Genomic DNA, 133,459 nt, shown 5'->3' on the forward strand with positions numbered 1-133,459 from the left:
TGTCCTTCCTCTTTATCTTTAATTAATGCTTTTTGTAATCATGTGATAAGGGGTGGACAAAACTGCTTCATTGGTGGTGCTGATGATGCCCCTCCCACTCCTCCTCCCACCTCTGCCCAGGAAGTTGAAATTGAGAGGGAGGGTCAGGAGATGGGGAATGCCCTAAGGGTGCCTGATATTCTGTAGGTAGAAATGAAACTGAACTGTGAAAGTGAGAAGTACTATACTCTTTAAACTGTACTTAATTCCTTTCTTGTCCAACTCTTCAAGTCTTTCAGCTGCTTTGTCAATCATTCCCCTCCTGCTCTTTCTCCTCATACTTCCTTGTCTGGCTGTTCTCATTAAAATTTTTCTTTTTTTTTAGAATTTGTGGACTCCTTTAAAGCCAATTGTAATATGTTTTATATGAGGAATGTTTCCTTAGGAATTGAACCTGGACCCTTAGCTTCATAATATTTAATTAGTTGCTCTCCTACTAGTTTCCACATATCTGGCTCTAATTTTTCTTCCTTAGAGAGCCAAGGAGACATGCACTCTAATATATTTAAGAGTCCAATGATCTGCTTCCAAGTTACCAATAAACTTTGCTTCTTTATTAACCTAATTATACATGCTACATACTCCCTCAGGGTGGGGATGGTTCTTTTCTTAGTATTTGCCCCATTTCAGCTGAAAAACGAAAGTGACTAGTTTAGCCCTTACCAAAGTTTCCTGCTTGTTTATTTTTATATTCACTCTATTTCCAGGTCACAGGAGTTTCCAATAGTGTCAGTCGAATTGCTAAGTGTAGGTCGTTTCTTCCAGAGTCTCACATCTAGGACCCCACATTTTGGACGTCAAAATGTAATATTTGGGCTAGCTTTCTGGAAGATTTCTGGATGGGCCTTGGTCTTTAGCAGGAGAGTCACTATGAGGATAGTCAGGGATAGAATCTGGAGTATGGAGTCTGAGCATGAGGAAGAGCACACTGGAGTCTGCTTATTTCAAGTCCTCTCAGCCCTTAAATACCTTAATACAATTATATCACTACAGCACACTGATTATGTGCTAACTGTAGAATCATTACATCACCATATATACTACATATATATACATATATACTACATATATGTGAATTAGAGAACCATTACCTCATCAATCATACTGAGTAAACACCCTACTGTAAGTATCTTTGCTTCAAGTATACTTTTCTCAGAGTTCCCCAATATCTGCAGTCTTCTACACAAACAATAGGCTTGAGAATCATCTAACATAGTATATGTTATATACTATGTGTATATAACACATAATAATGTGTATATAATATATGTGTGTGTGTGTGTGTGTGTGTGTGTGTGTGTGTGTGTGTGTATGTATATATGTTAGGGTTTGCTCCAATATGACAGAGTTTGGACTGATAGTCTCTGCATATCAAAAGGCAAGAAATGTGATTAGGTAGGTACAAGAGGTAATTACTCTGTATAATTTATTTTCCTTTACTCATACATACTCAAATAAAAAGAGAAGAGAATGATTTTAAAGACTAAATAACCTCTAACCACAATTCTAGACCAGTTGTCATTACCCTGGTTTAAAAAGTACTATAGCAAGAATTCAGGCTATTCTTCAATTGATAAATGGTTACAGGGTATGAACAGATAATTTTATTTTTTTTCTTTTTTCAATTTTGTGATTTTATTTTAATATTTTTATTAAAGCTTTTTATTTACAAAACATATGCATGGGTAATTTTTCCAGCATTGACCCTTGCAAAACCTTTTGTTCCAAATTTTTCCCTCCTTCCCCCCACCTCCTCCCCTAGATGGCAGGTAGTCCAATACATGTTAAATATGTTGAAATACATGTTAGATCCAATATATGTATACATATTTATACAGTTATCTTGTTGCATAAGAAAAAGGTCTCACCAAGCCTCTCTGAAATCATCTTGCTGGTTGCTTCTTACTGAACAATAATATTCCATAACATTCATATACCATAATTTATTCATCCATTCTCCAATTGATGGGTATCCACTCAGTTTCCAGTTTCTTGCCACTACAAAGAGGGCTGCCACAAACATTTTTTGTAAATGTGGGTCCATTTCCCTCCTTTGGGATCTCTTTGGGATATAATCCCAGTAGAAACACTGCTCGATCAAATAGTATGTACAGTTTGATAACTTTTTAAGCATAGTGAACAGAGTTTTCAGATGAAGAAATTAAAACCATTTATAGTCACATGAAAAAATGCTATAATTTATTATTGATCAGAGAAATACAAATTAAGAAAACTCTGAGTTACTACTACACACCTCTCAGATTGGTCAAGATAACAGGAAAAGATAATGACAAATGTTGGAGGGGATGTGGGAAAACTGGGACATTAATACATTGTTGGTGGAACTGTGAATTGATCCAACCATTCTGGAGAGCAATTTGGAAGTATGCCCAAAGAGTTATCAAACTATGTATATATACCCTTTGATGCAGCAGTTCCACTACTAGGCCTGTATTCCAAAGAGATCATAAAAAGGGAAAAGGACACACGTACAAAAATGTTTGTAACAACACTTTTGTGGTGGCAAGGAAGCTGAGTGGTTGCCCATCAGTTGGAGAATGGCTGAATAAGTATATGAATGTTATGGAATAATATTGTTCTATGAGAAATGGTGAACAGAATGATTTCTGAGAGACTTATGGAGCTGATGCTAAGTAAAGTGAGTTCAACCAGGAGATGTTATACCTGTCAACAAGAAGAGTATATGATAATCATTTCTAATGGATATGGCTCTTTTCAACTATGAGATGATTCAGCATTATTCCAACAGTCTTGTGCCAAAGAAAGCCATCTGCACAGAGAGGACTGTGGGGACTGAGTGTGGATCACAACATAGTTTTTTCACCTTTTTTTTTTTTTATTATTTGCATTTTGTTTTCTTTCTCATTTTTTCCTTTTTGATTGATTTTTCTTGTGCAGCATGACACATGATTGCTTGGCTTAGTCCAGAAATGGACTAAAACATTCAATTGAGATAACACACTCTATAAGGAGCAAGACCAGCTGAATTGTCTACTCAATGCTGAGCCTTTCAAGAAGCCAGCTCAGCTGATCATGAGAGTGACACATCTGTAACTGATGTCATATCCTATAAACCTCCAGAGGAACCTTCAGAGAAAGAATGGACTTCACTGTTTTCTACATGAATTACCCTGATCAATGGAAAGAGATTCAGAAGGAAACAGCTTTGGATCTCATGCAATGGAAATTCATAATTTCATATATAATTCTCTTTTTCTTTTCTTCTTCACATAAGGAAAAGTTCATGTTTGTTGACATTTGCCAAGTTCAAAATAGTAAATAAATGAAAAAAAAATGTGTTCAAACAAACATATTAGCTCATGGAAACTTAAAAGCTACACAAATCCCCACATATAGAGAAACTGATACTTAGAACTAGTAACTTGCTTATGATGACACATCTAAAAAATGTCAGAGATAGAATTTGAATCGTATCTACTAAGATAAGCTCTCTTGTCAGTATACTACACTGACTCAACAGTATATCAATATAAACCAATCAATAACAATTGAGGGTTTTTTACTGCTATTTGGCAGAGACTGCGCCATGGTACTAGAGACACAAGTATAAAGAATGAAACAATCCTCACAATGAGCTTATGTTCTAATGTACATGATGTTTTGCTTTGTTATAAGAGAATTTTAGTAAAGCTGCTGAATTGATTAAATTATGAAATGGGATAGACTTGATTCTTTAGGTACTCACCAAGAAAGATCACAAGTGGGAAATGGGTTGACAATCACACTTTCAGACACTAATCAGACACAGAGGATGTGAGGGCAAATAGCAGAGCAGAGACAAGTAGAAAAAGGAGTAGAGGCAGACAGCATGGAGACAGAGGGTGGGATAGTGAACGGGCAGTGTTAGAGTTTAAGAAGGGAGAAAGGCAGAGTATTCCCCCACCAGCACAGATTAAAATTGAGAACATTAGCCAGCATGGACCTGATTAGAAATGGAAGAATGTTGTGCACAAGATAGGAATTTGAATTTTTATTTTGAATTTTATTCATTTTTATAGAATTTTTTGGAGAATGGACCAGCTTCTACCTGTTACCTTGGGATGCATTCACTAACATATCCAAATCATTTCAACATTATCAGTAAAACTTTAAGGTTAACATGTCTACCCTATCTGAAAATTGTCAGCACCTTTTGGAGTTCTTTTGATCTTAACTGTCTATGTCTAGAACTTATTTTAGATTTACATATCATAGGACCAAAAATCTCCCTGATTCCATATATATTAACAGGCTAAGATTTTTTTGGGTTAATTTATGATACAGTTTACAAATTATGCTCCTTTGATCTTTGAAACAATTTATATGTGAAGTCTAGGCTCCCCTTTAGAATCTTAATTCTAAAGGGGCCCCTCTATGTAGGCTATTTATAAACTTAGTATACACAATAGAAAATAGAGGGAAGAGGGTGATCAAAGTACACAATACAGTTCTAACACAACCACCGTTTTACCTAAGGTAGTAGGTCAAGTACTTCGTGGGAGCTTTTTGGAGTTTAGCTGAGAAGGTTAAGGACCAAAAAAAAAAAAAAAAAAAAAAATCTGGCTCAATGTTATTTATTCATGATAGAAATTTCCTGGCTAATTGCAAACTCCAGAACTGAAATATGCATTAGTGTTTACTGATTGATTTACAAATTGGCCTGATATAAATTTTCTTTTTCTGCTACCTTTGATATGTACATATATAAATAGATACAGCATAAAAAATATTGATAAATACTTCCACATATGTGTACATATATATATACATATACATATATATATATACACACACACATGTACACAACACAATAAAGAAAAATAAGTAGTTTGGAAGGAAGATCATTAACAAATGGGAATACAGAGCTTCACATTTAAAAGGAAGAAAGAGACTCTATGAGTACGAGAGATAAGAGACTCTTGGGAGGATCACTGCAAAGGCATAGGGATGGGAGATAGAATAGCCTATGGAAAGCCAGTTTGGCTGGATCAAACTGCTCAGGAGGAGTAGGAAACTGGAGATATAGTTTAGGGACAGACTGTCTAAAGCTTTAAAAACAAAACAGAAGAGCTTATATTTTATTCTAGTACTCACTGGATTTCATTAAGTAGCAGAATTACATGGGTACGTACATCTGCCCATTATTTTGGTAACAATGTATAGGATGAATTGGAATGGGGCAGCTAGGTAGCTCAAAGTGAGCTGAGTGACCCTGGGTAAGTCACTTAAATCTGATTGCCTTAAAAAAAATGAATTGAGGGGCAGCTAGGTGGCGCAGTGGATGAGCACCAGTCTTGAATTCAGGAGGACCCGAGTTCAAATCTGATCTCAGACAAATAACACTTCCTAGCTGTGTGACCCTGGGCAAGTCACTTAACCCCAGCCTGGGGGGAGGGGGGAATGAACTGGAGGGTAAAGAACTTTGGTCAGGGAGAACCAATTAGGATACTTTTGCAATGATTTAAAGGAAAGATCATGAGTTTCAGTGGATAGAGAAAAAAGGGTCAGATGTGAGAAATATTCCAACAGAAAGATTTGACAACTGATTGAATATGGGACATGAAGAAGAGAGGAGTTCAGGATAATGTCAAGATAATGAGTCTGGAAGACTAGAAAGATGAGGGTATCTTCAACAGAAATAGGGACATTTGGAAGAAGGGAAGGTTTAAGGAGAAAGATAATGAGTCCAATTTTAGACATATTGAATTTGAGATATCTTCAGAATATCCAGTTTGAAATGGGATTTAAGAGGAGAGACTAGGATTGGATATGTAGATCTTGGAGTCATCTTCTTAGAGATGACTGGTAAAATCATAAAATCTGGTGAAATTACCAAGAAAGAGATCATAGAAAGATAGAGAAGACTTAGGGTACATCATGGAAAACACTCATACGAACGACCAACAAAGGAGACTGAGGAACAGTCAAAGAAAAGAGAATATCCAGGATGAATACTGGTCAATATTGCCAAATGTAAGTTAGATAAAGAAAGATTATTACTGAGAAAACACATATCATTTGGCAATTAAAAGCTCACCACATAACTTCTGGAAAGGACAGTTTTAATTAAATGATGAGCTCAGAAGTCAGAATGCAAAGGGTTAAGGAGTAAGTGGGAAGAAATGAAATGGAGCAGTGAGTATAAATAACTTTTTCAAGGAGTTTGGCTGAGAAAGGAAAGAAAGATATTAGATGATAACTGGAGGGGGTACTAGGATCTAGGACCATCATAGAACTCAGAGATATAGAAAATCCTAAGCTACAAAACTAGTTTCCTTCTATTCTACTCCACAATACAGGAATCCATCATCCCATTCTTTACTATCACCCCTCATGACCTAGAAGTCTAGGGGTATTGGGAAATAAATGAGGATATAAGAAGAGTACAGGGTAGGGTGTTATCTCCTTGCTTCAGGTCCCTGTATACTTTTCCTTATTACAACAGAGGCCACAAGGAGACCACCAATACTTCCCATCTCTGGGTAGAGGAGAAGATGTATGGAGGATCAAGATGAAGGAAAGTTTATACAATCTTGGTGAGCTTAGAACACTTCTAACACAGGTATATAACTAGTTCAGCAAGGTTAGTGGACTAATAGAAGAGAACGTAGGGCAGAAGATGTCTCTCATTTTCAGATAACATGGTTCAGTGAAAAGTTCAAGATCAAATTTAAAATATAAGATATTTGATATAGGGACAGCTGGATGGCACAATGGACAGAGCACTAGCTTTGAAATCAGGATTGCCTGAGTTCAAATCCAGCCTCAGACACTTAACACCTATTAGTTGTGTGATCCTGGGCAAGTCATTTAACTGAAACTGCCTCATCAAAAACAAACAAACAAACAAAAAAACAAAAAAACAAACCAAAAAAACCCTGGCCTGGAAAACAAGTTAAGAAGATATAATAACACTAATGATGCTGAAAATAAAGAACTTGTGAAAATTGTTAAGAAATGCACAGAAGAGAACAAAAAGAAATTCAGAGGGAAGCTCAGACAAATAGGACAGTATTGAAAGGGATTGATAACATTGATTGTATGCTTTTTGTTGCTCATAATTTTTCTGGTTATTGTATTTCTCTAGGAGGTTAGCTCCTTATTAGGCAAAGTATCAGTATCATCAGGGCTACTTCTCTGAATTCTTCTATTCTCACATTCTCTGTCTCACAGTTTCAAGGCAATTTGATCTGCTAGGTTATATTGGCTAAATCTTTACCTATAAGGACAGACTTTTAGTTCTTTAATCATAATCTTCATCATCATATCCAGCCAACAAAATGCAGAAAGAGTGTTCCCAGGATAAGATTGGATCTTTCCTTTTCTATCTCTATATCTGGACTGGAGAACAAAGCCTTGTGTTACAAATGATTGCCTAGTTTAAGGAGCAGGCAATCTGAAATGCCCCTAAAATTCTTTCTAGTTTAACTGTAAATGAATTCAAGCCAGAACCAAAGATAAAATTAAGTAGGCAAGGTTAGTATTGTTCACCCACCTACCAAATTCCTGTAGGCATTTCTACTTTTATCTCTGTCAGTAACAAAGCCTGAATGAGTTGGTACTATATTTTGACTAATGAAAACCTTAGTCTTCTTACTTTAAAATTTCTCACCCAGGAATGAACATAATTTTACAGATATAGACTGGCCAGCCAGAATACAGCAGGATTATTCCCTTCGTTATAACTGAACACTTTGTCTCACTTAATCAAGCTTAACATCTTATCTTTGGAGAGTCAGACATATACTTAGAGCTTTAAGTATCACTTCAGATCTTTTTTTTTTTTTCAAATAAATTACAATATAATCAAATTTCTCCCATCTTAAACTTCTGAAGTTGACTTTTTTTAGGTGTTAACAGGCTAATTATACACTATTTTAAAATTCGAATCTTTTTGTACAGCAAAACAACTATTTGGACATGTACACATATATTGTATTTAATTCATACTTTAACATATTTAACATGTTATTGATCAACCTGCCATCTTGGGGGGTGGGGGATGGAGGGGAAAAATTAGAACAAAAGTTTTGGCAATTGTAAATATTGTAAAATTACCCATGCATATATCTGGTAAATAAAAACTATTAAAATAAAAATAGAATAAAATTTAGATGTTAAGATTTTGCCTTTTATCTCATCCTATTTGAGCCAATATTTTATCAAAATTTGAGCCAAATGTTAAGATCTTTGGGTATACTGATTCTGCTAACTTTCACTCTTACCTTTGGATCCCCTGCAAATTCAATAAGCATGCTTTATCTGAGTCCCAGTTAAAAAAATGATCACTTCGCAGGGTCTAGTATAGATATCTGGAGTATTCCACTAGACTCAACTGTAAATTCTTTGAGCTCAGGGATAGTTTTTTAATCTTTATCTTTGGTTATGTTTCCCACTACTTTGCACATTGCATACTCCAGAGGTCCTTAATAAATACTTACTGAATGCCATAAACTGAACCATGAGAGGTTCATTGCTTTTGGTCATGGATGATTGCATAAAGTTTTTACTGCAATACAAATACTTCAGGTTAACTCCTTGGCTGGGAACTAGGACTACTAACTTCCCCAAGTCCACAGCAATAAAGACATAAGAATGCCAAGATGGATAGCCTGCTATTCCTTTAGAAGTAGGTGCTTAATAAGAGCTTAATGATTGACTCATAAAAGAATATCTCAAGTTGTAGACTTCATGCATGAGGTAAACAGCAATTCAGCAAAGTTTTATGCCACTCACTTATTGTGTTTCCTGACCTATAATGTTCTGATTTCCCCCAGTTTTAGAGCACTTCCTTCTAGGATTCCTAGTGAGTTTTTTTTTTTTTTTACTTCTGCAAAGCATTTAGTTTCTCTTTTGAGGTACTGGCTGAAACAAGGCTCTTACTCTCCCTTCTTCCCCACAGGTATGACCTCTATCTCTGGGTTTATTAGTCATACATAATGACAGGTGCAACCACAGACTCTACAAAGTTATGGGTGAAGTCTGAATTTCTGATTAAAATGAAAAAAAAAAAAAGATCATAAACAAGATTACCTGTCTCTCACATATATTCCAGTAAAAATTTTAAAAGGGGACCAGATAGAGCAATGTTCAAGAAAACTGAAGATATATAAAGCACATCCTTCAAACTAGTCCAGGACTGAACAAGAAGATGCCCAAAAGCCTAACGGAGAAAGGCCAGGAAAATCAGCTCAAGAGCAGCTACAATTAAACCTGAACCTATGAGTAGTCTGAACAGAGACACTGGAGAAGGGGGCAGGGGAGATGGAGAGAGAATAGTGGAAGAAAGCTGCTGAGACTGTCAGAAGTCATTACAAATGTTTATATTTTTATATGCTTTCTTAAAAGGGAAATTTATTGTTTTTTAAATACTAACAGCTTTTTATTTTTCAAAATACATGCAAAAATAGTTTTCAACATTGCAAAACTTTGTATTCCAAATTTTTTTCCCTTTCTCCTCATTTCCTCCCTCCCCTAAACAGCAAGTAATCCATATAGGTTAAATATGTGCAATTCTCTTTTTTTTTTAATATTTATTTTGCTTGATAAATGTTTGGTTTTTTTATTATAGCTTTTTTATTTACAAGACATATGCATGGGTAGTTTTTCAACATTGACTCTTGCAAAACTTTTTGTTCCAACTTTTCCCCTCCTTTCTCCCACTCCCTCCCCTAGATGGCAGGTAGTCCAATACATGTTAAATATGTTAAAGTATATGTTAAATAAAATATATGTATGCAAAATATGGGCAATTCTTACAAACATATTTCCACATTTAACATGATGCACAAGAAAAATCAGATTATAAGGGAATAAATGAAAAAAGAAAAAAAATAAGCAAAGCTTTTGTATTCTTATAAGTATATATTTCTAATAGCAGTTAACCAACATGATTTTAGTCCATGCTGTCAGAACTGAAGTAGGAAATAGATTCATTATTTGCACAGAGCAATAGGATCTGGTTATTTAGGAAACACTGGGAACCACAGCAAAGGAGAGGGCCAATCTGATGCATGATATGCATGCACACATGCATGAACTTCTTAAGAAGGAGATTCCAGGGGTCCAATAATGAGTCATGCTATCCATTTCCTAATGGAGAGGTAATGAATTTGCTGCAAAATGACACATACAGTTTTGGTCATGGTAAATGTGGGTAAATTTGTTTTGCTTGGCTACACATATGTTTATTGGGGCTTTCTTTTTTAATAAGGGTAGAAATGGGAAAGGGAAACTACAAATGCTTGTTAATTGAAATAAATTAACAAGCAGAGGCAAAAAAGAAAGAATCAAAGAAAAAATGAAGGAAGAAAAAGAATCACTAAAAGAAATGAAATGAGATATAAAATATGAAATTGAAATAACAATTCTGGAGGAAAAATTGTAGTTTTTTTCCTTTTAATTTAGAAGCTTTATATTTTCGCTCTAATAGTCTTGGGGTTTTCAGTGGAATTTATTTTAAGTAACAATTAGGGTATTCTTTCTATTTTCATTTTGCCCTTAAATTCTAATAGTTTTGAGCAATTTTCTTTTTCAATATCTAGTCCAGGTATTTTTATTGTATTGTTTTCAAGGAGGCTCATTATTTTTCTTCTTCTTCTTTTTTTTTTTAGATTAAGACTTGTTCTGATATTTCTTGTCTCATGGAATTATTGAATTCTGTTTGCTCCATTACGTTTTTTTTTTTTTGTTTGTTTTTTTGTTTTTTGCTGAGGCAGTTGGGGTTAAGTGACTTGCCCAGGGTCACACAGCTAGGATTTGAACTCAGGTCCTCCTGACTTCAAGGCTGGTGCTCTATCCACTGCGCCACCTAGCTGTCCCTCCATTACATTTTACAAGTAGCCATTTAAAGGTAAGGTTTTCTATCTTCTGTTCTAAAAAAAATTAAGATCTTGACACTTGTCCCATCACTTCCTAGAAAATAGAGTAAAAAGAAATGGAACATTGCCAGATTTTAAATTCTTGGGCTCAAAGATTATTGCACGTGGCAGCTGCAGCCAAAAAATTAAAAGATGCTTGTTTCTTAGAAGAAAAGATATTAATTATTAGGAAAAGAAAAGAAAAGCTATAGCATATCTGGATAGCATACTAAAATACAGAGACATCATCTTGCCAACAAAAGTCAATGTCACTGTTTTTTCAATAGCAATGTATGGGTATGCAAGTTGAATTATAGGCTAAGCACCTCGGAATTGACTTTTGGTTTGTGGTGCTAGAGAAGACTTTCAAACTTTCAAAAGTTCCTTGGACAGAGATCTGATAAAGGCTTCATTTCTAAAATACATAATTGACTCAAATTTATAAGATTTATAAGAATACAAGCTATTCTCCAAATGATAAATGGTCAAAAAATACGAATACACAATTTTCAGATGAAGAAATTAAAACCATTTCTAGTCATCTGAAAAAATGTTCTAAATCACAATTGATCAGAGAAATGCAATTAAGACAACTCTGAGGTACCACCACCCTCCTTTCAAATTGGCCAATATGACAGAAAAAGATAAAGATAAATATTGGAGGAGATGTGGGAAAACTGGGACACTAATAAATTATTAATGGAATTGTGACCTGATCCAACCATTCTAGAGAGCAATTTGGAACTATGCCCAAAGAGCTATCAAACTGTGTATACCCTTTGATGCAACAGTGTCGTTACTGAGTCTGTATCTTAAAGAGATAATAAAAAAGGGAAAAAAAGATCTATATGTGCAAAAATGTTTGTAGTAGTCGTTCTTGTAGTGGCAAGGAACTGGAAATTGAGTGGATGCTCATCAATTGAGGAATGGCTAAATAAGTTATGGTAAATTATGAGAGTGGAATATTTACACTATGAGAGTAGGAACAAGGAATTAGAGCATCATCTTTTTTGACCTTAGGCCAGATTGTCCCTATCCAACAATCAATTATTTTGGCTCCCTGAACATGTCAGCAAATCACTGAAAAAGCACCAGGAGCATCAACTTGGGGGGAGGGGGTAAAAGTAAATGTTAGCAAGCAGGAGAATTTGCAAATATTGAATCTGTGAAAAATAAGAATTGATTGTTTATGTATGTATGTTTGTAGAAGAGCCTTTGTTTCTTCTAAGATCTAACCAAGTATTTCAAACAGAGAGAATATTTTAAACTAGATGTTCTATAGGTATTTGAAATTCAGATGTCCAAATGTAAATTAATTATTCACCTCAGATCTTTTTAGTCATTCAAGTTAGCAAATTTGGGGCACATCTGACTCCACATTCTTCTTTACTTCCATCATCCATATCTTTTGGAGAATTATAATATAGTCCTCTTATTGGTCTCCCTGTCACAAGATTTTTCCCTTCAATATACCTTACACATAGCTATCAAAGTGATTTTCTCTGAAATATGAGCCTGATCATGTGACTCCTTTTCTTAAAAACTTTAGTGTTTCCCTATTGCCTCTAAGCTCAAATATAAATACCTTTAATTTTTTAAAACTCTTCTCAACTTGATCCCAACATACTTTCTTAACCTTCTATTTCATTTCCCTTCTTGCACTCTATAATCCAAATTGGTCCTCTTGTTATTTCTCACACATAATATTGCATCTCCTGAGCATACCTTCACATTGATTTAACCCCTTGTTTAGAATCTATTTCTAATATTATGCCACAGTTCTCTTTTATTGTCCTGACTCAGTTTCCCTAATTATCCTGACTCAGTCTTGCCTTGGTTTCCCTGCTTCTCAGTTCTGCAAAACCTCCCTTCCCTCTTTATCAGAATACTTGATAAGAATAAAAGATCTTATGTTTTAGAATTTAGAATATCAGAATGCCTCTCCCCTTTTCAAGTTATTGGAATGTCAGACACTGTCTTATCAAGATGCCTCTCCCCATGTCCTGGGTGTCATCCCATCTCTGGTGGCTCACCCGACCCTGTCAGAGTCCAGTTCCCACTTCAGTACCACGACTCTGCCCCTGCCTCAGTCTACTCTCTGCGTCTGAGCCACGTGTATATATGTCATTGAGAACTCTGTTTGCTGGATTCTTGGAGACGATAGTCTCGTTCAGCACTGGGACCAAACATGGATCCATTGGTCCCAGTATATCTCTCCATTTAATAAATTATTAAATACTCTGTAATCTCTATCTTGCTCAGTTTCTCCCCCATTACAATTCTTCCTCTTTGGCCCTCAGTATCCGTTATTTCCTTTAAAATTTTGCTCAAGTCCCTTCTTCATCAACGCTTTTTTGATCACCATAGTTGCCAATATTCTCCCATCCCAAAAATTCTTTAATAACAAGATATTATCACAGGTACCAGGATTAGAGGACAACCTTTATAGGTCACTCCTCAGCTTGATACTTGATTTGTTCTTATATTTAATTTTATTAATTTAATTATAACTTAACCTTTAATCAAGCATTACAAAAATCTAGAGGTATGTTTAGATATTTTCTTTTTAATTAATATTTCAACCTCCTCACTAATTAATTTGCTTGATTCCATACCTCAGTTCATTAAATATTTTTTATTAAGTAAATTAGAAAGCTTCCTTTCCCAATAGTAATTATTTTCATTTTTCTACATATTAAAATCCCTTAATATTTTACATAAATATTAAAATTGTTAAATATATAATTTATTAACAAGTGAAATAAATAATAAATGTTTGTAATATTATGGTCATGAGAATGATCCATCTAGATTTCTCTTCACTCTACAAACAAAATTTTACCATTCAGTTCACCTCAGATAACTCATTGAAGTTTCTCAAAAAATTTTTTTCATACTTTTCCTTAAGAGTTTCTCAGAAAATGTTATGTTAGTCTTTTTTTCTCTTCTCTTCAGTCCTTATAAGAAATACTCTTTCCAGAATATATTGTGTCTGCCAATTTCTCACAATTTCCACAGAATTACCTTCATAATTTTTCTTCATAACGTAGCAGTTAAGGAAATTGTCACAAGAAAGAAGTGTAAAACTCAATATTCTGTACTTCTCCAGTTCTAGCTCTAGACTTAGAATCAGGAAGTCTCAACTTCAGAATTTAGCAGAGATACTAACTTCTGAGATGGGGGATGGGGGGACAGAATTGATCTTTATCTGATTCAGATTCCTCATCTGTAAAACAAGAGGGTTTGAATCAGTTAAAAACAAAACAAAACAAAAAAATCCTCTCCCTAAGCTCACAGGGAGAAATTTCTCATAATAAGATATTGTTAACTGTAACTCCAAATTGCTTTTCTCACAATATTTGGCTTTTAAAGATATAAGAACACTATATCGTCTTTGAAAGAGCTTCTTGTAATAGTTGACACATGCAGGCTTATTTGAATAGATGCTGTGTCCTGCCAATAAAATATAAGCTCTGTGAGGATAGGAATATTATTTATTTATTTTTCTTTGGTAGTGGATTTTCTCTTTCTTTTTTAAAAAACTCATTTATTTGTTTATTCACAAAGCATATGCATGGGTAATTTTTCCAACATTGACCCTTGCATAACCTTTTATTCCAAAATTTTCCTACCTTTCCCCCACTCCCTCCCCTAACTGGCAGGTAGTCAATACATATTAAATATGTTGAAATACATATTAAATCTAATACATGTATACATATTTATACAGTTACCTTGTTGCACAAGAAAAATGAGATCAAGAAAGAAGGAAAAGAAAAATTGAGAAAGAAAACAAAATGTAAGCAAATAACAAAGAGAGTGAGAATGCTATGTGGTATTCCACACTCTGTTCCCATGATTCTCTCTCTAGGTGTAGATGGGTCTCTTCGTCACTGAAGAAGTAGAACTGGCTTGAATCCTCTTATTGTTGAAGAGAGCCAAAGGACAGGGATATTATGAAGAAGTTGTAGTATATGAATGTTATGGAATATTATTGTTCTATAAGAAACAATTAGCAGGATGATTTCAGAAAGACCTGGAGAGACTTACAAGAACTGATGCTAAGTGAAATGAATAGAACTAAGAGAATATTGTACATAGCAACAAGAAGATTATGTAATGAACAATTCTAATGGATGTAATTCTTTTCAACAATAAGGTGATTCAGATCAGTTCTAATAGATTTGTGATGGAGGGAGCCATCTGAATCCAGAGAGAGGACTGTGGGGACTGAATGTGAATCACAACATAGTATTTTCACCTTTTTTGTTGTTGTTTGTTTGCTTTTTGTTTTTTTTTTTTCTCATTTTTTCCCCTTTTTGATCTGATTTTTCTTTTGCAGCTTGATAATTGTGGAAATGGATATAGAAGAACTGCACATGTTTAGATTACTTGTTGTTTAAGGGAGGGGTGGGAGGAGGGAAGAAAGAATTTGGAACACCAGGTTTTGAAAGGATGAATGTTGAAAACTATCTTATGCATATATTTTGAAAATAAAAAGCAAAATAAATAAATAAATAAAAGTCCCTTGGACATCAAGGATATCAAATATCAAATGAATCAATGATTAAAAAAATAAATTCATACAATTTCTTGAAAGGTCATAAATTGGAACCAAAGCTTAAATACTTTGAAGACAGAACTCATTGCAGAAGATTTTGATGTTGGGAAAGATTGAAGACAAAAGTAAAAATGAATGTAGAGAATAAAATGGATGGGGAAGATCATAGAAGCAACAAACATGAACTTGAACAGACTTTGGAAAATAGTGAAAGGTAGAAGAGCCTGGTGTTCATGGGGTCACAAAAAGTTGGACATTACTGAATGATTGAACAACAACCATAAAAAATGACAGAAAAAGGAAAATGATAAATTTTGGAGGTGATGTGGGAAATGGGTACACTAATGCATTGTTGGTGGAGCTATAAAATCATCCAAATATTCTGAAGAACAATATGGAACTATGCCCCAAAACCTCCAAAACTGTGCTTAACCTTTGACCCAGCAATACCAGTACTAGGTCTGTATTCCAAAGAATCAAAGAAAAAGGAGAAAATATTTATAGCAGCTTTTTTTGTTGTGGCAAAGAACTGGAAACCTTATTAAGAGATGCCCATCAGTTGGAGAATGACTAAACAAGTTATGGTATATTAGTGAGATTGAATACCATTATTCTCTAAGAAATAATGAAGAGATGGTTTTAGAGAAACCTGGGCATTTAATAGCATATATATATATATATATATGTGTATATATATATGCATATATATATATACATACATATATATAGATATATGTATGTATATATATATAATATTGAATATATAATTCAATATATATAGTGAAAAGGAAGTAAACAGAATAGGAAAACAAGCTACCTAATATAATAACAGCATTACAGTGAAGATAATCAACTTGAAAAGGTTTAACACTTCTAGTTAATACAATAACAGTTCCAAAAGATTTGTGATAAAACATGCTATCTCTAGAAAGAGAAGTAATAGGCTCAGAGTGCAAATTAAGGCATGTTTTCCCTTTCTTTTTTTTTTTTTTTAACATGGATAATGAAGAAATGTAATTTATATGACTACACACATTTGTGATAGAGTTTTTATTGTCTTCTCAGATTAAGGAGGGGATGGAGAGGGAGAAAATTTGGAACTTAAAAAAAAGAATTAAAAAGTCCTTGTTCTTTAATAAATAAAAATTTAAAAATAAAATATATGGCACCCTATTTCCCATAAGATCAACTATAAAGTCTGTCTAAAAGTCAAAACTCTTCATAACTCGTCCCTTCCCTTACACTTAACTCACTTTCATGTCTCTGATCCCTTGATACTGACTAACTTCCTTGCTGACACAAAATACTATCTCCTAACTCCAAGCATTCGTTCTAGCTGTCTCTTACTCCTGGAATTCTTTCCCTTCATTTACTGCCTCTTGGTTTCCCTGACTTCCTTTAAATCCCCTACTAAATCCCCTCTTAACAGGAAGCCTTTCCTGATTCCCATTAATTCTAGAAACTTTTTTCAGTTTATCATCTCCAATACACCCTCTGTATCTTATTCCTATGTAGTTCTTTACATGTTGTCTCTCCCATTCAATTGTGAGCTCCTTGAGAGTAAAGACCATCTTTTGTTACTTCTTGTATATTCAGACTTTAGCACAGTGCTTAATAAATGTATATTGACTGACTGACTGACTAAAGGGGATACATATGTAGGACAGTGTTCTAATTATTGTTAAATTTAATATGTTCTTTTAAAAAAAGGTGCTTGATATAGAAACTCATAGTTTCATATGCTATATTTTTTCTGTTTTTTATATATAGAAATGTTTATATTGACATTTGTCAAATTGATAATGAAATCCTTCTATGAAAATGAGAGATTCAAGCAAACCCCCATCTCAAAGTTTACCAGCTGGTGACATTTGAATTTGGATTTCTGAGGTTTTTGTAAGTCTTCAGGGAGGGAAGCTTGAAGATGGAATAACTAGCTACTCATGGGGAGAAAAGCATCATTAGGATACTCAATCTAGCTAGGATACTAGCTCCTCTTCCCTTTCCTCAATGGGAATCAGAAGTCTTCTCTATTGCCCATTCCCAAGAATTGATTAGCAATGTCCAGAGGAAAGTATGCATTTTTGTTTACTTGCCTGTTAAATAAGTATTATTTTCCAAATGATTTGTGATGGAAAGTACCATTCACATTGGAGAAAGAACTGAACTGAACTGAAAGAACTTTGATCCACTGAAAGTGGGTCAAAGCATAGTATTTTCACCTTTTTGTTGTTTGGTTTTCTTTTCTTTCTCATGTTTTTTTTCCCCTTTTGATCTGCTTTTTTTTTTTTTTTTTTTTTTTTTTTTTTTTTGCACAGCATGAAAAATATGGAAATATGTTTGGAAGAATTGGACATGTTTAACCTATGTTGTATTGCTTGCTGTCTTGGGGAGGGGAGAAGAAGGAGGAGAGGAAGAAAAATTTGGAACACAAGGTTTTACAAAGGTGAATATTGAAAACTGTCTTTGCATATGTGTGGGAAAATAAAATACTATTAAATGCCAAAAAATTTAAAAATAAAGAAGTATTGTCTCAAAGCTCATCCATCTCTTAAACTGGTAATTTCTTTTTTCAGGCAGAGTAAAGATAGTAGAGCAAGAAGCATTTTGGTCCAGCTCACCTAGTACAACTCCTGCTGAATGACTTAGAAAATACACCAAATCAAATTCTGATAAGAAAAGACAAGAAAATGTCACAATGAATCATTCTTCCAGCTTAGGGTAGCTTAGAGAGATCAAGAAATCTACAGATACTGGGGTTGGGATCTGGACAGGAGCCCACAGCAGTGGGGAGTATTCCAGTTCCCGGGAAGAAAAAAAAAAGAGGGCTAACCCTTTCTACCAACAAGGCAGGAAGCACAGAATCTGTTGTCTACCAAGCAGTTCTGGGTCACAAATCCAAGATGAAGAGGAGTGGTCAAGAGAATGGGTCTTACCTGTGTACTGAGCAAAGAACAAGTTCCAGAAATGTAGCTGTGTGACTACATTTCCCAGGGGCAAAACAGAAACTCTACCCTAGTCTATGGCCCAGTATGTAAGTCTGCTGTGGAATAAAACAGCAGGAGTTCCAAGTCAAAAGGGAGTCTGAAGTTCAATCACTCGTAATCTGCAGACCCTCTCTTCTGTCTGACAGTGACTGAATCCAGCAGCAGTTTACCAAAATTTAATTGTACACAAGAAAATGTACTCAAACCTGGGCCAGGAATTGCCCAGGAGTTCAGACCAAGAGGGAAGTGAACATATTTCTCCTTTCTCCCTTGAGCCCTGAAAACTTGTGACCCCAACCCAAACTGAGCTTTGAGAGCCGGGAATGATTTCATTCCAAAGTCATAAACCCAATGGTAGTACCTTGAAATAGTATTCCTTTTTAGCAGTGCTGCTGGATGGTGCAGAGAATAGAGTCCTGGGATAGTACTGGGATTAGAATCAGGAACATGAGTTCAAATCTTACCTCACATATTTACCAACTGTGATCCTGGACAAATTATTCAATTTTTTTCATCTATAAAATGAGAAGGAAATGACAAATCCCTTGCCAAGAAAACCCTAAAATGGGATCGAGAAGAGTCAGACATGCCTGAAACAATTTTGTAATTCTCTCAGATAATGTTTCTATAAATAAAAGAATTTAATAAGCATAGAGAGATTTAAAATATAAATATAAATTGACACCCTCCCCCCCCCCCAGCCATTACTAGAGAGAAGCCCTTGAAGCAATATCAAGCTAAGGCAGAATAAAGGGGATCTATGCTACCTCTTGGTTTTATCTACCATACTCCTCCCCCCCATAAAAAGAGACATCTCCTTAAAAGTATTCTGTGTAATGATACTTTAAATGCTACATGTGGACATTTCTCAACCCTTTCTTCTTTTAAAACATTTCATCTGGGGAATCCCTACAATCTTATGATTTTACAATAATAATAAAAATATTTTTTAAAAGAATAGTAATGATCAATAATGATTTAAGCATTCAAGAGTATACCTTACATAGTAAATGTGTATTTTTGTTTAAAAGATAACTAAAGATCACAAGATCTGACTAAAATGTCAACAAATTAGAATCTACAAATCTTGAAATCCAACTAAACAGTCTTCTTATAATATTAACATCCAAATTAAAATATCAATAGTGGAGATGTCAAATTTTTTTCTGCCAATTTTAAAGAAGAGTAAAGTTCTATAAGGACCAACACAAAACAAACAAGCCATACCTTTAAAGGAAGCTGGAATTTTGCCTATTTTACAATTTTTCATAGACTAGATTTTTAAAATCTGGTAATCAGGACTTTAGCAATCATATGGTCTAACTTTTCCATTTTTCAACATCTAGCAAAATGTCTGGCACACAGCAGGTACTTAAATGTTTGTTGAATTGAATTTCCAGATGAATAGACCGAGAAGTGACTTTTTGTGATCACAAAGCAAATTAGTGACTTAGTCAAATGTTGGGAAGCAGTTTACATGAATTTTTAGTTTCCTTGTGTGTGTTTGGAGGGAGAGGAAGGATATTGGGAATTCCCAAGGAGAAAACTCCTTGTGCTGACCCAGATTGAATTCAGGTCTCCTGATACAAAATCCATTGCCTTTTAGTATGACCTTTCCCAATATCATGAGTTATTTGTTTAGAGTTTTTTTAAATGGTAATAGTTTAGATGTTCTTTTAAATTAGGCTTTTTTAGCAGTCACCAAAACCATTTGGTATTGGCTAAGAAATAGACTAATTGATCAGTGGCATAGGTTAGGTTCACAGGACAAGATACTGAATAAAAATAGCAATTTACTGTTTGACAAACCCAAAGATTCCAACTTTTGGGATAAGAATTCATTATTTGACAAAAACTGCTGGGAAAACTGGAAATTAGTATGGCAGAAACTAGACATGGACCCACATTTAACACCACCTACTAAGATAAGATCAAAATGGGTGCAGGATTTAGGCATAAAGAACGAGATCATAAATAAATTAGAGGAACATGGGATGGTTTACCTCTCAAACTTGTAGAGGAGGAAGGAATTTGTGACCAAAGGAGAACTAGAGATTATTATTGATCACAAAATAGAAAATTTCGATTACATCAAATTAAAAAGCTTTTGTACAAACAAAACTAATGCAAATAAGATTAGAAGGGAAGTAACAAATTGGGAAAATATTTTTACAGTTAAAGGTTCTGATAAAGGCCTCATCTCCAAAATATACAGAGAATTGACTCTAATTTATAAGAAATCAAGCCATTCTCCAATTGATAAATGATCAAAGGATATGAACAGACAATTTTCAGATGATGAAATTGAAACTATTTCCACTTATATGAAAGAGTGTTCCAAATCACTATTGATCAGAGAAATGCAAATTAAGACATCTCTGAGATACCACTACACACCTGTCAGATTGGCTAAGATGACAGGAACAAATAATGATGAATGTTGGAGGGACTGTGGGAAAACTGGGACACTGATGCATTGTTGGTGGAGTTGTGAAAGAATCCAACCATTCTGGAGAGCAATCTGGAATTATGCCCCAAAAGTTATCAAACTGTGCATACCCTTTGATCCAGCAGTGCTACTACTGGGCCTATATCCCAAAGAAATACTAAAGAAGGGAAAGGGACCTGTATGTGCCAAAATGTTTGTGGCAGCCCTTTTTGTAGTGGCTAGAAACTGGAAGATGAATGGATGTCCATCAATTGGAGAATGGTTGGGTAAATTATGGTATATGAAGGTTATGGAATATTATTGCTCTGTAAGAAATGACCAGCAGGATGAATACAGAGAGACTTGGAGAGACTTACATCAACTGATGCTGAGTGAACTGAGCAGAACCAGAAGATCACTATACACTTCAACAATGATACTGTACGAGGATGTATGCTGATGGAAGTGGATATCTTCCACATAGAGAAGAGCTAATTCAGTTCCAATTGATCAATGATGGACAGAATCAGCCACACCCAGAGAAGGAACACTGGGAAATGAGTGTTAACTGTTTGCATTTTTTTGTTTTTCTTCCCAGGTTATTCTTACCTTCTGAATCCAATTGTTCCTTTGCAACAACAGTAACAACAACAACAACAACAAAATTCGGTTTTGCACACATATATTGTACCTAGGATATACTATAACATATTTAATATGTATGGGAATGCCTGCCATCTAGGGGAGGGGGATGGAGGGAAGGAGGGGAAAATTCGGAACAGAAGGGAGTATAACGGATAATGTTGTAAAAAATTACCTATGCATATGTACTGTCAAAAAATGTTATAATTATAAAATTAATTTTTAAAAAAGAAAGTACAAAAAAAATCAGGCTTTTTAAAAAAATCAGGCTTTTTAGATAGGAAAGGTTGAGTAAGTTGAGAATTTTGGCTGATAATGTTCCATGTCTAGAGAGTCCCTGAAAGAGAGTAGTATTTGAGGGAGCAGCTAGGTGGCGCAGTGGATAGAGCACCAGCCTTGAATTCAGGAGAGTAGTATTTGGAGAAACGCATATAAATAAATCTGTTACTTTGGCCCTATAGCCAGAAGTCTCTTAACTCAGGCTTCAGTTGGACTTTATTCTTGATGACATATAGATAGTGCCATCCTGGTTTCTATGTCAATTTAACTGAACTTAGACCTGACGCAGACAGGAAGCTGAATGTAGCATGTTAGAACAAATCTTACTAGCACCTCCTGCCATATGTGTAGTATGTTAACTGCTATGTGTAGTTAACAAGAGCTGCTTGTTATAGGTGGGACATTCATTTTCTGTATCTACAGAATCTTAGAATTGGGATGGACCCCCCCAAAAAATATCATCCAGTCCAACCTGTACCTAAACAGGAAATTTGCTCTGTAGTAGGATCACAATCTGGTGTAGAAGTAATAGGGCTTGATTTGATAGAAACTCAGAAGGCTGCATTTGAATACTGAAAAGTTTTGTTTCTTATTAACAGTTGTTTAACTTTTCTGGACATCAGTTTATCTGTCAAAGGAGGGGATAGGAAAGGAAAGTCTACAGGTGGTCTGTAAAGTCTCCTGTTTCAAATTGCATGTTCTAATCTAGGATATCTTTAACAATCACTCGGCTTCTGCTTGAACATTTCTGGGCTTATTTTTTCCCATCTTTCCTGACCTTTCTCTTCTCACCCCACCCCAACCTTCTTCTCAAATATGGGGAAGCACCTTATATGAATTTTAAATTTCTCTGTGTGTGTGTGTGTGTGTGTGTGTGTGTGTGTGTGTGTGTGTGAGGGAATGTTGAGAATTCCTAAGGAGGAAACTCCTTGTGCCAATCTAGATGACCGTCTGCTTCGTAACTTCCAGTTTTAAGTAGATAGTTTGTTGTTTAGAGGTTAACTTTTCTCTCCATGATTTCAAGAAGGCTTCTTGGAGGAGATAGCTCAAAGGCAAGAAAGAAAAGAAGTTGAGACAGGGGCGGGAGAATGATGTGAACCAGGTGCTGTTTTTGCAAGCCAACTCTTCCACCCTAGGATATAGTCAATAATTATGGCAGGTTCTTTTTTTTTTTTTTTAAGTAGTTTTTATTTACCAGATATATGCATGGATAATTTTACAACATTGACAATTGTCAAACCTTTTGTTCTAATTTTTCCCCTCCTTTCCTCCCCATGGCAGGTTGACCAATACATGCTAAATATGTTAAAGTATAAGTTAAATACAATATATGTATACATGTCCAAACAGTTATTTTGCTGTACAAAAAGAATCGGACTTGGAAATTGTGTGCAATTAACCTGTGAAGGAAATCCAAAATGCAGGTAGATAAAATTAGAGGGATTGGAAATTCTGTGTAGTGGTTCATAGTCATCTCCCGGAGTTCTTTCCCTGGGTGTAGCTGGTTCAGTTCATTACTGCTCTGTTGGAACTGATTTGGCTCATCTCATTGTTGGAGAGGCCCACGTCCATCAGAATTGATCCTCATACAGTATTGTTGTTGAAGTATACAATGATCTCCTAGTCCTGCTCATTTCACTCAGCTTCAGTTCATGTAAGTCTCTCCAGGCCTTTCTGAAATCCTCCTGTTGGTCATTTCTTACAGAACAATCATATTTATGGCAGGTTTTTTAAGTCTCCTTCAGGACAAACCTCGTCCCTTCAAAAATCCAGTGTAACTTAACCCCAGCACTACTTAGCTGACAGCGAAGTCTAGCTCTGGTTCAGATTCCTCCCCTTTTCCTCCACTCCTACATAAATGATGCAAAAGGAAGCACCTGAATCCCCCTTACGGGGGCACCAGGCGACTGCAGCTTTAAGGGGGGAAAAGGACTGGGTGAGAAAAGGCTCTGACTCACCTCCCTCTACCATTGGCTGTTGGCAGGATGGGGAAGGGAGAAATCTCATTTCAGGGATTGGTTCTGAGGAGGGGCCACCTCCTTCCGTGATTGGCTGACCTGTCAGGATATAAAGTGGTCATACCAGCCTCTTCATCAGTTGGAGGGAGGGAGGGGAGTGGTTCAGGTCAAAATTAGAGTTCTTTCTTTTTTAAGGGTCGCCCTCTCCCTGTTTAAATCTGTGTCCCAGTGGAAGCCGAAGAGACCATGAAGGAGAGACGGGCCCCCCAGCCGGCTGTGGCCAGATGTAAGCTCGTCCTGGTAGGGGATGTGCAATGTGGGAAGACAGCGATGTTACAGGTGCTAGCTAAGGATTGCTACCCAGAGGTGAGCTGCCTAACGGAGAGAGCGCCCACCAACCCCTCCCTTCCTGGGCAGTCTGAACAGAACCCTTGTGCTTTCTGTCCCCGGCTGCGACCCACTTACCGCTGAGCTCTCGGGCCGAGCCTCTCCTGGGACCTGTCCAGCTTCTGTCATCCTGCAGGTCTCATCCTTGTGCTCTCTCATCAGCCCTCATTGCCCAGAGGAGCTTCTGCATTGCCTCTTTCGCGCCCCTTCTCCCTTCCCCACGGCCACCTAGTCTCTGGAAAGGAGTCCAAAGGAATTTTTTAAAATTTAAAAGTCTAGATTTTCCTCTTGCTTGAAACCCATTCCTGCCCTTGTAAGGTTTCTGATTGTGAGCCATTCCCCAACCAGCCTTCTGTAGTCCGATTTCTACTGTTCTCTTGTGCGGATCGTATGCAGACTGGAGTTGGGGAAAACAGAAATGGGCTCCCATCCTAAAAAAGGAAAATGGAATGAAAGAAAATGAGAATATTTGGTTATCTCTCTGGGAGAGGGGCTGTATCTTAGTTAGATTGAACAGTGTGCCTATTCACCTGGGATTCCCTTTCCTCCCATATCACCTGACATTATTACAGGAAGATGGTACACAGTGGCACTGCCCATAGAAGCTCAGCTGAAGGATTGGGAAGCGAAAGAGCCTTGGGGAAGGGTCTGATGGTGGCTTTCTTCCCTTTCTCATCCCACAGACTTATGTGCCTACTGTATTTGAGAATTATACAGCCTGTCTGGAGACAGAGGAACAAAGGGTAGAGCTCAGTCTCTGGGACACCTCAGGTAAGAATGCTGATTCCAGATGTTCTTCTGCCCTTATCTGTAGCAGCTGTTTTTTCTCTGTGAGTGAGGTTAGGGAATAGAGATAAAAAAAAGGATATTGGTTTTGGCTTTCTCTTGGCCAGAGAGGAAAAGTCATGCCAGTTGAATGGTCTTGGGAATGCAAAGTTGGCAAACCCCAGACAGTTCTAGGGCTGGCTGAAAATCAACTAATTGAAAGAGCCTGTGTTGATACTATATACCCCAGGCAGACTAGACATAGGTCAAGGATTGTAGCGTTTAGATATGACATTGACATTTCCCTTCTTCCCTCTTCCCCACCAAACTAAATAAAAGAATGGAGGCAGTTATAATTAAAAGAAAGGGAACTAATTTGTGGAGGTGGGGGCATAGGAATTAGATTGGGAGAAGCAGGTTGGCCATGTAACTGGGAGTGTGTGTGTGTGTGTGTGTGTGTGTGTGTGTGTGTGTGTGTGTGATATTTTGTATCTGGTTTATTCTTCACATATTTCCATTGCAAGGATAGCAGCAGTGACAGTATCAGAGCACCCCTACTGCAGCTCATGGATAAGAAGATGCATTATCTGGTGTTTGGGAGGATGAGGAAATGGTTTACATTTAATGTCCAGAGATCCTTTTTGAACAGTGTCTAGTGAAGGAGGAGGTGGCTCTAAAGATGTCACCCACCGAAGGGGGGACAAAAGCAGTCACCCTGTTTTCCCAGAATGTGGAGAAATGACGTCTTTGCAGCCCCATCACAGATTCTAAGAGCATCATAGATTCTCTGCGCTAGAAAAACCTTTGCTTTGCTTCTGACCATCCCAAATCTCTGAATGACTCAATGTCTGTTTCCTTTTTCCCAAACTGGGCCAAGGGCCACAATTAGGGATTAAAAACAAGGAAAAAGGGAGAAAAAAAATCTTTTTGCCTTTTTTTCCTTGTCCTTCCTCCTAAGTACTTTTTCAGGCTGAGTTCAAAGGGGAACTCTGTCAGACAGTCTCCTGTTACAGAAATATAATGCCCTATTCACCCAAAGCTCTATTGTATAGTCTCTTCTCAGGCGGTGATGAATAAATGGGAAAGGTGGCAGGTGGTCCAGATAGGGAGCTTGGCACTGTTGTATACTCCCTTTTGCCTACTCCCAGCTGACCTGAAATGCAGAGGGGCTGCAGGTCTGGGTTGTGCATCTTCAGCACCTCCTCTCACAACCCCTCCAGGATTTAGACTGCAGCTCCAGGTTCCATATACATAGAAGGGGAGAAATGGAGAAGAGGGATTTTCATCCTTTCCCCCAGGCCCCTGAAAAAAAAATTAGAATGCATCCCCCAATAGAACTTGAATTCCATCTCTCAGCTGGGTGTCCACGAGGAAGGAAAAGATAATATAGAGGGCTATAGGATAGAAATTGTCCATATTGAGAGGAAGGGGTTTAAAGCAAAGATCTGTGTTCTAGTGATTTACTTGTCAGATTTGGGTGGGGGTTCTGATTGAAGTCAAAATGGAGGTGTTGTTTTTAATCCCCTGCCCACACCTCCACCATTCCCTTTATATCATAATGTTCTTTCTTTCCCAGTGCTGCAATGATATGACCCTACTTCAAAGGGGGGCTGTGGTGCAGGGGAGAGAGTTGTCGTCTTTTCTCTCCTTTTCTCAGTTCCTGTCATAAGCTTGGATTCCCCCCAGTTTCCATGGTAATTGCGGGTGCAGAGAGAAAGGCTGCTTGCTATTCTCAGCACGGACTGTCTGGGTTCCAAAGCTGATGCAGTTCCTTTTCCTGGGGAGGAAATGGGTAGGCTGGTCTTGTCCCCAGCATTCTCCTGTATCAGACACCCGGGTTAACAACTAACCCCCTTGCTATAGGGCAACTTCTCTGCCATACACATCTGGGCTGCTATTGGCCTTAATATGTTTAATATATATCCTGGTGACTGATCTTATCTTTTTCCTGTGAAAGGATTTTAGAAGTTAGGGATAGAGATATTAGAGACTTGGGGCTCTCCCCTCCTTCTCTTTTACCCTTCATGCCACAACTTCCACAGTTTTGACCCCATGGTAAGGGATCTGGACCGCTTGTTATATAACCAATAGAGCCATTTCCTAAGAAGGCAGAGACTGGAACAGGAAGGAGGGAAGGAGAATGAGTAGCACTGAAAATTGGGTCCTTTACAATCCCTAACTAGGCTTGGTGACATGGTGTTGTATGAAGAAACTGGTTAAATTGTAGTACCAAATATATTGCTGAAGTGAAAGAAGCCTCAAATGGGGTCATCTCTCTCTCTCTCTCTCTCTCTCTCTCTCTCTCTCTCTCTCTCTGTCTGTCTGTCTGTCTGTCTCTCTCTCTTTCTCTCTGTCTGTCTGTCTGTCTGTCTCTCTCTCTCTCTCTGTCTCTCTGTCTCTCTGTCTCTCTGTCTCTCTGTCTCTCTCTCTCTCTGTCACTCTCTGTTTCTCTGTAACTGTTTCTGTCTCTGTCTCTGTCTCTCTGTCTCTCTCTCTCTGTCACTCTCTGTCTCTCTGTAACTGTTTCTCTCTGTCTCTCTCTGTCTCTCTGTCTCTGTCTCTGTCTTCTCTCTCTCTCTCTCTCTCTCTCTCTCTCTCTCTCTCTCTCTCTCTCTCTCTCTCTCTCTCTCTCTTTCTCTCTCTCCTTTCATCTCTTCTAGGTTCTATTGGATTTGGGGGACTATTGATCTTCTCTCATTCCTTTCACTCTTTCCTCCTGCTTCTTCCTTTACATTTTTATAAAGGACCAGCTTAACTGCTCTAGAAAGAAGACAAGGGGGAGGGGAAAATCGTGGCATATGGAGGCAAAGAAAATGTGTGCCTGAGATCCTCTCAATGTAAAGAGGGAAAGGATTTTTATTTATTTTTATTTTTTTGATATTCTACATAAAAGTAGACAGATCCTTTGTTCTGATGATGGTTATGATAGCAGTGGGAGAGACAGTGATAGCAATTCCCTGAGTACATTGACTCTTCTTCCCTTCCTCCCTTTCCTTTTCCACCATCAGGTTCTCCCTACTATGACAACGTCCGTCCACTCTGCTACAGCGATTCAGATGCAGTATTGCTGTGCTTTGACGTCAGCCGCCCTGAGACTCTTGACAGCGCACTCAAAAAGGTGAGATTCCAAAAATCCTGGGATATTAGAGTGGAAGGAACCTGAGAGATCTTTCAATGCAGCCTCCCCACACAAATACACTTTTTAAGATGAGGAAGGGAGGCCCAAATTAGTCAAGTTGCCTTGCCCAAGAAAGAAAGCTGAAATAAAAATCCAGTCTTCTGATTGTCAATTTAGTAGTCTTTCCATTATATTGTACTTTTCCCCTAGAGGTCTACCAAACTGATAATATTAGAGAGAGGGAATGGGGTAAGAGACTTTGGGAACTTCTCAGTAAGATCACAGAGTAAGCAATAAAATTATATTGATAGATAACATTTTGAAAGCATTTTCTTTTGAAGCTTGAAGCCAGGTAATCCAGGATCAAAAGAACCTGACTAACATAGAACTAATTTGTTATTGAATTGCTAACTTTTTTTTCCTTTTCTGAGGAAATACAGATTACTTATTCCCTATCAAGGTCCCTTGGAAACTTTGGGAACTGCTTGCTCCAACTTTAAGGTTCTTTTCTTGGGTGCTTGCTTTGGATCTTTTGACAAGACAGAGAAGGAAAGCTCCCTTTGAGAGAGATATCACTGAGATGAACTTTCTCTGATAGGAGCTACTGTACTTAAAAGGGTTATTCTTGGCTGCAGTTTTGCGACTGGGTCATAGGACCTTTATTTCCTGGTATTTTTGAATCAGGACCTTTTAAGATCTAAGAGCAGTAATTACAGCTGCCTTTTCCCCATTTCCCTATCCCTACTCCTCACTCTCCATTGCCTATTTTCTCCTGGAAACCAAATATGAGGAGGGCAGGGCTGTTGATGAACTTGGTGATATTAAAATTTCCATTAGCAATTCTCCTAGTTCTGCCTAATTCCTTGGTCTTCTCTTTTATGAAATTTCTACTTAGCATAATGCCCAGCAGATAGTAGGTGCTTAATAAATACATATTCCCTTCCCTTTTTCTCTTTGCCTACAATCCTTCAGTGGAAGATGGAGGTTCTAGATTACTGTCCCAGCACCCGGGTACTGCTCATTGGCTGTAAGACAGACTTAAGGACAGACCTGAGTACACTGATGGAACTGTCCCACCAGAAGCAGGCACCTATCTCCCATGAACAGGTGAGTGTAAGAGTGTGTGTGTGTGTGTGTGAGAGAGAGAGAGAGAGAGAGAGAGAGAGAGAGAGAGAGAGAGAGAGAGAGAGAGAGAGTGTGTGTGTGTGTGTGTGTGTGAGAGAGAGAGAGAGAGAGAGAGAGAGAGAGAGAGAGAGAGAGAGAGAGAGAGTGTGTGTGTGTGTGTGTGTGTGTGTGTGTGTGTAGGAGTTGGTTGTAGTAAGAGGGTTGCCAAGTATATGGGACTGCTGATAAGCAAGACACTTTGGCAACAGTGTGACAACCCCTCCCTGGAGTACTTTACCTGCTGCCTTTAGATGTAAATAGCAGAGATTTAGATATAAATAGCAGCTATTTAGAAGGTAGAAGGTAGTGGGATAGCTCCAGTCACTAATCAATCCCCCACATAGCAATAAACCTCTGTTTCATGTAAACAAACTTCACAAAGAAACAGTTGAGTTATTTTTTTTTTGATGTCAGAGAAGGAATCTGGATTGCTCTTTGTCCCCATTGGTCCTGAAGCAGGAAGAAGTTTAGGTTAAAGCCTCCCAGGATTGCTTCATGAAGGAAACAATATTGAACAACTTGGAGATGCTAGGATGTTCACCTCTCCACAGGGTTGTGCCACAGCCAAGCAACTAGGTGCTCAGATTTACCTGGAATGTTCAGCCTTCACTTCTGAAAAGAGTGTCCATAGCATCTTCCGGACAGCTTCGATGGTGTGCCTGAACAAAGGCAATCCTCTTCCACCCAAGAGCCCAGTGCGCAGCCTCTCCAAACGACTCCTGCATCTTCCCAGCAGATCTGAACTCATCTCTTCTACCTTCAAGAAGGAAAAAGCCAAAAGCTGTTCCATCATGTGAAGGGAAGGTCTGGGGGTGGGGGGATTGCCTCCCATTTCCTCCCACTTCCTCTCCTAGGAAGAGGAGGCATGGGGAGAGGGAGGATGAGACATTTTAGGACACCAGACATGAGTTTTTCAGATAGCCAAGGTGAGGGCTTAGAGGGATGGTACGGGCCCAGGACAAGGATCTGATACAGAGGGAGAATCATCACCCCCCCCAGGCCAGGAAATAGAGTTATGGAGGGGGCCAGTTTACTCCAGTGCCCCCTGCCCAGGGAGAAAGAAAAGTATAGGGGGTGCAGGAGGTACTCTGGCCTCATGGGCCCAGGCCCAGACGCCTCCATCTTCAGCATCTTCCATGCAGTGTTTCCATGCAAGTCTGGGAGGTAGATAAGGAAGGCCAGCTCCCTAGTTCCCCTACCAGGAGATAGCCAAGAGTGGGGATGCACAGAGTAGGCAGCAGAAGGGTCTGCTCTGGCAGCTTAGCTTGGGTACTTCCCAAATGAAGCCAGAAAGGCTATATTTAGTCAGAGCCATTGAGAAGGAAACTCATCTCTTTGCACAGCCCATGTCTCATATAGATGTGACATTAAACATCCATATGCTTCTCACCCAAGTCCCCAGGGTCCAAGGAAGAAGCCCTGACCCCCTTCTCCTGCCAGAGCATGAGGTGGAGGCATGCTACCAGGGGCAGGGGCAGGCGGGGGCACAAGTTTTCTCAGCCCTCTTCGAGGGCAGCACAAGTAGAATTTGTTTTAGAGACTTTTGTCTTTAGAGTTGGTGAGTTGAAGGGGAGGGATAGGGGAGTATATCAATCTGTTACATGTTCTGTGTTTAAAGAAAACTTATTAATGAAAAATATAACATGAAATCAGGCTCAGTTTTTCTGGTTACTTTCTTTCCCCTACATTGATTGACTTTTTAATAATCTCCCTATCCTCCTTGTTGTTTCTCTCAAATGGTTCTCTGAGAAAAAGGGAATAGTTGGTCTAGTACCCTTCCTCTAAATGGTTAGACTCTACCTAACTTAATCTTATTAGAAAATTCACTCATTCTTCCAAGAATTACTACACTAGTAGATGTCTGGTATTTTTTTTCCCTTTCAACTTTTTGGTATCCATTTCTCTCCCTCCTCATCTATACCAATGACTCCTTGGCTCCCTTCCCAGCTAAAATACACCTTCTACAAGAACTTTTTTCCAACTTCTCTTAATTCTAATGACCCCCTGTTGATTATTTCTCATTTATTCTGTACAAAGCTTATTTGTCATATTTGTTTGCCTATTGTTTCTCCCAGTAGATTGTAAGCTCCTTGAGGAAGACTATCCTTTGCCTTTTTTTTTTTTTTTTTTGCATCCAATAACTAATTCAATAAGCATTTAGTAAGTGTAATGTTCTGGTTAGCTTTCTGGAGATCCAGAGATAAAGTCCAAAAGTCTTTACTGTCTCCTTCACACTCTGTCTCCTTGCCTGGAGCTCGGTTAGCTTTCTGGAGGCCCTTCAGACGGGCTTTGGTCTCACTGGGGGAAGCAGGAGAGCCACCCTGAGGCAGATGAAGATGGAATATCTCTCTCCTGAAGTCTCCTTGAGTCTGAGAGCTTGAGCTCCAGCCTCCAGTCCTCTGGGGTTTTTTTTTTTTGAGTCTGTCTCTGGCTGAATTTGTCCCAGTTTATATGCTCTATTACAATTACATCATTACAGTACACTGAGTATAAAACAATCATTATATCACTAGGACAATCGTACTGAACTAGAGAACTCACATGCTAAACTAGATAACCATTGCATTATCAATTCCACTGCATTAACACCTTGTTTTAGGACTAAATCATACTGAGCCTTGAGTATATTTCTCCAAAGTTCCTGCCCTTTACAATTAAGTACCTACTATATGCCAGACACTATGTTAAGTCTTTGTCCAAGTATTTGCCTAGCATATAATATGTGTTTAATAAATATTTTTGACAGACTGACATAGGGATAACCCCACTGAGGATACTCTGTTCTTGGGGTTGTAGGACTGAAGCCACAGTCTGGCAATAATTGTAAAGATTAAAAACTTTAGTCTTAAACATTGGTTCTTAGTATAGATGAGGAATAAAATGAGTTGCAGTTCTGGTCTTGCCTGTTATAGGAATGGGGAGTTGCAGCCCTTTTCTATATTGACTTTATCTTAGTTGTCATAAAGCAGAAAACTTGACCATCCCTATGCACTAATACCATAGGAGATATTGGCATGTGGTTGCTTACTTTTACAATATTGAAGGGGGATGTATTTCTGCTGAGGATGACCAGCATCCCTCTGTTCTTAAATGATTATTTATTTCTATTTCCCCACAACAAGCATGTTTCTGCACTATCCAGTATGGACCATTAAAGAGAATACTGCTTTTTCTCTTCTCCTTGTCCCCATCCTGCCTGTCTTGTTATCCACCTCCTTTGGGCTGCCTCCCTTGGTCCTATCATCCAATAGCACAATCTTCAAGCTCTTATTGCCTTCCAAGTCCATGGGCCTTGGCTGGCTTTGGTCTTATTATCCCACAGGTATGAAGTCTGACCAAATTTTATCCTAAGAAAGAGGCCTTTTACTGGTTCACTAGAATAATTGTACTGTTATGGAAGCTCTTTAGGCTACAGGGTTGTGAAAAGAATGAAATAAGGAATGAAAGAATAATCTAATGAGCTAGGTCACATGCCAAGTTACTTTGGACTAAGGGTGGGGTGGAGGCCTATGGTTGGGCTGAATTGGATTCTAGATAGTTTGGTATATAGAAATTTTGTGCAAATGGGGTTCAAAATAGTTTAAGGGCACTCAATAGATGAAAAGGATGGGAGTGCAAATGCTTAGCTCAGCTTTGGCTCTATGGTGCAGTTCATCAGTATGATTATGGCCCTGGTTTTGGTGCTATTGTAGCTTTACTATACTTAGAAGGGGTGAATACCTGTCATGAAGTTGTCAGCTTGATTTTATTTCTATCCTCAGAGGAGTTGACTGTCCTTGGGTGGTTTGGGCTGTCCAGCAAATGCCTTCAAAGAAAAATAAGACCCCTCGAAGGCATGAATGCATAATGAAAGAAAACTTGGTTCAACCCTGACTCAGCAGTTAAATAACTGTGATCATGGGTAAATCCTTAATACAGTATCTTTTTTTTTTTTTTTTTTTTTTTTTTTTTTTTTTTTAAGCTAGAAAGATCTCAGGAATTATTTAGGCCCAACACTCTCATTTTAGTGATAAGGTAACTGGGGTCCTCTTTGTTTAAGTACTTGTTCAAGGTCACACAAAATAGTGTCAGAAGCAGAATTTAAACCTAAGTTCCATTACAGAATAAGCACTCTTTCCACAGTGCTAGCTGGAACTTATTTTAGAATGTGGGTGCAATTGCTGTTCAAGGATTTGATAGCAAAAGCACCTTACTTTGTTTGAAGTATTATTATGATTTTGAGAGAAGGTAAAATTATCAGGCTTCTCAATTTTTCTGTCCCTCTGCCTTAATCAATTTTCTGTAAAATTAAAGTTCCCTGAGGCCAAAAATTCCCTTGTTAGGTTTTTGTTTTTTGCTGTTGTTTTCCTAGTATCTAGTGTATGCTACATATAAGTATAAATTTATTTTTTAATTGAAGGAACTATGAAATGTTATAATTGTTATATCTGTGCAAAAAAAGGACACTAACCAAAGCTGACTGCTATTTCTCTATATCCAGAAGAATGTATTTAAGTACTTTAATCTTGGAACCTTCTCTTTTTGCTTTGAGTTGCTGTTCCCTAAATTGCAGTAGTAGAAGTCAAGTTCCCATCCTCAGGGAGTTTACATACTAGGAAGAAAAAACCTCCACCACAACACAAATAGTTAGAAATTAAATTTTATAAATGCTAAAGAAATAGAAAAAACAAAAATTTTTTCTTAAGAGGGAAAGAGTAGACTTTTAGAGTTAAAATACAAAATGATACATATATTTTTGACATCACTTCCTTAGTTTAAGAACATGAAAAACATATTTGTTATTATTTTGTTTATGACATTATTTCATATAATAGATTTAAAGGTATTCAGATAATCCCAAATTTTTATAATTTATTTGTTTTGGATTTTTTTCTTCTAAAAGTTCTACTTCAATAATTCATTGTGGTCTGGAAGTGATCCTTGCTATCAGCAAAGTATAAACTCTGGATAAGTCTACCATCCTGGAATGTCTAGGTCTTCCATGTGAGTATTTATTTAGCCTACACCAATAGGCTCTTTGGCCATGGCAACCAAAGGAAGAAAGGAAATTTCTTCTGATTCTATAGTGACTGATGAAATATCAGAACAAAAGGACAGAGAATGCTAAGTTTCATATAGTTATAGACTCTATACGTGAGATTGCTGTTATGGCCAATGAATTGATATGCTATTTAAAGAACTAAACCATCTATACTGCTATTCTCTAAATGAATGGCCAAAAAAAAAAAAAAAAAGAAAGTTCTGGCTAAATGGAAGTATGGCTCACAGATTCTCCTAGAATAGCCAAAATATTATGACTGTTAGTGGCAACACAATCATGAAAACGTTAAGGGATCCTTTTAAAATTTTCTCAGAACAAGGAAGATACAAGAATGGAAAAAGAAAGGCTCACTGACATAATTTCCTCCAAATAATCAATAAAAAAGAATATTCACAACTGTTGACCCAAATGCCTGTTTCCTGATCTTCATAAGATCTATACAAGAATGATACACAGAATAGATATCAAAGGTGTCCTTAAAGAAAATGAAGTGAATTAAGCTTCCCAAACAATTTTACATACAATCTTTACAGATGGCCTGAAAGTTACAAAGAATGTAAGGTCATGATACCAAAACAACAATGGATTTGGCAAAGAAAAATGCAGTCTTAAATTGTGGAAATGTTTTAGGATGCAAATATTCATTCCTTAAACTTTTACAAATCAAATGTATTTTTTAAAGCTCTAATGTTTACTATATGATGATTACATTTCTTAAACAAAAAAAGTACCAAGCAAATATGGGTTCCAGAGATGTTATCCAAGTTAAATGTGCATTTTATATATGTTACATTTCAATTAAGTTATTAAACTTACACAAATGCCTTTCTTCCTTTATATACCTATGTATGTTGTACAGCTTTGATGTATTAATATCTCAATGGAACTAAAAACTAGAGTTGATTGATTTCCAAGTAGGATTATTTTTAAAAGGATTACTATAAATATTTATTTTACTGAAGATTTCTAAACTATTATCCAATTCAGAAAATACCAATTTATACTTTACAGCTATATAAAACAAGCAACCCATTATAAGTAACAATAAAATTTCAAACATTTAAATTGAATAAACTCCTAAAATATTCTAGATAGATTTCCCCTTTTTACTATAATAAAAGGAAAGTAATTCATAAAATAAATTTTCTTATTTTAGTTATTGTTAGTCATATTCAGTGAAGAAAGTGAACAGCAAAGGTTTTTCTCACTGAGATGAGAGTGGAGAACAGTCCAGCACAAATGGCCAAAGCAAGACAGAAAGAGGCCAAGCCCCAGCTAACCAGAGCCTTTGGGGACAACTGAATCAATAGAGACTTCTGGAACTCTTAGCCCACAGTTGGTAAGGGGATCAGACAACTGACCAAAAGGGCAGACTCTGCTAGAAACTTTGCTGGCACTGGGTGTAGGACTCCATTGCAGTAATCAAATGGGGACATAGGTCTCAGAACTGAGTCCCATTGTGAGGAGGAACATCAGCACACTTAAGAGTATGTAGCCACAGAAGTGGGAATCCTAGTCACAGGTCCTATGGTTGCTCACAAACCAGAGCCCAGGCCATGAGAGCAGTAACCACACCTCTCCCTAAATCATATCACCTTGGAAGAACTAAACACTTGCAGGTTCCCAGAATTAACTTTGAAAACAGCAATGCAAAAAACCTGAAGCTTGGAATAGTTCCTCTGACACCAAAAGAGCAAAATCCAACTTTAAAATAAAATTAAAGTCAAGAAATATGTTGAGAAAATGAGCATCATCATCCTCATCATCATAATAATAATTTGACCACAGAAAGTTACTATGGTGATAGGAAAATCAAAATACAAACTCAGAAGAGGACAACAATATCAAAATAACTAAATGTGAAGCCTCAAAGAACAATGTAAACTGGTATTAGATCTAAAAAGAATTCCTAGAAGAGCGCAAAAAAGATTTTTTAAAATTAAATAAGAGAGAGAGAAGAAAAATTGAGAAAAGAAATGGGTGATGCAAAAATATCATGATAACTGTGGAAATATGCATAGAAGAATTGTACATGTTTAATATATATATTGGATTAGTTACCATCTAAGGGAAAGGATGCTGGGAAGTAAGGGAGAAAAAAATTTGGAACAACAGGTTTTGCAAGAGTGAATGTTGAAAACTAACTGCATATATTTTGAAAATAAAAAGTTTTTTAAAAAATAAAAATAATTACTATACAAAAAAAAGGAAATCATGAAAAAGAGGCAACAGCTTGGTAAAGGAAGCACAAAAATGGAAAAAGGTATATTAAAAAGTCACCCTTATAAAAAGTGTCTTGGTTAAATGGAAAAGGAAATACAAAAGTTCAGTAAAGAAAATAATTCCTTAAAAATTAGGATTGGGCAAATGGAAACTAATGATTTTATGAGATATCAAGAAACAATAAAACAAAATCAAAAAAAAGGAAAAAAGGAAAGAAAATATGAAATATCTCATTGGAAAAATGACTGAGCTGGAAATAGATACAATAAGGTAATTTAAAGATTATTGGACTATCTGAAAGCCATGATCATAAAAAGAGCCTAGACATCGCATTTCAAGAAATTATTAAGGAAACTTCACTGATAGTCTAGAACCAGAGAGTAAAATATTTATAGCCAAATGCCAGCAGTTCTTTTTGTAGTGGACAAGAATTGGAAATTGAGCTGTCCATCAATTGGGAAATGACTGAACAAGTTGTGGTGTATGATTATAATGGAATATCAGAAATGATGGGCAGAATGATTTTTAAAAAGCCAAAAACCTGGACTCACATGAACTGATGATCCAAAGTGAAATAAGTAGAACCAGAAAAATATTGCACATAATAGGAGTATTATAATAGGATGACCAACTATTCTTAGAAATAATAATCCAAGACAATTCCAAATAATTTAAGATTTAAAAAACAACCTATCCATTTGCACAGAAAGTAATGAAGGAACCTGAATGAAGATTGAAATATACTTTTTTCCCCCTGAAGCAATTGGGGTTAAGTGACTTGCCTGGGGTCATAAAGCTAGGAAGTGTTAAGTGTCTGAGGTCACATTTGAACTAAAGTCTTGTTGACTTCAGGGATGGTGCTCTATCCACTTCGTCACCTAGTATAAGTATATATATAAGTATGAAGTATACATATACATATATATATATGTATGAAGTATACTTAAACAAACAAATAAAAAACCAACTTTTTAATTTCCTTGGCTTTGTTGGATTTTATCTGTTTTCTTTTACAACATGATAAATATGGAAATATGCTTTGCATACCTGCACAAGTATAATGTATATTAAATTGCTAGCCTTCTCAATGAAGAGGGAAGAAAGCAAGGAGAGAATTTGAAACTAAATTTTTAAAAAAATAAATGTCAAAAATTGTTTTTACATGCAATTGAGGGAAAAATTAAGTATTTTAAAAAACTATTTATAATAGCTCTTTTTGTTATAGCAAAGAAATGAAAACACATGTATGTCCATTAACTGAGCAATGGATAAACAACATATGGTATATAATTTTTTTAAATGTAAGTTTTTAATGAACAAAAATTATTTTCTCCCTCCCATTCCTTCCTACTATTTAAAAAAGAAATAGAAAAACAAAAATTTTGTAATAAATGTGCTTAACCAAGAAAAACAAATACTTATATTGGTCATGTTCCTTCCCCTCCCCCCTTCCAATTGCATCTCATTCCATACTCTGAGTTCACATTACCTCTCTATCAATGGTAGTTGAATAGCATGCTTCATCACTGATCCATAGGAATCATGATTAGTTGTATTTGTCTGAGTTCTTAGATCTTTTTTTAAAAATACATTTTAAATTTTTAAAAATAATTATTTCCCATTATATTTTTTAAAAATTAAACATTGATTTTTTTTTTTTTTAATTTGAGTTCCAAACCCTCCCACCTCTTGAGGGATTGAATTGAGAGAACTAAAATAGCAAGTGGTATTGGAAATTGAATGAACCAAATTATTTTGTGACTCACTTCTGGAGCTAGTTTAGTTTCCTTTCTATTCAATTATGTGTCTGGTCTAACTTCTGTCTTGTAAGAAAACCATTCAATTGTGGGAATTGAGAGAAAAACTTACTATATTGTTTGAACCTAACAGTGTGTAGCTGAGAAGCTGGAAGCTACTTACTTTTTAGAGAGCCTCAACTAAAGACCGAGGTTATGCTGACAAGAGACCTTATTAGATCCTAAGATTGATTCAAGGAGTTATATATCTCAAACAACCCATATGTCTTATCTGAAAACTGGCTCTGTAATGTTCAATCAATTTTTTTTTTGGTTGTTTAGACACTTGGAGAGAGTAGGACACCTTTTTTTCCCCCCTTCTCATTTCAGGGAATTGCTCACTCTCTTTCTCAATTTGAAAAGTCTCTAATCTTTCCTCTAATTTGAGATAAATTGAAATGCTTGTTAACTCAACTTTCTGTTTCTTCAGTCATTTCATGTATTATCTGCCACATGAGAATACAAGCAGTGACATTGCTGTGAAATCATGCAAAACATATTTCCACATAAGGTATGTTGCAAAAGAAAAAACATACACACACAAAACAACATGCTGCAATATAAATTTAGAGTTCATCTATGCTTTCTGTAGGTGATATTAACATTTTTCATTATGCATCTTTTGGAATTCTCTTGGATCATTGTTTTGATCAGAGCAACTGAGTCTTTCATAGTTGATCATCATTATACTATTTCTGTTATTGTATATAACAATATATATTCCTAGTTCCTCTCACTTCAGTTCATATAAGACTTCTAGTTTTTCTGAAACCATTCCATTTGTCAGATCTTGTAGTACAAGTAGTATTCCATTATAATCATAGACCACAACTTATTCAACCATTCCTCAATTGATGGGAATTCCCTCAAATTTCTAATTTTTTGCCATTAGTAAAAAAAATACTGCTATAATTTTGTGTCTATAAATAGGTGCTTTTCCCATTTCTTCGGGCACTTTGGGATACAATCCTAATAGTGATATTGCTGAGTCAAAGATTATGCACTGTTTTTATAGCTCTTTGAGCATAGTTCTAAATTGCTCTCCAAATTAAGTTGGATCAGTTCATGGGGAATTCTTATATTTTTCATTTTTTTTTTTTGGTCTTTACTATAATATAAAGTAATACAATGGAATAGAATTTTGTGATAAGAAATGAGGAAAAATGTGACAAATTTGCAGGCGTGAATTTGTTTGACTTGGTTTCACGAGGGGAGCGTTTCTCTTTTAGTAGAAGGACACACACACAAAAAAGAAATAAGAATTAATGAAACAAAAAATAAACAAAAGACAACAGAAGGAAGTTCATAAGGTAAAAATAGGCAGTTATTTTGTTACTATTGATGTTAAACTTAATATACTCTTTCAAAAACCAAATTGGTCATAATAAAGTTCATAGTTCCATATCTAAAAATAAACAAGCAGGCCAACTCTGGGGTGAGATGAAACTGTGAGCTGTGAGAAAAAAAAGTTCACTCTTCATTTTCTTTGTCCTTCTTCCTTAGAGCAGCAAAGGAGAGAAGGAAATTGGAAATTGTGTCTTGCAGCAAAAGCACATAACTTTAGGACATCCTACTATCAGCAGAGAGCAAGCATTAGGAGTCCCCTGGGGAGTTGAGCTGAGCAGCTAGAGGAATTGAGAATCTAGCCATTGCATCCTTGATCCTACTGCTCAAGAGACAAAAGATCTCAAAGCATAAGACCCATCTGATCTGTGGGCTCCAATTCTTTCTGAAAATGCACAGTAGTGCACTAGGTCAGATTTTCAGCTGAGTTTATACAATAAAGCAGCATATTGTGGAGACTGAAACCAAGGTTAATGGGGGCATTGCAAAGGACATCAATAGCCCAACAGCACTGCAGTACTGGAATCATTAGTCGCCCCTCTCCCATGCACCTGGGTGTGATAGAGTAAGTAAATTTGAATTCCAGTGTTTCCATAATGTCCATTATCTGTAGTTCAGTACTTGCTTCTTATTAGGCACATAAGTACTTACTTGATTTAGTTTTTAAAGAATTTTCTCACTCCAAGTGCTCTCCTTCCTAACTCTGAAAAATACAAATGAATGAATATTGCCTGCTATATAATACTGCCACAGGGGATCCAACCTGCAAGTTGAATTGCAGTCAGAGTCTGGAGATGTAGCATTTTGTGGAATCATCTAATACTTATTTTGAATTTGCATATGCAGGAGCCCACTGGAAAGATTCTTATCTGAAATCTCCCTCTTAGACTCTAGTTATCAGATTACAGGAATATACTGTAGAATCAATTTTTTTTTGCTTTCTTTGGGTTTTTTTTTTGGTTTTGGTTTTTGATGTCTTTCCTTTACAAGTCGAACGAATTGCTTTGAAAAAAATTAAACTGAGTCCCACAAGACTTTCCTTTTTGGAATTCCCATTTGTGGTTACCTCAGTTGCATCTAGGCCCAGCTCCAGTAAAGCTTTACTTCCTCCTGCCATTTGCTTCATCAGTTGAAATGCTGTCATGCATGTACCCTTTGTCCCACCACCTCTCTTTCCAATTATGGAACCATATTCAAATCAATTCTATCATTGTTCCTGGTAAAAGTGTGCCAATATATCACTATGGCTTTGCTCATCAGCCCTGTTTTCCAATTCAACAAATCCCTCCATTACCACCACTCCCCTATATGTGGCAGTCTCATCTATTAGAATGTAAGCTCCTTGAGAGAAGGGAAGAAAATTCTTGTCTTTATCCTTGTATATACATCTTCAGCACAATTCTAGGCATGTAGTACACTCTTAATTTACATCTTTTCTTTTATTTATTCTTATATGTTGAAATCTGTTTTATTATTGTGTTCATTATAAGTATAGAAGCTGATATAAAAAGGAATGTTGAACTCATAGACTAGTAGTACCTACAAATATACCTAGGACACTCTGTGGGGCTTACTAACATTAATTTAGTTTTTAATAAAATTTTAAACAGATATGGACATCTTGCTCTGTTGTGGTATCAATGTAGATAATTTTTCTAAGATCTTTATGGACTGCAGCTCCTGAGGATAAGATTTGCCTCATAACCTAAAAACCCAAGAAATCAGCACTAAATATTTCATTCCTTTTCTGAAGCCCCACCCAACTTTGGGACTTTTGGGGATTTGATTGCTTTCCTTCCTTCCTTCCTTCCTTCCTTCCTTCCTTCCTTCCTTCTTTCCTTCCTTCGTTCCTGCTTTCCTTCCTTCCTTCCTTCCTTCTTTCTTTCTTTCTTTCTTTCTTTCTTTCTTTCTTTCTTTCTTTCTTTCTTTCTTTCTTTCTTTCTTTCTTTCTTTCTTTCTTTCTTTCTTTCTTTCTTTCTCTCTTTCTTTCTTTCTTTCTTTCTTTCTTTCTTTCTTTCTTTCTCTCTCTCTTTCTTTCTTTCTTTCTTTCTCTCTTTCTCTCTTTCTTTCTTTCTTTCTTTCTTTCTTTCTTTCTTTCTTTCTCTTTCTCTCTTTCTTTCTTTCTCTTTCTTTCTTTCTTTCTTTCTTTCTTTCTTTCTTTCTTTCTTTCTTTCTTTCTTTCTTTCTTTCTTTCTTTCTTTCTTTCTTTCTTTCTTTCTTTCTTTCTTTCTTTCTTTCTTTCTTTCTTTCTTTCTTTTTCTTTCTCCAGACTTCTGTCCTGCTATGAGGTAAGTTTACACCTCCATTGGAAATGCCCTATACTTTTGCAGAAATTCACTGAAGAAATTTTTACAATAGCATCCCCCAGATAAAAGGAAAATGGATTCCTAACAGGTGACAGATTTATTTTAACAAACTTTGGGTAGATCTTAGGAAACTGGCTCCTTGAAAACTCACTTCTCTTTTTCTTGGGACATCTGAATAAGCTTTAGTCAGCTATAATAGCAGGCTTTACTTTCTCTTTTAAGCATCTATTTTAACTTTTTTTCCCCACTAACCCAGTCAATTAAATGTCAAAAAGATACCAAATGTCCTAAATAAAAAACTTTCTATCTATAAACTAAAATCATAAAGATAATCACATCATAGAACAATCTCAAAAGGCAACTTTATTACAACTTAACATCTTTGAGACTATTTTTCCTCAGTAGTAAAACAGAAGATACCTGTAGTATCTGCCTCTAAGGGCTATCACAAGGATCAAATGAGTGTTTGTAGAAGTTTTCATTTAATTTAATAGCAGCTCAGGAATTAATGTCTTAAAGTAATAACATGTGGGTGTAGGAGAAAAGGTGCTGTGCTTCAGAGAAACTCCAAGGAGTGCAGCTCCAGAGTATGAGAATGAACAGGGGCAAGGAACATTATCTCCAACTTCCAGAACCCATTCCTTCCTTTAATTTCCTTTGCCCTAAATTGTAACTTTTCCAATTGTTCTTCCTCTTTTCCTTGGCTTTAGGGGTTCATATTTTCAAACCTACAAGATTCTTTAATGTACTAATTAAATAATTTTCTCTGCCTTTTTCCCCTCTTGTCCCTGTCTGTCTCCTGCTCAGCTTGTAGTGTTCTCTGGTTCGGTTTTCTGGGGGTCTCTGGAGCAGCCTTCATTTCAGTTCAGTAATCACCACAAGAACAGCCAGGTGTTAAAGTCCAAGTCCTTTATTATCTCCTTCCTGGGGCTGGGCAGCTTTCTGGAGAGACTTTCAGACCTGCCTTGGTCTCAGTGGGGGAAGTGCAGGAGGCCAGGCCAGCCACCAGGAGCCTGACTGAAGGTGAAATGAATCTCTGTCTCCTTGGCTCAGAGAGCTTCTAGTTCGCTTGTCTTCTGTGGCTCTAAGTCCCTGCTTATATGCTCCATACTGAGTATAAACCAATCATTATATCTCTAGGAAACCATTATTTGTTGTAGGATTAATTCAATAACCATTGTTTCATCGATTCCACTTAGTACCTTGTAAGCATCCTTGCTTCAAGTTCAGAGTTCTAGCCCATAACAATTACTAATGTGAATCAATCCTAGAACTGAAAAGTTCAAAGGGACCTCATTGACCAAAGCATATGCAAAAGATATAGCTATATTTGTGGAGAACTATCACATATACATATATGTGGGTATATGTGTGTTATGTGTTGACAAGATGGAGATCTCTTAAGACAGTTATGAAAATCGAGTAAGGCTTCATCTACCTCTGAGGTGGAGTAGGCCTGAAGATCTACATTGATTCAAGGGCATACCTAAGTCCCCTTCCTGCTATCCTCCCATGACATCAGTTTCTCCCTACTTCATCAAATATGGGTAACTATGTACTTATTGGCCAGTTCAATTTCCTGGGTAGTTCCCTCATTTAGAATGTAAGACCCTCAGCCAATGAGGATGATGGTCAGTGGTGGGAGGGGTGTTTGCCTTTGGGACTATTTAAAGTGTCAAACCTGTCCCAGAAGGGGCCTCCTCCTTTCCAGACTGGAGAGAGGCCTGCCTCTTGGGAGAATGTACAATACACTTTTGCTTTGCTCCTAGAGATCTCTCCAGCTTTTTATTAGATGGTGACCCCTCACCCTTCTGAGCCACACATGTATGCGTGTATTTTGTGGAGAACTATTTAAAGGGATGAAGATGTGTTTGTACAGAAATAAACAGTACTTTGGGAGAGCTGAAAATACCCAGAAGGTTTAGCAAGATGGTTAGTGCTTAATAAATGTTTATTGCCTTCACCACCCCCATGCCACACTCCCTGCCATATCCTTGAAAAAAAAAAAAAAAAGTCACGGAGAATGATTCTTCATGATTATACTTGCACACACAAAAAAAGTGTCTTCTGGGTTTTGCAAATCTGGTGGCATAATATCTTTGCCTATCCAAGCAAATAAAATGGCCTCATTTCCTTCAATTTAAAAATGAAGGAGTGGGAAACTAAGCTAAAATCTCTAGCTCTGAACTCTGAAAGTGTGGAACCCAGAGAAATCTGGGGGAGGGAAGCTTCCTTAGCATATCCAGGACACTACATTATCCTCTAGGAGGCGCCAGTCCCTGGGAGATACTGATTGCCCAGAGGCTCCGCCCCCTCAACCGATCGCCTGCGCTATGCACGCTGGGAATTGTAGTTTCCTGTTTCGCGTGGTAAGCCCAGGCCCAAGAGGCCGGGGACTCACTTTCCCAGCTTATTGCGCGGCCCCAGGTGCTATCTGGGTGATTAGAAACCGGGAAAAATGGCGGTCCCTCAGCGACGTTAAGGCCGCGTTGAACGGTTCAGCTCCGGTGTGGTGAGTCCTGGGCACTGAGAGCAAGAACGGGATCTGAGGCCCCGAAACCCTGGGAATCAGGAACGGGAGTGGGACTTGCGAAGGCGCCATGGGATACAGGAAGGAGGGTGGGGATGGGGTGCATCCCCTTCCCAGGGGATACTCTCGTTACTTGCTTGCATCCTCGGGGAGCTGCCTGTGACGGGCGGCAGGGGCCGCTTCCGCCTCTGACGCGTGCTGAGGTCTGCGGAATGGATGACTGCATGAAAAGGTCTTTTCCACAGCCCTCCAGTCCAGGGTCCGGGAGCGGCCGCTGGAACTGTGATCACTCCCCCTCCCCCCTCTCCCTCCCTCCCTCCCTCCCGCCGAGTCGGGCCCAGTATCCAGCCCCCCACTAGGCTAGTCTTACTATAATTCCTGCGTGCGGAACCGAGGCACTCTACTAAGCACTGGGGGGTGGGGTTTGGGGGGAAGGTAACGGGTGTGGGGGGGGAGGTAAAAGTTCAGATCAAAAAAGACTTTCTGGAGACTGTAGTCTAATGGGGACGGCGGCCCACAGCACAAATAATTAATCATGGATAAGTGCATTAGAAGCTTTAGTGTGCAAAAAGACTTCCCAGTTCCATCTGGGAAGACTTAAGGAAAACACCGTCCACTTTTCCAACTACAGAAAGCCATAAGGGATGACACTCTAGGAAAGGGGGAGGTGGGAGGATGCAGGGGACATTTAAAATAAAAGATATAAGTAAAAATCTACTTAATACAAAAGCAATAGCATCCCCTCACCCCCACACCCCAAAAAATGTAAGTGAGAAAAATGCCAGGTAGAGGGAAGAATGTGGCGAAAAAACTAAGAGCCTCCATAAGGGACGTCAAAAGGGCCGATCTGATAGGAGCAGAAGTTGAAGAAAGTGATAATTACCAGACAAAGGAGTCAGTTGTTTCTTGGGTTGCAGTAGAGAACCTTTGAAAGGTTTTAGCCAGAAGAATGACGTAACCAGGAGTTAGTTTGGGAGCAACATAAAAAAGTACGTTTGAAAGAAATGAGAATAGAGGTAGGATGACTTGTCAGGCTGTTAATTGCAAAGCCCAAATCAGGAGATACGCCATCAGGAAATAACTCTGGAGGATACCCACAATATAATGCATGTTTATTTAAAAATAAGTCACAGGTCCAGTGCCTGTCTTATTTGTAAATTATTGCTCTCCTGCCATGTATTACATACAGGTATATTACACTCATGTGTGTAATAAAACAGGCACCAAAGTGGAAATTTTTAAAGGATGACAAACTTTATTGATACAAAAAGCCCTTAAGTGACCAAATTGTGATCTTCCTCATTACCTTTAAATCTTGGTTTAACACTAATTTTTTGTTGAAGGTTCTAGAAGTTCACTGTATTTTAATATTAGCTTTTAATGATTCATAGCTAGAAAAAAAGCTTAGATATAGAGATGCATATGGAAGAAATATATCATTGCCTATACTTAGCCTGAATCATGGTATACATTTTTCAGTTCCTTCCACCAATCATGGAAACATTTTTGTTGAAATTTGGCTAGTAGATTTCCATCTTTCTTTATAGTGATCACTTCTTGCAAGCTAATTATCCTCAACTCCTCATTCTTTCTCACCCCTTACTTTGTATGGTTAACAAATGGATTTAAAACCCACTGAAACTTCACTTGAAAGATTTTTAATAAGTTAGAAAATTGTGTAAGTATGCAAACATGAGAGGTTTTGTAAATAGCAAATCGCCTTTTTGGACAATAAAATTGAGAGTTTTTTAAAACGTTTTGTTTTATTGTGACGACTTTATATAATCATTAGCTGATATCATTCAGTAAGCATGTATCAAGCACTCACTATGTACCAGGATCTGTTTTGGCCCTGGAAGTACAAATACAAAAAGTGAAGCAATCTCTACTTGCAAAGAAGTTTATGTTCTATTAGGGGAGACAATAAGTACACATATTATAAAGACTTTGCAAAAGACAATAAATACAAAGTAGGGAGAGGATACACTAAGAGTTGGAATCAGGAAAGGCTCCATGGAGAAGCTGTTTGAGTTGCTCATCATCCTTCATACCAGGACTAGTGACATCATAATGTTAGAGTCAAGTGTGTTCCACTGTGGCTGATCAGTCTGTTATGCGCTTGGAAGGCTCTACCACAGGTCAGGCCTACAAATATTGTGCATTCATGTTTCTTTTGTACTATTGTCATTTTAGTTTTGCTAATAGAGCACAGTGTCTTTAATGTGAGCAGTCCTATACCAATGTCCCACTTGTTCCACTATTGATACTACAGTTTTTAAAAGACTTTTAGAGTGGCCTTGTACCACATCTAATGTCCTCTATGTATTTGCCTTGCTTGAGTTCTTGCTAAAATAGTCTTTTAGATAAATGTAATTTGGCATTAGGATATAGAGAGTTGGAGTGCTTGGCAGTACAACTCGAGAATGGATTTCATTATACAGTGTCTTACTTTGCCAGATAATCTTCAGAATTTTCCAAAAGAAGAGAGGGATTCTTATTACTCTCTTGAAGGAACATAAAGTGGAGAGGAGAAAATGCATTCCAGGGAGAGCCAGTACAGAGACTTGGAGATGGAAGATGAAATGTCATGAAACAGACTGGATCTCACAATGCAGGAGGGTAAAGCGGAAAATGTAGCATAGGACAATGTTATGAAGAGCTTTAAATAGAGGAATTTACATTTAATTCTAGAGAAGATAAGCTGCTGGAATTGATTGAGTAAGGGAGTGACATAGTTTAGATCTTAAGGACATATCACTTTGGCAGCACTGTTCAGGATGGGCAGAAGTACAGACAGAGAGACTCTCTAATCAGGAAACCTTATAAGTGAGATGTGATTAAGATCCGAAGTGAGATGGTAACAACTAAATATGTTGGGTGTAAAGTATTGTAGAGGTAGAAAGGCTAAGATCTGGTAACTATGTGGGTGAAGGAGTATTATCTAAGATAACTTAAAGTTATGAACCTGGGAGACTGGAAAAATTATGGTACCTTTGACAGAAATAGGGAAATTTGGGAGAGGGATAGATTTTGGGGAAAGGATAATTTCTCTTTGGGGCCTGTTGAGTTTGGATTTTTTTTTTTTTAGTTTAAAATTTTATTTTTCTCCAAATATATGTAAAAACATTCTCTCCTTCTCAAGGAATTGATATAGTTATATATGTGTGATAATGCAAAACATATTTTTCATCAGTTCATAAAGTCTCTCCAAGTTTTTCTGCATGTCTAGCTCATCATTTCTTATATTACAATCATTAATCACATATTGTCCAGCTATTCCTCAATTGATGGGCATCCCCTCAATTTCCAACTCTTTGGTACCAGAAAAGAGCTGCTATAAATATTTGTACATAGTTCCAAATTGCTCTGCTTAATGGTTGAATTAATTTACAATTCCATCAGCAGTACATTAGTGTCTCAATTTTCCCACATCTCCAACATTTATCATTCTCCTTTTCTGTCCTATTGGCCAATCTAATAGGTGTGAGATAGTATTATCTCAATATTGTTTTAATTTGCATTTCTCCAGTAGGGAATTAGAGCATTGTTTCATGTGACTATAGGTAACTTTACTTTACCTGTGCCCACTATTTATATATACTCCTAATGTCCTAATGAGAAATTTCTTATTAGCTACAAGCATTATCTTCCCATGTAGAAATGTAAACAGTTTGACCTTATAAAGTCCCTTCTCATTTCCTTTTCTTGCTTATCTTTTTATTGCTTTCTTGAGTCTTATATTTGAAAGTCAGATTATCTATTCAACTCTTGTCTTTTCATCAGGAATGCTTCAGAGTCCTCTGTTTCATTTTAGGTCGTGTCCCTCTCCCCCGCCCCCCTCCCGCTGAAGGATTATACTCAATTTTGCTGGGAAGGTGATTCTTGGTCATAATCCTAGACCCTTTACCTTCTCAAATATCATATTCCATGTCTTCCAGTACTTTAATGTAGAATCTTTTATAATCCTTACTATAGGTCCATGATCCTTTGACTTGATTGTTTCTGACTGCTTGTAATATGTTCTCCTTAACTTGGAAGCTCTGGAATTTGACTATAAATTCCTGGCAATTTTCATTTTGGAATCTCTTTAAGAAAGTGATCTGTGAATTCTTCCAATTTCTAATTTATCCTGTGATTTTTTTATTTTTTTTTTAATCATGGCTTTCAAGAAGTCTTATTTTAATCTAAATTATCTCTCCTGGGTCTGTTTTCCAAATCAATTTGTTTTTCAAATAAGATATTTCACATTGTCTTCTCTTTTTTTTCTTCTTTTGGTTTTGTTTCATTTTTTTCTTAATGTTTTATAAAGTAGAATTATTATAGGCAAACATTATACAATGTTTTTATAGAATAGCTTCCATTTGCTCAGTTCTACATTTTTAAGGAATTATTTTCTTTAGTGAAGTTTTGTGCCTCCTTTTTCATTTCACCAATTTTTTTTTAAACAAGTTCTTGAGTGAATTTTTGTTTCTTTCTTTGCATTTGGCCAATTCTGCTTAAGGAATTCTCTTTAGTGAATTTTTGTATCCTTTTTCCATTTGGCCTATTCGGTTTTTAAATTTTATTTTTTTTTTAAGTACTTTTTGGTGTCTCCTTTACCAAGCTCTTAACTTTTTGCTTATTTCATTCTTATTTGCTTATATCACGCTTATTTCTCTTCCCAATTTTTTCTTCTCCCTCTCTTCATTTAAAAATCCTTTTTTAGGGGCAGCTAGGTGGCACAGGAAGTCAGGAAGACCTGAATTCAGATATGGTCTCAGACTTATCACTTCCCACCTATGTGACTCTCTGCAAGTCACTTAACTCCAATTGCCTCAGCAAAAAATAAATAAATAAATAAATAAATCTTTTTTTAGTTCCTCTATGGCCTGAGACCATTTTGTATTTTTCTTGAAGTCTTTGGATGTAGCAACTTTGACTTTGCTGTCTTTTTCTGGGTGTGTGTTTTGATCTTCCTTGTCACCATAGTAACTTTGTGGTCAGAATTTTTTTCCTTGTTGTTTGTTCAGTTTCCCAACCTATTTCTTTTAACTCTGCTAAAGTGAAGTTCTGCTTCCAAGTTGGAGGTGTATTGTCCCAAGCTTTAAAGATTTTGTGCAGCTGTTTTCAAGGATCTGTAAGTTTTCAATTTTTCTAAAAGCTATATGATCTGATGAGAGGTGTGCTTACTACTCTCCTGGCCTATGCTTTGGTCTGGGGATGACTACAAGCACTCTTTTCAGCCCCGGAACTATGAGGAGGGTCCCTGCTTTACTGTGGCCAAAAACTCTGGTGTACTAGTGTTCCTCCTTACCCCCAGGACTGCTGCCTAGGACTGTAACCTGGATCCAGGTATGGGTAAAACAAAGAGTTCTGTCTCAGTGCAAGCAAAGAGGCCTTTGTAATCTCCTTCTGACCAGTTGCTTAAGCCCCTTACTGTCTGTGGGCTGAGGTTTGGAAGCAGCTGCTGCAAATTTTTGGTTTGTTTACACCCAAACCTGCTCCTGGTTTGCTGGGGCCTGGTCTACACTAGTACAGCTTGCCAAACTTTTAAGTTTTCTTGGTTCAGATATTTTTCACCTCATCCTTTCATGGGTTCTGCCACTCCAGGATTTGTTTAAGTTTTTTAAAGGTCCTTGAAAGGGTTTGGGGGAGAGCTCGGGCTACTCTTTGCTTGTTCCCCACTTCTATCCCACAAGATGGAATCATTTTTGAGACATCGAGGTTGAAATGTCCAGAAGCATCTGTCAACATGGGACTGGAATGAGACTTGATAAATATATCTGAATATCTCAAGGCACATTAAAAAAAAAAAAACCAAAACTCAGAGTGATAGTATTGATAGTAGACGTGTTCATATTTCATATTATCTTATTTATTGTTTTTTAATTTGGGGTAGAATCTTGTCAGAGCTGAGTTTCATTTGTTGTCTGAGGAATAGGTTAGTTAGGCACACAATAGCCCAAAGGCTATTCACATTGCTCTTCAGTGTTGCTGCTTTCCTTTTGTTTATTTAAATTGCAAGCAAACATTGTATGTTATACTGTCTTCAGCATTTGCAATCTTTGCAGACTATCTATTAAAAAACACATGTTCATTTTGTCAAGGTTCGTTTCTTTAAAATTAGATAGATTATAAGCTCTGGGAGGACAGAACATTTTTGTCTTTATCTCCATAGGGTTTGCACAGCATCTGGAATTTAGGTGTTCCTTGCTTGAGGGTTGATAGTGTTAATAATGTACATTTATTTTACCAGACATATATGGAAACTGCAGTTTCAGTATGAGGCAAAGGAACAAACAAGTAAAGATACTACCCTCAACTCCCTGCCATCTGTAACTCCAACTCTCCTCTTGGAATGCCTCTCATATTCTGACATTTGACTATTTAACATAAAGAATATTAGTTATTAGCAAAGCTTACTTTATTTTCTTAGCTAAATATAAATAGAATTTCAAATATTTTTCCAATGCACAAATTGCTTTGGAGATTGATGATTTAGATATCAAGTGATAGTGAGTACTGATTTAAGGTAGATATAATAGAAATGAGGAAGGGGGACAGCTGAGAAATTAGAAAATTAGAGAAGTTATTGATTACAAAAAATGAAAGTGGGGAAAGAATCAAGGAATCAGTATTGACTCAGGAATGTTTATTTAGTGTCTTTATAACTTTGGAAAAAGCAGTCTAAAAGCTCTGCTTGGTCAGGGACACAATGCCTCCAACTTAAACATGAGCATGGCAAGGACAGAGGCAACATCACAGCTTCCTCGAGGAGGGGATTGCCACAACCATTCTGGGGACACCACTTAGCCCTGTGGAACAAAGGCTACTTCAAACAGGGAGAAAATCCTATGGAGCAGTAACTTCTCAAGAATTTTCCTTGGGGCTACATAGAGTTATACTATGGTCTAGAGTTATACTATCATATATAGTATAGAATTATACTATCATAGATCTAGATTTGGAAGGGACCTTAAAGGGCCTCTAACTCAAATTTTTACAAATGTCCATGTATAAAATGGAATAATCCCCAGCATACTTCCTTACAATGTTATCTGATGACATAGACCATTGAATGATTTTTCTCTTCTTATCCATGGACATTTTTGTGACATAGTTCCCTCCTGCACGTTGAATGTATGGCATGAAATGAGACTGAAAAGTTTTGTGGTCAGAACTTAGTGACATAGACTTGAGGGTAAAATCACAGTTTGAGTGCTTAGAGAGGGTTTTGTAGGCTTTAATTGGCATTTGGAAACACTATGGCATAAAATAATAAAATAGTGAATAAAAGTGGTAATCTTGTTCTCTTTAGGTTGGGACTTGAGCATACCCCAGGGAGAAGGGGAACAGAATCACTCTTGCTCAGCCCTTCGATGAGACAAGGTAATGCAGACAGGATGGCAGTTGGACCAGGCTGTGAGATCTGTTTGGCCCTAATAGCAGTATTACTTTCCAAGTCTTAGGTCCTTGAGAGAGTGAGATCTGTTTGAGTATGGGGACTAGGACCCCAGGACTCCTTGTTCCCGCATGGGACTATTTTCTTAGTCTGATCTAAGGTGAGTTGTAGCATTCAAGACCAGGGTTTGGTTTTTTTTTTGGTTGTTGTTGTTGTTGTTGTTGTTGTTGTTGTTTTTTGTTTTGTATGTTTTTTTTTGTTTTAAATCATCAGTATTATAGATTATAATTACAAACCTCTAAGTTTTTCTTTAGATTTTGGTAACTGGGTGGTAAAGCTGAGCTTGGAGCCAGGTAGACTAGAATTCAAATCCTGCCTTAGCCAGAGCCTAGCTATGTGGTCCTATGCCCATTATCTAACCTCTCTGAGGTCTAATTTTTTCATTTCTAAAATGGCAATTTAAAAAAAATAAAATGGAAATAAAATTTAACATCTACCTCACAGGGTTGTCAAAAGAATCAATAAGATTTTATATGTGTCTGTATTACATATATACACATGTGTGAATGCACACACAATATTTTTAAAAAGCATTATATAAATGTTAAATATTATTTTTACTTTTTCCTCTCAAGCATTCTCTTTAGACCTTAAGGCATGTTGTTCAGGTCCAAATAGGGCTAGCATTGTCCTTAAGTGTCCAATTTGAGATGTTTTTGTGGTTCATTAGTACTCTGTTTCCTCACCACTATTCCTTGTCCATTAACAGATGGCAGGAGAGTTGACTGATAAGAAGGACCGTGATACATCACCTTCCAAGGAAGAGAGGAAGAGGTCACGGTCTCCTGATAGAGAGAGGGAGAGGGACAGAGATCGAAAGTCTTCCCCTTCCAAAGATCGGAAACGTCACAGATCAAGGGACAGACGACGAGGAGGCAGCCATTCCCGTTCACGTTCCAGGTCCAAATCCACAGAAAGGTAAACAGGCCCAAATGTTGGGGGAAGAATTGGAGATTCCAACTCATGCCCAACATAGATCTTGGGATGACTCCTATGACTCTATATTGTATTTGCCAAATAGCTTGGCCTAGGATAAGTGCAATAGGCAGCCAGCTAAGCTATATCAAAAAGGAATTAGGGGAGTGGGGCTGGAGATGGAAAACCTTTTTTATAAGTGTACTTTTAAGGCTAGAAAATTTGGTTGTTTCAGAAGTCCACAGGCAATACTATTTTGTGTTAAATTTATATATGTTAAAATGAAGATTCAGAACCTCTTATGGGAAGTAACACCAATGGAAATTTAATTTATTAATATCTTCTATGCACAAGCACTATGCTAAGTAATTGGAATATAAAAATTATATAGTTTCTGACCCAAGTCAGTTTAGATTACAGAATTCTTTGTTTGGTGTAACACAGCACAAATGAGGTGATACAAAGATTTCTGTGAATTATATTTTGTTGCTATCTACTTTGTTTGTTGGAGGTCCAGAATGGGGAAAATTGCAGATTTCACTGGAATGAAGACTGATTAATATAATACTATAAAGCACATTTATTTCAGTGATTTTACAGCTATTAAAGCATTATTAAAGATGTATATGTGACAAATTTTTTGTGCTGTTCTTTTTATAACTTTAAAATTGAAATAAACTACTCTTTTAAGAGATAAAATTGTGCTCAAACTTATATTAATAGAGATGATGTGCAGTTTCAAGCTTTACCTAAAGTGCATATGTGCCTAGACTCCTAGACTTCTACATATTCCCTTACCTTTATCATAAGTCATCCTGTAGTTACTATCATCACCAGTTTGTCAAACAAGAGTTTGTCACTTGGCAACTTCTTCTCTCTCAGTATAACAGATCTACACAGCTCTTTTAGATCTCATTCATGATTTCCTTTAGAGTCCTATCTCCCAATTCAAAGAATGTTTCTTTAGGATAATGAAGAAAAATATTACTTGAAGTAAATGAAAAGAGGGAAAAAATAATCTTATGGTTGAAATAGAATGCTGTGAATAATTCCTTAAATTTGTTCTTTCAGGGAAAGGCGACATAAAGATCGAGATCGAGACAAGGATAGAGATCGAAACAAGAAGGACCGGGACAAGGATGGACATAGACGAGACAAGGACCGGAAACGATCCAGGTATCTGAAAATGGAAAAGGGAATGTGGGTGAACTCACCTGACCCTTTGCTTTTGGGTAATGAATGGCCTTCAGTATATAGAAAAATAGATTTAAATTATTGGCACATAACCTCCCTTCTTTCTTTGCAGAGGTAGGGAATAATGAATATGGGACATTTCCTATACTTTTAGATTGGTTGATGTATTTTGTTGAATTTTTTCTTTGTAACAAGGAATGGCTTGCTGAGGAGGAATAAGTCTCAGAAATTAAGGCAATGTAAAAGTATGAATTAGCAATAAAATATGTTAAAAATCAACAAAGCATTTAACTCCATAGGTTGGTGACTTTGTTCAATATGTTACTTTTTATTTAAAAAGTATATGAAATTATGCATAGGTAATTTTTTTTTTTAACAACATTATCCCTTGTACTCCCTTCTGTTCCCAAATTTTTCCCCTCCTTCCCTCTACCCCCTTCCCTAGATGGCAGGCATTCCCATACATATTAAATATGTTATAGTATATCCTAGGTACAATATATATGTGCAGAACTGAATTTTATTGTTGTTGTTGCAAAGGAAGAATTGTATTCGCAAGATAAAAATAATCTGGGAAGAGAAACAAAACAAAACAAAACAAAACAAAACAAAACAAAAAAAAAAAAAAAAAAAAAAAAAAAACAATGCTCACAGTTTACACTCATTTCCCAGTATTCCTTTTTCTGGATGTAGCTGATTCTGTCCATTATTGATCAATTGGAATTGGATTAGCTCTTCTCTATGTTAAAGATATCCACTTCCATCAGCATACATCCTCATACAGTATTGTTGTTGAAGTGTATAATGATCTCCTAGTTCTGCTCATTTCACTCAGCATCAATTGATGCTTACATCTTTCCAAGCCTCTCTGTATTCATCCTGCTGGATTCGGAACAGAAGGGAGTACAAGGGATAATGTTGTAAAAAATTGCCTATGCATATGTACTGTCAAAAAAAGTTATAATTATAAAATTAATTTTAAAAAAAGTATATGAAATTATGCCGTATTTGCTACTAAGCTGTACTTATTTAGTATTTTGCTCTTTCTGTGAATGTTTCTGCTTTTGACTTTCTTTAGCTACATACCTTGCCCTGAGATCTCTGTGTCAAAGGGAACATTTTATTCACTTTCTTTGCATAATTTTCAATTGCTTTCTAAAATGGTTGGACCAATTTGTAGCTCTTCCCAACAAACATTAACGTACCTATTTCTTCACAGCATCTCTGACCTTGACTTTTTCCATCATTTATTATTGCCAATTTGTTGGATATAAAGTGAAACCTCATTTTAGCAAGAGTTTTTTGTTTGTTTTTGTTTGGTTTTTTACATTTCTTTTATTATTAGCAATTTGGTGCGATGTTTCATATGATTGTGAACGGTTTGAAATTCTCTAAAATTTATCTGTTTTATTTTTTTAAAGTCTATCTCTTGTTTGATTAAGAATGTATTGGGAAAGTTACCTGATTTTTTTTTCTAATTGTTTTCATAGTTTGATCTTTGACAGTCATGTCCAAAATCCATTTCAAACTTAATATGGTATATGTGAAAGGTATTGCTCTAAAGCCAATTTCTATCAAACTGTTTTCTTTGAACAGTACTTGTCAAATAGGGTATTCTCCCTCAAGTATTTTTTATATTCCTAGGCTTAGCAAATACTGAATTATGACATTTTATTTATTTATTTATTTATTTTAGATTCTTCTTATACAGCCTTTGACTTTATATGTAATTTTGGAAAAAAATTGGATCACAAGCCTTTTAAATATCCTGTCCTGACCAGAGTTAGCATATTGCCCATTTTTGTTATTGTAATGATTTAGTGTCTCAATTTATTCACAAGTGAATGAGAAATGAGACTATCTCAGCTTTTTCTTCAAAGTGCTGCCAAGCCCTAAGTATACAAGACAAATTAAGAAGGATATATATTTTTAAAATGCTGATATTTTGGAGGTTATTTCAGATTCTTCATAGTTTAACTTCAAATGGAAGATTTCAGATGAAAAAAGATGAGGCTAGAGGAAAGAGGGAATATTTGTTAAATAAATGGGAAAAGTTCTGCAAGGAGTATTGTGGGAGATCTAAGAAGTCATTTATGTTAGTTTTGGATTACTTACCGAGAAGAAAGTTGTTGGGGATTTTTTCATGCCTACAGTTTGGAGAAAATAGCTTTGATATTTTAAAAAGGCAATAGAAGACTTATTTCCCCATATTAGGTTAGCCTCAGGGAAGAAATTCAAGTAGACTAGAGAACAGATTCAGTTCATGTTCAGCTGTAGATAAGGCAAGGTTATTTTGCTTTCCTTGATTCCTTTAGAGTTGATTGATAGGCAGGTGGTGTTGCACTCTGATTCTCCTTTAACTTTCCTGTCATGACCCTTCTGCAACTCAATCTGGGCTTCCATAACTAAAGGACTTGAGGCAAGGCAGCAATGTAACCTTTTCTCTTCCTCTCCCCTTGAAGCTTATCCCCTGGCCGAGGAAAAGAGTCTAAATCCCGGAAGGATAGAGATTCTAAGAAGGATGAAGATGATGACCACGGAGAGAAGAAGCCAAAGGTAAGGGAGCAGAGCTGGTCCTTTCCTCACGGCTTGCATTGCCTGGTCCTGAGAGTCTTTGTGGAAAGGAGAATTTAGGGTGCCAGCAATGGGTGTTCTTTATGTGTGCAGGCCCAGCCTTTGTCTCTGGAGGAACTTCTGGCCAAGAAGAAAGCTGAAGAAGAAGCTGAGGCTAAGGTGAGAATTTAAGTAGATGGAGTAGTTGTTTCTGCCCCAAACACTGTGCACAGAGCTCTGGGTTCACCCCTTTCCTTTCTCATAGCACTCAGCTGGTGGTGTGACTTTATTGACGGGGCCATTCCCTTTTACAGCCCAAGTTCCTCTCTAAAGCAGAAAGAGAGGCAGAAGCCCTCAAGCGGCGGCAGCAGGAGGTGGAGGAGCGGCAAAAGCTGATTGAGGAGGAGAGGAAGAAAAGGAAGCACTTCCAAGACCTGGGCAGGAAGATGTTGGGTGAGGATGGATGGCAAGAAACCAAGACTTCCTGGTGTTGTTATTTGGGCCAAATGAAAAAACAGATTTACCATGCAAGCATGGTTCTGCTTTACTAAAACTGCATTTTCCTTCTTTTTTCACTTGTTTCTGTGCCTATTTTCCCATGCATTTCCTAACTCTTCCTTTGTTTTCTTCCTGTGTATAGAAGACCCCCAAGAACGAGAACGCCGAGAACGAAGGGAGAGAATGGAGAGAGAAACTAATGGTAATGAGGATGAGGAGGGGAGGCAGAAGATCCGAGAGGAGAAGGACAAGAGCAAGGAGCTCCATGCTATTAAGGTATCTATCTGACCTCACCAACCTCTCACTGAGAAAGTTTAAAAGGATGTGGAACCCAAGCCTCACAGGCAGAGCTCTTTCTTCTTGGCAGGAACGCTATCTGGGTGGCGTGAAGAAGCGGCGCCGTACAAGGCACCTCAATGATAGGAAATTTGTCTTTGAGTGGGATGCCTCCGAGGACACATCCATAGACTACAACCCATTGTAAGTGGCTTTGGACTCAAACTCTTGGTCCTTCTACATGAAAATGCTCCTAAAAACGGTGGAGTGGGAACAGTGAGAATGATTCAGTAGCAAATTGGAGCTGACTTAATTGCAAGTCTGTTCTCCTGGGAATTCTGGTCAGGAAGAAGAACCGGTTTGTCATTGTTCTATCTTCCTGACTTGTTAGCTGAGCATCTATTTTTTTTTTGTTTTTTTCCATTCCCTCTCCCAGGTACAAGGAAAGGCACCAGGTGCAATTGTTAGGCCGAGGCTTTATTGCTGGCATTGACCTAAAGCAACAGAAACGGGAACAGTCACGTTTCTATGGAGACCTGATGGAGAAACGGCGCACTTTGGAAGAGAAGGAGCAGGAAGAGTAAGTGGCCAGTGCTAAGGGTAGCAGGGCAATATATAATGCTCCCCAAGAAGGGGGTGTGAGATTCCTGATTCTTCTCCCAGGGCACGACTTCGAAAACTTCGAAAGAAAGAAGCCAAGCAGCGCTGGGATGACAGGCACTGGTCACAGAAAAAGCTGGATGAGATGACAGACAGAGACTGGCGCATCTTCCGGGAAGACTACAGCATTACTACTAAGGGCGGCAAGATCCCCAATCCCATTCGCTCCTGGAAGGATTCTTCACTGCCCCCACATATTCTAGAGGTCATTGACAAGTGTGGTTACAAGGTCAGTGGAATCATCAAGATCCTACAGAACTCCGCCTCCTCCCCATTTGCTGTCTTTTCTGGCTAGCTGGGCATTTGCCTTCAAAAAGCTTTGGCCTGTTGGCAAAACAGCCTCTTTCCTACGTCCCTTGAACTTGGAATCTCACTCAGTGAGTGTGTCCTCCACCTCAGCACCAGCCCAGGCAGAGTGATCCTTTATGGACTCATTGATCCTTTCTTGGGCCTCTACAGGAACCAACACCCATCCAGCGCCAGGCAATTCCTATTGGACTGCAGAATCGTGATATCATTGGTGTGGCTGAGACTGGCAGTGGCAAGACAGCAGCCTTTCTTATCCCTCTGCTGGTTTGGATCACCACCCTTCCCAAAATTGACAGGTGACACCTGATGGAGTGGGGGAAGCTGGGTAGAAAAGATCAGAGGCAACAAATGAGCTCTCTGAATTCTTTTTTCTGCCTCCTCAGTGAGCAGGCCTCTCTTTAAATATGGGTGCATTTGGGGGTTCTTCACTGCAGAAGGTCTTAAGAGGTCCAGAGCAGAAGAATAGGACTTCAGGCAGGTTTGCAGAAGTATAAGATTTTCTTGTTGGAAAGGGGCTTCTCTTACAAACAAAGAAACTAAGGCCCAGAAAGGTTAAGTAGTTATCCAGGGTTACATAACCAGTGAGAAGAATTGTGACGAGAGTTTTCCTAATTTCTGGTCCAGTTCACTTCACTACTACTTGGGCATGGTGAAAAGAGCTGGGACTATACACACTATAGAAGGATGATTTAATTGTTTTTTTAGTTTGTGAAGGGATATCAAGTGAACTGCTAATTTCTGTTTATCTTAATGTCTGAACAAAAAAAAATAAACAGAGCAGGAGAGATTTAGTTCAAATCTTGACTATGCATGGTGTGAAACAATGGATTTAGTATCTTCTGTTCCAATGACCTCAACAGTAGGAGAAACTTTCTTCTTCCTAGGCTAGGGCCAGGCCCATCCTTCCCAAAGACAGGTGAAAAATTAGATTTGGAGAGCCCTGCTAGTCACCAGTATGACCCTCAGTCCCCTTATTCTCCAGCTTCCCTTAAGGATGATTGTATCTCCTTAAGACCTGCCTACTGAATGGGAAAGATGACAGATGGTTTTTAGTGAAAGGACTGAGTTGATGGGAACAAGTGGTTTCATTTGTCACAGGATTGAAGAGTCGGATCAGGGTCCTTATGCGATTATCTTGGCTCCTACCCGTGAGTTGGCCCAACAGATTGAAGAGGAGACTATCAAGTTTGGGAAACCCTTAGGTATCCGTACCGTGGCTGTAATTGGTGGCATCTCCCGTGAAGACCAGGGCTTCAGACTACGCATGGGTTGTGAGGTTTGTTTGTTTAACCAGTAAATCAGTCATCTGGTTCAGGGGAATCTCCTTTGTATGATACTTTGATTCTCATTTGAGAACTCTTTCCGTGAGTATTTAGTGGAATTAAGAGTATTAAGTTTAATTAAGGTTCATCTGACTGACACTATATATAATTCTTACCTCCCGCTAGGAATAAATTTGTAAGTTTAAAATGTGGTTCTCCTCCCAAAGTTGGAGAGGGAAGCATGAAACATCTTTTCAGAATTAGGGTGCTGAGGTTCAGCCTTTTTATGGTTGACTGTCCATTACTCTCTTTATAGAATTCCACTGTTGGAGTCCAACTCCTGTAGTGAGATGAAGGATGTGACAACATACTAGGGCCAGGTAGAGAAGTCCTGATTATGGACCCTTCAAAGTTTATTGATCAGAGAGACAAATATATATACCTCAAATGCTCATAGGTTTGATACAAAGTACACTCTTTTAAAATTCCTATAGCCTAACAAAATCTACTATGATGTAAATGATTAAACCCCTTAAGCCCCAGAGCTTGCTTACTTAAACAGAGATGTAAATAATTGCATCAGAGTAAAGTTTATTATACCATTATCTTAGGTATCTTTCTCCCAAATACCTTTAGTCTCCTTATGGACATTCTTTCCTGTCCTGAATTCAGAGGTTTAGCTTTTAATCCAAAGAGTAGTGTTTGCATTTTGCTTCAGTAGCTAGATTATTCATTTATTATATTGACATGCAGTCTCTGCTATTTCAATAAGAGAGTTTTAGTGAACCAAGTTACTGTAAGACTCAAAAGCTGGAATAGAGTCTTACCTCCTGGCCCTCTACATTCCACCATCATGTGTCATTTCCCCTTTGAAAGTTCCCTTGGATCTTATCTCTGCTCACCCTATTCACTTATTTAGTCCATTCTTTCTCAGAGGAATTTGAAGTGGTTTTGGGGGGGGAGGGGAAGGACATCATTTTCTGGCCAGACATAGTTTAGGCTGAGATGCACATGTCCTAGGATTGATGTGCCATTTCTCAGGAAGAAACTGTAAATGGGAAGGAAAAGAAGAGAATGAATGTCTTCTTGCAGATTGTTATTGCCACCCCAGGAAGACTGATTGATGTGCTTGAGAACCGTTACCTGGTATTGAGCCGCTGTACCTATGTAGTCCTGGATGAAGCCGACAGGATGATTGACATGGGCTTTGAGCCAGATGTGCAGAAGATCCTTGAACACATGCCTGTTAGCAACCAGAAGCCAGATACAGATGAAGCTGAGGATCCAGAGAAGATGTTGGCAAACTTTGAGTCAGGCAAGCATAAGTACCGCCAGGTAAGGCTGGATCTCTGAACAGGGCTCAGGGTGTGGGCATGCATGCTCCAAGAACCTGCTACATTCTGAATGTGCTTTTTTGCTCAAGTTGGTAGCAGAGAAAACTATTAACCAGACATGATGCTGTGATGGTGAGGACATGATTAGGCAGTGGTTTGGGAGGCTAGGACATTTAATCCAGATCTTTCAAGAGTTTTTCACAGTGTCTAGCAAAAAAAAAAAGACTCTATTGCTCTCATTAACCCTGAATGTCAGAGTTCCATGAGAGCACTAATGTTTTAAATGAAACGTTAACAGGACTTTAAATGATATTATGGTTTTCCTTTCATTTTAAAACTAATCTTCATGCATATCAGTATAGGTCTCCATTGTAGGTTAAACTATCAGGTAGGAGTGAAAGGATAAGGAATTGAAATGGTAGTCTTGTATTTCTACAGACAGTCATGTTTACAGCCACCATGCCTCCAGCAGTGGAACGTTTGGCCCGTAGTTACCTGCGACGTCCAGCTGTAGTGTATATTGGCTCTGCAGGCAAACCCCATGAGCGTGTGGAGCAAAAGGTGTTCCTGATGTCAGAGTCAGAGAAAAGGTACAAAGGGCAATGTGATGAGGATAAGATGGAGTGGGAAGGGACTTTTATGATAGCTCTCATCTGATGTGGGTTGTAGACACCATAGTTGGGTTGGGGGTTGGAATAGATAGAAGGCATAGTGAGGAAGGGACTAGGATGATTGATTTAAAGACTCACAGTGCTAAATTGGGGTTCTTTGCTCTGCTATTTTTCTTTTGGCATCTATTAATTCTAGGCAGGCATGGGGAGCCTAGATTGGGGTAAAATAGGCCATTCATTTACAGACACTTTTCCTGTGGCTCTGGTTCAGTGGGTCAGAGCTCATTTGCAAGGTCCAGCCTTTTATTAGTCTTTCTCTTAACCCAGGAAAAAACTCTTAGCAATATTGGAGCAGGGTTTCGACCCACCTATCATCATCTTTGTCAACCAAAAGAAGGGCTGCGATGTGCTGGCCAAGTCCCTGGAGAAGATGGGGGTGAGTGTTATAGGAAGAGAGAAACCTAAACTTCTGGACCCTGGCCACAAACTATGGGATTCTCTTTTAACACTTTTCTGTCTCTTTTTCAAGATCCTAAAAGCAAAGGAAATTATGATGAAAATTATCTCAGGGTCAGGGAAAAGTGAAATCAACCTAGCAGTGTCAACTACATCAGTCTGTGGTTGAATCAGTGCCACACAATTTCTCCTGTCAAGGGCCTGGGGATGCAAAGTAGAGTGAGCCTCTTAAAAGCCCACAGCTGGGAATGGGCTTAAGTTGCACAGTCTGGACTCCTTCTCTCCAGTGGTGGTGATTGAGTGTAATCCTTTCACTGAACTCTTTAATTCACCAACTCAATCATATCTATTTCCTTGTTCTTCCCATCCCCTTTCCTGAATGATCTCTTATCTCTTCTGCTTTTCTTCCTGTATTTACCCCCTCTCCAAGCCAAACACTCCTCAATCTGTTCTCCCCTATATGTATTCTGGTTTTACAATTGCTTTCTCATAGCACAGCCTCTGAGAATGCTGTCATATTCTCTTTAGTTCTCCTGCTTTCTCCTCCAGATTAGTGGCTCTTCTCTTCATCCTTTCAGCAATTCTTCTGTCCTTTTCTGAATGAAGTACTCTCTTCTGACCTTACTCCTCTCTCCACAGTACAATGCTTGCACATTGCATGGTGGCAAGGGGCAAGAGCAGCGTGAGTTTGCACTCTCCAATCTCAAAGCTGGTGCAAAGGACATATTGGTGGCCACAGATGTAGCTGGTCGTGGTATTGATATTCAGGATGTATCTATGGTCGTCAACTATGATATGGCCAAAAATATTGAAGGTAAGAAAATTATGTTGCCTCAGTTCTGAGTGTTCCCCATAGCCTTCTAAGCCCTTTGGTCATCTTTCATGTCTAGTACTCAGTATCAAAAGCTATCATCTATAGGAGATCCTTATCTCCAGCTTTTCCTGCTAAGACCAGGGTTTGCCCTTCTCCCTAAGACTACTTTCTCCTACCTTGTTTTGCTTTCATGTCCCAATGATCTGTGCCCTTGTCCTCGGGGGTGGGGGAGTGGGGAAGAGAATTAGTGTCCTTAAGGTGTATAAGAAAGAGTGGGACAAAGGTGTTAGAAGAGAAACTCTTAAAATTTTAAATTGTGGGGCAGTCATTACCAGACAGTTACTGGAAGGACAAGGAGAGGACAAGCTCCAGATGTGGGAAGAACATGTAACTAGGATGGTAGTCTTCAGATAGCACTTAGATAAGAGATAGATTCTGGTGAAGCAGACTTGTACCTAATTATAACCTCTCTAACTCTCCAGATTATATCCATCGTATTGGACGTACAGGGAGAGCAGGCAAGAGTGGCGTAGCCATCACTTTTCTCACCAAGGAGGACTCTGCTGTTTTCTATGAGCTAAAGCAGGCCATATTAGAAAGTCCTGTGTCATCCTGTCCTCCCGAGCTGGCCAACCACCCTGATGCTCAGCACAAGCCAGGCACCATCCTCACCAAGAAACGCCGGGAGGAAACCATCTTTGCCTAATCCCACAGCTCTTTCCCTGGATGTCAGAGATGTTGTGGCTTCCTGTTGCTGGCTTCTTTGGGCCTTCACATCTTTTTTTTTTTTTTTTTTTCCCAGCTTCCACTGGGTGATAGAGGCTGATGAAGCATTTAAGACCGTCCTGACTAATCCCTCGGGCAGGCCCCAAAGCCTGTGATTAGGGCCATAAGGGAGGTAACAGAGGGAGGAATGATGCAAACAACCAAAAACTCTGGCCACACCATAGCCATCAGTGGGCTTTCCTAGGATAGTAGAGACTTCCCTCTAGCTCTCACTTGGGCTTTGGGTTGGCATTTTCCTCTAGACTATCAGGCCCACAAGTGCCTGGATGGACCCTTAACAGTCTTCTGATTGCACTAGCCACAGCAGCATTGCCTGGGAATGATCTGAGGGTACTGATACCATGAAGGTTCTTTGACATTGGCAGCTTTTCTTCGTGGTCACTTTGATCACCTTTTCCTGTTTGGTTTATAAAGCAAGTCAAAAGCTTTCAACCTATGTATAGCTGCTGTGCCAGGGAGAAAATACTCAGGCCATTCCTGGCCTAGGGGGAGTATTTTTTTTTTTTTTTTAAAACAAATGTTGTGAGGTCATAGTAGGACTGGCTGGCTGTCTCAGTTATTAGCTGTGAACAGTTCTGTTTTCTATACTTTGAGATGAAAATTTGTATGTTCTGGGAATAAATATATAAACATATATATATTTAGTGAGTCCCATGTCATAACTCATAGAAATAAAAAGAAAAATGTAAGTTTCTAGATAAATGTGGAATAGTATGGGAGAGCAGGGCTTATATACTAAATTCATTTGGGATAGAAACTTTGGGCCAGTGGAGGGGCAGTAGAAGAGTTGGGAAAAGGAACTGACACTGGAACCCAGAGAAGATATGCACCAGACAGACTTAGGAGCATTCATTGTTTGCATGGAAGTACTTTATGTGAGAGAAGTAGTAAATAGCAATGATGTTTCCTGCCCTTACTTCCTTGATTACACTGAATATCCTATAGGGAGCTTTGCAAAGTAAGGGGGCAATCAGCTTGTGTGTGTTTTTGAAATGCGGGGATGTTTTATATCTTAAGTAGGACCATAGTTGTGTATAACACTGTCCTTTAAGCATCAAGTCTAGAGTTCACTGCCCCCAGGGAAAGGTTGTTCAAGCTTCGGGGAAGCAGGGGCAAGATTTTATTTCCTCGGCAATAGTGAATTCCTTGTGTTTAGAACCAGACTTATGGAGGTACCAGCAGGTCAAGACAAAAAAACAGTATAATGACTTATAATTGGGAACCTAAGCTAAAGACTTAGCACCACACTCCTTCCCCACAACAACTATTCACTATTAGTAATGTACCCTTACTCATCAAAGGGATTAGACAGATTCTAAGAGAAGTTGGAGTCATGACTAAGGAAATATTTTAGCGAAAATCTCAGTGCTAAATGGGTTTTGGAAACTGTTTAACCTAACTCTCAAGAGTTTGAGGACCAGATAGATGAAATGATTTGCCTATGAGTTAGCAGTATTATCAAGACAAGTGTAATGTGGTACATTAAGAACCTTAAGTTTAGGGATGGAAGGGGACTGTCTAGGGCCTAGAGATCCTTTGTCCTTGAGGAAAAGGAATTAGGAGACCTAAACCAAACCCAACCTCCATTCTTCTCATTCCCTTATGTTCTACTGAACCCTTCTAAGCTCTTGGATATTGGGGTGAGTGGGCAATGTAAGCCTCCTTCCTCTTCCCCCTTCTCCTTTTTCACTAACTTAGTGGATTCTTCAAGGAAAACTAGTTAATTTCTTCATTGCACTTGAGACATAATCCAGCCAGTATGACATTCATACTCAATATAAAAGACATTGACTTGGGAAGGGTGGGATGGGGTGTGGTAGGGCAGCACATGGCATTTATTGGTGATGACAGCAGGATGAAGGTCATGGCCATGTGGGGGCACGAGCTCAGCTACACAACCACATGAGAGGAATTCAGGTAGGGTGTCCAGAAGCCAAAAGAGATTCCTCACCTCTGTTCCTTTTCTTTCCCCCAGCCTAACTTAAATAGTTGTGTATATGAGCAAGAAGAAAAGTTTGGGGTCTGTGACTAATTGTTCTTAACAGGGTAAGAAAGAAATTAAATAAGGGGGCACGCCCCCTTAAGTATTTGGCCTTCTCCATGCACCTACTTCTCTTACCAATTCCCTTTTGACTCTGCTTTCTTGCTCGTATTTCTTAAACACCAATTATAAAGGGTTATAAACACTCGGGTCAGAATAATCCTAGAAAACATGAGGGCCCAGCTTCCTCCTTAATACTTTCCCCTAAGATTTTCAAGTGATCCCTTTCTCCCCAACAGTTTGGCAATTTTTTTGGTCCTCTTCCCAGCCTCCCTGTCTCCTCATCTTGACCACTGAATGAATAGAAGCAAAATCTAGGTGGATATGGGATGATTGTCAAATTTCTCATGTGTGATTTCAGGGCTAAAAGAAATCTTGTAAGACCTCAAAGTTTATATCTCTTGGCTGATGGAGCAATAAGACCCTTACTCTCTCCAGGACCTTGACACTGCCCCTTGCCATGGCTCTTTCTCACCTCCCAGTCACTTTTAGGGGGGGATCATCCCTTTCCTGAGTCTGGAAGAAATGGAAACCATTTCTACAGGAATCTTGGACTTGGATGCTGCCCAGAAAGGACAGCTTCTTGTGCAGGAGAGAGTGCCAGGGTTACAGAACTGTATATAACTAGTACTTGGAAAGTGGAGAGCCTGGGGGTTCTTAACACACAAAGTAAAAGGACCACCTATAGCTCTTGGAATATTGGGGCCTAGAGCTAGGCAAGGGGACTTAAGGGGCTAAGCCTAGTGCCAGCCTAATGCTGGCTTAACTTCAACCTGCCAATAAGCTCTTGCCCTGCTATTCCATTTCCTCCTCTGCTCCCTTGGACAGACCAGTGCAGGGCAGGAAGAAGTTCAATAGCTATCCTTAGGCCATGGCCGATTGCGTTGCCAGTTCCTTTCATTGTAATTATGCTCCGAGTTCCGGGCCAGAAGCCGGTCTTGAGGGTCCTGTCCATTGGCACTGGGTAGCCCAGAGGTGTGTTGGCGATGCGGCTGGTACAGATCTCGATAGACTTCAGTGTATTCATCCTCCAGGTGGTGAGAACTGCGTTGAGAAGATCCAGTCCAAGCTTGGTGTGAGCTCTCACTGGCCTCATCTGAAGGCATCAGGCTGTCCCGCTCTGGGGGTGAGCACTCTCCTCCTTGCTCCCCCAGCAGCTGCTGGTTCTGGGAACATCAAGGCAAAAACAACACTGGCTTCTCATCCTTTTCCCCAACTACATGCTAAGCTTGAGGTGGGGTGGGGAGGAGAGAGGAAGGAGCTGGAATAAGTCTCTTCCTGACCACACTTAGAGAAGGGGATTGGCTTCCTAAAATAAGGAACTGGAATGTAATCACTTTTCCCCACCATTTCCATGGCACTGCACCAGGTCTGAAAGGAGATGATTGCTGTTTTTTCCTAACCTAGAAAATGTGTCCCCATCTCTACTGTAATTTGCCTTCCCTGTCACAAAGTCCTTCATCTTGTCTTGTTTCAGTTCTTCCCACTAATAGAAACTATCTGCTAAACCAACTTACCGTCCCTTACTCTGCAAAGATTTGAAGACTAATCTATCTGCCTTGGCAATAGTTTAGGAAAGGAACAGTAACTAAGTACTTGGACTGAGAGAAGCCTGGTTACCTGAAGGTCGGGGATGGCACTGGGTGGGCCCAGTAGGCCAGGCCCTGGGGCTGGGTAGTGAGTAGCTCTCCAATACACTTCCAAGTACTCAGCCAGGTGCTCACAGGCATCTTCCAATTGGTTTTCATCCAGGATCACATCAAAAGATTCCTTAGGGATGGGGAAGGGGGTGGGAGGTGAGGGAGGAAGAGATCTCAGGCCATCTGATCCAACTCCATCTTTTTACAGATAAGGCCCATAGAGGGTAAGCATCTTGCCTAAGGTTACCTATGTAGATCCAAGCTGCTGCTTCCATACTTCCCACAAGTCACCCCAACCAGACCCTAAAAAGTAAAGTAGGGGCAAGAGTTAATGCACTCACTGGTGGGCATTGCACCAGCTTGTCATACGCCATCATCTGAACATTCACATGTTTCATCTGGGACTTTCCCCGGGATCGGATCAGCCGATGAAGCACCTAGGGGACAAATAAGGATGGGCACGGGGTCTCATGGGAGGAGAAGTCACAAGTAAAATTGGGCATGATGTTGTTCAAGGGAATGGGGGAGGTCTGGGTGTGCTGTCTTCAGGGACATGAGTGGAGCTGGGTATGGTGACTATGAAAGGTATAAGGGAAAATAAGCCCAGCTGGAGCACAAACGTTCTCCAGACTTAGGCAGTGAGACCAAGCTAAGCAGGAACATCCCTAGTAGGTTTGGGGGACCCAGGTTGGCACCATCCCCATCCCCCTTGCACCTCCCTGCTGACCTTGGGTGAGGACACTTTGACATATACGATGATGGGGGCCAGAGAGGTCTTAATCAGCTGGGCAGGGTGGTTGATGGTGTCGGCATCCAGCACTACCAGCTGCAGAGACTTGGCCAACTCGAAGATCCGCTCGATCTCACTCTGCACCTCAGCTGTGGGGGGAGTGGTCAGCAGGTTCCCCCCACCCCCAGAGGGGGAATCTCCAGGGCTTTGGGAGGTTTCCAAGAGTCTACCTTCCCCTGCATTGTCTTGTGACCATAAACGTTCTAGTGGATGATCATAAATTCCTTGAGGGCAAAGCCTATCTAATTTCAGATGTGAATCCTAGTGCCAAGCCCAGTTCCACCTACACAGTAAGGCTTAAATGTTTGTTGTCGAAGTAGTTCTCAAAGACATTCTGTTTCAGCTTTCTGAAGGACCAAGAATTAAGGTACCTTGGTGGGAAGAGGTAATGGGGTGGCACTGTAGCAGGGGTGAAGCAGCAATGGGATGTGATGAGTTTGGGAGCAAATGGAGAAGGTAGAGGAAATAAAGCACTGGGGACTAGAAAGAGCTTTGTGTGAGCTGGGAAGGGTTCTCACCAATGCTGGATCGAGCTGTAGACCGTTCAATTATAGTTCTCTTGCCTGGGTTGTTGAGCACCGATCTCTTTGCCAGAGAGAGATCGGCTGTAACTCGAGTGATAGAGATCCTGGGGAGGAGGGGAAATGGAGTAAAGGATCACTACTGGACTCTAAAGCCAAAGTAGCTTGCCTCCTAATATTTTCCTAAGCCTAGCTACCCGATTACGCCCTCAAAAAATGACTATTGTGGGAACTGTCGATTAGGGAGGGTCTGACCCCACCCAATGCAACTGCAGGGAACTCACCTGCCATCAAATCGATGCTTTAGAAAGTCAAAGAGTGCCTTCTGCATCATGTCTGTGACCTGATGGGTGAGGGTATGGAAAGACTTAGTCTGCATATAAAAGCCCTGTGGAAAGGGATAGCATTCTCTATCCTCCATAACCCAATCCCATCTGTACATATATCCATGTTTCCATTGGATAAGGGATCAGATCTCTGCAAGCTGTCAGAAAATGCCAAAAGCAACAATGAGAACCGTGCCCTAGCCAGTGGATATCGCCGAGGGGCTTGGTGTACATTCAAGATGAGGACTTGGACTGAAAGATCGTGCCCTGCTTACCTCATAGCCTTTCAAAGAAGGCCCCACAAGCACCACAGGTCGCATGGAAGGTACCACATCATATGGGGGCACGTGTTCTGCCTGAAGAGGGCAGAAAACACCAGAGCCACATGGGGTTCCATCATTCACTGAAGGACACTTTTCCTTCCTAATGCATGCTACTCATTGGACATGGGTAGGATAAATAGGGTTGAGGGTAGTAGCAGGGAGGTACTGAAAGGTAAGCAGAAAATCAGGATGCCTTGCTCCTTCCAGACCTCTTGTCATCAGTTTCCTTCCTTGCTCTGTTTTATTCCCTAAAATTAGAGGTCATGGAGTTGTAGAAAGTGTGTAAGAGAAAAGTAAGGGGAGAGAGACAGGCCAAGGCAGGGAGAACTTGCCCTACCATGTGAAAAGTATATATATATTCTCACTATCTTCCCCTCCTCCTGGGAGTTCTTAGATTACCCCCCCTGAAAAATCTCTCCTGGTTTGGACAGCTGACTCAACATCCACTTCCTCTGTTTTGGCTTGGAGAAGAGGGGTATGGAGAACCTGGCGGGGGGTGGAATTCTAACAATTGCCCGAAAATTATGAGCCTCCCAAGCCCACAACCCCATCCTTGAACTCACCTGTTTTTGCTTCTGTTTGGCTTTTTGGAAAAGGAAATAAGAGACTGAGGTTGGTGAGGGGGAGGGAGCCCTGGGAGAGACATGGTGGCCCCTGTATTACCCACACCCACACCCATACCCACATTAGACAATGGGGTGAGGGTAGCCTCACCCTGTGGGAGAGATGCCAGGTTCCCCCAGTACTATAGATTTCCCTCCCCCCACTTTTCCCAATCAGTCAGAATGAGATCGATCCCTCCCCATATTGGACCCATTATCCACCTAAGATGGGAAGAGAGGAAATTACCTAGAGATGGGGGAGGAGAACGGCGGTTGCCAATGTCACCAGGGGGGTTCCCAGATCTCCTGAAGTTAGACCAGGATGGGGGAGAGGGGAGGTTGAAGAGAAAAAGTGAGTGGCTCCTGCCTTTCAGTATACTTAACCCTTCCCATGTTCCTGCCTGTCCCATACCTAGCCTTCTGTTCTTGCTTGAGGCGTATGGTTTCCAGGCGCTGAGGGCTGGGGATAAAGGCAATATCCCCACCTTCCTTCACTAGTCTCCCAATCCACCAGTCATTGTTGTATTTCTAGAAGCAGACAGGTAAGGCATTTCATGAATTAGGAAAAGGATACAGGAGAAGAGGCAATTCCTTTCTCATTTCTTCATAATTTTGGATCTTAAGTTTGGGAAAAGAGAGTAGAGGAGAAAAATTAAGAGGAGAGGGCATGGAGAAGAGTGAGAGTTTGTGAGGTTGGAGACCTAGTCTTGGGGATTACAGGATTGGGATCCCAATGTTCAGATGGTAATTTGGAAGTTTGTAGGGACTGAAATCTTAGTGGTAGACTTAGGAAATCAAGGAGATTCAAGACTGAGAATAGATCAAAGTTTACCTCTTTGATATGCAGGAAATCTCTGGCTTCAAAGTTGACTCCTGAGCCCTGGATAGGGCACTCCTCATCCAGCACCCCACAGTAACTGACATTGGTTCTCACAGCAAATGCCACTGGTTTGTGCTAGGAAAAGAATTAGCAAAAAACACGAATGTGAAAAGTTATCCTCTTTCCCTAAATCTTAGCACTCTAATAGTAAAAGATGGATGGAGACCAAAGAATCAGGAATGATAGGAATGACACTAGATACCTTGGCTCTTTCCAGCTGCTGCTGAGCCTGGCTCTCCACCTCTCGACGGGCACTCTCCCTGTCCTCCTCCAGGGAAAGGTCTGAGTCCAGAGATGGCCGGCTAGTATAGGAATCTGCTGAACCCTGGGTGGAAAAAGACACAGTGGAGCCAGGCTTGTGGAGGGTTCGGCCTTTACAAAGGTGGTATGGAGACCACAAAAGTCAGGTGGCTGGCTAAAATTGTTGTAACGCTCTCCCTCTCAATTCTTCCATGAGGAAGGAGGAGGGAAAAGAACTGCCAGAATTCTGGCGTGCACACACTAAACACATGTGATCTCCATGGCTGGAGTATCAATGTTATAGAAGCTGGTCAAAAAGTCACCAAAGTCTGGGTTTGCCAGAATCCACCCATCACACTTGGACTGATTTTAGAGTCCGAGGTCTGAATTCAAAAAACAGCTCTGCTTTTTGCTATCTGTGTAACCATAGGCTATTCATTTCTCCGACCCTCATTTTTTTTTCATATATTGTAGGGGTTATTAAGATTCCTTGCAATTCTAGGTCCTATGATCATCGAGGTTCTGCCCAGCTTTAAATTCTGTGAACAAAACTGTTCAAAAGTTAGTTCATCTCACTGAATTGAATAGCTTCATTATATATAGAAGAGAGGAAATCTTGAATCTGATTCTGTCCAAGGGATGGAAAGACAATGTGTTGAGAAACTAGCCCATGGAGAGGAATCAGGTCAACTTCCTACCTATTCCTAAGGATACAGACATACCCTAAGGACTCAAATATAAGAACAGTTTTGACAAAGGAAGCCAGCACTTTTTATTTGGGGATAGAGATAAGGAGAAGAAACTGAACTTGAGACACAAATCTGCCTTCCCATCATAGCTCTATACTCCACATCAGGTCCAGTTCTCCTGGAACCATGTAAAAAAGACAATGGGAAAGTTTTTGATTTACACAGAACAGTCTATTCACTGTGTTCCACCTTCCCTGGGAGCAAAATAATAGACTGGAATCCCCATTTACTCATTCATGCAATAAACATTTATTATACCCATGGCAGTAAATGTGTTCTGAGGTTTGAAGGTAGGCCTGATTCTGTGCAGAGTTGGGCTATGGGGATATTCTTCAGTCTTATGACATTCACATGATATTTGGAGACTCCCTCCTCTCCACTATAGGCCAAACCCTCAAGCATCGTTATCTAAGGTCTCCCCTCTGTCTGTCTCCTGGGCAGAATCAGGAAGAATCATCTGGGTCTCTGACCCACAAATGCTCATCTATTATTAACTAACTTGAGAGTTAGCTTCCTTTCAGTCACCCTGAAGTCTGATGTGATTTCTCTGGTTTTTGTGAAAATGTAAGCAAGAGATGATGCAAAAGTATTGATACGGTGTGACTCCCCAAGTACCTAATTCATCTTGATACCACTCTTACTGTCCATCACAGTGACATAGTAGGTAAGGAGTTTTATATGTTAGGATTTGGAGGAGGGTTAGAAGATTTATAATTTTATCCTTATAAGTAATTTCCTACATGAAAACTTCCCCTAAAAATACATGCTAACAATTCATCCACTTCTAGCCTCAACTTACCTACTTGTTTGGGGCATCAAAATTAAATTGTTCCCCCTTTCTTCTTTGTCCCCACTCGAAGGTAGGAGATGGAGAATTAAATTAATTTATGTTGACTTAGTGTTATAAGTCAATGTCTCCAAACAGACAGAATCATAGATATGAATCATCGGTTTAGAACTAGAAGAGACCCCAGAAGACTTATAGTCCAACTCCCTCATTTACAGATGTGAAAACTCAAACTGAGAGAGCTTAAATCACTTGTCCTAGTCACTTTAGGGAGTATCAGAGGTGAGATTTGAATGGAGGTTTTCAGATTCCAAAGCTAGTACTTTCTCCTCTATCACATGCCAGAGGTAACATGATACTGGACTTATACTCAGCAGACATAAGTTTAAAGCCTGATTCCATTGCTTACTAAGTATTTGATGCTGTAAATAATTTTGTCTCTTCACCTCAGTCCCTCTATTTGTAAAAAGAAAATGTAAGAGTGGATGTTTTCCAGGGTCTCATCTAGTTCTAAACCTTATGTTATACTCAGCCACAGACCTAGCACCCTGCCACTACCTCAGAGAAGACAAGCCTGTCCTGCCAAGCCATACCCTGGAGACCAGGTTCTTTCTTTCCCCTCACACAAGGCAGCCAGAGGCAGTGCTGTGGAGCTGCCAGGAGTTGGCATGATGCTCTGATTGTGCCCCCCTTGCCTGGTGTGTGTGTGTGTGTGGGCAGGCTGCGACACCACTCTTGCCTGGCACAAGAAAAGGAAAGAAGATGAGCCCATGGATTTATTTGGAGCCTGAATCTGCCTCCTACAGCTTCAGTGGAGATCCTGGAGAGAGGGAGGATTGAAGTAGATGGAGGGCACTGGGGGAGGAAGTGGTAGATCTAGGAACCAGAGTAGGGTAGGGGATGGGTACAGGGCCAAGATAATGGCTTCTCTCCTTAACATTCCCACTAAGTTCTCTTCCTCCTTATCTTTATTCCTCTTTTCTGAGTGACATTTTTCTGCCACTTGCTTATAAGCTTTTCAAAGAAATCCTCTGCTCATTCACCAGGGATAAAATAAGTAAATAAATAAAGCAAAACCTGCCAGGTCCCTCTGGCCTCAGACATCTCTTCACAGGCATAAGCTGACACCCTGGGTAGTGCCAGCTGCCCCCTTAACAGTACAGATGAGACCCATAAGGCCTTGGACAGTGAATCAGAATGCCAGACAATTAGCCCCCTGTGGTGCAGCCTAGAGCAAAGGGAACCCCCAACTGGGAGCATTGTGGGTACCAATTCTACTCTTACTTCCCTTACCAGGATGTTCATTCTGGATCCCTCAAGCCACCTCTAACCTAGGATCAGGTTGGGTCAGGGACCTTGCCCCTTCAAAAACTCTTTGACTAATAGCTTAAATATCTATCACCTCCAGCTAGAATCATATGGACATCTTTAGGGACATTTCTCCCTAGAATCAGAAGAGAGAGAAGGGGCCTCAGTCCTTCCCCGAATACTTCTACTCTTCCTCTCCAACCTCCCTCAAATCACCAGAATCTTTGCCTAATGAGTTGGTTTGTCTCCAAAGAGTCAGGAGATAAAAGCAAAAATGAAAATTAAATATTTATAGGTCGCCTGTTTCCCTGAGCAAAAAGCTTCCTCCATCCTCCGGCCCTCCATCTTCTGGCTCCCTCAGCCCCATCACCCAGATTTTTTTCCGCTGAGAAAGCAAAGGAGTCATTTGGCACCAAAGTGGCAGTGTGTAGGCAATACCAGGAGTCTGGTGGGCAATTCAAGCTCTGGCTCAATTAGCCCATTATGTGTGCAGTGCTCCCGTCTCAGTTGGAGAGCAGGAGTTTGACCAGGAGGTGTGTAAGGACAGGAGAAAGTTTTGAAGGTAAGACAGAAACAAAGGGGGGTCTAGAAGAGAAGGTTTCTACAGTTTGGAGGGCTCTGGGAGATCCCTCTCAAAGGAGGCTCCTGACCGTGTTTTGGATGGAAGTGACCCGGTCCTCCAATACCCAGCCCACCCCTTCTCCATCTCCAAGACATTTCACTTTCACTTAGTTGTTCTACCTTTCCAAAATGCGTCCTGATCCCAAACCACTGATTTCTGCTTTGTCCAAGTAGTTCAAAACCCCCTTAACTCTTGCCTGGCATCCTGCTGTCCCTGAAAGTTCTCTTCCACATCCCTTCTCCAAGCCTGTGTTTACCCTAGTGACATCCCTCTTACTAACACCTCCTCAGGGTCTGCGGCCAACTCCAAGCTTCCTTCCCCCTCCCAGGATCTCCGAGCTGAACTCCGCTCCTGTGCTCGTCTTCCCTGAGATTTCTTCTCCCCTCTCAACCCCCCCCCCAGTTCGAAGGCCTTTGGGGAAGGGGGAGCAGCCCGAGAAACAGTCAGCGGAAGACGATCCTCCTTCCTTTCAGACGGTCCCTTCCCCTCTCCCTCAGCAGAGATGTTTTTCATATCTCAGAATGGGAGGCGGAGGGGGAAAGGGCGATGATGTCCCCAACTTCCCCACCTCCATCGCCACGGGCACTCACCGCCTCCGAGTCCTCAAACCCGGGAACGTAGGAGTCGTCATACATGGGGGAGTCCGGACTGGGGAGCAATCAGGGCCGCGGGGGAAGGGAGGGGACAACCCGGGGCAGGGAGCGAGGGCAGCACTGGGGCCTGCGGGATGTCACCAGGGCCCGGGGAGCCGGGCAGGCCACAAGGGAGCCAGGGAAAGATGAGCTGCTGAGAGCTCCAACCTCAGCTCTCTCTCCCCGACCACCCCCTTTCCCTCCTTCTTCCCAGCCCTCTCCACACACCCGGCTGGTCCCACCCAGAGCGCTGCTGAGGAATCCAGCTCCAGCCCCTACAACAATAGCGCCCGCCCACCAGCGTCCCCCCTCCCCCCGCTCCTGATAGGGAGGCTTGGGCGGGGTGTGTGATGGTAGTGGGGGGGGGGGAGAAGGCGGAGGGGGGGCGAGGAGGTAGGGCGGATCCCTAAGCACCTATCCCGCGGAAGAGAAGGTGGGAGAGCGGGAGGGTGAAGGAAGGGGAGGAGGGCTTGGGAGAATGGGGCGGGGCGAGGAAAGATTCGGAGACAGACACACAGAAACCCAGGAAATACTCCTCAGGGAAACAAAGGGCTGAGGGGGAGGGGAGGAGAAAGAGAAAAGGAGGTAGCTAAGCAGAGAATCTTAAAGAGAGGAAAGCAGGAAGGGAGGCGGAGAAAAAAATAGAAAAGCTAGAAAGTAGAGATCTAGAGAGTAAAGAAGAAGAGATGTAGTGAGATGAGGGGAGTGAATGGGAAATAAAGGGCAAAAGACAGACAGAAAGAAAAGGACAGGGAGGAGCTTTAATTTTGATTTGAGGACTCCTAGTCAAGGCCCACAGGCAGTGTTGCCCTTTTCCCAGCCCCTTCACAGAACAGCAGGTGTCTGAAGGATGGTCCAAAGGGCCCCACTTCCAAACCCAGTCAAGGGTTAGCGTGAGTCGGGCACTGCCCTTCCGGGGGGGGGGGGGGTTGCAGGAAATGTCACAGAGTCTGAGTGAGAAAAAAACCGCCTCTTCCCTTCTCCACCTCACCCCGAAGCAGACTGGGAAGTACGCGGAGAAAGGGTAATTCCTCGGTTTACATCCAAAGCCTCCTGAGCACCTGGGACAGAGCTGAGGAACCGCCAGGGTGGCTGCTCAGGTGAAGATTCCTGCAACCATTTGTTTTAGTCCCAACCTCCTCCTTCAAGAAGAGCTTCCCACATCTGCCCCAACTGAAAGTGACTTCCTTTTTTGTTAATTTCTCACCACACTTTACCGGGACCTCCTCTTTGTACTTTTCATACCTTCCCCCTGCATTATACTGATCCTTCTGTGAATATGTGTATGTGTGTTTGTGTGGCCAGTTATCTCCCTATTCCCCTTATTTTGAGAGTTTTAAAAACCACGAAGCTTCTGGAGAACAGTTTCATCTATCTTTACATACCTAACACCTAGAATCACAGCTAGTACCAAGTAGGTGATAAATAAACAATGGGGAGTTGGATTGTTAAACTGAGGAAGAAAGCGGGAGAATAGTTCAGGGTGGGCACGTGGGGGTGAATGTAAACATGCCCGTGGGTATCAGGGGTAAGCATTCCCATCTCCCCCAGTCACTGGTGCAGATGTCAAACTCCCTTCTTCCTAGCAGAAACTGAAGTGAATAGCACATCTCTGAAAACATCCCTCAAAGCATTTAGGACCCCCTCCAAATCCTTTGTCATTGTGGTTCTCTCCTCTCCCTATTCTCTGGGCAGCATAAGAAAGAAAAATCATTTGGGTTTGCTAAAGAAAAATTCAAAACGGTCCTCTAGAGAAATCCTAAGTGGGGGTGCAAATTAATCCAGAAAGGAAGAAGGAACTGATCAACCTGTCAATCCAATTCAGTTAAAAAAAAATGTTAATAAAAAGTCTATTGCTATATCCCTTCCTCTTTCAGTAGCAGAAGGAATTGAAGTGGGGAGCACAGAAGGCACCAATAGATTCTCAGTATTACACTTTTTCAAAGAAGGGACAGAACCTCAGAACTAATGGAGATACCTAGTCTGAGAAACAAGAGGTCTCTAAGAGGCTGAAAGAAAGACATCATGGCATGATAAAACAGGGGGCAAAATGATAATTAAAAAACCTGGTTTCTAGTTTTGCTTTTGTCTCTACCTAGTAGTGTGACTTTGGACAAGTCAGTCTCCTCTCTGGATTATACTTTCCACACCAGTAAAATGTAGATTATTATTAGATGGACTAGATTCTAAGGTCTATCCAGGTCTAACATTCTGAGCTTGAGAGTTTGTCATTTAGGATGTCTAGATTTTTAACTTCAACTTTGCTATTGACTTTTTTGTGTGTTTGGAGGCAATCTGGGTTAGACGACTTGTTCAAGATCACACCGCTAGTGTCTGAGGCCAGATTTGAATTAAGGTCCTTCTGACTCCAGGGTCAGTAATCTATCCACTGCACCATCTAGCTGTCCCCCCACCCCACCCCATATTGACTCCTCCTTCATACTTCAGTTTACCTGCTCTATAAAGGTTCTTGAGACCTTCTCAAATATTTTTTTCAGCAGAATATAGAAGAATTGAGAATGGAAGCAACAGGGCATCTTGAGGAAGAAGACGGATACATGCCTGGTAACTCAAACCATCATGACCACCATGACTTAGAATCGGCACAGAACCCTGGGCACAAGAGCCTTGAGAATTGCAGTGCTCTCCCAGAAGGACAGCTAAGAAAGAATGCTGGGCTTGGATTCAGGAAGACATCTTCCTGAGTTCAAATCTGACAGTGTGTGACTCTAGGCAACACAACCCTATTTGTCTCAAATTCTCATCAGTAAAATGAGCTGGACCACTTCAGTATCTGTGCCAAGAAAACCTCAAACTGACTCAAGGAGAGTTAAATACAAGACTGAAAAATGACTTAATTATAACAACACCTCCTCCTTGCAGCCCAGCAAGTCCAGCAGCCCAGTGCAAAATTATTGTGGAGAAATGATCCATCTTCCTCATCACCACTAGCAAAATTGCTGACCAACTGCCACCTTGAGAACAACAGTACTCCGAAACACCAGTTCTGTTTTCAGGCAAATCCTAATGTCCATTAGAGAAAACAACTTCTATGGAGAAAGGGTCAGTCATTCCCAACAACCTATCAACTAACTGCCACACACAGAATGGTGAAAGTTGAAAGAAAGAAAGTACCAAGCAAGTTAAGACTACCACCCCCACCCTGGCCACCATCTCCCCTCTGACCCTGAAGGAGGCATCCCAGGATGCTGAACATGAGAGCTTTGAGAATAGCACTGCTTTCAGCCCAGTGCCCATAGTCATCATCCTGGGAGGCAATCCCTGTGGAGTTGCAGCCTAGCAACAGCTCCTGTAGGTGTTACAGCCTCAGCTACTTAAAGGCTTAGAAAGGAAAGTTTTTGTCACCTTGTCACAGAAAAATAGTTCAACATCAGAAACTGCCAGGATTATATCAGTAGAAATGACATGAAAGAAGCATTAATATTTGCTTTGCCATAAGACCCTAAGGACCACCTGACTTGCAAAAGAAACCTTCCACTGTGTTGTCTCCAACATATTAGAACATGAACTCCTTGAAAGTTGGAGACTATATACTTTTTATATGTTTTATTCATTTATAAATTTATTCAAAGAGAAATTTCGCCAGATTCTCTGAGTTTATCAGATTAATAGAACAAGATCTGTCCCTGCTTCTCTCCCTTGAGCCCCTTCTCTGGCCCTTTGTTACTCTTCTTTTCTCCAAGGAATAAGTAGCACATTCAGAGGTAACAAAACATCAGGGTATAGCCAAGATGGGTGAGCCTAGGGAGAGAAGGCTGGCAATAGCCTGAATATTGTCAAGGGCGGTTGGTTTTCCAGACTTGTAATGTCATCATAGCAGTCTAGGTCCCACTTGTTCTTCAAAGATATCCCATCCCAACCCCAAGTACTGGTGGCAGAAAATTCTCTCAATGGGTTATCATCCTAACCATTTATTAGGAAATAAGTCCATGTATTTCATACCTACACCGATCCTCACCTTACTCACAACTGTGCCCCATATTCTTCCAAGTTCATTCCAGGACAATTAAATACATTGAATGCTGTATTTTTTTTTTTTTAGAATTGTAGGATTTAGAGTTGGAAGGAACCTTAAAAATCATCTTTTCATTTCACAGGGAAGAAAATTGAGGTTCAGGAGGTAAAATGACTTAAGTCATAAAAGTGATAATTACCAGACCTTGGATTTAAACCAAAGCTGTCTCACTCCAAAACTAATACTCCTTCTAAAACACTAAGTTTCTTGGAAATGCTTTTTTTTTTTTTTAATTTCAAATTCATCTAATATATCAAAAGCTCAAAATCTGGTATAGTAACACAGCAGGCAGGTGGGATGTAGGGAGAGAGACACAGAGACAGAGAAACAGAGATTCACACAGAGACAGAAACAGAGACAGAGAGACATAGACACAGAGACAGAAGCAGAGAGAGACAGAGACAGAAACAGAGACAGAGAGACACAGACACGAGGAGACAGAAGCAGAGAGAGACAGAGACAGAGACAGAGACAGAGACAGAGAGACAATAGACACAGAGACAGAAGCAGAGAGAGACAGAGACAGAGACAGAGAGACATAGACACAGAGACAGAAGCAGAGAGACAGAGACAGAGACAGAAACAGAGACAGACACAGACACAGAGACAGAAGCAGAGAGAGACAGAGACAGAGACAGAGATTCACACAGAGACAGATAGTGGGAGAGGCAGAATTTTCAAATGTGGAAAAAGGATGTTTAATTTGCAAAACTTGTATAAGGCACCTAATTGCCTCATCCAAGATCTGCCCTGATTTGCCAACATCTTTACTAAGAGCTACTCCTCATTCTATTCAATTTCCCACCATCCCAACCCTGCTTCATACCAACCTAAAATCTCCCTATCCTACAGCAGGCTATGCCTCCAGGAACTCACTTTGCCAGCAACACCTATTATTCTCCATGGAACAGCACAAACTGGGATTTAGAGGAGAAAGTTGAAAACATAAGTAAACTAAGGAACACCCCCCCAAAAAAGAGGAATGAGCTGAATGGGAACAAAATCAGACTTTACAACACTGAAATGTCGCCCACCCGGTGTTGAGGCAAAGGGCAAAGCACAGAGAAGGGTGGCCAGGATTGGGGGAGGGCAGTGCAGGTGAGTGGTAGCACAGCAGTCCTCAAATGACCACTTCTTTTCCCTGAGTGCGCGGAAGGGCAGAGTGGTTTGCACTCCCGAGCGCTGATTAGGGAAGCGAGGAAGCTGCCGGCACGTCTGAAAGCTGCCTCCGGGATCTGGACCGAGCCCCCAGCAACTCCTCGGTTATCCTCCGAGACAGCGGGGGAGGGGCCCCGCTGGCCCCAGTCCTCCCCTTTTCCTGGGCAGTTCTGACTCTCCCCCGTACAACCTGGCCTCCGCAGCCCAGGAGTCCCCCTGCTGTGGCTCTTTGCTCTGCCCGCAGGAGTGACCGACTCTTGCATCTCTCAGCGTTAGCGCCTCTTTCCCGGCTCCCCATCGCCGCTACCTTTGCCGCTGAACACCTTCACCGCGCCCAGCGCCCTGGGTCCCGCTGTCCCCCTCCCAGAGCCGAGCCCCGCGCGGTAGGGCCGCGATTACCTCGTTCAGCAGAAACGTTGCACTGGAGTCAGAAAAAGACATAGACGGGCTTAGCGGCGCCCCCGGGCCGGCAGCTCCGAGGCCGAAGCAGGAGCACGGCAGGCAGCCGCCAGGCACACAAGCTCCCGCTTGCTAGCCCGGCTTCCCCCAGCGCCAGTCCGGACCCGCTCCACTAGCCTCCTCCCCTTCTCCTCCCTTTCCTCTACTTCTCCTCCTCTCCCCCCTCCCCCTCCTCCTCCCTCTCTCTCTGGGTCTCTCTATCTCGTCTGTCTCCGTCTCTGCCTCACATTTTCACATTTCCTTCATTTTGTCTTTTGGCTCCGAGTCTCGGTTAGTGCCGTCTCCCACTCCTTCCCTCTCCCTTTCAGGTCCTTTCTTTTTTGCCCTTCTTTCCTTCCTCCCTCGGGCAATACCGCAGGTACTCCCAACAACAAGGGGGAGGGGCCGGAGGAGGGGAAGATATTATTTTCTTTATATTTCACGATAATGTCCAAATGCGCTGCCCCTTTAATCCCGGACCTCCGTTCCTGAAACTAGTAGTCCAGGCTTTTCCTAGTACGTTACTTCGGCTGTAACTTAGCCTGAGGGAGGGGGTCCAGAGTGAGGAGAGAGTTAGGAGCGAAAGAAGCCTCGGAAAGCACCCGCAATCCCTGGCCCAGAAGGGAGATTCATCTCTAGTCCTAGCTCCCAGCACTTCTGCAAACTAGCCCAACCTTTGCTTCCAAAAAGGAGCATCCAGGCTGCAGCATAGTGAGGGATAACGGCAGAGCTGAGGGCTGAAAACAAACTACTCCCTCTGCATCTCGCTTATTGTCTTATTGCCCCACTCTGGTCCCCCAGTGTCCCCGACCCCCGGACTCTTAGATCAGTTTGGTGATCACCCCGGTGACTAGCTAGCTGGGCTTCGCCTGTGTGCGGTCACTTCGACACCCGTTTGGCGCCAGTACCGCTATCCGATGCTTCCTCCCAAACCAGCCGCATTGGGCACTGCTTAGTCCACCCTCGAGGCTCCAGACCTGAGGGCCGGGGGCTCCAGGGCCAGTTTGGAATCCCGGAGCCCAGAGAGGGTGGGGATCTCCGGATGCTGAGGTGCGCCTGGGCCAGCAGGAGGCGCAACCTGGGGCTCTAGTGAGAGCGGTAGGCAGAGGAGACGAGACCCCAGTGCCTAGCCTTCCCGGTCCCCTTGGAGGATGCCAGTCCCTCCTCCTCACTCTGTCCTGTCACTTCCTGCCAGGACCCCCGTGTGGCTCCTCCCTTCCAGCCCGGACCCTTTAGTGGTCCTCCCACCCTGTCCCCGGGCCACTCGGACTTACCTCCATCCCGCTGGCACCGCCGCCCCCTCGGAGCACGGCGGCCCTCGGCGCTCCTAGCAGAGCCAGACCAAGTCCCTGGACACCGCTGCCAGGCTAGGAGACAGGAGTGGCCAGAGCAGCGGGGACTGCTCCCCGGGTCAGCACCCCCCCACCCCCTCTCGGTTGGCACGTCAAACAGGACAAGCCCAAGTCTTGGGGGAGGGGGGGAAGGATGAAGGCAGGGTAGTGGTAGTAGTATTGCTTCTGAACCCTAGGTCTACTTGTCCTTATTGCCCCTTCCCCGCCAAGAACTTCTTTTGCAGAATCTCTTCTTTTTCTCCATCTTCCTTCACTTTATGAATCTGTTCCTCCTCCCTTCGGAGGCCCTACACAGGGAATTCTACTTCCCTCCAAGTATAGAATAACATGAACTAAGACCTTAATTTCACCCTGAAACCAAGATTTTCCCCATTCCCCAAATTAGCGTATCCCTCACCCTTTTCCATGCTAATCCCATGACTCTCCTAGACCGTTTTCCCAATTTGGGAAGCTGAGAACTTCCCTCACAGTCCCACTGAGCTCAGGACCACCTGCCCAACGTTTCCTCCCCCCACCCACCCACACTACAACCCTCTCTTTCATTCTACCGGGAGCTGGTTCGGGAGAAGAATATCTCTGGGGGTATTAGATTCCTCACTCTGTTTATCACCTTCCCTGACCTCCACTCCCCACTTTCAAACAGATATCTGAATACTCTGAGATCTGACCGAGCATGTTGTGGGGATATTGTTTTTAATTTCATCTCACATCTCACCTCCGGCCAATTAAAGGCACTGAATATGTCCCTCCCTACCCCCCCTCTTATTATTCAGCTTCAGCTATTCAGAGGAAATAAAGAGGTTGTGTGTGTGTGTGTTTCCCCAGGGTTTTTTACTTTGTATATGTTTAGAGTGAGGCAGAGATAGTGCCAGCCATTTGGCCATGTGAACTGTACCACCTGCTGACCACAGCTAATGGAGTGGCTCCTTTGGGCCTTAGGGGCATCTTGAGTTACCCAGGGAAGAGCTTGGGGGGGTGGCCCGGTTAGAGCATCCCCCCCTTTTCTCTGACTTCCAGCTCTCTCCCAGAGCCTACAGTCTAGAGAAATGGCATTTCCACTTCTCCCCATCCCCTTGCTTTTAAATAGAAACATCAATTGTTTCTTTCTGAGCCTGAAGGGGGGGCAAAGTTGGGGTGAGTAGCTAAGCCTTCCCCTTTCCCTCTACCTATCCTAGATGTCTGATTAAAGTTATCTTTTTTTTTTTTTTTTTTTTTTTTTTTTTTTTTTGTACAAAGGGTGGATAGATAGAAAATTCAGGTTCTTACCTAATGTATATGCAAGGCCTTGAACTTCCCCTTTCCTAAAGATCTCCTATGTAGAATTGCTAGTTAGATTAGTAGTTCTCTCACCACCACTATTGCCTCCCCAAACCTGAACTGGATCCAAATCCCTTTCTGCCCATCTGGAATCTTTTCCTCCAGACATCCTTTCACCCTGGTCTCTTCACAACCCTCACAGATCTTGGGGGTGTGCTGGATACTCCTGTTAGGGTTACACTAGAGATTGGGGACAGGGAAGTTAGGACCATCAACCCATCCCTATTCTTACTGGAACCAATAAGTTCTCCTTCCACTCCCCACCCCCACTCCCATCCTCTCAGCAGCTAGACTCCTGAGTGTCTGGAAGCATCAACTTACCCTTCCCTCCACATCCCTCCAGATTTGGTCTGTCCGAAATCAAGTCCTTGGGGAATTTGCAATCAGTACCAAAAGGGCAGCTTAGGGCAAAGCACAGAGTTCACATTGTCCATCCCTCGCTCTCTGTGAAAGAATAGTCTGTCACTTAGTCCAAGCTAAAACAAAGCTTTTCTTCTTCTGTTCTGAGAGGTCTGAGGAGGGAATTTCCACAATCATTCTCCATGGCCAACTACAGAATATCAAACTGGGTAAGTTCTTCCAAAAATCTAACCTCAGTCCTTCCTGTTGTCAATTTATCCTCCCTTTTCTGGGCTCTTCCTCTGGGCCCATGATGTTATTCAATGCTTCTAGGCAGTTTCAGGATCCATGCCCTGACACAGCACTTGCTATAAATATGTCTGGAGAAGTTCTTGCTTAAGGACCCAGCATCTGGTGAGCTCCCTCCTCCCCCACCAGTTTCTCTTTGGGGGACTGGGGCTGGGACTTAAAGACCAAATCTACTGGTTTTGTGGCTTCTAGACTGCCCAGTAGCTATTAAGAAGTTTGGGGGGCACTCCTAGTATCAGAGGATGGAGAAATCTGGTATTGAGACAGGCAAGATAACTGGATTTTTCTCCCAATTAATCCTCATTCATTTGCTGACTAGCCCTTGCCTAATATTCTTTGGCCTTTTTCTATTTTGTGATTGGAATTGAGAGGATGTGATATCTATTCCATCCATGGGAAGATTTTTAAAATTTGGAGTAAAGAAAAGGGCCAGAAAAAGAACCATGATATACTATGGCCAAGGTACCAGGAAAAAAAGACTGAGTGTGGCTTTTATAGGGCTCACAGGGTCCTCTCAGTGGAATTGGAAAGCTCAGTTTGCTAGCTGCTCTCTACTGTAAACATTTACTTAGATCACCCTAGTTCTTGGGGGCTCCTTGGTATTTCCAGGTACCCTGAAACTCAGCACTAGGGGAGAGAGGGTTAAATTCAAAGTCCTCAGACAGTATAAGGCATTTTTGTGATAACCTGGAGTGGGGAAGACCTACTTTAGACTCTTACTAGATATGTGACCTTGGCAAGTCACTTAACCTCACACTGCCTCCCATTCCCTCAACTATAAAATGGGAGTAAGAACATCTACCTCACAAGGTTGTTATGAGGACAAAATGAGATAATTGTAAGGTATTTTGCAAACCTCAAAACATTACATAAATCTTAACCCTTATTTTTCTTATTATCCTAAGGGAAATAGTTGAGGGAGAGCAGATGAGACTGAATCTATGGATCCCAATATGAAATTCTTGTTTCCTTACAGACAAAAAGCTAGCGAGTTGGGGGTCTGAAGGGTGTGAAGCCTTAGTGAAAAGCTTCTCCCAGGGAAGGCAATAGCTGGGACTCCAAAGACTTCTTAAAGGGAGACTGAATTTGAAAGATGAGATGCCCAGATTTTATTAAATGAGGTTGTAGCACTGCTGATGGAACAGAAGGCATTTTGGAGAATATAGAGATGCTGTGGGGAGAAGTGCTGATACTCTCAACTAAATGTATGTTTACAAAGGTGAAAAGTGTTTCTTCTTTGATTCCTTATCTATTCCCTCTTCTCTCTGCACTGTGGAACTTGCTTTGCTGTAATTTATCCTTCAATCCCTGCTGCTACAGCATTAACTTCATATCACCATGAGTTGTATAAAAAAAATTATGAGATCAGGTTAGGGAGCCCAGAAATGCCAGATGCCCTTCACCCTCCCTATTTCAGCCTCTTCCATATCCCCATAAGGAACCTGGTTACCATAATTCCAGCTCAGAAAGAGGGCATGGTGCTGGCTAACCTCCTCAGGCCTGAATTATTAAAGAGGATAAAGGAATCATGCTCACAGCTGAGTGCTCCTTAGGTCCCCCATTGCCTTTCGCTTCAGTTCTCACAGTGTTCTTTCAACTCCTTTGCGTATTGTAGGAGAGTGGGCATAGTGAGCAAAGCCAAGAAGAGAATTGGAAGGCATGGGGGGAAAGGGCCTCAGGCATATGGTGGGGAGGGAGGAGACAGCTATGCCCACTCTATTAACCAACACCAACAGGGCTCTTTACTATAAAATATGATCATTATCTTGGAGTTGAATTGGAGAGAGGGGCAATAGAAAAGGTGTATGCTGTTTCCCAGATTACCTTAGCAGCAAAGTCTCTCAAATACTTCTATTCAGCACCTAAGTCCAGAATTTTGGAAGGGGAAGACCAAGGAATTGTCAGGGCAGATCAGTAGTGCTGCCCTTATTTGGGAACCCTAGAATTCTGCTTTCTCAACCCAAAATGCGCTCTCTATCCTAGAGTTATTCTGTATACTTGCAAAGCATTAGTATTGAAAAACATCTCAAATACCTAACACAATACACACATGCTCAAATTCTTTCACTTAAATCCCTATTGGCAGTTACTGAGATGTGATAAATTTTAAGAGCAATTATGTGGTGTAATGGAGAGGGCACTGTACTTTGGATTAGGAAAACCTGGGTTTCAGAACCACTTCAGACACTTCCTAGCTGTGTGTAAGCATATGCCTTTTTATGCCTCAGTTTCCAAGTTGAAAAATGAGAGGTTTGGATTCAATGACCTCTAAAGTCCCTTTTTGCTCTAAATCTATGATTCTAAATATCAAAGGGATCTGCAATTTCACTAATTTGTGTTTGCTCCAATGATGATTTTATTCCTGCCGACTCTTCACCATGCCCTCCCCTAGTTTGCCACAGTGACTCTGTCAAGTATAAATGGAGTCCTTTCTTAATTCCTTCTGATATACCAAAGATACCAATGAAGCTAGTTAATAACTCTGGCTGTCCATCTGTTAACCCTTACCTTCATCACATGACCAGACCACTTCTCTTTCTAAGATACGTTTTTCTGATGATACTTTTTACTCATAATTTTTTGAGGTTCCTCATTGACTTAATCTTTTAGATTACTCACTACCATCTTGTTTTATCTATGTGATATTCACTCTTCATTCTTTTGAGACTATTGTGTGGGATATCACACAATCACATAACAGCAAGAACCCAGTGGTTGAAAAATGACATTTTAAATATATATATCTTTTGTTTGTAGGAGAAACCTTGTAATTAAAGGAGCTTGGTAATTGTATTGTCTGTCCCACATATGCAACACTTACCAATGAACAGATTCTAGGTTGTCCATCTAGTTGCATCATAATTTGGGTAATATAATACATACTCTTTATCCTCTTGGTATTTCCCGGGTGGATAGTTGAACCAAACATTTTCTGAGTCATTAAGCCTCTTTTCCAGGAGGCTCATTATTTCAGGGTTTTGGTGTAATCAGTTATATACACAGAACCACACAAAGCATCTGAAGGACTCATCATCCATACATAATAATTTGGACTCTACACTGGATTTCCACTATAACAGTGTAAATCCTTTTGGTGAGCATAAATCTCCCTGTTTTATGCCTTGATACTTATGATCAGAGAATTATTTCTTGGTGCAACGTGCAGCACTTTTTCTAGAGCTACTCCCCACACTGTGTATTCAAATTCACAAATTTGTAGATTGGGTTATTTGGGGCCTTTAAAGGTAATCTGTGGGTTCATTCTCCTAAAACTAAAGTTCACAAGCTCCTACTAATGACCTTACCTTTAACAATTAGAAAATAGAAACAACCAACTCACAGAATCTAGGAATTGGAAGGGCCCTCATAACAATAAATCCAATTCATTTATGAAAGGAATGAGTTGAAATAGATGTACCTTACCTGGCAAGTAGTCATTGAGCCCTTATTTGAAGACCTCCAATGAAGAACAACCTACTCCCTCATGAGGAAACCCATTCCATTTTTGAACTGCTCAAATTGTTAAAAAGTTTTTCCTGACATAAAGCCTAAATTTGCCTGTTTGATCTTTTAATCCATTGTTCCTGGTTTTATCTTCTGGTGTCAAATAGAACAAACCTGAAACCTAATCATATGACAGCCTTTCAAAAACTTGAAGACAAATAATCAGCTCCTTCCTGAGTCATCTTTTCTCTAGAGGAAATATGCTCAGCTCCTTTAACTGATCCTCATATGCTATGAATTCAAGTCTCTTCATCAACCATGGCACTTATTATTCTCCTCTAGGCTGTCTCTAGTTTATATTAATAATTCTTCCTTAATCTGTGATGCTCACAACTGAACATAATATTCCAGGTAAGATCTGATGAGGTCAAAGTTCATTGGAACTGTCATCTCTCCATTACTGGAAGCTATGCTCTCAATGCAATCCAAGACTACATTGGCTTTTCTGTCTGTAATTTCTTTCTTTCTTTCTTTTTTTTTTTTTTTTTATCATATTATCCGTTGTATTCATTTTTCCAAATTTTTCCCTCCCTCCCTCTACTCCCTCCCCTTGATGACAGGCAATCCCATATATTTTACATGTGTTACAATATAACCTAGATACAATATATGTGTGTAAATCCAATTTTCTTGTTGCACATTAAGTATTAGATTCCGAAGGTATAAGTAACCTGGGTAGATAGTCTGTCTGTAATTTCTAAATTACATTGCTGACTCTTTTTGAACACATATATCTTTTTCAAAACAACAACTATTCATGCCTCCTTCATCTTACATCTATGAATTTTATACCCAAGTGTAAGATTTTACATTTATTCTATTAAATTTTATTTTATTAGAATAAGCCTAAGATAATAAACTATTATGATTCTGAACTTGTTACCCAGTCTATTATGTATTCCTCTCAACTGTGTTTCATCAAAAATTTTAGTGAGTATATCATCTAACCTTTATCCAAAATATCGATAAAAATTTAAAATAGCACAAGCCAGATACAGACCCATGGGGTTACTTCAACAGAGAATTGTCATGACATTAAACCATGAACTATTTATTTTTAACATTAGTTTTCTTTATATATTTCTATATATTTTTTCAATTAAATAGCATTTTATTTTTCCAATTACATGTAAAGATAGTTTTTAACAATCATATTTGTAAGATTTTGAGTTCCAAATTTTTTCTCCTTCCCTTCCCTTCTCCCCAAGGCAATAAACAATTATGTAGGTATAATTGTTTTTAATATATTTCCATAAGCATTTCTTTTCAGATTGAAATGATTTTATTTTTATCAATTTTCAAAAGATATGCATAGATAATTTTTAACATTAATCCTTGCAAAACCTTGTGTTCCATTTTTCCTCCCTTCTCCCACCCCCTCCCCAGATAGCAAGTAATACAATATATGTTAAACATGGTAAAAGTATATGTTAAACTCAATAGATGCATATATATTTATACAATTATCTTGCTGCACAAGAAAAATCAAACCAGAAAGGAAAAAAATGAGAAAGAAAATAAAATGTAAGCAAACAACTATAATGTTCTGGTTTAGCTTTCTGGAGGGCCTTCAGATCAGCCTTGGTCTCAGCAGAATAATCACCACAAGAAGAGTCAGGAATAAAGTCCAAAGTCTTTATTGTCTTCTATAGTCTCCCAGTCTGCATCAATTCCCAGTCCTCTCTCTGGGTGTACATCACAACATCATTGGAACAAATCTGAATCATCTCATTCATTAACTATTTTTCGAATCCAAGCATCCAATCAATTCTGAAAATACTTAATGATATTGCCATTTAGTCCATATCTCTATATCTTAATAAGAATATAAGATATTTTATTAATATCCTTGTTAAAATCTAGGTGAACTCTGTCTATAGTATGCCTCTCATATACGGGTTTAGCAATACTGACCAAAAAAATGAAATGAGGTTAGTCTAGCATCACCTGTTCTTGATGAAGCCATCTGATTCTTTGTAATGACTTCTTCCCTTTCTAAATATGCACCAACCATCTCTTTAGTTATGCTTTCAAAATGTTTCCCATAAATTGAAGGCAAGTTCGTTGGCCTATAGTTTTGAGAGTCTGCTTTTCCATTTTTGAAAATTAGGAAATGTTCCTTTCTCCAATGTCATGTTTATATCAACAATCATATTTGTCAGTTCTTTCAGGACCCACGGATATAATTCATTTTGATCAGGCAATTTGAATTTATCAGTGGCACCTAGGTGCTTTCTTACCATCTCCTTATTTATCTTAAGTATTGCCTCCTTGTGAATGCCCACAAGGCATTGGCTACTTTTGTGAGTACCCTTGTGAATGCCCACTCAGCATTCACTACTGCCAGTCTCTCCTGATTCCCAGGCCCTCAGAGAAATCTCCGGTCATGTCTTTTGCAGTGCTTAAACCAGTTTTACCAAGCTTATCTCTGTCTGAGGTCTTCAGAGATCTCTGACCATCATTTCATAGGAATGATGGTTTAAATGCAGGATAGAGGGCTCGAGAACAGCCATGTGCAAGCTCAAGATCTTTTATTCACTTGTTCACATCCTGCCTCTAGCTGACCTCCTGCTGACTCCCTGTGAACTCCTGATGAACTCCAGGTCAAAGAGAACCTGCTTCCTCAGTCCCACAGCTTAAATAGGTCTATGAGGTCATACATATAGAGAAGGAGATACCTCCTCTTAACGAAATGTGACCCGAGTTCCCGCTCATGATGCGGTCCCTGTTTCACAGAAACCACTTCTGGGGGTCTCAGGCATTATTGCCTGTTTACTTTCTGATTGCGGAGTGCCTGACTCCTCCTCCAACCCTTACAATTCCCTTCTCTTGTAAAGCAGGGACCGCAGATCATATCGAGCTAACTTTAGCATCAGCAATAGCTCGCTTGATCAATGAGATCACAGAGTGTATATAACAGAACAAAGGCAAATAAAAGTAAAACAGTAAGAACTAGGCCCAACAGGGGCCAAAACCAAGCATGGATAATATGGGTTCAACCCATTCAATAAAGTCATGCTCAAGGAGGTAGGATGGCATAAGTCTGTAGTTTCAACTGTATACACCTTTTAGTAAAGAAAGGCACAGAGGAAGGTGTATATGAGAAAAATCATGACCTGTAGCACTGCCTCACCAACTTTGGCAGGTGGGCGTGTTGGTTTTTCACCCACTAATTTAGAGGCGTTGTCTATAAGTGGAAAACAGGGCAAAGCCTCTCCCCAGGCCACCATATGAACAACGAGCAGCCATGGGAGACCCAAAAAAGCCCATTGTCCAGTTATCAGTCTGTAGGTATTACACATCACCCAAGACAGTCCAATTCAGCTGCTACACTGGAACTGAATCTTTGGTATCATGGTCAGGACCCGATATCAATACCCCTTTTTTCTTGCTTAGACAAGAGCATCTTGAGAGTATGATTAGCCTGTCCCATAGGATTATATGGCATGCCAGTGGAATGGGCAATGCCAAATATAGTGCAAAAGGAACTAAAAGCAGAAGATGTATGAGCTGATCCATTATCTGTCTTAAGTGCACGTGGAACTCCTGCAATGTAAAATCAATGATAAAGATGGCTGATCACATGCCTAACTGCTTCTCCTGATTGGAGTGGTCATGAGGAGAGTGTGTATCCATGGTTACATGGCTGCACTGCCTTTTAACATGAATAACATTCATTTGCCATAGGGCATTGGGTGACTTACCACAAGGATTCGTTGCAGCATTTTGTGGAGCAGGACGAAAAGGAGCACAAATAGTACAGTGGCAAACAATAACTGCAGCTTCTGCTTTAGAGATGCCATATAACCTCTGCAATGAGCAGGCAGATAAATGGAACAAAACCTGTGCCTTATGAGCAGGAGAATCATAGTAGAGACCACATAAAGGACAAAGAAGGGCACCAGCTACCTTACTGCCCTCAAACATGGGACTGATACCATCAGCATGAGACCTAACATGCATGATGAAAAGAGATGTGGCTCTGTTGTTCAATGCTTCTTGAGCTGATGAAGATCAGTGATGGTAGAGTGCCTGTTATCTATATATGCATGTGTTAGCTGTTGGATGGCTTGATAGGCATAAAGACTGTCCATAATGATATTAATAGCCTCTTTATATCATTGCATGGCATGTTTAATGGCATACAACTCATTTTTCTGTGTGGAATCATAGGGGGTTGTGAAGAATGTATGTCTCTCGAGTGTCCTCCCTGTATATTGCGGCCCTATGATCTTTGGTAGCATCAGTAAAAACATTAGGGCCTTACACTGGCTCTGAGGAAAGCGATCTAGTGGCAATGCTTAATCTTTTGTACAATTGCCTAGTGGCTGAGAAGTATGCAAAGGTGATAATGGACAAAGCTGTAACAGAACAGCCCATATTAAGTTATCCTGGGCAATAGCAAGCACTTGTTGTGATGGTATCCCAAGAGCCAACTGAGGAGGCCATCCTGAGATAAGTACATCTCATTGGCAACATTGCCACAAAAAGGAACCAAGTCCCTCAATCTTACTGGTCAGAATGCGTGAAGGTCTAATAGGGTACAGCCATTCTATGGGGTGCTCACCTTGATGCAGTGAAAAAGGTCTTATCAACAAATGCCAGCAGCATCAAGGGGTGTGAAGGATCAGTTCTACAGGTAGGACAAGTGCACAGCAAGGGGATAGATCATAATGCTGCATGAGCCTCTTCAGACCACGACCATGGTGATGTCAGAGCAGAAAGGCCTTATCATAAAAATGGTGCATAACTGCTGGTGGGAACTTTACAATGGCTGAGGTATACACATCCAATTCCCCCTTCTGTTGTAAGGGTTGGAGGATGTAATGCTATGGGATTCTGATTGGGGCCTCTAGGCCTACCCAGTAGAGGAGGACAGGGCTGGAGGCTGAATACATGTCCCAATACAATTTAAAATGTAGAAGGAAAAAAAAACAAGCAGAAAGTTGGTGAAAATACCACGTCGAAGTTAACCAGAGAAATACTCTTTAGCGTTTTGTGTAACAACAACATAGGACTCACTATCCCAAATCATAGCAGTATTTGGCAGATTGCGTACTCAGGGTTGGGTCTAAATGCCTTATCCAATGAATGAATGGATGTCCATCAATTGGAGAATGGTTGGGTAAATTATGGTATATGAATGTTATGGAATATTATTGCTCTGTAAGAAATGACCAGCAGGATGAATACAGAAAGGTTTGGAAAGACTTACATGAACTAATGCTGACTGAAATGAGCAGAATCAGGAGATCATTATGAGGATGTATTCTGATGGAAATAGATAAAAATAAAGTCAGATTTAAATAATTGGAAAGACAGTCAGTGCTCTTGGATAGGCTGAGTGAATATAAGATGACAATACTCCCTAAACTAATCTATTTATTTAGTGCTATACCAATCAGACTCCCAAGAAACTATTTTAATGACCTAGAAAAAATTACAACAGAATTCATATGGAACAACAAAAGGTTGAGAATTTCAAGGGAAGTAATGAAAAAAAATTAAATGAAGGTGGTCTAGCTGTACCTGATCTAGAACTGTATTATAAAGCAACAGTCACCAAAACCATTTGGTATTGGCTAAGAAATAGACTAGTTGATCAGTGGAATAGGTTAGGTTCACAGGGCAAGATAGTGAATAAAAATAGCAATCTAGTGTTTGGCAAACCCAAAGATCTTCAGCAAAGAGAAGATCTAATTCAGTTCCAACTGATCAATGATGGACAGAATCAGCTACACCCAGAGAAGGAACACTGGGAAGTGAATGTAAACTGTTTGCATTTTTGTACAAAGTGTCAATATCAGGTAGCAGCTTCAAAGCCAAAATGATGAGTGGATGTGAAGTGATAAAAGAGTTGTCGGAAAAGACATACGACTAGGAAAAGATTATTTTTACCTTTCAGAATCTAATTCTTCTTGTGCAATAAGAGAACTGTACAATTCTGCACACATATGTTGTATTTAGGATATACTAGAACATATTTAACATGTATAAGACTGCCTGATATCTAGGGGAGGGGGTGGAGGGAAGGAAGGGAAAAATCAGAACAGAAGTGAGTGCAAGGGATAATATTGTAAAAAATTATCCATGCATATGTTCTGTCAATAAAAAGTTATTTTTAAAAATCTACCTTAGTTGGTCAATTCCTTGTGCATTTACATCTCTTCCATCCTTTTCTTTCTCACTGCAATTGTTTCTCTTTTTTTGTCTTCATGATTTTATTCTTGATCCTCTCTCATTTCTCCTGGGTTAACTTTTGCTTGGAGAACTTCATCCATGGACCTATCTGCCCTCTAAATCCAGACCCAAGGATGGGATGATCAAGGTTCCTATTAACCTTTTTAGTTAATATCAGCTTAAAATAAAATTTCTTCTTCTTAGTTTTAACACCTTTTCAGTTGCTTTGCTTTTGGCATTAAAAACTCCAGCAGATGTTTGAATAATTGAACTTTTCCATCACTATTATATCACACCCTTTTGATATGTTTCCCAAATTTTTCACTACTTTTTCTATTCAAGTGATCTCTAGTATACTCCCATGAGGGAAAAAAAAATCACTTCTCGGAGCAAAAGCATATTAATAATAGTGGGTATAAAACATTCCCTCCATAAGCTTTGAGAGCACTACTATAAATATACTTCCACAAATATACAAATATTCTTCTATGGGAAGAATGGGTATAAACTTAAGAGTCCAAAGAGAACATGTGGTGCAGATACCTCATTCCTCTGATACTTCAAGATACCCATACAAATCTGATAATATCACCCTCTTACTCGCATTAGTCACTTCACTACCCCTAAACACTAGTGGTTCCTTATTATCTTCAAGATCAAATACAAAAGCTACTTTCTTGCTTTTAAAGATCTTCACAACCTGGACCTTTCCTACCTTTATACTCTGCTTATGTTTTACTCCTTTCCACATATTCTATAATCCAGGAACATTGGTCTTCGTGCTATTTCCCAACTCCATGTCTTTTCACTGATTGTTACCCCGGCCTGGAATTCTCTTTCTCCATACCTCCACTTCCTGGATTTTCTCACTCCCCTCATTATTTAGCTCAAATTCCTGTTTAAGAGGACTTTCTTCGTCCCCTCCTCTACTGATTACCTTTCTCCTGAGATTACTTTTCATTTGCTTGAGAAAGTCACTCAGCTGGGCTCTATCTCTAAGTCTTCTTTCTTTTTATTTGAAAGAAGATTAAGAAGAAAAGGAAAACAGAAAAGAAATACAAAACAAAACAAAACAAAACAAAACAAAACAAAAGAGAACACTGTCATATGCCCAGCAGAACATCAGGGAGGATTCAAAATATATAACAGTTCAAGAACTACCAGTTCAAGAAAGCATATATATTTGTAGAAGAAAGTATATTCATGAATGACCATTTTTTCCTTATTTCCTTGTAAATTTTTCTTTGATTCTCTGCTGCTTACTTTATTTACTTTAATTTTCCCCTCTCATTCTCCCCAACTCCCAAATAATCTATAATTAAGAAAAGATATACTCACACCCACTCCACATGAACACACATCTTTCCTATCCTTGCTGCCTCTTTAAATTCTGCTCCATAACTTGCCTTGGTATTACTTAACCTCCCCCCACTCAAGGATCCCTTCCTTGTCTTCTTTGCTTCCCTATCTTCCCATCTCTCCTTCCTTATTTCTTTATGGATTTTGGAGGGTGCTATACCCTTCATGATACATATACATATACATATATATATATACATATATATATGTGTGTGTATATACATATATATATTTGTAGTGTTGCCTATGGAACCTATTCCAGATGTGAGTAGTTTTTCAGAACTATAAGCTCTCCTCCCTCTCTAATTGCTTCCGTGTCTATTCTTCCTCTTTACATCATTTGTATAATATGACCATTATTTTTACCTTAACTCTGCCAGTCTTTCTTTTGAGGTACTCTACTGTTGATGTAATGTTATATACATACCTTTGTGTGTGTATATATGTGTGTGTGTATCCTGTATATAAATGTGTGTGTGTGTATATATATATATATATATATATATATATATATACATATATATATATTTATATATATAATTTGTCCATGTTTAAACAGTTTGTCCATGTTAAGTTTCTTAAAATTGATCTTTCATATTGTCTCTTATATATTAAATTTTCTATTAAGTTTGGGTTTGGTTGGCAGAAGTCCCAAAAATCTGCAAGTTTGTTGAATGTCCATTTTCTTTCCTCATTCAGGATTATAGATAATTTTGCTGGATACAGTATTTTTGGTTACAGATCTAATTCTTTTGATTGTCAGTAAACATGGTTCCAGGACCTTTTATTGTAGCTGCTGTAGCTCCAACATACTTGAATTGTTTTTTTCTTGTTTTTTGAAAATTTTTCTCTTTCATATTAGGGATTTGAAATTTGGCAATAATATTCCTATGTGTTTTCCACAAAGGCTTTCATTGAATTGGTGATCAAGGGATTTTTTTTATTTCTACTTTCCCCTCATCTTCTAACATTCTAGGACAATTTTCTTGGATTGTATCTTGCATTATTGTGTCAAGGTTCTCTTTTTGGTGAGAACTTTCTGACAGTTCAATTATTCTTGATCTGTTCCCTAGATCTGTTATTTTTCTTATAAGATGCTTCACTTTCTGTTCTATTTTCTCATTCTTTAAAATCTGTTTTATTATTTCTTGGTCTGAGAGGGCAGCTAGGTGGCGTAGTGGATAGAGCACCAGCCTTGAATTCAAGAGGACCCAAGTTCAAATCTGGTCTCAGACACTTAACACTTCCTAGCTGTGTGACCCTGGGCAAGTCACTTAACCCCAGCCTCAAAAAAAAAAAAAAAAAAAAAAAAGTACAAAGAGAAAAGACATTATTTATATTATTTCTTGGTCTGTCATAGCTTCACTGGCTTGCCCTTGCCCAATTCTAATTTTTAAAGAATTATTTTCATTTTTGAGACTCTATATCTCCTTTTCTAGTTGGTTAACTTTTTTTCATAATTGTGTTTTTCTTGGATGGTCAAGAATATCAAGGGAATTAATGATAAAAATTCAAAGGATGGTGGCCTAGCAGTATCAGACTTAAAACCCTATTATAAAATAGCAGTCATCAAAAAAATATGGTACTGGCTAAGATATAGAGCAATGAATCAAGGGAATAGATTAGATTCAAATGACACAATAATCAATAACAATAGTAATCTAGTATTTAATAAACCTCTAAATTCAAGCTCCTGGGATAAGAACTCACTATTTCACAAAAATTGCTGGGGAAGCTGGAAAATAATATGTCAGAAACTTGGCATAAACCTATATCTCATATCCCATACCAAAATAAGATCAAAATGGGTACATGATTTAGGCATAAAGGATGTTACCATAAGCAAATTAAGCAAACAAGGGATAGTTTACCTATCAGAATTTTGAAGAAGGAAGGAACTTATGGCAAAGAAGAACTAGAGAACATTATAAAGTGCAAAATGGATAATTTTGATCACATTAAATTAATTTTTTTTTGCAAAAGCAAAACCAATACAAACAAAATTAAAAGGGAAGCACAAAGTTGGGAAATTTTTTTCTTTTAAAAATTTATTTTTTAACATTCTATTCTTTTTACATTTTGAGTTCTAGATTCTTTCTCCTTCCCTCTTATCTGCCCCCTAGTCACTGAGAAAGGAAAAAATATGATAGCAATTATACATATGAAAGCATGCAAAACAAATTTCCATGCTAGCCATATCACCAAAAAAAGTTAAAAAAAAGGAAAAAAGAAAGAGAGAGAGAAAGAGAGAGAGAAAGAGAGAGAGAAAGAGAGAGAGAGAGAGAGAGAGAGAGAGAGAGAGAGAGAGAGAGAGAGAGAGAGAGAGAGAGAGAGAGAGAGAGAGAGAAGAGAGAATTATATCTTAATGTGTTCATTGGTTCTCTCTCTGGAGGTAGACAGCATTTTTTCATTATGAGTCCTTTGCAATTATTTTGCAATATTTGTATTGATCAGAGTAGCCAAGTCTTTTACAATTATCATCATTATGATGATTGCTATTATTGTACACAATTATCTTCCAGTTCTTCCTACTTCACTTTGCATCAATTCCTATAGATCTTGTCATGTTTTTCTCAAACCACCCTACCTTGCAATTTCTTATAGTACAGCATTCCATCACAACTTGTTCAGCCTTTGCCCACTTGATAAGCATGCCCTCAGTTTCCAATTCTTTGCTGCCACAAAAAGAGCTGCTATAAATATTTTCCTCTCACTCTCTGTCTCTGTCAGTCTGTGTGTCTCTCTCTCTGCCTCTCTGTCTCTGTATGTGTGTCTGTGGTTTTATATATATATATATATATATATATATATATAAACACACACACAAATATCTAGAAGATCTGAATAAAAAAATCTCTTTTCTCCCCTAAATTCTTACCAGCTGGATCCTTTACACAGGGTGTAAATCATATAATCTATGTCCAAACTATCTCCACCAAGGAGGATAATCTTATGCAAGTGGCCTCTGGGCCTTTGAGATCAGAATGCTTTATACATTCTGATCTCCTTTGATCATTTGTTCATTGAGCTCTTGTCATTATAATTTTTTTTTTTTTGTCATTTGTTCATTGAGTTCTTGTCATTATAAATTTTAAACTAGTCCTTCTATTTCAGATGAGACCTTTATCAAAAAATTTGCTACAAAGATTTTTTTCCCTAGTTACCTGCTTCCCTTTCATTTTTATAACTTCATTAATTTTTTGGATCATTCTAGCAATTTAATTACAGCTATGCAATATTTTATTCTTGAAATTTCTCAGTAGTTTTTTCCTTATATTTTCCCTTTCCTTTCCTACTTGGCAAGATTTGGCTCTTCATTCAAAGATTTTTGAATGATCTTTTTGTGATCTTGTAGAGGGATAGAACTTTGAAAAGGTGTACTTGAATCAAGGACAGTAGGTTAAGCACCTACTCAGTGTGAGATAATGGTTCTTTAAACATATGCTTAATGTGATATGGTGATATAACATTTGCACATGCTCAGTTGTTGTAGTGATGTAATCGTACTGAAGTATTTAAGGGCTGGGAAAACTCGGAACTCTCTCAGCCAAAGACACAGACACAAAGAACACTCCAGACCTCATTGTTGACCATCCATCCCCATGTTTCCTACCTCCTTCACTCATCCACTAAGGCCAATGACTCAGGCTGATCCCAAACTCTTCCAGAGAGCTAGTCTGGGACATTAGATTTTGGCACCTAAAGGCAGGGCCCTAGAAATGCAGGGCCTTGAAAAGCAGGGGACAAATCAGTTCCACTGACGAGATCATATGTTCAGTGGAAAAGTCCCTGTGACCTGGAAATAGCGTGAATATAAAAATAGACAAGCAGGAAACTTTGGTAAGGACTAAACTAGTGACTTTCGTTTTTTTCAGTTGAAATGGGGCAAATATTAAGAAAAGAGCCTTCCCCACTGCAAGGGTAGTGTGTAGAATACATAGTTAGGTTAATAAAGAAGCAAGGTTTATTAGTAACTTGGAAGCAGATCATTGGACTCTTAAAAATATTAGAGTATGGACCCACATTTAACACCACATACTAAGATTAGATCAAAATGGGTCCAAGATTTAGGCATAAAGAACGAAGTCATAAATAAATTGGAGGAACACGGGATGGTTTACCTCTCAGACCTGTGGAGGAGGAAGGAGTTTGTGTCCAAGGGAGAACTAGAGACCATTATTGATCACAAAATAGAAAATTTTGATTACACCAAATTAAAAAGTTTCTGCACAAATAAAACTAATGCAAACAAGATTAGAAGGGAAGTAACAAATTGGGAAAACATTTTTACAGTTAAAGGTTCTGATAAAGGCCTCATCTCCAAAATATACAGAGAATTGACTTTAATTTATAAGAAATCAAGCCATTCTCCAATTGATAAATGGTCAAAGGATATGAACAGACAATTTTCAGATGATGAAATTAAAACTATTTCCGCTCATATGAAAGAGTGTTCCAAATCACTATTGATCAGAGAAATGCAAATTAAGACAACTCTGAGATATCATTACACACCTGTCAGATTGGCTAAGATGACAGGAACAAATAACGATGAATGTTGGAGGGAATGTGGGAAAACTGGGACACTGATGCATTGTTGGTGGAGTTGTGAAAGAATCCAACCATTCTGGAGAGTAATCTGGAATTATACCCAAAAAGTTATCAAACTGTGCATATCCTTTGACCCAGCCATACTACTACTGGGCTTATACCCCAAGGAACTACTAGAAAAGGGAAAGGGTCCTGTATGTGCCAAAATGTTTGTGGCAGCCCTTTTCATAGTGGCTAGAAGCTGGAAGATGAATGAATGCCCATCAATTGGAGAATGGTTGGGTAAATTATGGTATATGAATGTTATGGAATATTATTGTTCTGTAAGAAATGACCAACAGGAGAAATACAGAGAGGCTTGGAGAGACTTACATCAACTGATGCTGAGTGAAATGAGCAGAACCAGAAGATTATTATACACTTCAACAATGATACTGTATGAGGATGTATTCTGATGGAAGTAGATATCTTCAACATAGAGAAGAGCTAATCCAATTCCAATTGATCAATGATGGACAGAATCAGCTACATCCAGAAAAGGAAGACTGGGAAATGAGTGTAAAATGTTATTTTTACCTTCTGAATCCAATTCTTCCTGTGCAACAAGAAATTCGGTTCTACACACATATATTGTATCTAGAATATATTGTAATATATTTAACTTGTATAAGACTGCCTGCCATCTGGGGGAGGGGGTTGGGGGAGGAAGGGAAAAAATCTGAACAGAAGTAAGTGCAAGGGATAATGTTGTAAAAAATTACCCATGCATATGTAATGTCAAAAAGAAAAGTTATAATTATAAAATAAAATAAAAATTAAATTAAAAAAATATATTAGAGTACATGTCTCCTTGGCTATTTAAGGAAGAAAAATTAGAGCCAGATATGTGGGAAATAGTGGGAGAGCAACTAAATGAATATTTTGAAGCTATGGGTCAATTCCTGAGGAAATATTCCCTGTGTATAATATAATACAATTTGCTTTAAAAATTCCACAGTTCTAAAAAGAGGAAAAGTTTTAAGGTAGACATACAGAAAAGGAAGTGTAAAGAGATAGAGCAGGAAAAAGGGGATAATACTGACAAGCAGCTGAAAAACATGAAGAATTGGACAAGAAAGGAGTTAAGTACAGCACTGACGAACTTAAGGGGTGTGGTGCTTCTTACTTTCACAGCTCAGTTACAACCAAGCAGGAGCCTATAGGGCATTTCCATTCTGACCCATCTTCCTTCAATTCCCCCTTCCTGAGTGGAGGATGAAGGAGGAGTGGGAAGTGGCATGACACCATCAACACCACCCATGCAGCAGCTATGACAATTACAAAAGTTATTTAATTAAAGAAGTACTGGATACATCTGATTTGAGAATAGAAACTTACCCTGTCATTGAAGAGTTTGACTCTTCAAGTCAAGAAAAAAGAAGATACACTCCTTTTAATCTGGAAATTATCAAGGATCTGAACAAGGTTTGCACTCTTTATGGGTCTCTTTAGTTTATGTTAAGATGTTATTAGAGAATTTGGCCTTTGAAATTTTAATCCCTAATGATTGGAAATCTATAGCAAGGATATGTTTAGAACCTGGACAAAACTAGTGGTTTTCTGAGTATAGTGAACTCTGTAAAATACAAGACCAATGAAATAGACAAACTGGAGTTAATATAACAGTCACCTTTGACCAACTAACAGGTGTAGGTCATTATGCAGACACTTCAGAGCAGATTAATTACCCCTTGACAGCATATGAGCAAATTGCTTCTGATGCTATCAAAGCACCTTCCCAGGAAGACAAAATAGAGGGGAAGCCTTCACAAAAATAGCACAAAGTCTGACTGAACCCTTTGCTGATTTTGTGGGATGTCTGCAGACAGCTGTCATACAAATTACTGGTGAAAATGCAACAACAAAAATTATGAGAAGACAATTTGATAAGGAAAATGCTAATGAGGTTTGTAAAAGAATTATACTAGGACTACACAAAGGATGCTCCTTTAGATGAGCTCATAAGGGGCAGCTAGATGGTGCAGTAGTTAGAGCACCAGCCTTGAAGTCAAGAGGACCTGAGTTTAAATCTGGTCTCAGACACTTAATACTTCCTAGCTCTGTGACCCTGGGCAAGTCACTTAACCCCAATTGTCTCAAAAAAAAATACTACCAAAAAAACAAACAAACAGATGAGATCATAAGACTCTGTGCCACAGTGGGCACAAATACCTTTTATACCCAAGCTAAGATACAGACTTTTCAAGATCTGAACATTGGAAGACAGGGTCCCTTTTAGCAAGGGACTTCTAGAGAGACTTTCAGTGTGGTAAAGTAGGGCATTTGAAAGCTCAATGTTGGTATAAAGATAGAGTGAAAAACCAGGGTGGGAGAACAAGACCCAAAACCCGATTTCCAAAATGTAACAAAGGCTTCCATTGGGCATCAGAATTTAGATTGACTCAGGGAAACAAGAAGTGGGTCTCAGCATCAGGGCCCCAGTCAAAAAACACTTGGGGCATAATGGCAGCCGATGTTACACCCAGAGATTCTTTAGAAGTTCAATACTCCAACATGATCAATCAGCCACAAAGCAACCTAATGGGAGAAAGGGCTTACATTTGGGGGAATAGATTTATATGCAGCTGGGATTACTGAGATAACACCTGGAGAGGTGAAATTTGTCCCTGTCCAGCCTATAGATCTCTTGCCTCCAGGGATACCTCCTGAGAGTAGCTTACAAAACACTGTCTGTCCATACATTGACTTGGAAAATTGGGGAATATGTCACTAATTCAGATAGCTAATGTGTGACTTATCAACCCAGAGAAGTAGTAGCATCAGGTTTGCTAATACACATTCTTGATAGGAAATTTGGTGATATTTATCCAGATTTTGACTCCCAACAACAAAATCCAGGAATATTCTGGACTGCAGCTGTTACAGCTGACCATTTTATGCTCACTATCTATGTAAATAGCATACCATTGAAAGGGTTGGTAGACATAGGTGCAGATAGTACAATCATTAGAGGTGCCAATTGGTCCAGTCATTGGCCAAAGATTAAGGCAGACACCCATATGTCTGGAATAGGAAGATCAATATCAGTTGAAGTTATTGCTACCCCTTTGAGATGGATATTTGAAGGTGAAACAGGAGTTTTTACTCCTTTTGTTGTAAATAAAATCCCCAACAATCTATAGGAAAGAGACATCTTACAACAGTTAGGATTACAATCGAATATTTCAGCTTTTTAGGCAGGGCTACTGTTGAAGGCCTGCCTGCACACCTGTTCACATTCAATAGAAAATTGATACACCAGTGTGAGTGGAACAGTGGCCCTTAGCAAGTGATAAAATTCAGGCCTTATTAGATATAGTACAAGAGCAACTTGCCCAAGGACATTTACAACCTTCTCTAAGTCAGCTTGGACTTCCATTTCCTACTCAATTGCCTAGAGAATGGCTTCTTTAGATTACAGACATTAAAGAACTGTTTCTATTCTATCCCTCTGGATAAGAGGATATGAAAAGATTTGCCTTTTCAGTACCTAGTGTTCATTTAGCTGAGCCTTATAAAAGATATGAATTGACAGTTTTGCCACAGGGAATGAAAAATAGTCCTACTATGTGTCAAATGTATGTGGTTGCTGCTTTTACTCCAGTAAGAAAGTCATTTCCAAAAATTATATTGTTACATTACATGGATGATATGTGTACCTGAGGGTGTGTACCTGAGAAGTAAATGTTAGAAGCATGTCTACAAATTTCCATAGAAACACTAAGGAACTACAAATTGCATATAGTGCCAGAAAAAAATTCAAAGGCATGTTCCTTTTCAATATTTAAAATATAAAGTACATCCTAAGATGCTTACAGTACAAAAACTTTCTTTAACAACAGAGAAGTTGAACACCTTAAATGACTTTCAAAAACTGATAGGAGCTATCCAATGGATGCATCCAGTGTTAAATTTAACAACCTATCAATTACAACCATTATCATTTTTAAGGGCTTTAGACTGCTTTAGACTCACCATGCCAGTTTACAAAAGAAGCTCAAGAGGCTTTGGGAGAGGTTGAACTGGCTTTTTTGATTGAAAGAGTTACTCAGAAACACTTGGAAATATCAGTTTTTACTACAAAAGGGCACCCATGGCAGTCCTTCATCAATGAGACAGTGTGATAGTGTGGGTGACCCTCCCAGCACAACCAGACAAAGCCTTACTCCTTACCCTGTGCTTGTGGCTAGAATTTTATTGAAGGCCATTAAGTGAGTAGTACAATTATCTGGCATAAGACTTGACAAGATATACACTTTAACCTCCCACCAAAGCTACTGATTGCCAGGGCCATACATACGAATTTTTCCAGATACACATGAAGACGAGCCAATGTTAATATGCCAAACAGCCTTTCTTTATTGGTAATTTAGTAGAGGTTATCAGGAAGCAAGACCAAATGTGTGTATGTCTCTGTGTCTCTCTGTATCTCTAAATCTCTCTATATCTCTGCCTCTCTCTACTTCTCTCTGTATCCTTCTTGCTTATGGACTCAAAGCTAGCCATTTATATTTACTCTCCTCTGGGATTACCCCATGCCTAACAATGTGTGACTTAGGTGGATCCACAGAAGGGAGACACCTGGAGTTAGTGCTGTGTCCTAAGAAAAGATCTAGCAAGAGGACACACTCTTCGCAATCTCAAGGAAACACCTGTATGACACAACCTCCTCCCTCAGAGGCCAAGCCCGTTTTTATCTCCTGAGTCCACCCTACCAGCTGACAGGGCATACATGGCAATTCTCAGAAGGAAAATCCCCAACAATACACCTTTTATACCAATGCACAAATTAATGTATGCTGTGAAACCATCCCACAGTGGCAAATTTTATTAGCCACAGCTCCAAATTTTACATGCATGTCTCCATTAAAGATAATCCAGCTATTACATAATTAGCAATGGATTTTTGAAGAAAAGGTTTCTAAGATTCCTCTTAAAGGACCAACCATCTTTACAGATGCATCCAAACATAACATTTGTGCTGTGTACTCTCTTGACTTAACTATAGAGAGTCAGAACTTCTTTTCAGTCCACTCAGCAGAATGAATTGTATGCAATTATGCTAGCTCTTATTTATTATCCAGGAGATGTAAATATAATATCTGATTCAGCCTATTCAGTAGGTGTTGTACAAAGAATTGCCATAGCCCAAATAATATTTGTAACTTCTAATATATATCAGCTCTTTAAAGAACTTCAAGAACAAGTGAGAAAGCATCTAGGTAAGATTTGTATCTTGCATGTCCACTCTTAGTGGACTTCCAGGTCCTATTTTTTATGGAAATTCAAAGGCAGATTGCCTTGTAACCATGTTAGCTAATACCCCTTTATTTTGGGCAGCCCAAGAATCTCATTCTAAATATCATCAGGCTGCTCAAGCTTTATGTTTTCAATTTGGGAAAATAAAAGAGGAAGCTAGAGCATAATAAAAGCCTGTATAGATTGCCTTCTTTTCCACATTCCTACACTCCCTCCAGGGAAGAACCCTCGTGATTTGAGACCCAATAAAATTTGGCAAATGGATGTGACCCATTATAAATCTTTTGGTTGTCTGTCTTTTATCCATGTTGTACTAGGCATCTTTTCAGGATTTACTTTTGCAATACCAATAGCAAAAGAGACTGCCTGAGTAGTCACTGAATTCCTTATACAAGCATTTGCATTTATGGGTGTGCCACAAGCAATAAAAATAGATAATGGACCTGCTCTTCTAAACATTTTGCGCACTTTTGTGCACACTATCAGATTTTACACACTACTGGCATACCTTTTAATCCTTAAGGACAGGCAATAGTAGAGTGGAGAAACAGAGACATCAAGACGCTCCTCAAAAAAAAAAAAAAAAAAAAAAAAAAAAAGAAAGAAGGAAAGAAAGGGGGAACCACAGGTAACCCTAGAGAATTTTTAAATTTAGTTCTTTATACTATTAATTTTTTGCTTTTTGATAAAGATTCACTGGCTCTGGCAGACAGGTTATATAGCTTGCTGGAAGGGCAATGTCCAGTGCGAGCAGCTCCACTATCTTTAGATAATCACCAAGTGATGTGTAGGGATCCAGAAAGTTGTGAATGGAAGGGACCAGATAGGTTAACTGCTTGGGGGAGAGGGTTTGCTTGTGTCTCTACAGATGGAGAAGGAATCATATAGGTGCCAACGAGCCATATTCATCTTGTACATTGGAGAGAGATGAGAAGATCCTTGAAACAAAAGAAAAGACCTAAGAAACATTGGGTAGTTCCATCACTGATTGTTCCCATCACTGAAAGAGCATGGCAGTTGTGGCAATTGACTCATGAACATCAAAAATTGTTGACAAGACTGTTGCAGGACTTCAGTCTGAGACATGATGAGACTATTGTAGGATTTCAAAACCTGCAGGAATCATTGGATTCCCTGAAACATGATAAGACTGTTGTAGGACTTCAAAATCTGCAGGAATCATTGGATTCCCTGACACATAATGAAACTATTGCAGGACTTCAAAACTTGCACATGAAGTAATAATGGACAATAGGTTTTGGATTCTATTGGCTTTTGAAGGAGGAGTATGTGTGATTGTTATTTATGTACCCTCCTTCTAGGACTTATGGACATGTATATTCATATTGTTTGTTATATCACTGTGTTGATTCATGTTGTTTGTTACATTACTACTAGGCTGAGCTATGTGTTTGTGTAATACCTCCCATGCTGATGGATTTATGTATACCTGTTTCAAGTAATACCCTTCAGCCCAGAGGAAACTGGCTAAGAATATCTGGTTTGACTTCCCATTTCCCTTTGGTGTTTTCACCTCCCTTCCTGTGAGTCAGGGAGGGCATGATCACCTGTGTTCTAAAACAAAAAAAAGGGGGAGATGTAGAGGGAAGGAACTCTGAAAAGATGTACTTGAATCAAAGAGCAGGGTGCTTATAGTTAAGTGTTAGGTTCTTACTAAGTGCTAATGAGATGAGATATTAGGTTCTTACTAAGTGCTAAGTTGGTACTTGACAATACTCCAGCTCCAGCCTTTACTGGGGAGGAGCTTGCATGCTTAGGAGGAGGAAGTTCATTGGTTGAAGTGATTTTTCCCAGAAGCCCTTGCATTACCCCACGCCCATTCTCTGGGAGGATAAAAGAGGGCAGCACTCCAGAGATAGGGAGTCTCTGCTCTAGGCCAGAGTTGAGTCGGCTCTCTACAGAAAGTAGAATCTGTTCAAGAGATTTGAGTTGACACAGCAGATCCCCTCCCAGAGAGCGATCGGCAGCTTCTGGAGACAACAGCACATTACAAATTGGCGCCCAATGTGGGGCAAGGACTTTTGCTTATCCTGACAAGGACTTATTCTGAGCCCTTCAGAGGAGCTAGACTGGACCATCGCAATTTGGTGCCCAAACAGGGACAGACACAATCCTGATTCCAGTGGAAAAGCTTCCGATCCAGATCTCAGTCTCTGACCCAGAATCGTGAGTAACAAGGAAACTTTGTTAAAGATTAAGTGAGCATTCTAATAGATAAATAAGGAACTTAACTTGTTAAGGGCTAAACTAGCAATCTCTTATAGTGAAATGGGGCAAACACCTTCTGTTCAAGGAAAATGTTTAGAGAGCATCATCAGGGTTATGAAAAGCCAAGGATTTATTATAATTTTGGAGGATATTACTCAACTTTTAAAAACTGTGAAGGTCATATGTCCTTGTTTTTCTCTGGAAGAAGAATTGGATCCAGATGAATGGGAATTAGTAGGAAAGCAATTAGGTGAACACTACAATTGCCCTTGTGACATTTTGCCCTTTGGTTCCGGACCAAACTCAATTTCCAAAGATACACTTCATACCTACAATTTAATCCAAATGGCTTTAAAAAATGTTATTCTAAAGGAAGAGAAGAAGGAGCAAAATGGGGAAGTGTCAACTAAACTAGGTGAAAAGGATGAATCAGATAACAATGAAGTTAAGTACAATTCTGAGCTACAGGAGCATTTCTTATCTCTACCCCTGAAGGTTTAATTGAGGGAGGAGATTGAACTTGCTCCTCCTAAGCATGCAAGCTCCTCCCCAGTAAAGGCCAGAACTAGAGAATTGTCAAGTACCTACTTAGCACTTAGTAAGAACCTAATATCTCATTATCTCATTAGCACTTAGTAAGAACCTAACAGTTAAGCACCTACTCAGTGTGAGATAATGGTTCTCTAAACATATACTTAATGTGATTTGGTGATGCAATGTTTGCACATGCTCAGTTGCTGTAGTGATTTAATCGTACTGAAGTATTTAAGAGTTGAGAGAACTGGAAACCAGCCTCTCAGCCACAGACACAGAGGACTCTCTCTGACACAGACATAGAAGTCTCTCAGCTATAGACACATTCATAAAGAAGAATCTGGACTTCATCTTTGACCATGATCCCTGTGAGTCTCCTGCTTCCTTCACTCCTCCACTAAGGCCAAGGACTCGGGCTGATCCTGAGTTTCTCTAGAGAGCTAGTCTGGACATCACATGATTTTTGTGCAGTTGTAGTCTTGTGACAACTACCTTGCTTGGATGAATGCCCACTGCACACACTTAATGTAAATCATATTTTTCTTTCTGTAAATCTGGACCAGTTTGCCAATTTGCTATGGTTTGTAATGTCCATGAATGACCTGGAATTCATCATCTTTTTGAATGGGCATGGAGTGGATATTGTATTTCTATCTCAGCTTCTTAGAAAAAAGAAAAGACATAATTTTCCTCTGTATATGGGAAATGCTTCTTGTGACTCTTACTTTGGTCAAAGGTCACAAAGGGATTGAACTCTGTTTTGATTCAGAGCCACCAATGAAGAGAAAAGACCGAGGAGAGACCTATAGCTTCATTAGTTTGTGTATAAAAACTTTTTACTATGTAATGGAGATTATCCATTTTAATTTTCTCACTATCTCATTTTTAGTTACATATATACTTTTTCCTATCTGTACACGTAAAAAGCAATTTCTTCTTTGCTCTTCTGGTTTAAAATGCCACTTTTTATGACAAAGCTATGTATCCATCTGGAGTTTATCTTGGGTAAAATGTTGCTCTATACATAATCTCTACCTGACTGCTTTCTAGTTTCTAAAGAAGCCTTTTTTTTTTTTTTTTATCAAAAAAGTTTCTTACCCAGTAACTAAAGCCTTTAGATTTATTGAAAACTTGAAGTTTTTTTTTAAACTAGTTAAACTTTCAGGGATCTCAATTCCTGGGTAAGCATCATCATTTTTTATTCAGAGCTATTCTCCTTCTCTTGCTATCACTTTCTATCTCTTATTTAATTTCTTTCAGGGAATCTTATATTTCTTGTGACTAATACATGCTTTTCTCTCTATTTAGACTTGTAAAGATACTCAATTAAAGGAAGGAAGGAAAGCAGGATGGTGAGAAGAGTGGGAAGAGTGGGAAGGAGGGAAGGAGGGAGAAATGTGTGTCATTTATGCCCAGCTTGCTCACTCCATGCCCTTTCTGTTTCCTGCCAATTTTAAAATTTAAATCCCCAGCCTCTCTTTTCCACCTAAAATCATTAGTGGGCAGGTCTTGGCAGCCTAAAACAAAAACACTTACAAAAGCAAGCTCAGAAGCTATAAAATGTTATCGACTTTGTATCCCATCAATCATGCAGATCTCTCCAGTGTTTTATGAGGTCCTGGTTCATTTGCCTGCAGACATAGAACAACACCTTCCCAGCATTTCAGAAAGCTTTGTACAATGGTCGACCATGCCAGAGCTCTCCAGAAAATTCATGGAACATGGACTTAGTGAACATACCAATGGCCAAACTTGGTGGGAAAATCAGTTTAAGTCGAATCACTGGTCAACTTTGAATGACACAAATAGCTATTTTCAACAAGAAGTTGTGGACTTTTACCACTTGCACTGGTTATTTGAGAAAAGCCTAATTAAAGGCTTTTCTAGGAGACTACTATATAAAAACTATTGCAAAAGCCATTTTACAAGAGATTTTTGAGGGCCTAGAGCCATGAATCCCTGACTGAGTAATGGTGACTATAACACAAAAGGGCAGGCAAAACAAGACTGTTGAAACATCTTACATCTATAATTATTTGTTAGGCAAACTGCAGCCCAAAATACAGTAGTTGTGGATGAATATCAGCAACTTAAAGGCTTATGCTCTGCACACTATGAAGAGAAATTTAACTTGGGCTCCGTTCTGCAAAGCAACATTATTTAGCTCTCTGTGAAGGGACATTTAGCAGTGAAGGAGTGGGGTGTTGCACTTGTACCTGAAGCACTTAGTACTATATGTCGCTCCTCTAATGTCTAATAAGGCTACTCATCTGTATTCTAGAGTAGTGGACTAGGAAGAGGGCAGCACTACAGAGAAGCAGTGGCTACAAGAAGACAAAAGTTCATTCAAAAGTTACCAAGCCATTTAGTGAGATTTACCCGTGCAAAAATGCTGTTAAAGAAGTCTGCTGAGGACTACCTAATTGGAAAATTACCTATAGGGGACTTCACCTTCAACAAAATATTCCAGCATCAACAACTATTCCTGATTGCAGCAAATATCTTAGTCACGTGGGCCAAAAGACAGTTGCATAAGTGAAGCACTGTTTGGTTATATGGATCTGTGACTACTAGTAAAAAAAAATTCTTGATGAAACTATTGTTCACACTGTAGAGTTTTATGATTCTGTAGATGGACTGATGAATCTTTCTCATTTAATGACTGTAGATAAATGATCATTTGGTGGAAGGAGGGAAAATGACTAATAAAATTATAGAGCCTGCTAAAGCTATTTTGGGGTAATTTGTTGTGAGGGTAGATCGGAAATGTAAAGGAAGTATACAAATTGTGCCTACCTTTGTCATAATAACTAAAAATAAAGATGTGTTTAGTAGTTGACAGGAATGCAACTACTTATGAATATTGGAACTGTTAGATCAATAAGTTTAATGCAAAATTTTGTAAAATAAGCAAATGGGAGGTTAAAGATTTTTAGGTGGGGGGCTCTACACTCTAGAGATATACCACTTGGTTTTGATGTTCCTTGGGAAGAAGGGCCATATGAAATTCTCTACTTGTTTCACATAAATCCCACGTTGGGGCCACTCATGCTAACAAATGTGCAAAGCAGTGAGTGCAATATTGCTGAACTAACATGCTCACCACAGGACCAGGACCAGAGAAGGAAGGGAAGAAGGAAAGAAGGAAAGAAAGAAGGAAGGGGGGAAAGGAAGGAATGAAGGGAGAGAGGAAGGAAAGAGGAAATAAACACTCATTAAGCACCTGCTGTGCTTCAGGCCCTGTGATTAGTTCTTCTCTAATAATAACAATACTATTATTAACCCCTATAACCTCCCAGCCAGAGATTACTAGTCTTGCCTAATTCCCAGGCTTTCAAAGAATCTCTTGCCGCGTCTTGTACAGTGGTTCTTTACCAATCTTACCCTAATCAGAAGTCTTCAGAGATCTCTGGCCACCGCCTCTCGATCTCATATCTAACAGAACACCCGAAGACACTGGCATACAAGCTTAAGACTTTATTCCATGTGTTCACATCTGCCTCTCTTGCACTGTTACTGACCTCCCACTGACTCCTATTGAACTCCCATTTAACTCCACTTACTTCCTAGTCTCCACTGCTTACATAGGGTCTATGAGGTCACACTCACAGCCAATAAGGGAAGGAGACACCTCCCATTGATGATGTGTTCTCAATATGACCAGAGTTTCTGATTGAGAGATAGTGGTACCTGCTGGCTGCAGAAATTACATCTCGGTGCCTCAGGTTTCAAGGCCTCTGTCCTTCCTCTTATGCTACGCGAGGCTCCTCCCCTGATCCTTACAAACCCCATTTTACAGTTGAGAAAACTAAAGCAGACAGAAGTTAAATACGTTGCCCATGGTTACATAAGTAGTAATTATCTGAGGCTGGGTTTGAACTCAAGTCTTCCTGACTTGTTAGAGTTTATCTCTGTAAGGATTTCCATGTACTCCATGTCAGCTGGTAGGGTGGGCCCAGGAGGTAAAAAGGGGCTTGGCCTCTTGGTGGAACTCTATCTTTCCAGAAATCAGCAGGAGTCAGGATCACTAAATGTCTTTATTCTAGATCTTTACCATCCCCTCCAACGCCAGGTCACGAGTGCAAGTGAGCGTGAGTTCCACCACCCAAGTTTCTCTTACTCCTCCCACACAAGTCACTTCCCTCTCTTTGTCCCACCAATCAAGTCAGCACAGAACAGCTGGGGAGGGTCAACCTTAAACAAGTTAATAGGGAATTGTCCAATTGGCAATTAGTCTCATGTGCTTCATCATCCAAGTGCATTGCTCAGTTCTAGCCCTTTACATCTCCCGCTTTCTTTTGTTTTAGACCACAGGAGGTCGCGCCATCCCTGACTTTTCAGGGAGATGAGAACCCCAAAAAGGAGGTGATCACACCCCCCCCCCGACATCTCAGAAAGGGAGATGAAAGCACTAAAAAGGAGATAATCACGCCCTCCCTGACATCTCAGGAAGGGAGATGAAAGCACTAAAAAGGAGATAATCACATCTTCCCTGACATCTCAGGAAGGGAGATGAGAAGCACCAAAGGGAAGTGGGGATTGCTAGCAGGTTTCTGGGTTGAAGGGCCTTATTAGAGACAAGTATGCACAAACCCATCAGCATGGGAGTTATTACACAAGCACATAGCAATAACGCAGAGGCTATTAGTGGTGACTCTCCCCACAGTCAGTGCAGACTCGATGTGGTGTAACAAACAGGAATTGTACATGCAAGTAGTGATATAACAAACAATATAAATCAACATGGTATTGTAAGAGATTTCCAGAAGTCCTAGAAGGAGGGTATGTAAACACCAGACACACATACCCCTTCTTCAGCAACCAAGAGATAGTCCAAAACCAATCTATTGTCCATTGCTTCCCGTGTTAGGGAATCCAATGATCCCCACAAGTTTTTGAAATCCCACATCAGTCTTTTTATATGTTAGGGAATCCAATGATCCCCACAAGGTTTTGAAGTCCAGCAACAGTCTTATGATGCCTCAGAGAATCCAATGATTCCTGAGGATTTTCAAGTCCTACAATAGTCTTATGATGCCTCAGAGAATCCAATGATTCCTGAGGACTTTCAGTCCTACAATAGTCTTATGATGTCTCAGAGAATCCAATGATTCCTGAGGATTTTCAAGTCCAACAGTTTTTGATGTCCATGAGTCAGACACCATAACTGCCAGGTTCTTTCAGTGGTGGGCACAGTCAGCAACGGAACCACCTGATGTTTCTTGGATCTTCTCCTTCGTTTCAAGGGTCTGCTCTGTCTCTCTCCAATTGGACAAGGTGAATACGGCTCGTTGGCACCCATCTGATTCCTTCTCCATTAGTAGAGATACAAGCAAACCCTCTCCCCCAAGCAGTTAACCTATCTGGTCCCTTCCATTCACCACTTTCTGGGTCTCTCCACATCACTTGGCAATTATCTAAGGACAGTGGAGCTGCTCGCACTGGACAATGCCCTTCCGGTGGGTTATAAAACCTGTCTGCCGGAGCCAGTGCATCTTTGTCAAAAATTTAAAAATTAATGGTATAGAGAACTAAATTTAGAAGTTCTCTAGGGTTACCTGTGGCTCCCCCTTTCTTTTGTTTTTGGAGGAGTGTCTTAATATCTCTGTTTCTTCTCTCTACTATTGCCTGCCCTTGAGGATTAAAGGGTATGCCCGTGGTATGTAAAATCTTATACTGTGCACAAAAGTGTGTAAAATGTTTAGACGTATATGCAGGTCCATTGTCTGTTTTTATTGCTTGTGGCACACCCATAATTGCAAATGCTTGTATAAGGAATTCAGTGACCACTCGGGCTGTCTCTTTTGCTGCTGGCATTGCAAATGTGAATCCTGAAAAGGTGTCTACCATGACATGGATAAAAGATAGACGACCAAAAGATTTATAATGGGTCACATCTATTTGCCAAATTTCATTAGGTCTCAAACCACGAGGGTTCTTCCCTGGAGGGAGTGTAGGAGCATGGAAAGGAAGGCAAGCTGTACAGGCTTTTATTATGCTCCTAGCTTCTTCTCTTGTTATTCCAAACTGCAAACGTAAAGCTCGGGCAGCCTGATGATATTTAGAATGAGACTCTTGTGCTTCTTGAAATAAAGGAGTACTGGCCAGCATGGTTAGAAGGCTATCTGTCTTTGAATTACCATCAAAAATAGGACCTGGAAGTCCACTATGGGAGTGGACATGCAAAATATAAATCTTACCTGGATGCTTTCTCACTTGCTCTTGAAGCTCTTTAAAGAGCTGATATATATTGGAGGCTACAAATTTTATTTGGGCTGTGGCAATTCTTTGTACCAAACCTACTGAATAGGCCGAATCAGATATTATATTTATGTCTCCCGGATAATAAGCAAGAGCTAGTATAATTGCATACAATTCATTCTGCTGAGTGGACTGAAAAGGAGTTCTGATTACTTTCTTTATAGTTAAGTCACGAGAATACACAGCACAAATATTATGTTTGGATGCATCTGTAAAGATAGTTGGTCCTTTAAGAGGAACTTTAGAAACCTTTTCTTCAAGAATCCATTGCCAATTATGTAGCAGTCTGGTTATCTTTAATGGAGACCCGTGTGCAAAATTTGGAGCCATGGTTAATAAAATTTGCCACTCTGGGATGGTTTCACAGCACACATTAACTTGTGCATTAGTATAAAAGGTGTATATCTTGTCAGGTCTTGTCCCAGATAATTGTACTGCTCGTTTAATGGCCTTTAATAAAATTCTAGCCACAAGCATTGGGTAAGGAATAAGGCTTTGTTCTGGTTGTGCTGGGAGGTTCACCCACTCTATCACACTGTCTCCTTGATGAAGGACTGCTGTGGGGGCCTCTTGTGTAGCAAAAACTGATATTTCCAAGGGTTTTTGAGTGACTCTTTCAACCACATTGGATAAAGCCAGTTCAACTTGTCTCAAAGCCTCTTGAGCTTCTTTTGTAAGCTGGTGTGGTGAATTTAAAGCACTGTCTCCCCTCAAAGTGTCATATAATGCTTGCAACTGACAGGTAGTCAAGCCTAACACAGGACGCATCCATTGGATATCTCCTATCAATTTCTGGAAGTCATTTAAGGTGTTTAGCTTCTCTGTTCTTAAGGAGAGTTTTTGTACTGTAAGCACCTTAGGATATACTTCATATCCTAAATATTGAAAAGGAGCATGTCTTTGAATCTTTTCTGAAGCTATGTGCAACTTATAATTCCTTAGTGTTTCTATGGTTTTTTGTAGACAGGCTTCTAACATTTGTTCCTCAGGTGCACATCCCAATATATAATCCATGTAATGTAATAACATTACTTTTGGAAATGCTTTTCTTACTGGAGTAAGAGCAGCAGCAACATACATTTGACACATAGTAGGGCTGTTTTTCATTCCCTGTGGCAAAACTGTCCATTCCTATCTTTTATAAGGCTCAGCTAAGTTAACGCTGGGCACTGAAAAGGCAAATCTTTTCATATCCTCCTTATCTAGAGGGATAAAATAGAAACAATCCTTAATGTCTATAACCCACAGAGGCCATTCTCTAGGCAATTGAGTAGGAGATGGAAGTCCAGGTTGAAGAGTTCCCATAGTTTCCATCTGTTCATTTACCTTTCTTAAATCAGTCAACATCCTCCATTTTCCAGATTTCTTTTTTACAACAAATATTGGGGAATTCCAAGGACTTAGAGAAGGTTGTAAGTGTCCTTGGTCAAGTTGTTCCTGTACTATGTCTAGTAAGGCCTGAATTTTATTGTTATCTAAGGGCCACTGTTCTATCCACACTGGTGTATCAGTTTTCCACTGGATAGGAACAGGTGAAAGTGTTGGCAGGCCTTCAACAGCAGCCCTGCCTAAAAAACCTAAGTACTCATTTTTAACCCTAATTGTTTTAAAATGTCTCTTCCCCACAGATTGATGGGGATTTTTTCAACTATAAAAGGAGTAAAAACTCCTGTTTCACCTTCAAATACCCATCTTAAAGGGGTAGCACTAACTTCAGCTGCTATTGATCCTCCTACCCCAGACATGTAGGTGTCTGCCTTAGTCTTTGGCCAGTGACTGGGCCAGTTGGCACCTCTAATGACTGTGCGATCTGCATCTGTGTCCACCAGTCCTTCTAATGCTTTGCCATTTATATAGATGGTGAGCATAGGTCGGTCAGCTGTCACAGCTGCTGTCCAGTATATTCCTGGGTTTTTCTGCTTGGAGTCCGAACATGGGTGACTGTCACCAGGTTGCTTATTAGGAGTCTGTATCAATAAACCTGATGCTACTACTTTCCCTAGTTGATAAATCACACATTGTCTCCCTGTGTTAGTGACTGGGATATTATCTATACATTCCCCAGTTTCCCACATCAGTGTATGAATGAACACTGTCTTGTAAGTACTCTCAGGAGGTGAAATGGTCAAGCCTATTGTCCCTGGAGGCAAGGGATCCATAGGTTGGAGAGGAACAGATTTCACCTCTCCAGGGGGTATCTCAATTTTCCCAGCTGCATACAACTCTATCCTCCCTAATTGTAGTCCCTTTCTCCCATCATGTTGCTTCCTGGCTGACTGATTGTGTAATCCCTTTCTCCCCTCAGATGGCTTCCTGGCTGATGGGTCATGTCTGGGTATTGGACTTGTAGGCACTCTCTGGGTGTGGCATCGGCTGCCACCATGCCCCAACTGTTTTTTGCCTGGGGTCCTGGAGCTGGGCCCCTCATCCCATTTCCCTGAATCAGTCTACATTTTGATGCCCAATGGAGTCCTCTGTTGCATATTGGACATGGGGTTTTGGGTCTTGTTCTCCTAGCCTGTTTTCTCACTCTTTCTCTATGCCAACATTGAGCTTTCATATGCCTACTTTACCACATTGAAAGCATTGACGAGTCTCTCGGGAAACCCCTTGCCAAAAGGGATCCTGTCTCCCCATGTTGGGATCTTGGGAAGTCTGCACCATAGCCTGGCTATAAAAGGTATTTGTGCCCATTGAGGCACAGAGTCTTATGATCTCCTCTAAAGGAGCATCCTTATGTAGTCCTAGTATAATCCTTCTACAAACCTCATTGGCATTGTCTCTAGCAAGTTGCCTCACCAAAGTGTCTGTTACTTCATTTTTACCATTAGCCTGTATGACAGCTGTCTGCAAACGTGCCACAAAATCAGCAAAAGGTTCATTTGGTCCCTGTACAATTTTTGTGTAGCTCTCACCCTTGTAGTTTTTACTAGGGAGAGAAGCCCATGCTTTGATAGCAGCAGCAGAAATTTGCTCAAATGCTGTTATGGAGTAATTAATCTGTACCGAAGCGTCTGCATAAGAACCTATACCTATTAGTAGGTCACAGGTGATTGAAGTATTAGCTTCACTTTGACTATTTTGTTGGGCTTGAATTCTACAGAGCTCAGTAAATTCAGAAAACCACAACAAATTTTGTCCAGGTTCTAAGCACACTTTTGCAATGACTTTCCAGTCACTAGGGGTTAAGGTTTCATAAGCCAAATTGTGTATTAACATCTTAACATAATCTGATGTAGCCCCAAAAACAGTGCAAGATTTTTTCAGGTTTTTAAGGACATCCATATTAAAAGGGGCATATCTTCTACTCTCTTGACCTGCAGAATCACGGGAAAAATTTGAAGTTTGAAATCATTATCTACTTCTTTTCCATTTTCAATTGCTTCAATAAGCCCTCTTTCTAATCTAGTTACTGGAGTGGGCAGTTGTTGGGAGGGGGGGTCGCTGATGAGGTCACCGCCCCTCCCACTACTCCTCCTCCCTCCGTCCCTGAAGGTGGAGTGGATGTGGGCTGATCAATAATCTGCTCTCTAGGTGGGGTTGAAATTTCTTCAGGACAATCAGAGTCTACACCCTCAGATTCCTCATTCAAATCCCCTTGCCCTCTGGCAATGTCCTGAGTTTGCCTATCTTCTATCTTTTGTTCCTCACGCTTCCTTCTCTGAGCCTTTTTAGAACTCTTCCTTCTTCTAAACTCTTCTCCATAGCTTAAGTCTAATAGAATCAAGTTGTATAGATAAAATACCTCTGGGAAAATTTGACAAATCCCATTTTTTGAGTAAAATTCTTTCATTTCAAGTCCCACTAGCTTCCATTTATCTATACGTAGTTTTTCTTCATTTAAGAACCAAGGGGACGTGCGAATCAATGAGTGTAAGAGATTATTCATTTGTGGGATGGGAACAAGTAAACTTTTCTCATCAATTATCTTAATTATATCCTCTATAGCATTGCTAGATGAGGCAGGGGCTGGGGTTGGAGCAGGGTCAGCTGAGGCCCAGGATTTACCTAACATCTGCCCCATCTCAGTTACTAGAGATTGCTGATTTAGTCCTTAACAAGGTAAGTTCCTTATTTCTATTAGAATACTCACCTAATCTCCTGGTCACAGGAGGACTTCGGTGGAAGTAGGGTGCCAGCCACACGTTGGACGCCAAATGCTGGAACTCTATCTTTCCAGAAATCAGCAGGAGTCAGGATCACTAAATGTCTTTATTCTAGATCTTTACCGTCCCCTCCAACGCCAGGTCACGAGTGCAAGTGAGCGTGAGTTCCACCACCCAAGTTTCTCTTACTCCTCCCACACAAGTCACTTCCCCCTCTTTGTCCCACCAATCAAGTCAGCACAGAACAGCTGGGGAGGGTCAACCTTAAACAAGTTAATAGGGAACCGTCCAATTGGCAATTAGTCTCATGGGCTTCATTATCCAAGTGCATTGCTCAGTTCTAGCCCTTTACAGCCTCTGAGTCTGGAGTCCTGTCTGGCAGGTGTTAAGGGGTTCCTTAATGATGGCGAGGGGTGTGTCCTCTTCCTAGCTCTCCTCCTGGGACACAGCATTAACTCTAGGTATCTCCCTTCTGCGGATCCACCTACTCAGTACTGAGTGGACTAGGCACGGGGTAATCCTGAAAGAGAATAAATATAAATAGCCAGCTTTGAGTCAAACTCAGAGATGCAGGCACACATACAGACACTTGCTCTTGTACTTTCTTGCTTTTGCTTCCTGCTAATCCCTGCTAAGATTACCAATAAAGGCTGCTTTGCACCCCAAGATCGGCTTCTCTTCTTGAGTATCCAGGGATATCCCAAAGACTGGTATGTATGGCCCTGGCAGTCTAGGCCATGGACAGTCTGGCACACTAACTGAAGGCTCAGTTCTTTCTCTACTGTACCTCACTAGGTTGCCTCCAATGCTTACTTCTATTTTTCTTTGTTTTTTTTATTAGTGTTCCATCTATGATTCTTTTTGGACATTTACTGGTATATTTGTGGAAAAGATGGGCACCTTCATATCTTTTACCATCCCCACACATTGCACAAACATTTGCCATTCAAATTAGGCTACTTTTCCCCTAAAAGGTGAATAAAATGTCCTTAGTACTTGATTGGTTCAAGAAACTAGGAGTCAAGCTATTGATTTAGCTTCTTTGTCACCTAAGTACAAATGCCCAGCATGTGAGGAATCACTTGGTAGGCAAGCTGTCATGACATATAAGAAGGGAAAAAACCTTCAGCCAAGTAAATCAATACTGTATTCTTGTTCAATATCCCTTCTGTACTTTAATTAAGCTTTGTTCCTTATTTTTAAATTCTTAACTTTTTCCAGTCTACAAAAGTCTCTCATTTCATTGTAATTTCAAACCAGAACCACTGGCCTGAGTTGGGCTTGGCTTAGAACGCTATCTTAACTGAAAGTTAAGCTTTAAACACTTGAGAGTCAGTCTCATATTAATATCCAATCAATCAATTAATCAGTAAATCAATAAATATTTAGTAAGCACCTATTATGTGCCAAGAACTGTACTAAGCACTGAAGCAAAAGACAGTCCTCAAAATCTATTTGGGGAGACCAGCAAACAAATATGTAGAAATATGAAAGTAGAAGTGGCAAGAAATTTGTTTGTAAAGGATTGAAAAATAAGTAGTGAAGAAATGGAGGCAGATGGCTAACTTTTTTTTTTCCTTTAGTGAATTTAGTTTCAAAAGAAGGAAATAGCACCATAAATGGCTGGTCAGGAAGGATCAAGGGTAGTCATTTTTTTTGTTTTGTTTTGTTTTGTTTTTTAGACTTTCTGAGGTTTTTTTTAGGTTTGCTTGTGTTGAGGCAGATCTGGAGGGGCCATTCCTGAGTGAGAAATTAAAAGTGCATAAGAGTCAAGGACTGACTACAAAAATAAGGTCCTAGAGAAGTCAAAGTAAATGGGATCAAGAGTTCATACAGAGGAATTATTTGTACCTTTCTAGATATAACAAAAACACTAAAGACTGATCTAAAAAAATTGAAAAAAAATTAATTACTCATAGGTAAATCAAACTAAATATAATAAAAATTACAACTCTGCCTAAATTAATTTACTTATTCAGTGTCGTACAAACAAAACTACCATGGTATTATTTTATAGAGCTAGACCTTGAAACTCCTTGTTTCCTTCTTTTAATTTTTTTTTCTTCATTTAAGCTCAAGTGTAACTTTCTTTTGGGGGAAGTACGTGCATGTATGTTTCTAGGTTTTGGTTTGTTTCTTTCTTTTGTTGTTTTGTTTTGTTTTTGAGGCAATCACAGTTGAGAGGCTTGCCCAAGATCACACAGCTAGTCAAATATCTGAGGCCAGATTTATACCTGACTCCATGATAGATGCTCTATCCACTGCTGTCCCTTTAAGTACCACTTTTTAAACAAACTTTACCTGATTCTTTTCTCCCCAAAATACTGTGTATTATTTTATTTATATTATTTTCATTATTATTTATATAAATGTTGCCTCCCTCAATAACAATGTTAGTCTTGAGTTCAAAGACTGTTGATTTTTTTGCTTTTAATACTCTAATGTCTAACATCATATGCACTTAATAAAGGCTTGTTAATTACTTGGAAAAAAATTTTATAGAGCTAGAAAAAAAATAAAATTCAATTTGAGGAAAGGACAAGAATCCCCAAAATAATAATGAAAACAAAGAAAAAAAAGAACTTAGTAGTACCAGATCACAAACTATACAACGACATGACTTTGTTACTGGTTTAAAAAATAGCAAGGATGATTGGTAGGTACCCAGATTAGGCATCTGAATGGAACTGACTAGGTGAAGTTTTCTCAAAGTCTATGAGACTAGGCCTAAGTCACATGATCCCTATTCCCAGAGTCTGAAGATCAGGCTTTGGACCCCAGGGTGCAGGAAGTCACAAGATCTCTAGGCCTAGAAGTCTCTAAAGGCCAAGACCCTAGATCACTGACTGAACGTGATGTGGCACACAAGAAGCAGACAACATTGGTAACCATTGGCCAATGATGGTTATTTCCTTTTACTCTATCCATTGAAAAGGCTTAGTTCTTTTACTATTTAACCTTTGACTACTTCCTGTTGGTCAGGTGGAGGAGCACATTTTGGGATCTGAGATGTCTCCCAGGTGTGCTTGGGCCTCTCCCTGCAGGGACTAAATAAATGTTTTCTCTTTGTACCTGAAGATGTCTCTGATTAGGTAATTTGGGAAAGGGAGTCTAGCACCCATTCCACACATACCTAACATACAAAAGCAAATGAATAGTGTTGAATAAACCCACTTCAGTTACTAGGATCAAGAATTACTATTTGTCAAGAAAAAAAAAAAAAGAATGTAAAGAAAACTGAAAAGCAATTTGACAAAAATTAGGTAAAGGTCAACATTTTACATCATATTTTGTACAAACAAAACTAATGCAAACAAGATTAGAAGGGAAGTAACAAACTGGGAAAACATTTTTACAGTTAAAGGTTCTGATAAAGGTCTCATCTCCAAAATATACAGAGAATTGACTCTAATTTATAAGAAATCAAGCCATTCTCCAATTGATAATTGGTCAAAGGATATGAACAGACAATTCTCAGATGATGAAATTGGAACTATTTCCACTCATATGAAAGAGTGTTCCAAATCACTATTGATCAGAGAAATGCAAATTAAGAGAACTCTGAGATACCACTACACTCCTGTCAGATTGGCTAAGATGACAGGAACAAATAATGATGAATGTTGGAGGGGATGTGGAAAAACTGGGACACTGATGCATTGTTGGTGGAGTTGTGAAAGAATCCAGCCATTCTGGAGAGCAATTTGGAATTAAGCCCAAAAAATTATCAAACTGTGCACACCCTTTGACCCAGCAGTGCTACTACTGGGCTTATATCCTAAGGAAATACTAAAGAAGGGAAAGGGACCTGTATGTGCCAAAATGTTTGTGGCAGCCCTTTTTGTAGTGGCTAGAAACTGGAAAATGAACAGATGCCCATCAATTGGAGAATGGTTGGGTAAATTATGGTATATGAATGTTATGGAATATTATTGTTCTGTAAGAAATGACCAACAGGAGGAATACAGAGAGGCTTGAAGAGACTTATCAACTGATGCTGAGTGAAATGAGCAGAACTAGATCATCATTATACACTTCAACAATGATACTGTATGAAGATGTAGTAGTTATCTTCAACATAGAGAAGAGCTAATCCAATTCCAAATGATCAATGATGGACAGAATCAGCTACACCCAGAAAAGGAACACTGGGAAATGAGTGCAAACTGTTAGCAGTTTTTTGGTTTTCTCCCCAGATTATTTTTACCTTCTGAATCCAATTCTTCCTTTGTAACAACAACAACAAAATTCAGTTCTTCACATATATATTGTACCTAGGATATACTATAACATATTTAATATATATGGGAATGCCTGCCATCTAGGGGAGGGGGTGAAGGGAAGGAGGGGAAAAATTCGGAACAGAAGGGAGTACAAAAGATAATGTAGTAAAAAATTACCTATGCATATGTACTGTCAAAAAAAGTTATAATTATAAAATTAATTTAAAAAATACATGCAAAAATAGTTTTCAATTAAAAAAAACAAAAACAAACAAAAAACATTTCACATCATATGCCAGGATAAGTTCCAAACAGATACATGATACAAATTTAAAGATGATATCATAAGCAAATTAGAGGAACAAGGAAGAAATTATCTCACAAATCCAAGAATAGTGGTTAAACAAAGAATAAAAGGATCATAGAAGATAATTGTCTGTTTTATCAATCAATTATAATATATCAATAATAATCAATCAATCAATGTAATCAAAATTGTCTGTTTACAAAAACAATTTAAAAATTTGGACAAACAAATTTAAATACCTGAAACAGGTAATTGGGGGGAAATCTTTGCAAAAAGATTGCCTAACAAAGATAATATAAGAAATTAATTCAGATTTGTAAAAACCAGATCCATTGCCCAATACATAGTCAAAGAATAGAATAGTGAGTTTTTAAAGAATCCATTGAAGTATGAAACTCTCACATTGACAATACATGGTAATTACTATGCTACAAGAGTTGAAGGAAAAAGAAAAATGAGATTTTAATCCTGGAACAAAAAAGAGAACATTGGTACCATTAACAAATTGGGAAATCAGTAAGTGTTGTGTTCTGTTTTCTAGAGCCCCCAAGTTGGGATGCCAAAATATACTGTCCAGAGTAGCTCTCTGGAGGACTCTGGGACCAGCCCAAGTCCTTGGTCTTCGTGGAGGAGTGATGAAGTCAGGAAACTCACAAGGACAGTCAAAGATGGAGTCCAGAGTCTTCTCTGTGTCTGTGACTCCTCTCTGTCTGTTGCTGAGAGTCTTCTTTCTGTGTCTGTGTCTCCCTTAAATACCTCAATACGATTACATCACTACAGCAATTTAGCATGTGCAAATATATCACCATATCACATTAAGTATATGTTTAGAAAACCATTATCTCACACTGAGTAGATGCTTAACTATAAGCATTCTGCTGTCCTTGATTCAAGTATACCTTTTCAGAGTTCTGGACCTCTACAAGTAGGAAAAGCAGATTTTAAGGGAAGATTAAATAGGTTTCAAAAGATTTAAACAAAAATCCGTATTAATATATTGAGTCTACAGTGTGGGTAAAGAAGGCCAACAGGCATTTGGAAATTTAAGACTGAAATTTGGAGGAGAGGTCAGGGCTAGTGAATGATTAAATCAATCAGTCGGTCAATAAGCATTTATTTACCACCTCTTTTGTTCCAGGCAGTGTACTAAGCTTTGCAGATTACAGAGAATGCAAAAGACAGTCTTTCCTATTCTAGAGCTCACTGTCTAAAGGGAAAGACAATATGCAAAAAAAAAACCAGGCAAGGATACAGGAAAAAATTGAGATAATCAAAACAGAGAGGGCACATCAATGTAGGATTAGAAATCACCTGAGTTCCTGAGGGAATTATAAAGACAAATAAGAGGGGGTCCCTGCCCTCAAGTATCTTTTTAATCTAGAGGAGATAAAATTTAAAACAAATAATTATATTATAAAATATTGTAAATACACAAGAAATATTCAGAATGTTGTGATAGTTTTGAGTCATGAAAGGACATTTTTGACTTTAAGGATCAGGAATTGCAGCATAGAGGACCTAGAGTAAGGAGACTTGGATTGTCATCTTAACTATATCACCCATAAACTGAATGGGACTGATTGGATGAAGTATTTCTCAGCATTAAGTCACATGATTCTTGTTCCCAGAGCTGGGACCCTGAAGAGGTCATATGATCTCTGGAGGGATGAACTTTGAACCCTGGGATATAGGAAGTTGCAGGAAGTGACAGTAACTTGTGGGAGGCAGCCAACATTGGTGACCATTGGTCAAGGATGATTACATTCTTTTAGTCTATCCAATGAGAAAGCTTTGGTCTTTTGCTTTTAAACCCTGGACCTTCCTGAAGGTGGCCAGGTTCCAGGAGCACATGGTGGAGTTGGGATGGCTCCTAAGTGTGTCTGGGCCTCTCCCTGCAGGAATTAAATAAATGCTTCCTTTTTGTACCTGATGATGTCTCTGATTAGTTAATTGGGAAAGGGGATCCCAGACAAAACTGTGGGACCATATAGAAGTCACTTAATTTCTCTGAGACTAAATTTCACCTATAAAATTAGTTAACAATATTTATACTAGCTGGGGGGAGGAGGAAGTACTTTGAAAATCAAAAATACAAAATACAAAAAACAACTGCCTCGACATATAAATGTGAATTATATATACCATTTTAACTGCTTAAAGGATGTATAGGATTAAAGGTTCTGCTCAAGTGTCTCTCTCTGTATGCCTCCTTGTGCTTCAAAGTTTTTTCAATTTATTAAGCACCCACCCAGTATAAGGTATCATGCTAGGAATAACCACTCCTATATTAAGAGGTCAACACCTTATTAGTTTTAATTGAAGACGAAACGAGATGCTCAGAACACAATGAATGCTCAACAAAGTGAGGTTTACTTAGCTCTCACCATAACAAGGATATGCAACAAGGATATGGTAGCACTTAGTTTTTATAAGTAATGTGCCTTCATTTCCAGAGGGGAACCCATTTGGTCAGCAAGGCAGAATATGGTAACTTAATGGTTTTCAAATATCTGTTAAATTAGAGGGGCCTCAACTTCCCATAAGAAGTTTTTTATCTACCTTGAAGTCAATCAGGTCTATTGCCTATTGCCATTTAAGAGAATAAGTACCCATTAGGAAATGGAGGGGGAACTCTGATACATGTTTATCTTATTGACCTTGTAGGAAGGTCCTATGGGTCTCATCTACAATTGGTGTCAAACTCCAGTCCCACTGGCATTTGTGCCTGCAAAATTCCCAAGTGCAGGTCCAAGTAAGATTAAAATGTATTTGGGAAATGTTCACCAAAAGAAATAAAAATACAATATGAAATAAGTAACATTCACTTGTATTTTTTCAAATCAATATGCAGCCCACAGTGAACTTTCACCATTTAAATGTTTCCAAGGCTTTTACTGGACAATTCTCCTGTCATGGGCAGTATTAAGGTGAAAAGAAAAAAAAAAAAAAAAAAAAAGCCAATTATCTTTGCCCTTCCCCCTTCCAAGAGTCACTATAAAGAAAAAAGATGAAAAAATGTAGGAAGGACAAAAGCTGGAAATCCTAGACTCTCCTCTACCCCAATTTAGTAGGACCAACAATCTAGACCATGAAGGTAAATGGTGACACATTTTTGCAGATCAAAGAAAATCTGTTAATGTAAGGTGGTACCTATAGGCCTATGAGCCTATGAGGCCTTTGAATTGGAACAGCACCAGAAATATCAGAAAACATAAAATATAAGTACAGTCATTTCTTTCTTTTTTTTAATTTTTAAAATTTTTTTGCAAAAATCACCTTTTTTATTAATTTTAGAATTATAACTTTTTTTTGACAGTACATATGCATAGGTAATTTTTTACAACATTATCCCTTGTACTCCCTTCTGTTCAGAATTTTCCCCTCCTTCACTCTACCCCCTCCCCAAGATGGCAGGCATTCCCATACATATTAAATATGTAATAGTATATCCTAGATACAATGTATATGTGCAGAACCGAATTTTGTTGTTGTTGTTGCAAAGGAAGAATTGGATTTGGAAGGTAAAAATAACCTGGGAAGAAAAACAAAAAATGCTAACAGTTTACCCTCATTTCCCAGTGTTCCTTTTCTGGGTGTAGCTGATTCTGTCCATCATTGATCAATTGGAATTGGATTAGCTCTTCTCTATGTTGAAGATATCCACTTCCATCAGAATACATCCTCATATAGTATCATTGTTGAAGTGTATAATGATCTCCTGGTTCTGCTCATTTCACTCAGCATCAGTTGATAAGTCTCTTCAAGCCTCTCTGTATTCCTCCTGTTGGTCATTTCTTACAGAACAATAATATTCCATAACATTCATATACCATAATTTACCCAACCATTCTCCAATTGATAGGCATCCATTCATCTTCCAGTTTCTAGTTACTACGAAAAGAGCTGCTACAAACATTTTGGCACATACAGGTCCCTTTCCCCTTCTCAGTATTTCTTTGGGATATATGGCTGGGATATGTGGGATAAAGTGGGATATGGCTGGGATATGTGGGATAAAGTGGGATATGGCTGGGTCAAAGGGTATGCACAGTTTGATAACTTTTTGGGCATAGTTCCAAATTGCTCTCCAGAATGGCTGGATTCTTTCACAACTTCACCAACAATGCAACAGTGTCCCAGCTTTGCCACATCACCTCCAACATTCATCATTATTTGTTCATGTCATCTTTTTTTTTTTTTTTTTTTTTTTTTTTTCCCCCCCTGAGGCTGGGGTTAAGTGACTTGCCCAGGGTCACACAGTTAGGAAGTGTTAAGTGTCTGAGACCATATTTGAACTCGGGTCCTCCTGAATTCAAGGCTGGTGCTCTATCCACTTGCGCCACCTAGCTGCCCCCGTGTTCCTGTCATCTTAGCCAATCTGACAGGTATGTAGTGGTATCTCAGAGTTGTCTTAATTTGCATTTCTCTGATCAATAGTGATTTGGAACACTCTTTCACATGAGTGGAAATAGTTCCAATTTCATCATCTGAAAATTGTCTCTTCATATCCTTTGACCATTTATCAATTGGAGAATGGCTTGATTTCTTATAAATTAGAGTCAATTCTCTGTATATTTTGGAGATGAGGCCTTTATCAGAACCTTTAACTGTAAAAATGTTTTCCCAGTTTGTTGCTTCCCTTCTAATCTTGTTTGCATTAGTTTTGTTTGTACAAAAGCTTTTTAATTTGATGTAATCAAAATTTCTATTTTGTGATCAATAATGATCTCTAGTTCTTCTTTGGTCACAAATTCCTTCCTCCTCCACAAGTCTGAGAGATAAACTATCCTATGTTCCTCTAATTTATTTATGATCTCGTTCTTTATGCCTAAATCATGGATTAATTTTGATTTTATCTTAGTATGTGGTGTTAAATGTGGGTCCATGCCTAGTTTCTGCCATACTAATTTCCAGTTTTCCCAGCAGTTTTTGTCAAATAATGAATTCTTATCTGGGATCTTTGGGTTTGTCAAATACTAGATTGCTATTTTTATTCACTATCTTATCCTGTGAACCTAACCTATGCCACTGATCAACTAGTCTATTTCTTAGCCAATACCAAATGGTTTTGGTAACTGCTACTTTATAATATAGTTCTAGATCAGGTACAGCTAGGCCCCTTCATTTCATTTTTATTTCATTACTTCCCTTGAAATTCTCGACCTTTTGTTCTTCCATATGAATTTCGTTGTTATTTTTTCTAGGTCATTAAAATAGTTTCTTGGGAGTCTGATTGGTATAGCACTAAATAAATATAATAGTTTAGGGAGTATTGTCATCTTTATTACATTCGCTCGGCCTATCCAAGAGCACTTAATATTTTTCCAATTATTTAAGTCTGACTTTATTTTTGTGGCAAGTGTTTTGTAATTTTGCTCATATAATTCCTGACTTTTCTTTGGTAAATATATTCCCAAATATTTTATATCAACAGTTATTTTGAATGGAATTTCTCTTTGTATCTCTTGCTGTTTGATTGTGTTGGTAATGTATAAAAATGCTGAGGATTTATGTGGATTTATTTCTAATAGCTTTTTAGCAGAGTCTTTGGGGTTCTCTAAGTATACCATCATGTCATCTGCAAAAAGTGATAGTTTAGTTTCTTCATTACCTACTCTAATTCCTTTAATCTCTTTCTTGACTCTTATTGCCGAGGCTAGCATTTCTAGTACAATATTGAATAGTAATGGTGATAGTGGGCAACCTTGTTTCACTCCTGATCTTACTGGGAAAGGTTCCAGTTTATCGCCATTACATATGATATTTACTGATGGTTTTAAATATATGCTCCTGACTATTTTAAGGAATAGTCCATTTATTCCTATACTCTCAAGTGTTTTTAGTAGGAATGGATGTTGGATTTTATCAAATGCTTTTTCTGCATCTATTGAGATGATCATATGGTTTTTGTTAATTTGGTTATTGATATGGTCGATTATTCTAATAGTTTTCCTAATATTGAACCAGCCCTGCATTCCTGGTATAAATCCCACTTGGTCATAGTGTATTATCCTGGGGATGATTTTCTGTAGTCTTTTTGCTAATATTTTATTTAAGATTTTAGCATCAATATTCATTAAGGCAGTCATTTCTAATATAAGGTGATGGCAATGGCAAGAGAAGATGCACTTCTGGATTAGCAGGGGAAAATCTCTTATCCCAAAATGGAAGAATGACATTTTACTAGTTGGTGACAAGTTAAGGCACACTTAGATTAAATGGTTGTTCCAACTGACACAATCTAGTTGGACTAGGCATTGGGCCTTAGTCTTTGTTAAAGTAATCATATATACCTAGCACAGCATGACAATATTATGTTCTTATTGGAAATGGACTCATTCCTGATCTCTGCTGTTTATGTAATAGCTTTAACCTGGCTATTTAACACGATATTTCTACTGGGTGCTGCCATCAAAGTGCCCTCCCAGAGAGTATGCAGAGGGAGAACTTGGCAAAATTCCTCTATTGGTCTTGACTCCAAAGGAGATATAGTGTCTAATTATCCATACCTCAGGACCTCTTCAGGACCCAAAACACTTGACCATAGCTCAGTTGGACATAGTGTAGTAGAGGAGCCCTCTCCCTAACTATAAATCCAACAAATCTAATCCATTTTCTTTTGTAACTTTATCCCTTTCTTTGTATGCAAAATCCCATCAGGGAGCCTATGCAACCAGAATTCATCTTTATGGGACCAGATAAAAATAACTCCTATTTTAGCAACCCAAAAAAGAGACAAAAGACAATCCCTGTCTGAAAACTACAAAAATTAAGTGACTCTGTGTAAAGGGCTGAAACTCTGAAAAAGGCATGCCTGAACTAGACAATTACCTATTTGATAGGTGACTCTATTAGCATATGTTTGGAAAAATGGCCCTTCTCACCATTGGTGCTGGCTCAATGTTTGGGGTTAAGATAATTGTAGGCAAGGATTAGAGGGTGGGGTGACAGAGGCCAGAGACTCACTAGACAGCAGGACGAGGAGGAGCAAGGTGGAGATTCTGGACTCCAGAATGGAGAAGAGATCTTTGGCAAAACTCCTGGCAGTTTGTCTGCTTCTTTCCCTTCTCCCCCTAAAGACCAAGGACTTATTTATCCTGACTCTGGCTGATCCTGAGGCTAGTCCGGACTTTACAACTCCGTAACAATAAATTTTTGGGTAGCTCCTCAAACCTATGAAACTCAACGAAGGTAAACATCTCAGCTTTGACTCCATTGGAGTGGTTCCAGTGATTATCGGGTTTCTGTTTGAACTTCTTAATTACCCACTCCCTTGGTGGTAACGACCTCTTTATTCCCTCCCTTGGCTGAGTGAATCCCCCTCTCCCAGGAGCAGTAATAAAATAATTCTAGAACTTTTTTTTTTTTTTTTAACCTTGCTTTAAAGCAGTTAATTTTTAAGAGGGAGTTCTCAAACCTGTTCTTCTTTTCTGTTGCCTCATGGTTCTAATCTCAGCAGAATGAAATAGAATTGGAACCTCTGGGTTGGAAACCATATGGTAGGTTCCTGGCAATAGCCTGTTACTCCCCACCCCCACGAGCTCTAGTAACTTCCTGTCAGCTTTCATTACATAGTCTCTTTTTCTCTAGTCAACGAAAGTGCTGAGCTAGTTCATTCCAATCATTTTATGCTGGCAATATAGTTTTTAAAGGTCACAAACAACATGGTACATTTTTACCCTCCTGGGCAACCTCTTCCAGACTTCACTAGGCTAATTGCTCTGCTTGAATGAGAACCTGTTTCCTGTCCTTTTGAGAGAACTCTTCATATACATCCATGGTTCTTAAAACTGAAGACCATGTAGTAATATCAGATCATCAGATCACCTCTCCCTATATATTTGCATTGCCTTAATGCAATTCATGTGAGCAATGAAACTATTTCATCTTATCCCAATTTCCAACTATAATACCAAATGTTAGGGATAGGCCTGAGGCCAGTATAGTTCAGTTGGGGCCAGAATGAGACACACAGAAATCATTGAATGGTTAACAAAAGGAGAATTATTTAGTTCTAACTTAACAATGAAACAGTGGCACTTAGCTTCTATAGCTATGGCATTCCTCATATCCATGTTCAGCAGAGTGGTCTTCAAATATCCACCAAAATGAATGGGTCCCAACTCCCTGCCCCTTCAATGACCAGGAACTACTTCAAGGGAGTCAGAGGCTAATCAGATCCTGGGTACAGGGTTTGTTGCCTTTTTTTTTTTTTTTTTTAATTAATTAATTAGGTTTTTTTTTTTGGTTTTTTTTTTTTGCTGAAGCAATTGGGGTTAAATGACTTGCCCAGGGTCACACAGCTATGACGTGTTAAGTGTCTGAGATAAAATTTGAACTCAGGTTCTCCTGACTGCAGGGCTGGTACTCTATCCACTGCGCCACCTAGCTGCCCCCTGCTTTATTGCCTTTCAGAGAAAATACTCCCTGTTAGAAAAGAGAAGGGGTAAACCCCAATAGATACTGATCTTATTACTCCTCCCTTTTAAACAGTTAATTCTTAATTTAACATTTTATTTTCCTCTATTTACATTTTACAGGTAAAAACAATTTTAACATTCTCTCTCCATCTCTCCCTTCCTCCACTCCATCCTTCATTGAGAAGGCAAGCAATTTGACATAGACTATACATGTGTAGTCATGCAAAACACATTTCTATGTCAGTCATGCTGTGAAAGAAAACACACACACACAAAAAGAAAAATAAAGAAAGTAAAAAAATATATATTTTACATTTTCATTTAGGATCTTACATTTTCATTTAGGTACCATCAGTTTTTTCTCTGGAAATGGATAGTATTTTTCATTATAAGTCCTTCAAAATTTTCTTGGATCATTGTATTGCTGAGAATAGCTAAGTCATTCACAGTTTTTCATTGAACTATATTGTCGCTACTGTGTACAATGTTCTCCTAGTTCTGCTTATTTCATATTACATCAGTTCATGTAAGTCTTTCCAGGTTTTTCTGAGAGCATTCTAATTTCCTATGGCACTATAATATTCCATCAGAATTATATACAACTTGTTCAGCCATTCTCCAGAAGGGTAAATAGTAGTAATTAATAAGGCTATGGGTTTTTTTTTAAGTTGCAGGGTACAGTCAGATTCATATAAACACAATAAAAACACGACTTTGTTAGTTATTACTATTTATCCTTCTGGATTTCATTTTCATTATCTATATAGAAAAATTGATCAATCCCTAAGATCCCTTCCAAATGAGATTCTTATAATTTCTTATGAATTAAGTAACTCAGCCAATAAATAATAGAAGGAAGATATAAATTTCCTGAAGGCACTAATAGTTTACTTTTGTCATTATATCCAAAGCACTTAAGCACAATGTCTGACATATAGTAGACAATATTTATTTGATGGATTTTGTTTAATTGAATTCTATAGACAGAAAGGTTTATGGAAGGAGTATGAGGAAGTTTTTGATAGATTGAGAGGAGTGGGCAGAATATTCCAGCCTTGGAGAATTTAGTAATAAAAAGACAGAGATGAGAATGAGAGAGAAGAATGAGATGAGAATGAGAGAATTCTATGAGAGAGAAGAAAGGAGAAGAGGGGAAAGAAGAGAATGGGAGGGGAAGAAAAGAGAGAGATGCACACAGAGACAGAGAGATACAGAAAGACAGACAGAGAGGGAAAAAGGGATAGAGAAAGACAAAGACAAAGACAGAAAGAGAAGACAGAGAGGGAGAGGGAAGGAAGGAGAGGAAGAGAGAGAAAGGAAGAGGAGAAAGGAGAGAGGGACTGTTGCAGAGAGGTCATAAAGGCAAGTAATTGTAAGATAAAGCTTAATTGAATCAAACTGTGGAAGTCTTTGAGAACCAATATAAGAAATTAAAATTTGATCCAATAGATAATGGAAAGCAGAATCTGATATTACAAGTAAATACAGAACAGAGCCATAAGTAATAGTTTGGGCACCTGAAATGAGCTTCAGAAAATGTATTTAGGGCATAAGTTCTCGTCAAGTTTTTTTTTTTGTTGATTTATAATAATAGCTTTTATTTTTCAAAATACATACAAAGATATTTTTCAACATTCACCCTTGTATAACCAATGCATAATTTCAAATATTTCTCCTGCTCTCCACCCTCTCTTAGACAGCAAGTAATCCAATATAAGTTAAATATGTGCAATTTTTCTAATCATATTTCCTCATTTATCATGATGCACAAGAAAAATCAGATTAAAAGGAAAAAAACGAGGGAAAAAAAAACAAACACGCAAACAACTACAACAAAAAAAGGTGAAAAAAAAACCATATGATCCACCCTCAGTCCCCACAGTTCTCTCCAGATCCAGATGTCTCTTTCTGTCACAAATCTAATGGAATAGGCCTGAATCACCTCATTGCTGAATAGAGCCAAGTCCATCACATATTATCATTACAAAATCTTGTCGCTGTGTACAATGTTCTCCTGGTTCTACTCATCAAGTCAAGTCTTACAGACAAATGTAATCATAGGAAGAGAGATATAAGGACCCTGTCATATAGGAATTCCAGGACACAGAGAAACTCTGGCTGCAGAAAAGAAAAGGAAGATGAGGAGGAGAAGATAAAAAATAAAGATTTTACTGACCTAGGATGATCCTATTTTTACTCATTATTCTTGATAATTTGATGATTAGGATCTCATCCCAGTTTTTTTCTACCTGCTGAAAGGTTTTTAATGTGGTCAGTTCCTCTAAATTTTAGCACCTTATTGTGGCTCTGGAGCAATGCTCCCATTCTGGTTTAATTGTGATTCTGATGGGAATTTATTTGAAGCTTTTAAGAATAACAGTGGTATTATGAAAACTGTGCTTTAGGATGATTAATCTGGTAATGGTGTGTAGGATTGTTTGGGTGGAATAGTAATAGCTCCTATTTACATAACATTTTACAAAGTGCCTTCCTATTTTTGTGTCTCGGAGACCAAGGATT

The 133,459-nt window shown here is 39.3% G+C and overlaps 3 protein-coding genes and 1 pseudogene across 8 annotated transcripts; 2 read left to right on the forward strand and 2 right to left on the reverse strand.

Annotated features, from left to right (window-relative positions):
* Positions 1–23,911: 23,911 nt before the first annotated feature.
* RND1 (Rho family GTPase 1) lies at positions 23,912–31,285 on the forward strand. Its single transcript, XM_074270504.1, has 5 exons — positions 23,912–24,140; positions 24,845–24,932; positions 27,935–28,044; positions 29,017–29,151; positions 29,760–31,285. The coding sequence occupies exons 1-5, from the start codon at positions 24,021–24,023 to the stop codon at positions 30,003–30,005; spliced, it is 699 nt and encodes a 232-aa protein (XP_074126605.1). The 5' UTR covers positions 23,912–24,020; the 3' UTR covers positions 30,006–31,285.
* A 12,992-nt stretch (positions 31,286–44,277) lies between these two features.
* DDX23 (DEAD-box helicase 23) lies at positions 44,278–64,197 on the forward strand. 4 transcript variants are annotated; one of them, XM_074270508.1, is made up of 19 exons: positions 44,294–44,430; positions 51,746–51,816; positions 51,891–51,989; positions 52,599–52,807; positions 53,876–53,980; positions 56,461–56,554; positions 56,666–56,731; positions 56,866–57,004; positions 57,192–57,325; positions 57,417–57,529; positions 57,762–57,905; positions 57,989–58,214; positions 58,445–58,590; positions 59,393–59,570; positions 60,649–60,891; positions 61,329–61,480; positions 61,829–61,937; positions 62,597–62,771; positions 63,254–64,197. In XM_074270508.1, exons 4-19 carry the CDS (start codon positions 52,599–52,601, stop codon positions 63,475–63,477), a joined length of 2,457 nt encoding a protein of 818 aa, XP_074126609.1. In that variant the 5' UTR covers positions 44,294–44,430; positions 51,746–51,816; positions 51,891–51,989; the 3' UTR covers positions 63,478–64,197. The 4 variants fall into 4 exon arrangements, with proteins under 4 accessions (XP_074126608.1, XP_074126609.1, XP_074126607.1 ...); XM_074270506.1 differs by lacking the exon at positions 51,891–51,989; XM_074270507.1 differs by lacking the exons at positions 51,746–51,816; positions 51,891–51,989 and having other exon boundaries at positions 44,278–44,430.
* A 2,109-nt stretch (positions 64,198–66,306) lies between these two features.
* CACNB3 (calcium voltage-gated channel auxiliary subunit beta 3) lies at positions 66,307–81,945 on the reverse strand. Of its 3 annotated transcripts, none has more exons than XM_074270512.1 (13): positions 81,925–81,945; positions 70,883–71,005; positions 70,633–70,755; positions 70,213–70,328; positions 70,048–70,106; positions 69,762–69,781; positions 69,151–69,231; positions 68,834–68,892; positions 68,547–68,656; positions 67,966–68,117; positions 67,580–67,675; positions 67,219–67,368; positions 66,307–66,764 (listed from the first exon to the last, which is right to left on the reverse strand). In XM_074270512.1, exons 1-13 carry the CDS (start codon positions 81,928–81,930, stop codon positions 66,450–66,452), a joined length of 1,410 nt encoding a protein of 469 aa, XP_074126613.1. In that variant the 5' UTR covers positions 81,931–81,945; the 3' UTR covers positions 66,307–66,449. The 3 variants fall into 3 exon arrangements, with proteins under 3 accessions (XP_074126613.1, XP_074126612.1, XP_074126611.1); XM_074270511.1 differs by lacking the exon at positions 81,925–81,945 and adding an exon at positions 80,612–80,766; XM_074270510.1 differs by lacking the exon at positions 81,925–81,945 and adding an exon at positions 74,977–75,169.
* A 16,305-nt stretch (positions 81,946–98,250) lies between these two features.
* Positions 98,251–111,463, reverse strand: LOC141543964 (large ribosomal subunit protein uL24-like; annotated as a pseudogene).
* Between the last annotated feature and the right edge of the window lie 21,996 nt (positions 111,464–133,459).

Source organism: Sminthopsis crassicaudata, chromosome 5 (genome assembly GCF_048593235.1).
Source record: "Sminthopsis crassicaudata isolate SCR6 chromosome 5, ASM4859323v1, whole genome shotgun sequence".
Classification (NCBI taxonomy): Eukaryota; Metazoa; Chordata; class Mammalia; order Dasyuromorphia; family Dasyuridae; genus Sminthopsis; species Sminthopsis crassicaudata.

Excerpts from the sequence above, each read along its gene's own strand:
- RND1 (XM_074270504.1), top strand. The coding sequence starts at position 24,021 with ATGAAGGAGAGACGGGCCCCCCAGCCGGCTGTGGCCAGATGTAAGCTC. Across the intron at positions 24,933-27,934 it reads CAGTCTCTGGGACACCTCAG|GTTCTCCCTACTATGACAAC; the intron begins GTAAGAATGCTG and ends TTCCACCATCAG. Across the intron at positions 28,045-29,016 it reads TTGACAGCGCACTCAAAAAG|TGGAAGATGGAGGTTCTAGA; the intron begins GTGAGATTCCAA and ends ACAATCCTTCAG.
- DDX23 (XM_074270507.1), top strand. The coding sequence starts at position 52,599 with ATGGCAGGAGAGTTGACTGATAAGAAGGACCGTGATACATCACCTTCC. Across the intron at positions 59,571-60,648 it reads GACTACGCATGGGTTGTGAG|ATTGTTATTGCCACCCCAGG; the intron begins GTTTGTTTGTTT and ends GTCTTCTTGCAG. Across the intron at positions 61,481-61,828 it reads ATGTCAGAGTCAGAGAAAAG|GAAAAAACTCTTAGCAATAT; the intron begins GTACAAAGGGCA and ends CTCTTAACCCAG.
- CACNB3 (XM_074270510.1), bottom strand. The coding sequence starts at position 75,021 with ATGTATGACGACTCCTACGTTCCCGGGTTTGAGGACTCGGAGGCG. Across the intron at positions 68,893-69,150 it reads CTTCTTTGAAAGGCTATGAG|GTCACAGACATGATGCAGAA; the intron begins GTAAGCAGGGCA and ends CTCACCCATCAG. Across the intron at positions 67,369-67,579 it reads AGCTGGTGCAATGCCCACCA|GAATCTTTTGATGTGATCCT; the intron begins GTGAGTGCATTA and ends CCCATCCCTAAG.